Source organism: Syngnathus leptorhynchus, chromosome 1 (genome assembly GCF_054491065.1).
Source record: "Syngnathus leptorhynchus isolate UIUO chromosome 1, UIUO_Slep, whole genome shotgun sequence".
Taxonomy (NCBI): Eukaryota; Metazoa; Chordata; class Actinopteri; order Syngnathiformes; family Syngnathidae; genus Syngnathus; species Syngnathus leptorhynchus.
The window spans coordinates 21,177,348-21,317,912 of NC_141195.1; the positions used below are offsets into that span (position 1 = coordinate 21,177,348).

Here is a 140,565-nt window from a genome sequence, read left to right on the forward strand (position 1 = left end):
GACATGTGGCTTGGACAGACAACCCTTCGGTTTCTGAACGATCCGCTCCACGGCCTGAGCCACAGCCGCCACATAAAGGCCTGCCTTTCAGCATCCACTCTAATTCATCCCAAAGTTCTGTTCAGCACAGCCAAATTCATCAACAACAAATCATCGCATGCATGTTTTTTTGTTTTTGTTTGCCAATATGTGCCAATGATTCAATTGTATTTAGTCTAAGGACATTGTTTTCAACAAGTAGAGGCAAACTAAGGCTGCAATGAACATCCAATGCCAAGCAAGGTGGAAGAAGAGATCAAAACATCTTTGCTTGATAGGTATATTTTTGACAGAAAGAGTCAGGGTAATTAAAGAATGTTGGGGTTCTTTTTAGGAACATATTGTACTGTAGCAGATCGAGGACCATCTGTGATTTAAATGACAGCAAAAACGAGGAGTAACTGATCTGTTTCTCATTAAGGATTACATTTTACTCCAATCCACAAACAGTGTGGGCAATCTCCACATTTCATGAAATCGCGTTTTGCTCCTTTGACGAGGATGGGAGTGATAACTTGATTAGTGCAAAGAGAACAGACAACAAGATCAAGCTGTGACTGAGGAAGAACAGAACTGTATATTCGCTGTTGCGCAAAACCAGAAACTCTTTCCAGAAAAATGCCTGAAATACTAGCACATCCGAGAAATAACAACAGCTGGACGCCAAAGTCAAAGCAATAAAACACTGCGTGCACGCACGCACACACATACACACACGTAATGCATACAACCACATATTCAAATCAGACAGGTGGGGAAAACAATGTGTCTCTGGCCCCAAAATTCCAGTGCAGTTAGGTTCAGGTAATTTACAGTAAAAGGTCAACCTCTGCTTTCATGTCTGATTTCTCCCTCCATTAGTCACGGTCTCTCATGCACGTAGATGAATTGTAGGCAATGAAGAGGCACTGACGTTGGATAGATTCCTGACGTCAGATAGATTTTTTTTTTTTTTCTGGACTGTAATTTCTGTTGTAACAGTGTAACTGGGTTGGGTGTTGTTTTGTTATTGTTGCCCTTGAGAGCTTGTACCAATGTTCTATTCCTTTGATTGCTTTTATTTTCCGGTTGATGAAAAGAGCACTCTGTTTGTGATCTCAAGTGTAGATCGTGCGAGTACACTGTTCCTGTTTTGATTTCAGATTCAGACTTGCAATAGCTGTCTTCCGGTTGTTAATAAATGAGTTCATCAAAACATTGGTAATCCAGAGTAGCTGCTACAATACATACACGTAGCCAACAGGACACTGTGCTTTTTTTGGGGGCCGGTACAATTTACCGTATATTCCAGAGCGAATTATAGTTCCAAAAAAAAACCCTTATTCCTCCATCCTTTAATATCAAATACAGGCGGACCCTTAAAAGGTGCGTAATAAACAATCAGCAGTATAGGCGTTAATTAAATGGCCTTGTGTGATAGAAACGATGGCGGTTCAGCCTCGAGACGCAGTATGTATCTTATAGGCCCTGTGCTGAAGCAACGTTTCCCACAACAATAAAACCACTAGAACATCCAGTCAGAAAGTACAGCACATAAGGTCTCATGTTTCTGCTCATCGTCAGCTGGCTTGCGTCACGTACATGATCTGAAACAGCAGGGCACTCGCGCTCAAGAAGACACTGGAGTCACACTGAGCCAGGGCATGCATGGTATAATCATTAAAAGGTGCTGAACTATCATTGCCAAAATGAACAAATTACACGTCCCACAAGAGCCTGCCGCCGGATGGACCACGGTTACAGTCGGTGAAAATTTGGGTTACTGTTGAGTCATTCCATTGACGTACATTTTATGTAATATGATCTGTTGTTAAAAGCAGTTTGGCTTCTTGTTCAGTGGTATCCACTAAATCAAAGCACATGTGAGCGATACAAATAAATCCAAGAGTTTCTTCTTTTTTTAATTGGACAAACAATACTTGGGTAGAACAATGGCTGTTTTTCTGGTAGTTGGGGTATGTGTGAAAACATAACAATTAACAGAAAAAAATGACAGCAATAAACTGGCACTGATGTGATTTGATCCCATGCTCAGTAAATAATGACTTAGTTTCCCATCTCATTTACCAGCAGGTCAATAGGGTCAACCTTGAGATATGGTCCGATTGGCAGAGAAGGTTGAGATGATGTCCATATAGACTTCCCAGCACTGGAGAAGGTAGCATGGCGCCACGTTCAAAGTGCTCACTTGTTGGTGTGGAATGTTTGGCCGGCAAGGTGAGTTCGTTTGATGTGTGTGTGTGTTTGTGTGTGTGTGTTTGTGCAGCGTGTGTTTCTTGGAGTAAAAATAGCCAGTGCAGCCCAGGTGGGCGAGTGGGTGCCAGACACCATGATAGTGCTACCAGGTGCACCAAGCTGTGGGATCAGAAGGGATTTGGATGCAGATGGCATATCCAGGGTTCTGGTATCGCAACTCAATGTGACTTTTTTTTTTCTCGCTCACATGACTTGGAGGTCTAATTGCATAAGTGTTCTTTTTATAAATACATTTTTTTAACATAATTGTATATGCCAAAACACCTCCTTGGTAGACTGTAGTGTATTTGTTAAATGCATTATACACATATTTCATTCACTGTATCAACACGTTAGGTAAACTGTGAAAACTATTCCAACGTATCTTACAATACTACAGCTCATTATCTTACTTTTTATTATAAAATGTTATATTATATGCACATTTTTACATGGTCAACACGGCATGTGAAACATAACAAAGAGGATAATTAACTTTTGTATCATTACTAACATCATCATGTTTTTTTTCCATGACTCACTTAATGGGTGGTTTCACTTTTTTAATGATTAATTACCTTGTTTATATCCAGTTATGAAAGGGAGAAACAGAAGAGTACAAACACTTTATGAGCAAGTATATATTCTCTGAGCTATCTCGCCTGGACCAAATTTGACAAAATAATCTGCTTGAATAGTTCATCTTAAGCCTGTTTTCTAGAGAAATTGATGAGTAGCAAAAGGAATTAGGTGTGCCTTGCTGCAACTCAATAGAGGTCAGCATCACCCCGAAGCGATGACTTACTTGAAATTTAATGTTGACTCAACTTCACTTGTTTGATTTTTGCCACATACTTGAGATTTACATATGTCTTGCACATGTGACTTGACTTCAGGTAGTAATACTCAAAAAGCACTCAAGGATTACACAATTTGAGACAATCAACTGTGGTTCTGTTTATATAGGGAACACCACAGAAAAAAAAGAGTCTACAAGGAAGGCCTGCAAGACACTTCTGTTAGAAGATTTCATGTACCGTAGTCGCACTTGTTAAAGCCGCCCGTTTCATCCCTCACAAATAACCACATATGATATTCTCACATACGTGCACACGTTCACGTAGACACGCTTATGTCGGGAGACTCTTCAAATATGTATCTCAACGCTGCAAAACCAAGTACACAGTATCTAGATGTAGCGTGGAACATAAACACGGCGGCCTGTTCAATCGAAGGCATTGTATTTTACCTTGGACGTCAGTTGTTTGAGTGGCGCCAACTTTCACACTTTGTCACGAGAATCATCAACATTGCTCCAAAAGAACACAAGAAGCGGCATCATTGTGTGTTAATGCGCATGTGTGCATGTGTGTGCGCCTGTGAAGGCTCATGTGTAAACCTTTGACAGACCTGCTGGTCAATACAGAGTAGATTCTCGGAAGGGGTGCCTCCGAAAGGTCAGTGCGTAAGGCCACCTAGTGTGTGAGCACCTCGTTCTCGTCTACAAACTTTGTAATTTCCTGGTACCATAATCGGTTCAACCATGGCTTGAAAAGTGAAACGTATCTTTTTGATTTGTTCTCATCGTAATAGCAAGACACTTAGGACCTGATTTACTATCCGAAATAGGGGCCACTAAATTCCATCTTCACTTACGAAACATTTAAGTGTGACCTGAGTGTATCAATCACTAAATAAAGAAATAATTACAACAATTAAAATGGAAATTGGGCAATCCTGTGACCTGCAGTGTAAATTTCGACAATATTTGCATCAAAGCAGCATGCAGTCTTTCCTGGTTAAAAAGTGAAGACAGTAGCACCATTATGCTCTTGCAGTCCTTCAGTCAAGTGCATGGCCATGTAAAAAGAGATACCTCCAAACACATGCACAGACTCATCCCATAGAAGTACAGAGAGCTAAGCACTGACTTATGTGCACCGCTGCTTTCACACAGCTACACCTGGTGAAGTGACATCACAGCCATGCTCTGTGTTTCATTGTGTACACAACACTCGTGGGATCAAAGGGTCCAACAGAACTCAGCTAACCATGTGGTCCAAAAAAATAGCTTCAAGTTTGCTTAGGTCAGAGGTCAGACACCTTGATTACCTCATCTTGGATGGATGCCGTTTTTGCTTGCAGCGCACACATTTTCCTGCCTCCATGGTGATGGTGTGTGTTTGCACACAGTATGCATTCACACATATTTTCCAAGAAGCTTGTTAAAGAAGCAGTACTACCCCGTACCATGGACCGTAAGGATCAAATTGGGCCTTGGGCATGCTGGTATTTGCCATGGTAACGCCACGCTCTTTCCTCCAAATCTACCAAATCATTGTGGAGACAATGTTGATATATTCCTTCTGCCAATCAAGATGAAGGGAAGACTGAAAGGCAGCATGACAGAGATGTTTTTAATGCTAGGGGTTGATAATGGACAACACAGTCTTTGTTTGTACTTAAATGGAGTTTGGACAGGTTTCATCATCATGCACAGAATGAAATATACAAGCTAATAATGACCAAACAACAAACCAACAATTGCCAAGTGAAAGTAAGTGGAGCAGTCCAGGGTTCTTATGGCTGCTGGGAAATGAGATTGTTTCCATTACCCTTCCCACATTCCGCTTTTGTCATTTCTTGTCCATCATAACGACAGGCATCGGGGAATGAACACCTACTTCTACTGTCTCTAAGGCAACATCTGCAACCCAATGTCAAAACAAAAAAGCGCTGAACACTGCGTTCTTAAACAGACACATAGTAAAAGTGCAAACTCCAGATCCAGTGCAGTCGTAAACATGAGTGCTGTCAAGCGATCTAATTTTTTAAAATAAATATATTGCACAATTTTGCATCATGTATTGCATTTTTCTACTTCTACTATTTTTTTACAATACTTGCAACAAACAATTATTTGAGGAATAACTTTGAATTATTGAATAAGCATCAACTGGGAAGTATATTTATATTCAAGGACTGTTCTAATAACTTGTTTTGATCCAATTCTTCTGTAAAATACTTATGTTAAGCCAAGTGATAAAAAACTGACAGCTTTACTGACGTTTTTCTGAGACTCTTATCATAGAAACTATTTTCAAAACTTCACGCTTAAAGGTTTAACTTTAAGCTCACAAGCACCACACATCAAGCCTTTCTCAACTTTCCCAGTCATTTGGTGCCCCATGTTTCAAAAGGCATGAAATGAAGGCTTTGAAAATGATTGTATCGCATTTTTATATATATTTTGCAAAATGTCCTTTCATTGAAATTGGCGTTTTTAGTTCATTGCATGCCTTCATAACCTAATGTTGGTACAGTGGTAAACATGGGACCCCCTGTAATATGATATAGAATAAAAACATAGAGTGTACTACCACAGAGTACTTTTTAATGAGGTGACATACATAGTAATTCCAAATAATAGTAATCTCACCATATAACAAAAAAATTAAATAACTTGAGACACAGAAAACTCTTAAATGATACCAAAATGTTTATTTGGAACGCATGGTCATGCCTGAAGAACTTTTATTGGTCTGACTTGCCCATATGTCTACAAACCTGAAGAACTGGAATTGGACGAATGAAAGTCTGGCGCCATCAGATTTTGCCAACACATATATACAGCTCCACTAAATACATTTAGAGCGGCGCTTCGGAAAATCTTGGGCTACTATTTCCTTTTGTTGTGTTTTTTGGAAACTCCAGAGAATCCAAGAATGACAAGGACGAAGGGAGCTCCTTTGAGCCGCAGGAGATGAAAGGTGGTGTGAGGAAGAAAGAGGCCACACGTCGGCCAGGCTCAGCCTCTGTGATCACAGAGGCCCTTCGGCAAAAACTCCCAACAATGGCCCCTGTGTGCGCGCGTCAAGCTCAGATAATGAGGCGGCCTACTCTTTGTTTCCTCTCTTGCCCCCTTGTTGCTGTTCTTCCATCCCTTCTCAGCTGCTCTCTTTGTGACGCTTTGAGAACCCTCCTCAGATGAAAGAGGAAAAGATAAGCGTAGGTAAAAGTACAGGAAGTGGAAGAAAAAAAAAGCAGAGCCAAATGATAAGAGGGAAGACAATGAGGTCTTTGATAGCATGGTAAGTCTCCCTACGTGTGTGTGTGTGTGTGTGTGTGTGTGTGTGTGTGTGTGTGTGTGTGTGTGTGTGTGTGTGTGTGTGTGTGTGTGTGTGTGTGTGTGTGTGTGCATGTGTGTGTTTGTCTGATTTATACATTATACCCCTTCTTTTACATACAAAAAAATCAAACTAACCAAATGCCCTGTAAATAAATTTGTTTTACCAGTGGTCTCCACTGTCCTCTTTGTGGTCCAAAACAAAATCACTAAAAAGAGTTACAAAACGCGCACAAACACACGTTTTTGTCGTTAGAGCACTTTTGCTTTGCTGACTGCCCTGTCCCTGACGGGTGTGGTTTTCCAATCTGACCTGTTTTAGTCATTATCGTCTCAACCCAGCGGACGCTGCAAAAGTCTTTCGACCAAACATCCACCTGCTGTCACAGTGAGAGATCACAAGAGGACTCGTGTGAATGCTTTGGCATTGTGCATGTGAAAATGTGCCCAAATTTCCCAAAAGGGCCATCAAAATTTTATCTCATTCGAATATAAGTGAGAGAGAAAGTGTGAGGGCACCTCAGAGAAAGAATGCATGAGAAACTCAGAGACATAGGGTCCTGCCAAAAGGTGAAAATAAACCTGCACCTCTATGGGATAGAATTTAATATATGACCCTGGAAAAGGAATAAAGAGTTACCTTGCAGCCTTGTGACGACGCCTCTGTGGTATATTTGTGCAGATCGTATCTTTGTTGGCAGAAATGGGCAACTACCATGTTTCTATGCTGTGATGGCCCTGCCAGAAGTGTCACCTACCAGTACATTCATGATGTAATATGATCACTTTCACTGATTAGTACATATTTTGTGTCTTTATCTTGTATTATTTAAGCCCTTGAGAAAATATTACTCCTTTTTGGCTTGTTATATTTTTCTTTGCAGTAATTAGTTTATTAGTTAAGCCTGCAAAGTCTACCCATAGACCCGACTGTGCTGACTGTGATTCTGCCACCTAAGCAAATCCACCAATCAACTTTTTGGGGCACAATTCCTATGAAGCTAAAAAAGATTAATCTTCATGTGTGACCAGCTGGACTTTTGGATTTGGCCTGGAAAGTGCAGAAGTTAGGCACAGAGTCGATTCTTCAGGATAATTATTCATTGTGGAGTTTATGCTTATTTTGTAAACTATATGTCAATATTTATATCCAAAAGAAGCTGGAAAAAGAAGCAAGGTCTGTCCTGCACTAGAATTCCAAGAGAACTGGCCTACTTTTAAATATCGGACTCACCTTTGCCCCCTGCTGTTTGGTCGGGGAATACACGCTGTCATTACGTAGTACCGATGCTGACCTTTGGGGGGCAGGCAAAGCTATCAAATGCAGTCTGTGACTGACGCCTGGAGTTTGGATTATGACCAGCAGGTGGCGCCAAGTGTAAATATATACCGATTCTTACGCCATGTCATCACATAGGCTGACTGATGTCAGGTTAAGGGACGCTGAGCATAAGTCATTGACACATGACTGACATTCAGACCTCCACACAACTGAGTTGTCAGTGATTCTTAACTTCCATATTGTTAGACTGTCATATAAAGCCCAACTGAATCTAGAATGTTATTGTTGAAAAGCGACAGTGTGCCATGGTGTTACCCAACTCCAGTTCATAAAAACTTCACATTCCAGTTTGTTTGGGCTCACGGGAATGGAATTTGGTTATTCTTTTTTTTTTTCTTTTGTCAAAATTCATGTACTTTGGATTTTGCAACCACTGTTTTATCTCCTTAATTCCAGGCCATTTTCACTCTGGCTTTTGTTAGCTGTGTAATCATCTTTCCTTCCACGGCATCAAAGACAAGTCAGAGACTGTGTGAACTCTCTTGTTTTTATAAGCAGCCCTTCCTCTCCTCCTATCATCATCTGAGGCTCTGTCTTTCCTCTTATGACTCTAAAAACTTTGTGCACTTATGTAGGCATCCTGCCATGCAAGACTCAATAAGATTTGTCTTTTTTTTTTTTTTGTCTTCCCCCATTTTTGTATGTCAACGTCCTGGTGTGACCCTCTGGTTGAGTCATGTGAGGATCTCTTGGCACAACATGGAACCCGAGTTCCTCATATTTCACCGATAATCTCTGGATTCATCCTTGCTTTTTGTACTCTGTTAGGGTAATTCATTTGTGTAGAAAACGTAATATTCCTGTTTGGCGCAACGGTAATCCTTTTCTGCATCATTAATATTTTTCAAAACTCGTCAATTCAGACAATTTTAAAAAGAGACACACTCTCAGGACTGCATTAACAAGGTGTCTTGGGCATTCCTAGACACAGAGGAAAGGAAAGACAAGGCGAGATTTTCAGACAAATCCAAAGAGGTGGGTTTTATCTGGGCTCTGAGTCAACACTTTGACTTCCTATGACCGTTGCTTCACTGGCCTAATGACAGACTTGCATTGCACATTGATTTGGGTATTTTCCACTGTTTTGTGTGATGTTGAGCACAGTTAGTTAGTAAGTCAAGATCATGAGATAGTATTTACATTGTGCCTGCTCAACTGGAAATTACCATGTTCTGTCATGGAAAAAAAAAAGCTTCAGTTGTGACTGTGCATTAGGAAGAGGTGGAAATAGTGCCCCACTAAATCTAGCTGTCTGCGCTGTTTTTCCCTTCGTTGCACACTTGTGGTTAGCCATGTGCTTTTGTGGATTTACTCCTCACTGTTTAGGGAGGCAGTTTTTGAGTGTCTTCTGGTCTGACTTTGGAGTTTGCATTTCAAACAATTTGGTGACCATGATTGGCATCTGATGTTAGAATTGAACATATAAAATCTGCCACGAGCATCAATTTGCCACACAAAAGTGTCACCAGGACAACAAATCCAAATCAAAACAATTCGGTTGGTCTATATACAATTTGCCATGTTGTGTAGTACAGTACAATAGGGTGAAAGTAGATTTGAAAAAAAAAATGTCCTCACTCATTACAAATACATCATCTGATGTCATTAACCACTGGAATCTTGGTGACAGCCGGCCCATAGAAACATTTATACAGTATCACTTTGTTTGTCACCGACTGGCCATTAGGACATATGACTGCTACCATTGTGCTTTGGGAATGACAGGAGCAACCAGACTATGTTGTAATTACCTTGCAGTCCATGACAATGACATTGAGTCCAATGTTTTGGTGGTGACGTAATAAATGATGACAGTATTGCTCACATGAATAAGTGCAAGACTTGTGTGAGTGCGTGTGTGTGTGTGGGGGGGGGGGGGGTGCAAACACAGCCAGAATCGAACCCGCAACTTTATTTTTAAATAAAAAAAAAATATTCTAGTTTCAAGCTCAACATGTTTATTGTCAGTTTCAAGTTTTATTTTTTCAAGTACAAGTTTTGTTTTTCAAGTACAAAACTTTTGACCCCAATCTACCTCCATAGGTTTCCTCCCACATTCAAAAGTGGGAGAATTGAACCCTCTAAATTATTCTTAGGCGTGATTATGAGTGTGAATGATTGTTCATATCCATAAATGTGTGTGCCCTGTGATTTGAGTGGCAACCAGTTCAGGATGTCACCCGGCTACTGCCCGGAGACCATTAGGATAGATTTTAGCACAACTGCGATCCTCTTGAGAATACGTGGATGAATTGATGTACATAGCCGCAGATGCAAATGCACCGTGAATGCACATCATACTGTTCCATGAAACTTTAACTATGACATTCCATGTGGCTACTTTTCAAGAGGCACATGCATGCCAGCCACAATTGCGTAACTGAGGCTTGTGTAAGAACTGAAGTAGCCTTAGATGGAGTATTCCAGATTTTGGGGTTCCTGTTTAAAAATGGCATTGTGGCCTTTTGGAAAAAGTTTGATGATGCTTGGACGTTATCAATAGTTTTATCCACGATAAATTGGACGACCATGAATGACACCCCCGGCACGATGCTACAAAGGACCCCTGCATTAGACACACTTTCATTCAAAGTTATTTATCTTTATAGGGCAGAAGATATGCCATTCCCGTGTCAACTCACACATCTTTGTGAGCCTTCAGCATTCCAGGAAAAATAGAGGAAGAGGACATGATACCTCTTATGATTTATGGGGGTAAACAAGCTCAAAATTCTGGCACAGCTTTCAAATACAACGACCCTAACCTTCACCACTAACACAGAAAAACAGCAGTTTATTGTGAGTGGTATGTAAAACACCTTGGCATGGAAACTCTGCCTGTTACAATGCCAACTAACAAACCTTCGAATTCGCAAGACCTTACCCTCAGACATAAACACCCCCAACACACACTGAAGCGGAAGAGAGGAGCGGTGAAGATTGGTTGCTTTGGCATAGAGCAGCAGCTGTGAAAACAGTCATTCAGTGATGTCAGAGCAGCATAGGGACTCTGGGCAGGCAGCAAGGCTACTTTGAAGTATTTAACAGCAGTAGTGAGCGAGTGACTCACACGCAAATAAGTGAAATGCCAACATTTCCAACGTGCCAGTCCAGTGGGGGAAAAAAAGAGACTGGGAGAAAAATTGAGGGAGAGGGAAGGAAAGTATTTCCAGGTAAATTCTTCACATTATAACTCACAGTTTGGCTGCCGGTGTAGAGTTTCAGCCATCTTAATTATTGCGATCCTCTCGATGTTTGTTTGTTGATTTAAGGATCCCCATTAGTCTTGACTGTTCTTCTTGGGGTTCCCTCACAATTACAACTTTAACAATGACAATTTGTATATTTATACAACACAGACAGTTATCATAAGTGACAAGTCAAGTTATGTCCAGTTCAACAGCTGTCAAGATGTGGAAGAGTAAAACAAAAACGAGACAAGCGAAGAACAACTACTTGGAAGTGTGTGCATGTGTATGTGTCTGCTGCAGTTCTTTGGGTAGAATTGGTCTCATTATCACACTTCTTTTTTTTTTTTTTTTTACGAGCCACCAAAATTCACAAATTTGCAATAAAGGGTCTGGACAACAGTTCTAAATCACAAACCTTCACAGTATGACGCCTTGCATACAGTCGCTGCTTACAACCCATGAGCTATTCATGAGTGCAGATTTATTCCTGGCTCAGGTTACCTCTGACTGCTGCACAGCAGTTGTTTCTCTAAAATCAGTCAGCAGTTAGTTTTCGGCTAGTAATCTTACCCAATTAAAAGAAATGAGTGGGACCTTCAAATAAAATGAAAAATAACTGAGCAGAAGGGTCATTAACTTTTGAAGAAAGAAGTCCCATTGCACCAGAAAGGAACTTCTCATGAAACCCAAATGTATACCTTTTATTGGGTCAATGTGAAGCCTTGCAATGGAAACTCCTGTTGTGAAAGAAGCTAAATAATTAAATGACCCAGAAACATCATCGCAAACAAAAGTAAAGGTGAACTAGCAGCATCTTTAACATCGTATATGTACATTAACCTTCACGTTTTCATTTACAGACAAGATTTATGGTGAACGTTTTTGACACTTGAGTGAGGCTCATTTACATCACTACTTTTCTGTACACTAATCATTGAGCTGAAAATAGTGTTGAAAGACTAAATAACTTTTGGAATGTTTTATTATTGCAATGGCTAACGTTTTACATGGCATGTCAGAAAAGTCCAAGTATTGGTGTCACAAGATATATTTCAATATACATACAAAACACAAGTTCACTGACCTTCACTTTAAGCCAATTCCACAATTGTTTTGGTAATCAGAGATAGTAAAGATGCTTTCAAATCCTTATACAATAATATTGTATTACGACCCATCCTATTTAAATGATAGTAACTGATGGTAATATAAAATGCTTATAGTTCATGTAAGTTCAAGTTCACGACCAGGAGTCAGTCAAGGAAAACCTTTTCTTAACATTTATTTCTGCACAGTAATTACAGATCTACATATTGTATACATTTGCTGGTGTGGTTTACGTATGTATGGCTGACGTGCATTTCTGACATCATGTCTGGATGTTAGAGAAGGGGACTTTCTCTTCCAACCGCAGCAGCTGAAAAGCCAGCAATTAGGATCCATCAATCAGTCAGGTTAAAATGTCAAAACTACGCTGTTCAAATCTACACGCTCAGTCATTATTGTTGGGAAAATACCCTGCAACTCATGGACGCACAATATACCGTACAGTTATATCCACTTTTCCCCTGATATGATATGATACATTAAATTATGTGGTGTGTTTGCTACCAAACAACTGAGCAATGTCTTAGACTTGGTAATACAGAAGTTATACTAAGTATATATCGCTATAGCTACCAGCCAGTGATAACTATCTGCCAGTGATTCAAACATTTATCCACATTGTTTCTCTTTTTTATGCAGTGGTGTAGCTTATTTTTGCCAGAAATCTATTGGCACACAGACTTAGACAGTGTGGTTTACGTTTACATCTTTTTTTAAAGTCTACACTTTCTTTTTTATAAATCACTTAAACAACTCCAAAGCTGCTCAAAGCAACCAAACATTAAATGATTTTAGAATTTTTAACCACTGTGACTGGTTGGTGACCAATTCAAGGTGTAACCTGCCTCTAACTCAAAGGCAGTTGTTATAGGATCCAGCGCACCTTAACACTACACCCTTAAAACCTTGGGTTAAAAATTGAACCGACCCAGTAAAATGGTCAGTTTGACCCAATTTGGGTTATATCTCCCTCAAAAATAACCCCGTTTGTTGGGTTGCGTTCTTAGGTTGATCCCCTTTTGAACCCAAACTGGGTTGTTTCTAACCCAGCATTTTTTATGGTGTAAGGTAACAAATCATTATCATTATAAGTAATACGTATTACATTAAGTTTCATAACTGAGGGAGTTTTTCTTCCATTTTCTCTTTGCAGAGGTATTTTATTGCTGAAGATGGTAGGCCAATCATGGAAAATCTGTTACGTACCACAATTAAATTTATTGATTTCTAAAAGGAGGGGAAAGACAGAGCGCCTCACACAGTCCAACATTTTTCCAACTGTGGTGGAGTCATTTATTAGGTGCACAGAACCACAAATCCCGAGTTATATCATTTTTTTTGTCATTGTTGTTTTTTTGACTCAACATATCAAATAAGAGGTCCATTCGGAATTGCTTCAAATACCACAGCTGTGATGAAGTGACATTTCAAACTGCTGCAGCCAAGAAACATCATCAGTTATTTTCACAAGATGCCGGTAAGATGCAGTAAAATAAATTGGTAACTTTGCGCAATGTTCATAATAAAATGGCACCATAGTGATCTCCTTTTGATCATGTCTGACAGATGGCCCCTCTTCATGCATCAAAGGAGGAAAACAAGCATATTCATTACTGAACAGACTGATTGCTCGCGGGTCAGCACCAGGGCCAGAGCTACTTAGATGCAACAATTCTGGGAAAATTCCCCAACTTAATTCCCCTCTTAATTGCCTTGTTTACTTTCTCAGATTGACTTGAAGTAGCACTATGACTAAATGTTATCCCACAAAATTGCCTTGGATAGGACACAAGAGGGATAATAAGACATTTATTTGGCCAACGTAGCATGACAACAGATTGGTAAGAGAAAACCATGATGTAGCCCACACATCTCCTAAACTAATGATAAAATCAAGATTATTATAGAAATAATTATTTTATATCACATTCAGACTCTTGCCAAATTGACCGCTTTAGAGTTTGTATCATGTTGACTTATGAAAGAAAAGAGCTAAATGAGACAGAAATGGCACTTTAAGCTGGCGATTAGATATTTCAACATTTCATGGCTGGCAGAGGCTGATATAATATAAATTCAAGATTTTGCTTTTACGGTTTTGGCAACCAAAACCACAAGACAACATTTGTCTATCGAAAAGTAGCTGTTTACTGCTGGTTTCCCTTCTTTTTGTCTACATTGTGACATAGCGGGTCAAAAGGGGTCCATAGAAAGTGTAAAAACAAGAGGCAAGCACACACTAATTCAAAGGCTGTACTGCATGTGTGCGTATGTGTGTGTTTATTATTTTGTAGGTCAAACACATGGTCAAATTATTGGAATATTTGACCTATTTTGTGGTCCAAACCAGCATATGTATATCCAAGCCTTTGGTCCAGGGACCAAAATGACTCAGTTTTTCCCTTTTTCTGGAATTTCAACACACGTGTTAGCAGTTTTAAGCAGCAGTGAAAACCATTTGGACATCAGTACATAGTACATTACCATTTGAAAGTGCTGCTAAGCGCACACTTAGTGTGAGCAAGTGATGTAAAAAAAAAAATTAATCAGATGTGTGTCCTGCTGGATGATTAGTAAGACAATTTGGTTAAATTTTTGAGCCCATTGATTTTTTAATTTTCCGAACCATAAGTTCTCCAATTTGACCATGAAATCACAAACGTACCGTGCTGGAAAAACACATGTGCGACGTTTGAGCAAATGAGAACCAGGTCGATGAGGCAATCTGCTTTGCCTTGTCTTCTTTTAATCTCTGATTTGCACTTTATTTATTTTTGATGTGCGCACGCACAAATACATATGGTTTAGTAATTAAAATCTCGTGGACTGACCCGGTTCATACTATACACTGCCAGATGATTGCCTGTGATGGAGTTTTGGTAAACAGGAAGAATGTCTTCACATGTAGGTTTATCTCAGCTGACGAGAAACACATGACTATTACAGCTTAGCAATGGAAACTGTGTTTTATTTTCATAAACAAAGTCAAGCTGTGTGAAAATTGTTTAATTTGATTAAAATAACCCCACAGATAAATTTGCTTTACAGTAATGTGACCTCACCACAGCAGCTAAGAAAAAACAATCACGTTATATGAAATATGTCTTGTGGTTCAACTCAGTCATGCGATGCTAGCCTGGCCTCTGTCTGTCATTGCGGCATTGCAGCTCGGAGCCGGGTGTGTTCAGATCTGCCCCCACATTTACATTCCACAACACAAAAGCTCACTCACACAAACACACACTGGGTCAGTGGGACAATACAGTATGTTTGTCCGAGTTTTGTTTTAAAAAGCCACATTTCGTGTCTTTTACCCAGAAGCATGTGGAGAATGTTCGTAAAACATTATTGGGCCAGAGGTTGAAGCCTGAGACTTCCAACCAAAAGACAAAAACAAGAAAGAAAACCAAAAAATTCCATTATTTAGATTCAAGTTTGTTTTGCGGGGTGTTTTTTTCCCAGACGGTCATTGCATTTGTGGTGCGTAACCACATTTGGCCTAATTTAGGCCAGGGCCATCTTGGTGTTAGATATTTTGATTTCTTATGAACTCAAAAATGTGCAGATCCATTGGGACAGTTCCAGCTCTTGGAAGAGTTTGGGTCTCAATATTTCCAATAGAGATGTTCAGGGAATTTAATGTTTTACCCCTTAGCGTATAGAATAAACAATAATATCTCCAGAAACACACCTTTATGACCAGTTCCCACTGCCCAAAGACTGCTGGAATAGGCTCCAGCACACATGTGACCCTCGTGAGGATAAGCATTTCAGAAATTGGAAAGACCTCATCACAGGTCAAAGTTCAAGTTGCTAACCTTGTTGGTGAGTTCACACATGTAACTACAACCATGCATGGAAATCACAAAACACACCCTGAAATTACATTTTGCCTTAGCAAGCAAAAGTATGTCAGCCTACTCAGTCTGGCTGTTGTCATGGTAATGACCAGAGGGAGTGGAGGGTTAATGACGGGGTCAGAAGGTAACCACAAGGGGCTGTCAGTCATTTTACTGGCCAGAATTCAAGGAATGCAGGCAAAGCCTGTGGTGGATGATCTGTGAACACAACATGAAGAATTGAAGCAAAAGAAGACTGAAGTGAAGGAAGCTGGAAAGCACCTGAAGTGTGAGTCAGTGAAGAATGAGGAGGAGAAAGAGGAGTTGGGACGGTTACAGCTGCAATAACAGTCTGGTTTTGTGAGGAGCAATACTCAGCCAACATGGCTGACCAAGTTGGCCAAGCATTGACAGGCCTTGGGGGTCTTCTGCAGGGTTTAGCATCTCCTGGGCTAGAGGTGTGTTCCCCTTTGGCACTCTGCATTGAGGGTGTCAGCCAAGGGTGAGAGGTCTTAGGGGGCATTGCTGTGGGACTGGGTGGGCGTAGTTGGTACCCTCTCTCTGGGACTATATTTACATATACAGTAATCACTATTCGGGTTACGGTTGAAATTCAGATTTCAAAATCATGAGCGGACTATAACCTAAAATAATTATCTTTTTATGGAAGATCAAATTTTTATTTATCCATGTAAGGCAATTGCGAACAGATTCTCACTCGTGATGTCTACCTGACTGCAGACATGATGTTGATGCTTTACTATTCTAAAGAACAAGAAGACTATGCTATCTTAGTGTCATTGTTTGTTTACTTTCATTTCTTCCGTTTTTCTTTTCATACAAAGACTCGCGTGAGAGTCGACACTGACTCCACATGTTGGGGCACACACCAGTCTGCTACGCTCAGACACGCGGCCGACTGTCTGCTTGATGTGTAACGGTCTTTTGGCTTTCAAAACACACACACGTTTTATATTTACATAATGCATATTCTCATTGACAAATTCGACCTGGCAAGACAGTCTTTGTTCTACAATGCTTGGGCGAGGAAAGAAAATCTTGTACATCTTGTTTGAGGCACAAACACATGCGCTCTTGCAAGGTCATCTAGCACAGCCAACCACACCCTCACATCTGGCAGGACATGGGACCACCTGGCCTTAGCCTAGTTCCCAACCTCTGGTAGACCCACATAGTCTGGCCTCCTAACTCCCCCACCTGTGCACCCACAAATAAAACCATTGTAGCAATTTTGTCATTCCATCCGGCGAAACACACTTTGAGAAGGAAAAAAAGCTGCTCAAAATCACCGTTTAGGCTGGGGCTTCAGATGAAAGTATATTAAGCAGCATGTGAACATCTGGATGAAGACAAGTGAGGACAGAAAGCTCACAGGCACACTGTGTCTTTTCCACTGCATTTACTGTAAATAGAGTCTTTTCCCTGCAGCTGTGGGGTAAATGTGACAAGTATATGCTTTGGTGAGGAAATGAGATCATCTCACCTCTTGTACTCAGGTTATGTGCTCATTTTTACTCTTGACTGCTATAAGAACTTCCTGCATTGTAAAGTTCAATAGTTTTCCTCAGGTGACTTTATGTAGTACTTTGAAATATTACAAATTAAACCTTTAAACAGGGAGTGACTGTGTGAAGGTGATTTAATTTAAGGCAATTTGATGCCGGAAAAAGCTCTTACACAAGGTAAAGAGTTGTTTTGGACTGTTTATAATCGAGTTCCAATTTACCTCCACCTCAGTTGTGTGTTTCTCTACAAGAGTGGCCACCGGAGTAAATGTGTCTGTTTACTACAACCATCTATAAAAAGAAAAAAGAAAACATGGAAAGTGTCAAACTTTGTCCAATAAACACATTTATAGCTTATAATGCTTTTTGTGTCAGGTGGAAAACAAGGAGAAACAAAAGTGGGCCTGCTACTATTTTTTCTGAGTGAGAAGTTGCAAATAAACATGTGGGCCATACACCTTTATATTTGTTCAAAATAATAAACATGTGGGCCATAAATCTTTATATTTGTTTGAAAGAAATCCAGTGAGTTTGACTCATGCATTTTTGTCACATCACAGAGTAGAAGAAAGAACGAATAAAGTGAGCTCGGAAAAGCTACAACAAAGCAGAGAAACAATTGAGGGTGGTATATTTATGAACATGGCCTTAGATTATGATTGTACAAACACATGCTCACACAAAAACCTGAGTTGGCTGAAAAGACCGTCTGGCATGGAGCGAGGAAAAAGCTTTGCCGGCTGTAACACTGAACTCTGCACCCGATGATTTTGTGTGTGTTCAGCATATGCAGCCCCACCCACAAAGCCTCCTCCACACCATATGACCTGAGCACTACTCGAAAATGATGGCTTCAGGTCAAGGTTGTCAGAGAGCACAGAGAAAACAATGAGGTGTGTTTTTTGAAAGTGACTCATTGGCCATGGTGTTGTTTTTCAGGACAAGAAAAAAAACTTGATTTTTACAGTCAACAAACAAGTTAGGCAGTTGTGGCATCTGCTAATGAATAAATCGACCATTGGCTCTTGCTGTCTGCGCTCGTAAGGTAGAACTGTGCAATGTAAAACTCGACAGCTACATCTCTGACCCGGGATCGCAGTCTTTGAAAGTATGTGGTACTTTCATTTTGAAAGCAATGTTTTTACTTTGATAAGCAAATTTGAGTGGTACATGCGAGCAAGAGCAACACTTGTTCTCAATGCAACTTGATTTAGAGACCTGTAACAAAACGGTGCAGCTCATATGAGCTCACATATGAACCATTATTATTGTTAATAATGAATAAATAGATCAATCAATTAATTAATCAATCAATCAATATTGTGTTTACGCTCGGACAGCTGGAACCAAAAAATTAAGAATCTCCTTTTTGTAAGTTTCCACCAAGAGCGTGATGGGAGAAATTACATTGTGGGGAAAAAATGCAGAAAGAATCTAGTTGTAGTCTTATAATTAGTGACCAGGCGATATTCACAGTCTGTAAAATCTTAGTGTGCGGTTTAGTCAAAGTCAAGTCAAATTTATTTATATCGCCCTAAATCACAGGTCATTCCATACCAACTGGATAAAGGCTCTTCCTGGGGAAAACCTAAGGTATTCTCCAGGCCAGATATTGTCTTGCCTCTGTAGTCCCTGGAAGCTCCTCTATGTGAAACGTGTCCAGAACACCTCACCAGGGGCATGCTAACAAGGTGCCGAGGCCGCCACATCTGGCTCCTCTCGATTCACAGGAGTTTTGCAGTAAAACCTTTTTTCAAGTTCTTCTGTGACATATTGTATCTGGACCCAGTAAACAAGACATTATTTCCATGCAAGGAACATTAAATCACAGAGGCACTTGTAGAGTACCTAGCTGGGAATCAAAACAATTCTTTTTCAGTTGTTTTGAACAGCTTGTTGTTTCCTGTGATTCTCATGAAAAGTCCAACAAAAATGCATGTTAAATAAAAAATCCGTTCCTCTCGTAAAATCCATAATTCACTTCCGTGTGAACCCCTTTCTGTGTCAGATAATCACTCAGACACACCACAGGAGTAAATGGAACCAACCACCTTTTTAAAGTTTACTCACTCAACCTGCTGGCACCACCTTTAGCAACACAAAAATGTATTCCTGACTTCAGTCTGAATATGGCACCCTTATTTATTTTTTTAAGCTGCCTTCAAAACAAATCATTTTTTATGCCACAATCAAATTGAATACATAATAAAAGTCATATAAATGCAGTTGAAAACGTTTTCACCATATTCCAATCACAATGTAATTAGCACTTCTGTCTGTTTATCAGTGGCTGTAATATCTCCGGAATGTTTGAGGTAATAAAGTGCAGTCATTTCAACGTTAAGTTCAGTCTGGAGACTTTGATGACTTCATGAAAAATACATTTTTATCTCATTACTTGCATCATTAATTTGTGGATGCTGCTAATTACTCCCAGTGATAGTGCTCAAATCAAATAGAAGTGTGGGAAGCCCTCTGCATTTCTCATGGGAAATATTAGTGCCAAAGGGTTTCAGAAAGTTAACAAAAAATGTTACAGAGCCAACGCACACCTGACAGAGAAACTAAAACGTCGGACCACACAGTTTGTACCCTGAGAAACTTGGCTCCACCATCTATTAACACAACAAACCGCTGGGTTTAATTTCCCTACAGATGAGCCAGCTTCTCACCGCTAGGGAATGTCCTGAGGGTGTCAGATGTAGAATTCAGAAACAAAATAAGGCAAGCCAGGGGCAAGGGTGGCAAACAGGCTGTAAACAGCCAAACGTTACAAATACAGGAATGATGCAAAATCTGAAATATGAACAAATATAATAAAAGAGCAATGCTGCAGAGTCATGCCAAAAAACAGAAGTGCACCAAACCGCGAGGGGTCCAGATCTAAGGAGTGGACCAGTCCTGTGAGACTAGACCACTAGAAATACCCTCTCTTTTACTTTAGGAGAGTTGAATGAAAAATATGTTTTACTTTGTCTTTTTAAAACAACATTTTGGAATAAGTAGTTTTAAATCACAGTTTCATGAAATTTGTTTTAAAACACAGTGAAGAGCAAAGATTTTTAATACCACACTTGGATATAATCTTAAAAACTTTATACAAGAGCAGCATAGTTACAGATCTACAAAATTTGATTAAAAGCTATTTACTGGATTTATTAAATCTACTCTAATATGATTTGGGAGTTTGAACCTGGGAAACATTTGTCATCATTGTAAACATGTTATGATTAAAAGCTATTTACTGAACTTATCAAATCTATTCTAATATGATTTGGGAGTTCAAACCTGGGAAACATTTGGCATCATTGTAAACATGTTTGCTGACTTCTATGACCTAGATTAGTAAGCTTTTTTTGACATGAGCCCCATACCAATGCAGCCAACTCACCTGAGGTAAGTTCAAGTTGAGACATTTACTTGCATTCATTGGGTGTCAGAAAACAACATACTTTTATTTTCCACATCACATGCCAAGAGGTTTGAGTTGACTTGAGGTTAGGAATGGGAAAAACATGTGGGCCTGAATTTAAGTTTCATGGTGAGTGGACTTCCCGCTGTTAATGGCCAGTCCTGTCAACAAAGACTTTGAAACCAAAGCCAAAGTCAAGGATGGTCACCAATCAACTCAAGCCACAGAAAAGATCCAAAGGTTGAATGTCAATGTCAAGTACTGGTTTGTGTGAAGGGGCTAGATCAATATTTGTTTATCCTAAGCCAAGGTAGACCTCAATCATGACTTTGCCAGTATTTGAACTTCAAGTTTTGCATTTGAAGTTAATCTTGACAACACGACAACCACCATTTTACCAAAAAAAAAAAAAATGCATGAAATTGAGTTCCATTTGGAGCTAGCAGCATTTTTGGAAACACAAGCCAAAATGCAGAAAAATGAGGAAAACAAATGCATCTTTTATTTTCCCTCTTCTTTTAATTAATTGTTTCCTGGGACCATTAAAAGTCAATCAGTCTAGTGGGATAACTGTTCCCATTTTCATTTTATGCACTTGCTAGTTTTGGCTTTGTTCTGTGGGAAGCTGACTGTTAAACCAGATTAAATTGCACACTTTTGCACTAACACCTGAACATTTCTGTCCGTTGTCAGTGCTGGTATCACTTTCAGTCCTCAGGTTCATTCCAAAGACTACAGAAGACAATGAAGCACCCTGTGGTTTTATATTTGACAGACCCACTTGAGTAAATCATGTAGGAACATTTTTTAGGATGTCGTATTTGTGGGTTTTGAAACTTTGGCTGGGCTTTTTATAAGCATTAAATTGTTTTAGTGCAGCAAAGTTCTTGAAAATGCATCAGCAGCCACCTGATCTTGTGGTGAAACACACTTATGGGAAGAATACAGACCTCACACCTCATGGACTCTTTCAAACTGCCTTGTTTTCAGCGACAGCTTCCACTCTTAGTTAATAGGGACTCTACAATGGGTGGGGTCGTTTCCTGTGCACACTGGAAATCCTGTCTCACCGAATATCATGGGCACAGGGGACTGAGTGGGCAGTAGTGGTGACTACACTGCCACTGAACCCTCCCTCAAACAGTTAAGTGAATGTGAATAATGTAAAAGCCATCAGCTCAGTTCAAATAAGTTCACTTGTTTTCCCTGAAGACTGAAAACGCTTAAATTTTACACCAAGTGATGATTATGAGAAAGAACACTCTAAAGACTTTTATTTCCAAAATATCTGTATCTGACTCTCATTAGAAGATATTACGTTTAAACGCATCTATTTTTCCATGCAAGCAAAAGTATTGATAGGTCACTGGCAGGTGCTTGCATTTCAATTATCATTTTGATTATTTCTTGATTATTCAGAGAATCAAACTATTTTTTTTAACGTGGATTTGGAAAAGTATCATCCTAAAACAAGGATGCAAACGGTCTGGTCAACGGTTTGACGCAGTGATTGCAAGCATTTGCAACTTCAGTAGAAATATTAAATACAGTGTTATTCACTTTGTTTTAGGTCTGTTTTTAATACTTCTGCCCATTTAAAATGTGACTTTCCATTGCAAATAGTGCTGACATCTACGTTGTTTCCAATCCAGACAAATGTTGCTTTCTTGACCTATATTCTTCTCTTGATGTGAAAGCCAAATGCTTTCATTTTACACTAGAAAACAAAGGAATGGGCCTCATTGTTCCAATTGAAAGCTAAAATAGTGAGGTCAGAGTAAACTCATATTCTCTCATTGTATATATCACATTCCTTCCTGACAATATGGCCTCACTTATTTAGGTTAAGATTAGAATGAGGAAGTGGGAACTGCAGACAGTGCCCTGCAGCGTGCTTGCTCATGAAAGGCTTAACTGTGCAAGGTCAAGCCATGCCTTGTCCACACAGAGCAAACGCTCACAAACAAGTGCAATTATAGTGACATCTAACAGTCAAGTTCTGAATTTCGGAACGTTTCATCAACATTCCTGAGCTGTGTACGTCTCTCTGGCTTGATCATTCCACTGGGGAGGCCAGTGTGTCTGCAGCAGGGGTCCAGCTGTAAAGAGGCTGTAAAAGCCAGCAGATGAAGTGCATCAGACAAGCCAATGCCCTAATTAGTTGTTGAGCTTACTTGCTTGCTTGTATTCAAGCTGGTGCTCTAATGCAAAGTGCTACCCTGTAAATGTTTTTTTAATTTAGAAAAAAGTCATTATTTCTCGGGATGGCTACTTCAGCTATGCCTGAAAACATCGTTATGTGAAGTGTCTGGAGAATAAAGAAAGAACGAAAGACTAGCTTGTTCCTTATCCTGGCTGCAAGGGTGTGTCCTGATGCAGCCTTGATCAATTCATCATTTACCGGATTTCATCCAACATGAGCACACTCGTCTTCAGTCAAAATCAAATGTTGTTTGACTTTTTTCCATACAATTCTTACTGTTATTACTTGGCTTAGCTTTGAATGTATTTCCACAAAGAGAATTGAGGGCACCTTCATTTTGAATATGGACATCTACCTTTTCTTTGGATTGTTTTACATTGTGTGTTCGATGTGCCCTCCCTGCATCCGTTGCAGCCTGGTCATGCTGGAAGAGGGATCCTCCCATCTGTGGTCTCTTCTGAAGGTTTCTCATTTTTCCCCAGTTGTTTTTTTTTTTAGTTTTTCCTTGCCTTCCTGGGAGTTAAGATCAAGGGATGTTGAGAATGATTGTCATGTGAAGCCCTTTGAGACTTGTCTGTGATTAAGGGCTATATATGTAGACTTGACTTGAGAGTTCACATAATGTTAGAAGCTGTATGTTGAAGCAAATTTGGAGAGACCTGGATTCTTGTCCGTGGGGAGGTTGAGTGGAGTTAAGTGGAAGAGCAGCTACAGCAGGCAGGAAATAATACTCTTGTGGAATTTCCCAAACTCCTTCACCAAATACAGCACTTATGAGTAGCTCTTCACTCGCTCGCTTCCAGCCACCGGGAAGATGATCATACTGGAAGTGACTACCGACTAATTTGAAGAAGAATAATATTTATCGTCTGTGACTTGGAATGAGATGACGAAGACAGTAAATAAACACTCTCATCCAGAAAATAATGAACAGAATTGAAGAAGACCACTGAGCAAAACGTAACGGGAGGAAGTGTATATTCAAATCCATATTTCAATGACGATGCAGCGTTTAAACACTATATCTTGACTGTGCACAAATGCACTCACGAGATAGCTACATCGGCAAAGTTCTCTGTTTGAACCCTTTCATGCTACAGATCCCTGACAGTCACCAGACAGACTTCTGTTTTTCTACCACCCTCACACCAACCCTAGCTCTCTCGCTCTCTTGCTCTCTCGCTCTCTTGCTCTCTCGCGCTCTCGCTTTCTCACTCTTGCTCTTGACATTTCTCAGGTTATTTACAGAGACTGACAGCTTTTCCCACTGGCTTAGTCTCTCTGCACACCCTGACATCATCTGGCCACATTATATAAGCTGTGTGTACACAAACACAGCATGTCATACATATATATCTTTGAGTAATAAGATCTCACTGGTTGCATCAGGAATAAGGTCTGGGTGGCCACCTTGTACCACACAGAAGACAGACATTCATGTGCTTTTGGACCAATCTCTGCCTTTTCTCACATTTGCCATTGGTTAGGTGAGATTTGTAGTTTCTGGCTTTTCACTCTTTCACACTGCATGAAGTGACCTCGCTGTGTGTCTGCCTGGCTTGCTTCCTTGTTTTGGTTTAGCCAGACATCAACATCGGGCTGAAATGTGTAAAACAGTTCTCCGTCATCTTTTCCATCCCCTCTCTGGATTTGTTATCAGAAAAGAAGTTCATGTTTGATTTGAATTCCAATATGTGCCCTCATCAAAGGTGCTGACAGACAGTGTGCATGTCTGTATCTATGTCTTTGTGTTCGTATAGAAAGGAGTGATGGTGGCGGTGGTAGTGAGGGGTTTCAGTGGAATTATTGGGCTTTTGTTGACAGAAGGGGAGGAATTTCTGTAAGGGCCTGTAGAGGACAGTAACGTCAGCAAAAAATACCATCACTTGCAAATATGTCCATGTACGTGCATAGATACATTTTCATTTTGAATTCTGTTAACTTCTATTCTGTTGTGATAGAGGTCCATCCAATTTCATGTTGATCCATAAAATTGGTGTATGAGACTATAATTGACTCCTTTTTTAAGGGTTCATGTTGTAAATCTCGAAAATATTCCGGGATTTTTCAGGCATTTTGTGGAGCTCAATTATTATTATTATTATTATTATTATTATTATTAAGAAGGACATGAATTACTTTCTGTGCTGGCAGACAGGGTCACTGCCCCCGAGCACTGACCTACATCTTGAAAAGATTGCTGTCCACTCTATCATTAGTTCATGAGCAGAGTGTTTGCGGGGTTATGGTAAGGCAGGTTTTTGTGGCTGTGTGTCAGTGTGTCAAAGTGCACCAGGCCACTTCCTTTCGGATGAGTGGGTGTCACAGGGAACATATGTCTGGTAACTTCCTGCCATCAATCTTTGCATGACAAACACAGATACAATTTCCGAGTGTGTTTGCCTCGGACACAGATGGCATCTGCTCAAGGGCTTGTTTTGAGCGCACTTGCTAACCTGCGCTCTATTTGACTCAGACAGACTCCCATCGAAGTTGATCTCTGGCCTTGAGGTCATTGCCCATTCGACTCAAACACAACAGGAAGTGCACTTATTTACCCCGCTAAACCAAACCAACAGATGACAATGCTTCATGGTCTCCTACACCACCCTCGTCTGCAGTTGATTCCACATCATTTCACTCAACTCATTCAGAGGCCATTCAAGGTTTCATATGTTTTCCTTTTGAAAATGCAAAGAATGCTTGAATCAATACAGCCTTGTCGAGCTCTGCCAGAAATGACAAACTTCTCAAGCCAGATTAACTTTTGACCTAGCAGGCCTCATTCTTGAGAGTCCAAACTCCCTTGAACACCACGGTAAACAGGTGTTGTCAAAGGTTGACCCCTGTGCAAAAAGACAAAGATGTTGCAGGGGGAAGTATATCTAACATCCGGGGTTGTTACTATTTTGGTGGTTAGGTACAATTGTGAGGTCTTTTCAAAAGGAAAATATTCCGATGATATTTGCAAGTTTGGATGAGTGGAACCACCCATCCGGGAATCTAAGACCACCAAGACACTAAGCTTTCCAATTCATTGGCTCAAGAAAAGAAGAAGGTCAAAAAGCAACAGGAATTTCAAAATAGAACATTTTTTCCAGATTTCTGAGAGCTGGTGTTTGTGAAGTTAAGAGTTTATAGTTAAGTGAGGTGATATGTGTCCTCACAGTAAAGTTATGGTAGCATTTGGGATGAGGACATGCAAAGAGCTGCAGCCACACTTACAAAACCCTGATGTAATGTTTGTGAGGACTTAGTAGTTTGGCATGCATTGCTGACGTTAACGCACGCTAAAGCAATGTGGGACAAAGTGCACAAACACATGCTACATTCAAAAGAACTCAACTTTTCTCAACCATCATCCTGAATCCTCCAGAAGCAAATAATCCCTCTCCCCCTACTCCATTGTTCAAGCTGTGAAAAAATTGCTCTGTCAGTATTTGGACCTGATGTTGCAGGTCATCTGGCCTTGAAACCAGACTGAGTTAGGAGCTTATGTTTATTTGCTCTCACAGGCAGATCTGGACCCCCTCTTATTCAGACAGCTTTTCATTCGACTGAACACCGGACAGGCTGTTGAGTCCACTGTAACAGATTTAAACAAACTTGACACTGTCCCGGTTAAGAGGAAAACAAAAGACAAGATGTACTTTTGCTGTGATTGGCTGTATGTCTATTCAACCACATCATGCAGCCTTGTGATGCCAGGCTAAAGATCATCTCCAGATGTTTAATTGTAGGAAAACTTAAAGAATGGATAAAAGCATGATACACTGACACCCGCCGCCCCCCAAAAAATTTGCAAAACAAGTCAATTTAAGTACCGTTGTTTTTGTCCAGGCCTGTTTTGTGAGTGTCATGCCTTTGTTAAATTATCTGTTTTTAGTTCTGTTTTTCATGTAGTCAACTTTGTTCTTGCTTTTTTGCACTATTTTTTTTCCAACTTTCTTGTGAATTTTTGTTGATAATCTGTGATGCCTATCAACAACTCAATAAATCCAAGTTTGTTCCTGTGAATTGTACATTTGGGTCCTTTATGCATTATTGTCTGTAGAATCACCAGAAATGACTCTGGAAGCCATCAAGACCCATTGCAGCGTGAAGGAGGTCCATCCGAGTGAATAATTAGTCAAGGTAACTTCCTAAATTGACATGGTAAATTCCAGTCCTCAATCACACATCAAATTAGTCTGGCAGATCAACTCCAAAAAGTGTTGACTCTAACATGAGTCAAACCCACATTTCCACCCACCACTGCTTCACCAGCCTTGCCCGAAAGCCTTGTGATGAGCCATCTGACGACTCAAGGGAAATTTTTGCTCAATTCCGGTAACTACAGGTTTTTTGGGGGGGGGTCCAATGTGAACTGGACTACCAAACAACCGTGTTGGACTGAGAAATCCAAAGTGGGTTTCACAATCTCGCATAAGACTGGAAGAGCAGCTGGCTGGGCCATGGCTGAGTGATTATTTTAAGTCAGACATTTGCAATTCACCTCAACTTGTCGGTAAGGAAGAGATTTATTACTTCTTTTTTTAACCACACTACTCCCAGAACGGACGCAGTTTGTGCGCATCAAAGACCTGCATGGGCTTTCTCATGCCAAACTCCTTGTCAATCTCAGACCTTATCAGAAGATGCATCAATAAAACCTATCAATTCAGTCCAGTTTAAATCATTGATGTGAGCTCAGTGATGCCATTGTGGCAAATGATCCCATTCAACCACATACCACATAAATGATGACATCAACCCATCAACTCAAATGAAGCATTTTAAAGTGTTGTGTCGGTACAGCTTTGCCAATGAAAAACAGACAAAAGGAGTAACAGCCCTGTGGTCTCTGGCGAGAAAATGAGAAATAGATTAAATGAAGCAGAGGCATCTGGGTAATGAAAGCAGGATGCTTTGTGGCAATTCTGAGAGCACTTTGACCAAATCCTTCAGACAAATAAAGTCCAAGAGACAGGAGGATCACCAGATGAGCATCATTTGGAGTATTCTTGGATGTAGTGAAGCGTCTGAGTGAATCATTGGGGGGGGGCGCCTGGGCAAGCTATGACCTGTCTAGATTGAATCATTATTTTTCTCCCTGAAATGAACAAAACATATTCCTGAGGTAAATGCAATTTATGAAACACAACTGTTTTTTTTTCTATTGCAGGTAAAGCATGATTTAGTTTTGTGAGATTCTATTACGGTTTTTGGTTTACAATCGACATGTGTTCCTCTTACACCCACCAACTTAAGCGAATTCAGTACAGAAGCTTAAAAACACCCTAAACAAAAACAGTTGCAGGTCATAAATGTGATCATAATCAAATTCAATAACAGTAGAAAATAAAAACACACTTGTGTTTCTGTGATTGGCATTTTCACTGAACACTGTTAAGGGGTCAAGGCAATCTAGCATGAAGGTTGAGACCATAACAAGCACCTTTGTACTGTAGATACAGTGTTGCCTGGCCCGTTTTGCTATCATGTCAGCCTTGCCGACGAATTTTGGCTTGAAGCTGGCCTCATCAATTGAATTCATCCCATGCTGTTCTTGATTAACTTCTAACTCCATGACTCTCTAAAAGTAATAATCATAATCCAAGTCTCTAGAATAGTTTGTGACAAAATACACATTGTAATACTTCTGCAATTGAATGACCTCACTTGGACATACTGGTGACTGAGTTCTTTTATTCATTTAGTTCCTTTTGAGAGGAACCTTGTACAGCTGTTTCATGTGGATCTGATGTTTCGTCCTAGAAATGGAGGTCACGCTGACATTGATTGCATTGATGTTTCAAAAGACCTCATCGTCTTCCAGAACTTTTGTCTGAATTTCCTTGAGTTTGATTTCATCGTTGGCCACCACCATGACCATAATGGCCGGCGGGCTCCTGCTGTTCAGTTTGGAACCTTGCCCTAACTTATGAGTGAGGCAGACGTTGAATCCTCACAGAAGGAGCAAAAAAGCTATTTGGGATGAGAACCACAAGTCAGATAATACATGTTACTGGATGAGGCTGGATTGTTTGTCCAGCTTCTCTGTATGAAAGGTCGATTGATGACTTGCCCTAATTTCCACAAGGAACCTGAAGACCAAAAAAGCTCTTCATTAAATGCCACAACATTCTCACTCATTCTCAAAACAGAGCCACATGGCATGGTTTTCTATGAAACTGAGGAACCAATAGTCACCCTGAATATTTTTTTGAATGTGTGAGAGAAGGAAATTGCTCTTGGTGTACAAAGGCTGCATGGTAATTGTATATCCATGTGTGTGCACAGAAGGACTTGTCTGGCTGCAGCTATAGGTGAAGCAGCCATCCTTTTCAACTTTGTTTCCTTTGTCTCACACCCTTTTGGATCTCCACCCAGGTTTCTGTTGGAAAGGGACAGGCATTTCCCTGATTGTTCCCCTGTGTTGCTCCGTCACGGTTCTTCCTCTTCGAGAGCCTGGCCAGAAAAAGCATTGCACTCACTGCTTATATCAAGGTCGAGTGTTTTTGCTCTGCGGCCATGAAGGTGTGTCAACTCCCACTGGTGCCCACTGGCAGGAAGAGAGCAAGGAAATAACCCCCATCTTTATGTCTTAGTGTGCAGATTTATTAACCCATTGCCCTTTCATTATCAAGCTTCAAACACTATTTTTTCAGTGTTACTTTTAAGTTGCTTATCAAGAAAAAGCAAACCCAATGGTTTTACTGTCCTAATATACAAATAATTATATTGGATTATGTATATAGTAGTACAAAAAATCCTTTCAGTTTTCACTGAAATATTTTTCTTTACGTAGTGATGTCAAAATGAAGCTTCAAATTTGCTTTATGAGCTAGTTGTATTTATTTGACTCTTCTTATAAAAGGTCTACCTGCTCTGCTATGCCTGGTCATTCCCCTGCACATTGAACACTTTATTCTGAAGCAAAAAGTACAAAGTCAAGTCTCTTTCTGCTGCATCTACACCTTTCTGTATTTTCAGTTTTTTGCAGTTCTTTTTTAATTCATTTTGTCGTTCTATTTTAATTGTCACAAGCCTCGGGACTTATAGGGCTAAAGTTTGGGTATTCTATTTTTCCCTATGTAAAGTGGAAAAATCTGTTATGATAATAAAATTCCTTGAATCCTTGCGTGTACTGTTCATCCGTAACAACAACACAAGGTGCCCCCCAACCGTTTTTAAACAAAACTTCCCCACTGAGTGTCTCATCCTTTTCTCACGGCCGATGAGTGATCCATCCATGCATACAGACTGGCGGTGTTTACCATAAAGGATGACTGTTCACATGGCTTGTCAGGTGATGCATGTTGCCAGCTACCTGCCGTGCAGCTACAGACTGTCTTGGAGCCCAGGAGGTGAAAAAAACATTCCGATTTTTTTTCAGCAGAATGGGAATGCTAGATGTGTGCACATGTGTGCCTTAACATGTGAAGAAATTGACAATAAAACGGACTTTGACTTTAATTGTATGAGTATAGAGCAGCTCGTCAAGAAATCGTGTGTGTGTGTGGGCCTAAGAATTACGACGTACAAATGTCAATGACTTAATGTGATCAGTCACTGTCATTAACGCATTTTTGATTCAATGCCATCAGCTGTGCCTCATCTAGGAAACCTTCAGTGCCAAACCTTCACTCTTCGTACATGGCTCAACTCCACCACTTGTGTTCCAGATGCTGCCTTGCGATCCTCTAGAAACTCGTTCAACTCTATTTAGCCACACCTCCATGTGGCTATATTTCATTCTTTTGCGATTTTTTTTTTTTTACTTTGCGGGCTACATTTTTTCCCCCGTTGTTTGGCTTCCCATCATTTTCTAGATTGCTTCTCCTGTTGAGGGCTACAGAAAAGCTGGAGCTTTTCTTAGCCCACTTAAGGTGAGAGGTCAAGTACACCTTGTACTCATCGCAGGGAGACAGACTACCATTCAAACACACTGGACACCTATCAAATAGTCTTCAATTAACCTAACGTACAGAATTTTGAACTTTGATAGAAAGAAGTGGAGAGAATCCAGAAAACCACAGGCAGTAAGTTTCCAACTCGTTGCAGTCTCAAAATGCTGATTTTTAAAAAAATTTAATCACACACACACACTGTATTTATTTTGCATTCTCTTCATTCATCACGATGTCTGGTCTGCGGTAATATGATACAGGTCACACAACGGTGAGTTTGATTTTCTCTAAACGTTACTCGAGTTTGGCCATACGTTTACTCACATGGCATTCCGTGCCGATATTTCTTTCATTTTATCTCCACACTGTGTTCTTTCCGCTGTCTTCCTTTCATTCATTTGCTAGTCAATGAAGGTTTGTGTATTAAGGAAAGTTAAGTTTGTAAACAAGGAGAGAGCTGGTGTGGGCTTGACCCTTGCACAAAATCATCCAGAATCAGTGCACAGCCCAGAATCAGCTGTTACGCATTCATTTTTCAGATCAGGAACTAACAAACGTTCACACGTGCTGATATTTCCAGTATCGTGTCAGTATCGTGTCGAGAGAAATCTGTTAACTCGGGCGCAACCATCGTTTGTGTCTTTGGCAATGAGAAGCCTTTGTTGGCTGTACCAAAGTCAGACCTTTAAATCAGCTCTCACATTACGTATTATGAAGATTTCTATTTTGGTTAAGTAGCAAGATATTCAAATAATAGCACCTCTCCAACCAGATGCTCTCGGATTACTGCACTAACCCAATAGTCCTAAATAAAAGACATGTAATGTTTTTTTTGCCTCAACTTCAGTCTTGCCTAATTAAAAGGTGATTTAAACACCATTTTGCATTGTTTGTATTTTATTTTCAGTACATATTGACATACAGAAGAGCATTTACAGATTTTCCAAAGAACTTGGACTTGTGTCTTAATGTAAACATATATTGTAATTATTGTTTGATAACAGATATTACAAATGGACATGTGACACTGTTTCATGTTGTGTTTTGTGTGAATCAATTAAAATAGTAACATCTTGTCCAGGTGTTGCTGTGCATTTTTTGTTTCGATAAAATATCTGAATAGACAAACTCATAGGAATTGTTAAAAATACAATATAAATTTGCAACCACCTTAAAATGTCATAAAGTTGGACTGGAAATGTGTGTTCTTATGACATTGTGCCAAATAGTGATGCTGCTTAGGAAAACCATCTCACTTGACAAATGATATTTAAGAAACCCCTCCGAAGTCTTTTAATTTTGCAATTTTTTTTTTAAGCAAACACATACAGTACTTCACCTTACCGAAGGTCAACTTGTTCCGTTATTCTTGCCTCCCTGTGCGTACTTCCTCAAGCGACCCAATTTCCTGCATACTTTCCATTTCTCTCTCGCTCTGCGTGTTCAGTGGGGGGAAAAAAATAACTAAGGGAAAATTGAAAAACCTTGAGAATAGGAATGAGTAGCGATAAGATTTTATCAACACCACTAATCTTAAGGGTAATGTTAATCAGTCCAGTGCCTAAACGGTATTCATATCGGTACTTTTTTCTATTAAAAAACACCAAAACAAAAATATTGGAATTTTTCATTTAAATAAGTGTACTTGTCTTACAACTACATTAATGTCAAATACATTTTAAAAAGAAAAGAATTGATCAACTCACTTATATTTAACAATGTGCTACTGGCTGCCTCACCGGTGGCAAACACAGTCAGCGGTGGGTAAGAAACTTTTTGTCTGGGGTGTCTGCAACACAGAGCTGGCTAGCGAGTTGAAAATCGCTTGTCAACGTGATAGTGTGTTTTTCTCATAGGAGCTGAAATTAAGTAAATCCAGAATATTGTGTCGAACACTTTCGTATTTTCACAAGTTGATGGAAACAGGAGCAGCAATGTGCAGAATTAATTTTGGTGGTAATTATTTCACATTTCAGAAACCAGGTGATAAGAGAACATGACAAACCAAGCCAGGAAATACAATGTTTGCCTCTCTCCTGTGATAAAAAAAAAACACACCAGGAAGTCGAGTTTTAAAAGTGGGCGGGCTCATTTGCTAGAAATTTCATCCTCATAAAGCAGTGTACTGCCACTTTAACCTCCACGATGAATGGGAAAGATTATTGTATAATCACAAACAAAACAGGACGTACAGCATTTTTGCCTGGTAAATGATTTCAGAAAAGTGGGTAGAGAAAGTAATTTATATAATTGAAGTGCAACCTTAGGGACTCATTGGGACTCGACAGCCACAGAAAACAGAGGTGGGTGGCAAATGGAGTTTTTTTTTTTTATTACATTCAGAGTAAAGGAAATGATTCAGCACAAAAAAAGTCATGATTGCCATCATGTATGTAATCTTGAGAAAATGTTTTGGCTTGTTGCCAGAAAGAGACCGAATGTATGTAACAAATCTGAGAAAAATGTCAAATATTAAAAAATGACAAAATGATTTGTAATATTTAATAATGCATTTTCTTGCTTGTTCCAGACACATTTTAAGAGACATTTTTTACTTTTTCATTCTACTTCTATCTCGTGAATTATGATATAATGCATTGCTATTATTGAAACCAACTAGCATTCTCATGCTGTTACATTATTTACTGTTGATGTTTCTATGGAAATAAAACAGCCAATGAATGAATGGCATCAGATTTAAGATAAAATTAGGACAGGACATGTGTTGTGGTTGATGATTATATTCGGCACACTTTCTTTAAATTGTGTTAAATTCAACAAATGAGTCATGTAGCTGATTGCTCATAAAATCTCTATGAAGGAAAATCAGGAACAAATAAGTGCTACACCACAAGACCCTCAGAGGAGATGTATACAATGTGTGGATGATTAAGTGATTCTTGTTTTAACTAAAGCATATGAATTTCTAAAAAAAAAATGAAGAGGAAGGGGTATGCAGCCATAAATCTTACCCATGCTCATAAAAAAAAAAATCATGACACATAGTGACAAGGAATGTTGCAACACAGTTTACAGCAACTGTTTCATATATCAGAATGTCAAATGTTGCTCGCTATAATCTTACATTTAAAGAGTTTTGTCTGAATTTCACAGATTGCTTCTTTCTGAGATGTTTTATTTTTTCTCAATGCTCACCTCTCTTTGTAACGCCCCCATGCCCCAGATACCTGACACTAATTACAAGGTCCATAAAAGCGAGCAGAAGTTGTGTTGCGGACTTTGCCTGGTCTCCATCACATATATTGGCAGCACATTAACAGGAGACGACATTTGTCTGTGCAAAACAGTGAATCTTAATGCTGGGCTTTTATTTGGCACCCGAGGGAAAGCCTCAAGGACCATGTACAATTGAATGTGTGTGTTTGTACTAAGAGCATGTGTGTAGTTGAGGAATTCAGGCATTGTATAACCACCAATTACTCTTGACCTGTAACCGTTTTATTTTCTCCAGGGAGTTTGTGACACTAATGAGGGAGACTCAAGTAAGGTACTTAGTTGTAGACTAAATCTAGACAAAGAACACTACGGCTTACAACACAGTCACCCTAATTACCTGGGTGGATGCTGTTATTCACTGTAAAGTTGTTTGAAACTTGTCTTATATACTGTACAGGAGTGTTCATACAGTGTGGTTTGCATTTTTTGTCAAGACAAACTATTGTATGCATGTGTTGAGGAATTCTTCCTACCCAATCTTTCATGACCCTATGTGAACCCCCCACCCCCTTCCCTCATAGCTGTTCTGCAACCAAGAAGTATAATATAATATAATATAATATAATATAATATAATATAATATAATATAATATAATATGCAATATTATATAATATTATATATAATACATAAAAACATATGTTTGTATGTTTGGTTTATATATTATTATATAATATTATATAATATAAAATAATAACACATTCCAGAAATGTATTTCTTCATTTAGTCAGAGGGTTTGATGCATGCTGTTGTCCAAGTTATGAATGAAATCCACCACACACAACCGCTGTCTGTCTGCACCTTGGTCAACAAAGCGCTTTACAAAAACATTCAACAGAAAATATCACAAGAATCATTGGCAATGATAGAGTACACACATAATGAAGAAACAGTTTTTCACTGCCAAGAGCACGTGTTGTTTACAAAAATAGAGCCCTTAAATTTGATACATAGAAATGTGCCTGCTTGTTTTATTTCAGTATTGTTCTTTTTATGGTGGCTATAAATTCAGAACTGATTAATTTCAATTGGATGTGTCTAAACTATGCACAGTGTAACCTATTAGAGAGCAGGTATCAAAGTATTTTTTGTTTATTTCTGTATTTCATTATTTCTCAACGTTTCTATTGGTTTTGGATGGACAATATCTGCCCCCTAAAGGAACGGTATTGGTTGTGTCAACAGTGGCATTGACGACGGGCGTGACGTTCTGTTCTCTTTGGAAACGTGCGCCTATCTGGAATAAACCATTTCGATGATAGGAATTGGAAGTACCTGCTGTGTGAACTGTGAAGCGTTATAGTACGCGCAGAGGTAGGCACAAGCGATGTCGATTTACAAATATTTACATATCGGTTTATTATAGCTCTTAATCAAGTATAACGTCAAAGGACTCAAACTGAGTTGTGACTTGTAGATTACATTTCAATTTGGATTCGACGAGGACGCATGGTGAACCTGTTACGTATGTGCGTGTTTGGCTTTCCGTTATCAGTAGCGGTCATAGGCACGGGCTACACGGATGATGGCCCGGGGCAGGTATTGGAAAAAAAAAAAAAAAAACCATTTTGTGCAGCAAAGCGGTTTTTTATCATTTGTCATATCACTGTGTGAGTCAGGCCTGATGCTCGTGAGGGGTTTTCGAGTTGACATGACAAGTCAGTGAGCAATTGGCTCAGGCAGAGTATTATGGTAGCCAATCAGAGCCAGTGTTTTTACACTTGTGCCGACGCACATTTGTCAATCGTCACACGCACATAGATTACAGGCAGCAAGGGTGTCAGGAGGTGCAATCCGGGGTCACGGGCATGCTGGAGTCTATCCAAGCAGTCATCGGGCAAAAACCCTAACTGCCCAGAAAATGGAATAGCGGAAAAAAAGTAGTCAGTACGGGGATAATGTGCATTTTAAATCTACATATTTTGTGCGGCCGTGTGTGTTTTTTGTTTGTTTGTATGTTGGGTTTAAAAATGTAATGGTGTTTGCTGAAATTGAATCATTCATTTTCTACGGGTCAACCTTAAAGCTTCACGCCCGTCCTGTCGGAAGACAAACATCAGCCTCAGTTTTATCTGGGGGTTTTTTTGGGTCGTGTATGAGGGACAGATCATTGTCCCAATAAAACTGCCCGCCCCATTCCCAGTGTCATCTACACCTAAGCTCATGAGTTCCAGCACGGACTTGAGAGACAATAAGCAATAAGAAGAATGGGAGAAAGGACAAAAACACCCTCATTTCACTTTGCCCACAACTACGTATGTAAATCTTTGTATCCACCTAGCTTACATTGTTCTGTATCTTTCAAGGGGTTGTGTGTGTGTGTAACCAACGATGACTTCCCCGTCACTGCCACCTCAAATGGAGCCAGTCCTGAACAACATTGAAAATGAAAGAACCTCAAACAAGACAACAACAGAAATCAACAAAGTTGACTTGCATGCCCGGGGTCAATGGGCCAGCAAGGCTGAGTTCCTTCTTGCCGTGGCAGGCCAGATCATTGGCCTGGGAAATGTGTGGAGGTTTCCATATTTGTGCTACAAGAATGGAGGAGGTAAAATAAATGAGAAAGCTTTGCAAGTAGCAAAGCAATCAAAATGAGCTTCTTCTACTCACCTCTTATTTTATCTCTTGCTAATCTTTTTCGTAACTTTCATAGACTTTACAACATCCTCTTCACAGAATGAACCACGGAAAGTAAATGTTATCTGTGTGTCCAGGTGTGTTCTTTGTACCTTACCTTTTGTTCCTGGTGCTGTGTGGCATTCCTCTGTTCCTCCTGGAGACTTCTCTGGGCCAGTACACGAGCCTAGGTGGTGTCAGTGCCTGGAGAACCATTTGCCCAATATTAGGAGGTACATTTGTATTGTACTGTATACTGTATTTAATAGTTCAATGAAATTATATTAATCAATTCTATCAATCAAGCAAAACAGTAAGACTGGATAAACAACAACACAAAATACTGCATAGTAAACGCATTGCAGTTCAGGTTTCTGGTTGCGGTCACCAGATAGCATCAATAAGCTTTGCTTGTTCTCTTGTCTGTCTGCAGGGCTCGGCTATGCAAGCCAGATGATGATCCTGCATGGATGTGTGTACTACATCGTCATACTGGCTTGGGCTCTATTCTATTTGTCATACAGTTTTCAGGAAGAACTACCCTGGTCACACTGTAATAACTCGTGGAACACTGGTCAGTTAGTACAGTAGCTGCAATCAGGTCCACGCGGATGGCATGAAGTATAATACATGTATTTGTGCGCTTCCCTGTAGATGCTTGTTTCATGTTTGACCATCGTAACCATACAGCCAATGTAAGCAGCCTGCCTAAGAACACCACGTCACCTATCATGGAATTTTGGGAGTCAGTGCCTCCTCGGTTTCATTGCTAACTAATGAATAAAGGTTTAGCTTATTGTGGCAACTCTCTGTGTGTGTTGTAGGCGAGAGGTGCTCCAGCTCTCCGATAGCTTAGACGAGCTCGGTCCTATAAGCTGGAAACTTGCACTGTGTCTTGCCCTCGTCTGGCTCGTCTGTTACTTCTGCGTGTGGAAAGGTATTAAATCCACAGGAAAGGTGAATATAAAATGATGTCTTTTTTTTATGTTACACATCATTCAGCGGAGTTTTTCCCATTGTTTGTAATTGTCATTCTTCTCGTTTCCTTCACACTTTGTACTTTCCAGGTTGTGTATCTCACAGCCACCTTTCCATACGTGATGCTGTTTGTTTTGCTGGTGCGTGGTGTCACTCTGCCTGGAGCAGCCCAGGGAATCATCTACTACCTCAAACCTAACCACACACGCTTGGCAGACCCGCAGGTGTAGACAGACAGTCGTGTCCGTAAAATATAAACTTAAGGTTTTGGATCAACATCAGATTTCAAAGGTTACCAACAGAATTTAGATTAGATCATCTGTATTCAACTTTGGTAAGAAATCGTTGGAGCTTGCACCGTTTCTTTACTGTCTTTTTTTTTTTTTGCAGGTATGGATGGATGCAGGCACCCAGATCTTTTTCTCATATGGAATCTGTTTGGGTAGCCTCACAGCCCTTGGCAGTTACAACAAATATAACAATGATTGCTACAAGTGAGACATTTTATCACATATTTAATCACACAGGCAGCCACTCAAATCATTTGGAGTCCATATTGTGTGAAAAACTAGAAGCTAATGGTCAGATGGGTTCTAGAAAGAATGAAAGGAATGGCCCAAGAAAACATGCTTGGACACAGCCACACCTTCAAGAAAAGCCTTAGCAACCCAATTTCCCACACTCAACTCAGTCATGCCAGAAAACAATCAAGCACTTAGCTTTTGGCTTTTCTTTACAGCTAATCCAGAATGCAAGGCCATCAACTACTGCCAGATGCACTTAAATACACGACTCAGTTTTATGTAAAATTTGAAATATTTTTTCTTTTGTGCATACAGGGACTCGTACTTTCTGTGCCTCCTGAACAGTAGCACCAGTTTCCTTGCAGGGTTTGCCATCTTCTCAGTGCTTGGTTTCATGGCGGAGGAGCAAGGAGTGGACATCGCCACTGTGGCTCAGTCCGGTAAGAACACATTCGATACAGATATCCTAAAATCTTTGATGAGCCTTTCTCTTGTTACTCCACTAGTGGGCAGTTTTCATTCTACTCTATGCCATGTCTGTAGAACAAAGAAAGATCTATTTTCTTCAAAGTAAACTATTTTCAGCCTCGGCAGACCTAATTTCAGCCACCACCGGAGGATTACCACTGACTCTTTATTGCTTTGGATTTACTTTTATTTTTGATACTCTTGCGGTTTTTTTCATCCCAGGGCCTGGCTTGGCCTTCATCGCCTTCCCCAGAGCAGTAGCCATGATGCCTATTCCCCAACTCTGGGCCATCTGTTTCTTCCTTATGATCATCATGCTGGGGCTGGACACACAGGTTGGTAGCACAACATGACATATTACGTGAAGCGCCATAAGTTAAAAAGAAACAGAAATCTTCTTTCTGTCTTGCAGTTTGTGAGTCTAGAGGCGTTGATGACATCTGTGACCGACTTGTACCCCCATCTGATCAGACGCGGCTACCGCAGAGAGCTCCTGCTGCTGTCTATCTGCATTGTATGCTTCTTGATCGGCCTGATTATGGTGACGCCGGTAACATGACCTCTGTGTGAACGCGTTGAACTAACCACTCACTTTGGATTTTCATGACATTGAGTAGTCCACTTTGTGTGTTTCTTTGTCTTGCTGCCGGCCATCCAGGGTGGTCTGTATGTGTTCCAGATATATGATCATTTCTCCTGCAGTGGAGCCAGCCTACTGCTTCTCTCCATCTTCCAGTCTATTGCAATTGGCTGGATCTATGGTAGGAAACAGTCACATGTTTTTAGTGCTCATGCGTTTGAGATTAAAAGGAAATTGTATTAGAGAGCAGGAAGCAGAATGACATAAAACCAGTTTTTGTTATTACATTACTCACATACTTTTAACTTCCCCACTCCATGGGCATTCCCACTCATGGTCAGTAGACCGAACATGGCCGCAGCTTACCCTCTGTTGCAAGATTGGCTCAAAGCCAGGCTCTTGTCTGTCTCCTCTGGACGCTCAATCAAGCCCCCCCCCCACCCCACCCTCTCGCCCTCACAGTCTGGTGGCTCGACATAGTCACTATTCTAGCCCGACCCGCCCAGGGACAAAGGCATTAAAAAAAAAAAACATTTACACACATGCCATGTCAGTCAAGGCTAAAGAAAATGCAATAAAAAGAGAAGGGACTTTGTAGGTGATAATGATTAAGGGAAAAACATAGTTGCGTACACTGATCCAGCTAAATACCAAAGCAACTTTTTTATGACTCTCCCAGTTGGAAGTGAATGTTTAGGAAGCGAGAGAATCTGAGGGGGAATTCCACAGGAATATCAACTCCACTACACGGTTTGCTTCTTATTTGACCTTTTTACTTCATGACAATGGCTGTGACAGTCAGGAATTAAAATGTCTGGTTCATTTCTCATGTCACCCTCAGGTGAGTTTAAAATTATGGCAATGTGAGCAGAATAATAAAGCCAGAGCTTAGTTCTTACTCAAATCACAGAGTCTCGTTAAAGGAAACTACGTCTCATTTAGAATTGTATATACATATCCGCTTAAAAAGTACTTTTATTTCCTGTCATTATAGCGACAAAATCGATTGTAACTAAAACCACAACCACTTCTTTTGCGCGAAGGTGCCGAGCGCTTTTGTTCAAACATTAAGGACATGACAGGCCACAATCCCCTGCTTCTCTTCAAGCTGTGCTGGAAGTATCTGACGCCAGCCGTGTGCACAGTAAGTGACCTGCCATGATCGAAAATGTACGTACGTTTCCGTAGATGGGCACTTTACCCCCATTTATTTTAAGTCCATCTGTCCTTTTTTTAAAAAACTGTTGTCCTCCATCCAAAATGGGCATCTGTCTGGGACAAAGAGACAAACCAGTCCATCCCAGTGATGGAACGTCAAAACTTCTTTCATGTGACTTGTAGGCTACCTTCTTGTTCTCCTTGGTCTGTTGGTCTCCATTGAGCTTCGGGAAAGGCCTGGTCGCTCCAAGTTGGGCAACATCACTTGGCTGGCTCCTCACCTTGTCCTCTGTGTCTCTGCTTCCAATCTGGGCCATCTATGCACTCGCCATTACACCTGGCACCCTCACACAGGTTCTGACTTGTTCTTCAGTCGCTTTGTTCTTCTTGTGTCCACTTCTTGACACACATTTAACCTTTGTGTGTGCTTCTGTCACACCACAGCGTTTTCACACCCTGTGCAAACCCACCATAACTTCTCCACAAGCCTTCCATCCCGGTATCCTGGCCGAATACAGATCTGCAGTTCCCCTAAGCGAGAAGCCAAGGAAAGAAGTTGACAACGTCATTTGAGACGACGTGGCTAAGCATCGATTTGTGATGCACTGAAACTATGCAGATGTGATAAAAAAGGGTGGAGTTGCTTTGGATCTATGACCTCTCCAGCTATGCACGCCAAGCAAATACAGTTTATTTCAATCTGTTATGGTAGAATTATTATTTTATTCTATCTTAACGGTACATTTTGGTGGGGGATTCTCAATGATAAATGTTTACAATACCAGTTACCTAAACTTTACGTTGTGGTAGCTACAAACACTACGATTCAGTGATGAGTTAATAGTCATCACTTCTGCGCAACAGCAAAACTGAATCAAATCCTTTTATGTTTCCTGTTAAGGGAATGGCGAGATGTTAACATCACAGTACTGTCGTGTTTTTTTTATTTTTTTTATTGAACTAATTGGTAGCTAATACGCTTGCACAGCTATGACATTGTAGTTTTTGCCATATTGTCTGCAAGCTCAGCAGTTGAGAAACAGGTAAATCGATTTTGGGACACATCAACGAATCATTTCACTGTCTTTTCTTGATCTCCATTGTATCTTAATATACAAAATATGAATTGCTTATTAATTCTTTAGGTTCGTTTCAACAAATTTGGTTGTGAAGTGGGAAATGATGCTGCCAAAAAATCCCTGACTTTATATATCAACAGTGTCTATTTAAGAATTGTGTCTCCTCTTGTATTTGATCATTTGTTAATTGTGTCTATGTGTGTCCTGACCAGTTTACGGTGTACCCCGCTTCGGCGCCTACTGACCAGATAGTGGCTGGATGGATCATTTTGTTCCACATGAATGCGTGAGCGAAAACTGTGATTGAAAAATATGTGATTCCTATTCAATTGGTATCACTCAAAAGGCAGCTAATAGCAAAACTTTTTCGTCAACTGATCGTTGTCATCATCAACTGTCATCATTGTTAATTAAAACTGTTCTCTAGCCAATTGTGACTTTGCATTTTTTTGCTGAGACTTAGAACCTGTGAGATTAGTTGCTATATTAGGGCAAGGCGTTTCTTTCAAACACATTTCTGGCATGATTGATATTTACTTAGCTGCATACATGATGTGAATAAAGGAGTGTGCACATGTTCTTTAATTCATGGGAGTGTTCCTGATTTGACATGTAAGATTACCTGTGCTTCTTTAATTCATGGGAGTTTTCCTTATTTGACATGTAAGATTACCTGTGCTCATGGCTAGAAATGAAGCCTACACAAACTTACTTAGAGGCATAGCGAGTTCCCCACCTTCCATTTTTATCTTAATAGAAATTCTGGTTTAAGCAATGATGAAAGCAGGATGGAGAGCATCCATGTGTGCATTCCAAAGTTGCTGGCGGGGGTTAGGGGGTTCTGACAGCAACACTTAGTAACAAAGCTTGGCGGTTACGTAAAAGGATCGGCTTGTCAATGAGCTGTATTGGATTCTCTCCTTTCCCAGTCACGGTAAGCGACGGGCTGGTTCCATACACGTGACGTGGCACGTGGAGGCCTTCGATAGTTGTTTTGGTGATGTTCTGTATGCAGCCTGTGTGTGTTAGCAGGGGGGGGGGGATAACGTTGGCGGTTTATGTCCATATGGTTGCTTTGGCATACATCTCCGTCTCAGATGATAAGGATTAAAAATCATCCAATGGGTGAATGTGAGGTATTCATAAAGGGAGGGAGCGACCATTGCAGGGATTCGAGCCAAACTGTGTACTTCTGCACACACACACACGCACGCACACACGCGTCTGCCTGACATCATAGCAACCTGATCAAACATCCTCTATGACACAAAGGTTTTATTCGCTGTGGCTTTACAGACTTGCTTTTACTGCCGTTAATACACTTGACAGTTTGGTGTGATGATCAAGCATCCGGTAGTGGGTGATTCAAGACAAGGCAGAACAAAATAGAGATGGGCAAGGGGGGGGGGGGGGGGATATTGCATAACAGCTCAGTGAAGTGGACATGTGTTCTTTCTGAAGGCATCACATTAAAATGAATAAAATTAGCGCAAAAACATTGTGAGCCCTAATTGTCTTATGTCTTACAATGCGTCTGTCTGTGCATAAGGTTAGTTTTCTGTCACTACACCCACACACATTTAAAAGTTCAACAAAATCACAACTTCCAAAGAGGAATAGTAAGAGAAATCTCCACAATTGTAAAGAAGAAGAATGCATTCTTGGAGGTTTTGTTCTCGCTCGGCACGGCTGACAGCGGCAGTGCGCAGTGTTCCATGTTTGCCCATTCTTCACAACCTCTTTTACACGCTGCAGCTCTCAGTCAAGACGTGTACAGATGAGAATTCCGATTAGAACGCCAACCTGCATGGGCTCTCATTACTTGGTGCAATGATGGTTTGATGCTTCTAGGGACTTCTCTCTCTGCATGGTGCAAGCTTCCATTGGTGACTCTGTCAATACGACAATATAAAATGGATGTTTTAATTACTTGTAGAATTATAATTGAGTCTCTGGAGCATCGGGGCTATTTTGAGAATGTTATCAAAACACCTGGGGTTTGCTTCAAACTTTAAAAAAAAAAAAAACACAGGTGGTGCTTTGAGTCTCCTTTAGGATGATTCAGAACAGGGGGGTTAAGTCACATTCTCGAGCGGTCCTCTCTCCCTCCTCTGACATTGGCCTATGCCATTAACATCTCTTGCAGGAACAATAAGTTCTTATTCATGGAACAACCATAAATTATCTATCGCTGCCTGGTTTGCTGAAACTCGCCACTTAAATCCTGTTTGAACAGCTTGAATTATTTAAATTGCCAAGCAGCAAAGGTTAAAAGCAACAGGGACATTTTTATTTTATTTTGTTGAGTTAAAACAGTGTGGCGAAATGTTTCTTTTCGTCTGCGTAATAATTATTACACCCCCAACCCAACCAGATGGTGAAAACATTTATTCATCAGTTCGTAATTTGTCAAGATGGGGTGACTCTTGCGCTGATGAGGGACACTTGAAGCACTTTTCTCCTCAAATATTCTTCAGGTTTCTTTTCTATCTCTCCTCGCAGCACTTAAAAGATTTGAGGAAGCGAGCTAGAGGAAAGGGGGTGGGGGTGGAGGAGTGGTGATTGAGCGCAAAGGGGCAGGACTTTTTCTCTCTGGGTCCTATTAAGAGCAAACTTTGTGATTTGTTCTTCAAGTTCAGCCCAGACTGCGCACAGTTTCACTGCGCTACGCCTTTCCCCCTCCATCCCTGCTCCTTTCTATGATTTTGTTGACGCTGTTTTACAGGACATGGCAGGATGCGCTTTTGGGACCAACAAGTAAGTTGTCTCCTCAAGGTTCGCTCCTTCATGTTTCAGACGTCATATCATGTTTAGATGCTGGTCTGTGTGGAATGAACAATGGTGAGGCTCCTTGGTGCTGCGGCAAGCGGCATGTTTTGGTTCCATCTACTGTTGCTGTGTTTGCTGCTGGAGTCGGAACTCGGAGCCGGGGTCTCCGTTTTCCAGGGTTTCTACCTTCCACCTGCAAACGGTTCGCTGGTCACACCAGCCAGGAGGACAGATGGGGTCGTACGGACTATTGATCGGATTTATAACGGAGGGGGGAAGGCGGGGTACTTGATCTACCTGGATGGGAGTCGCTTTCAACTGGACATGGAGCGTGATGGGACCGTGATGTCGCATCACTTCAGCCCTCAGTATGTACTCGCCATGATGGGAGGCAGCTCGGAGTCTCTGCAGCGGGACTGCGTGTATCGCGGAACGGTGAACACCAATCCGGAGTCTCTGGCAGTTTTTAACCTTTGCGGTGGAGGTCTGGAAGGCTTCTTCGCCGTGCACGGTGTGCGCTACGCGGTCACGCCGATCGTCCGAGCCAAGGGGCACGAACACGACGCGCGCGCTCTACAAGACAAGGACGCGGAACACGCCCTCCACGTCTTCACGCGTGAGAGCTTCACGTTTGAAGCCGCACGCGACGGCCGTGAGAGCTGCGGGACGCGCGACCGTGGCAGAGGGCGCCGGGATGCGGTGCGGAAAAGTTGGCGCAAGGGTCGCTCGGGCAGAAAGAAGCCGGACAGAGAGAGGCTCCCCGTGCATGATCCGGGAGCGCGCGGGCGGAGTTGGTGGAGCCGGCTCGTTCCAAATGCAGCTGAGGACAGCCACATGCGACGCAAAAGGTCGATCTCTCGCTCCAGACATGTTGAGCTTCTTCTGGTGGCAGATGAGACCATGGCCAAGAAGTACGGCAAGGACTTAAACCACTATCTCCTCACCCTGGCCTCCATCGCTTCCAAGCTGTACGGGCACGCCAGTATCGAGAACCCCATCCGGCTGTCCGTGGTGAAAGTCACCACGGTCACCGACAAAGACAAAGGGCTGGACGTGTCCAAGAACGCAGCGGCAACTCTCAAGAGCTTCTGCAAGTGGCAGAACCAGCAAAACCCACTGGGAGACGACTCTCAATACCACCACGACGCCGCCATCCTCTTCACTAGGCAGGTAAACAAACTTCCACGCTCGACTTCCCGTCTCGAGGCGTCGGGTCGACCGCTTGTCCTCCAGCCCGCACAGCAGCTTAGCGCCTAGGTGCGATGCCAAGGCAACCGAGTGACGCCATCGCTTATTTTGATTTCTATGGCAGGCAAGCTGCTTCTCTTTGCCCACTGGGTGACACGTTGCGCATTTAAGCACACATGAAAGTTGCTGACATGTTAGTTTCCCCGTGACTCAATGCGTAAAGGACACACATGAAGACCAAAGCAAGTGGTTATGTTGAGTATGAGCTGATTTGTTTCCCTCTTTGAATCCCAGTCTGGAGAACCTCATGCAATTGCTCCCACCACTTTTCTGTCTTCCTCTTGGTGTTGAAATTTGCGTGCGTAACACTGCTCAGCATCTGTGAAACAGCCATAAAAACTGTATTTCCTGCATGTGGTGTTTTTCTGGGCATGTTCCTCTGTCTCCAGTCTACCCTCCCAGTCCCTCGACAACCTTCAAGCCTCAGAGGCTGAGACCTGAGGCCTTTGCAGACAAATTCTTCCCAGGAATGTTCAAATTAACTGTAGGGTGCACCCCAGAAACATCCCTAAAAATTCCTATGCGACTAAATAAGGCAGTCAACCCCAGCCTTGTATTATCTTCCCATCACTCCAGTCTGCACATTTTTCCAGGTTAATTTTACAGCATCTGTCAGCTGAGGCTGTCAGAAAAACAAACAGTCTGTATGGAGACCACACGAATTTACCCTTTCTTTCACCCAAGTTCAGACTCCCTCTTTAATTCTCTGCTGCCTGCACCACAGCCACACCTTTCTGCTCTTCATCCTGACTTTGGATCTGTAAAGGAGTAATCATTCATTGGCAGCTGTGTCAAAAGCAGTTGGTAAAGAGTCCCAGACCTTGCGTCCCAACCACCTACTAACATTGTTGACACTCTACCTGCTCCCCCCCCCCCCCCCCCCCCCAAAAAAAAGAAATAAAGTGATGCCCTGAAGCCAACATCAGTAGTTAAGACTACAAAGTCAAACTACTATGTAGAAACCTGTAAAGAAAAAACCAAGAGCAGGTTTTGGGTTTTTTTTATTTGCTTTTTGAAAGTAAGTGTAAATTACATGACCTCATTTTTGGGGTCATGCCCTTCATAAACCCATAAAAGCAGTCACCAGTTTACTTTGAGTTTGACCCTTGACCTATTTTGCGCTGTAAGCCCATCTTCTGGATTCTTCGTTGTGTCTGAGCACTAAAATGGATGTCACTTCAACCTGTCAATCAAAGTGATGGGCAGACGTGCACATCTAAACACTGCAGGAAAGTAGAGAGTGAAACAGGAATGCACAAGCATAAGGTTACGGTTTCCCTTGAAAGAGCACTGCCAGGAAATAACTGCAGTTGGCTCAGGTGTCTTGCACCCAGCTGCATTGTGGATGAAAAAAAAAAAATCAAACAATTTCAGCATGTGTGACAGTTATTTGAACCAGTTCTCAAGACTCTCCCTCTGGACATTTCATTTTCTTGTAGATTTTGGCTGTATTTGTTATGTTCTGTTTCAACTGAGGTTTTTCAAAAGTAGCGATTAAAACCTTACTTAACAACCAGGAAAAAAAAAACATCCTGTCGGAAGGCAGCACATGACATTCCTTTCTTGGAATCTAGGCTCCAGTGGGCTTCTTGTCTGGAGTTTGCATGTCCACCTGAATGTTCACAACATGCTTCATGGAGCAGACTAAATTGTACATAGGTGTGATTGTGTGGGCAACTGTGAATGTCTATCCATATGTGCCTCGTGATTGGCTGCTAGCACGGTCATGTGATCATCTCCAGGTCACCTGCCACACCAATGAAAAATAAACTGGATGGACAACGACCACATCGTGTCAAAACGACGACCTCTTTTCCAAACTCAATGAGACAATTTCAAAACCTGGACAGACACCAAAGTTGCTCCTGTTTTCACATATCATTTCGGTATTTGGATCGACATTGCCTGCGGGGTGCTTGCAATCATCCTAAAATGAATTTTGACTCGTCTGGTTTGTTTTTAGATGTTAGCTCAATAGTAAAAAAAATGTGGGACATACGCTGAATGACAATGTGATATTATGAGATGCCTTGGGTGCATATCGTTCCTTAAATGCACAAATTCCTACCCTCCTTTGCACGTCTGCTGACTTTATCCACATAGTTATGTCATTTAACCTTTTACATGGAATTTGCACGTGTGGCGGCGACTCCTCCCTTTTCCTGTGCACTTGACAAACCCACAACCTACCACGTCCATGACTTTTTGTCTGCATCACAGTGTACATTTCCCAGCTCCCGCCGCCGTCGCAGACGGCCCTTCTATTTATTTTAACCGTTCTTGATATTTCACACGTCATACTTTGTCTGGCATCCGTCGACGACTTGCAGACAGCCCAAAAGTCTCGACCTTGGCCAGCGGGCACGCTGCGTGGGTCTCGCCCTCAGCTCACTGTGACGCATCAATCGGTGGACGTTAGCTACTCTTCTTTCATAAGCTCGTTTAGCCTCTCGATTTTTCTTACCCGCGAACATCCCAGTGCATTCTCGTCACTCAGAAAGTTTCCTCGCGCTTTAGTTTTTTAGCCAAGACAAACTACTTTTCTGCTAAAACTCGCATGACTCTTCAAGGAAGTAGTATAGCCTTTTCCACACATGCTGTACATGGTATATGAAGATCCAACCGGTTAAAGTTCAGCTTTGGTGGTGGTCTCTGTTGAGTCATGACATCAGATGTGTAGTGTGTTTTCAGTGGGAGCTAAACTAGCTTACTCAGACTTTTAACATGTGTGCCTGGTTGGCTGTTTGTTTAACTCAAATCTTGGCTAAGACCAGTCAGGCTCTCACGCGTCGGCACACCACCCGGCAGATTTTTTCATCCAGTCTGCCACCTGTTCCCCTGTTAGTTCTGCCAATACCTTCGTAACTCTACGCCCCCCCCCCCCTAACCACACCCAGTTCTTCTCTTTAATTTCCGGCATCTCTCCATCCCCATTTCCTTTGTTTGTTTCTTTTTTGACGACCGTCTTTCTTTTCTCCCTCGAAAAGAAAAACAACGTTGTAAGAAAAACAAGCAAAGTTTCTATTTTTCCTCCTTTGATTCACACTTTTCTGAAAACACAAGCTTTCGCACCAGGGTCCTGGATGGGTTTGGTGAAGAAACAAATAGAAAAGGAATGGGTTGACAGAGTGTAAGAAACTTTCTATACACTCCCACTGTTAGAATCAAGACAAACATTGTACTTGAGAGGAGAGGGTACTCTGTGGCCAGAGTTTCCCCTCACTGACCATGTGTGTGTTGAGCAGTTCCTTGCCAAACCAAGTCACTATTTTGCTGTATGGCCCATGTCCATCCTGTTTGTTTCCTGTCAGCACATGTGCTGTATTTATTTGAATGAACGGGAGTGATGTACATCTACATGTGCGTGTGTGCATGTAGTCCCATCCAGTCAGTCAAGTGTGAGTGCATAACACAAGGTAGTTTGTTCCGAATTGGTCCACCCGGAACGGGTAAACACGCTCCCCGTAGAGCCTCTCCCCTGTAACCCAGCAAGCCTGTCAGCAGCACTTAGCATGATGGTTCATCTTCATGGAACATGCTTTTGTGTTTTTTTTCCCCACTTTTTGTGCACATACAAGGACGTTTGTTTGTTAGTGTGCAAAGATGCCATTTGCTCTCTGATATGATGGGTGCGGGGAGTGTTAAGCAATCGATTGGTGCTCTCGACGTTCCGTGGCAAGACACCCCGAGGCCTCGTCTGCATGTATGTGCAAGAATCAATTATCATGTACCCGCTGGCAAATGGTGGTGGAAGAAATATTGACACAACACAGTAAACATCAAATCCTCGGGCTGCTTTAAAAGTCTTTGTTTTGCATCTTTGCAGGATCTCTGCGGCCATCACTCCTGTGACACTCTAGGAATGGCAGACGTTGGCACTATCTGCTCTCCGGAGAGAAGCTGCGCTGTCATTGAGGATGACGGGCTTCACGCTGCATTCACAGTGGCACACGAGATCGGTAAGCATGGATTCACTTGTTTGGACGTAGAGAAACAGACAAGCTTGGGCTGGCTCGTCCGTCAGCAACTCTGTGGTGGTCGACTATCACATGAGTATTACCTGAGTGTTTATTGTGTTTTCTTTTCTCATTTTTGCTGCATGTGCAAACCTGTGGCATCATTTCTTGCCTCCGTGAACCGTAAATAATGTTTCCATTATTTCCTCCGTCCGCCTCAGGCCATTTGCTGGGTTTGTCCCATGACGACTCCAAATTTTGCGAGGAGCGTTTTGGCGTGAACAGCGACAAGAGGCTCATGTCCTCCATCCTCACCTCCATTGACGCATCCAAACCTTGGAGCCGCTGTACCTCGGCCACCATCACAGACTTCTTTGATGATGGCAATGGTGAGAATTTTAAAACAACTTTATGAGTGACCAAAAGTAAGCATTATGAACTTCCATAGTATCCATCACCGGGCAAGGAATGAGTTTGTAGCCTCAGCCAAAAATCATATAACCTTCTTCAGCATGGTCATAACATATCGTGAAAATATTTGGACAGAAAACCAATGTACCCTTCCACCAACATCATCCTATACTTGCCGTTTTTGCAGCCGAGTGTCTTCTCGACTTACCTCGTCAGCCCTTGTTGGGTCCCGAAGAGCTTCCGGGGCAGAGTTATGACGCCGTGCGCCAGTGCCGCCTGGCTTTTGGGCCAGAATACACCGTGTGCCCCGGAATGGACGTGTGCTCTCGGCTTTGGTGCGCAGTGATTCGCCAGGGACAGATGGTGTGTCTGACCAAGAAGTTGCCAGCTGTGGAGGGAACACCCTGCGGGAAGGGACGCATCTGCCTGCAGGGCAAGTGTGTGGACAAAACGCGCAAGAGACATTACTCGGTAGGAGGTGATTCCACTTTCCGCCTTTCTAGCAAAACGGCAAAAGCTTGATGAGACTGACCCTTTCTTCTCTCCTCTGTGCCCCAGTCATCCAACCATGGCAGTTGGAGCTCTTGGGGTTCTTGGGGTTCATGTACCAGAACATGTGGTGGTGGAGTGCAATTCGCCCAGCGGCTGTGCAACAACCCGCCCCCACGGAACAACGGGCGTTACTGCACTGGGAAGAGAGCCATCTACCGGTCTTGCAATGTTACGCCATGCCCACCGTCAAGTGAGTGCAGCATCGTGTACAGCACAGGTGTCAAAGTCAAGGCCCGGGGGCCCAGATACGGCCCGTCATATCATTTTAGATGGCCTGCAAAGACAAATTGTGCATCAAATTCATGTCAATTCCTAAAATTTCAAATTGTTTTCAAATAGAGATATCGTTCGCAATTTTTATTACCGTTCATTTTTTTAAAATATTTATTTTTTAATATTTTATTTCATTTTATTTCAATATTTCATTTTTAAATATTTGGACAGTTTTTATTAGTCTCTGTTTTGAAAACTAGTTATTCATCAGTTTTATCGTGTCGCCTACACTATATATAAAATGACACGTTCATACATTTATTTGGGTTGACAATTTTAATGGGCCTTCTTTGAAGCAAACTATGATTATGATGCGGCCCGTGACAAAAATAAGTTTGACACCCCTGATGTAGAGAGCGTCATCACAACCGAAAATAAAATGTTTCTTCTCATGCTGTTATCCTCCAGATAAGAGTTTCCGGCAAGAGCAATGTGAGGTGCGCAATGGCCCACAGACAGATCTTAAAGGGGTGAAAACCTTTGTTGAATGGGTGCCCAAATATGCTGGAGTTCTCCCAAAAGATGTGTGCAAACTTACCTGCAGAGCAAAAGGAACGGGTTACTACGTGGTGTTCTCACACAGGGTGAGTTATTGCCCCCCCCCTAAAAAAAAAAAAACCTGTCCTAGGACATACTAGTCAAACAAACCCTTTTTAGGGAGATGTTAAAGAAACGCTCTGTTTTTCAGGTGATAGACGGGACCGAATGTCGTCCTTACAGCAGCTCGGTGTGTGTGAAGGGGAAATGTGTGCGCACAGGCTGCGATGGCATCATAGGCTCCAAACTTCAGTTTGACAAGTGTGGCATATGCGGAGGTGACAGCACAGGATGCATCCGGGTTGTGGGCAACTTCACCAAGAAAAGGTACGAATAAAGACAACAAACATTTCCTTTTTGTATACATGCTTGTGTAGAGTTGCTGTGAGGAAAATGACGTCAGCTTTGTGGAAGAAAAAATCATTTGCATGGCGTAACAAGAAACCTGTGGGATACCGTGTCATTGTATCGATTTTTCTATGTTAAACAACTCTATCGCATATCAAATGATTTTCCAATATTGTCCACCGATATTATATCATATATCGTCATATCGTCATCTGCCATTTTCCAGATTTGGCACATAATGATGAACATGGGCCCGAAATGCACATCTGCAAAATTTTTACTAACTCAAAACATTTTACTCACTGATTTAAACAAGTTCCTTCCAAGTGGCATTTAGGACTTGATGTTACCAAAACTGCCTCTTTTTTTCCAGCAAAATGCAAGGAAAGGAATTATGATTGAACAAATGAATACAGAGCAAAAAGTAAAATAGACGACAGAATGTGGTAGCCAGCCTAAAAATGTTTAACTAAATTAAGTGAATAGACATGGAAAAGCAAAAGTTGTCTGGTGACTTAAATACGCTTGCTGGTTTTGAGTTTACATTACCACAAAAACTTTTTTCTGTAGTACATAGTAACATCTGCTTCCTGCTTAGCTAACCCAATCTCTACTTTCACCCTGACAAACAGTAAAGGCTACACTGATGTAGTGAAGATCCCTGCAGGCTCCACCCACATCAAGGTTCGTCAGCACAAGGCCAAAGACCAGACCCGTTACACTGCCTACCTCGCCCTCCGGAGACCCAATGGGAATTACCTCCTAAATGGCAAGTTGATGATCTCCACCTCTGAGACCATCATTCCGCTCAACGGCTCTGTGCTTAACTACAGTGGCTGGAGTCAAAGGGATGAATGGGTCCACAGCATGGGCCCCGGGGCCCTCCAAGAGGCCTTGGTAGTCCAGATCCTTGCGACAGACTCTAAAAAACCCCTGGATGTTCGTTACAGCTTCTTTATGCCACGCCGAACGACTCCACAGCAGCCACCGCGATTGCTTGTCCAAAGTCTGAATCTGGCCCGTTTGCAGGGCACGACAACTGACACCAAAACCACCACCACTAGCGCTACGACGTCCTCCCCCACTCCCACTATTCCCGTCTCTTCACCAACAATCGTTCCCAGTTTGTCTACACCACCGCCCGGACCCCAATGGGTGACAGGAGTATGGATGAGCTGCTCCAGGACTTGTGACACTGGTTGGCAGAGCAGGACAGTTCAGTGTAAGGACCAGGGCGGGAAGCTGTCCAAGGGATGTTTGCTAAATTCCCGCCCCTCCGCTTTTAAACACTGTCTTGTCAAAAAATGTTAAAATAGCAGGAGGATGGGAACAAGACTTTGTCGGACAAAAGAAGTGGTCGGATAAAAGTATCAAGTGCTGCATGTTGGAATATGGACCAATGGATTTAAGACATCATCGAGAACCTTAATCAGGACTGTGAATGTTGAAGCAAGTCTCACAGAGACTCGGCTTAAAGAATGTCTCAGAATTGCAGTTGCAGAGCACAAGTTAAGAGAGGACCCGTTTGTTTTCCAGTCAAGGACTTTTGTTGCATGTTGACGAGTCAACCTTGTTTCAGCATCCACGTGTACTTTGTCTTATTTTGTGTCTTTGTTTGTGTGTGTCAGTGTTGAAGTCCTGTATTCTCCTAATTAAGGGAGACACGTGTCTTTTGCCCTCCAGCTTACTGCATTGCTTTGACCATCCAACTATCCAGGGATGGGGGCAGACGATGACCAACAATGGATGGGGAAACCCGGACATTCGGTGTTTAAATGGTGCTTTACACTCTGTCCATTATGCACAATAATATATTACACAAAAGTAGGGGAAACATCTATACTGAGGTTGAGACTTGCTCAGGCTCTCAAAGTTCCTTGCTTCTGCAACAACTCGGGAAGAATGACACAAGTCTTCTCAAGAACAGAACAGTGTCCTTGCCAAGTCAGCTATCAGAGGGGTAAAATAACTATGACTCCATGATTGTCCTTAAACTGGAAGTCAACCCCAACATTTTCTTTGTGATAATATCTTCCATGCAGCCCAATTAGTCAAAACACGATGTTCCAATTCATGTTTCCTTCGTGGAAAATGAATTAAACAGGCAAAATCAATCTGTTTTCATCAGTCTGTGGGGGCGGCCATTTTGCCACTTGCTGTCAACTGAAAATGACTCGCACAGGTCTCAAGTCATAACCAATCAAAGCTCAGCTTCAGAAAACTGGTGAGCCCTGATTGGTTGTGACCTGAGACCTGGCGACCGTGATCTCATTTACTCTCGACAGCATGTGGCAAAATGGCCGCGCACCGAGATGGATAAAAATAGTCGGATTTTGCCTGTTTAACTCATATTCCACAAATGCAATATTTATCAGAACATTCTGTTTAGACGAGTGAGGCCACATGCAACATATTACGGTAAAGGAAATTTAGGGGTTTACTTCCTCTTCGAGATTGACGTTCTTGGAGGTTAAAGATGCATTGCTTATTTTGCTTCATTTTTGAAGTGTGTCTGTGTCTGTGTTTGTGCGTCTGCTGACTTGCATTGGGAGTGACATTAAAAATGCAAACAAAGACAATACACTGGGAAATTTCCATTGGTGTGCACTGCCTTTAAGCGAGGTACACACGTACTAAAAAAATTGGACCGAATATTTCCCACCACTTTTAATTAGTCAGTGAAATCCCAATTTTCAGATCTCACTGAAAGATTATCCTGACCAGTGAAGAAATGATTGTATGTGTGGTGTGCTGTCTTGGTTATCTCAAGTACGCCACACGACGCACGATGATTTCTCTCCTCATCGAGTAGGATCCCTCATACTTTAAAAATCGGTTGAGATTTTCAAAATCGGTACGTGTGTGTCCCGCTTTATACGTTAACAACTCAATGTAAACCATCTTGAACAGTGAATGATTTCAATGTATGTGTTAGTATTCCAAACAATTTACAAAGCCATATGCACATTGGTACACCTCATTGAAACACACAGCTTCTTCCTATGAGGAAAGCCCTCTCGCTGAACAGCAAAAACGGCACTGAGCTTGTAATTTATTGTTTGTACAACTGCTATGTGTGAATAACAACGCAACGAGATGAGGTTTATTTATTGTAGTAATTTTGTATCAGATTACTATTTAACTTAGGACTATGCAGAATCCTCAGTGTCAGGATATAGTGTTTCTTTTCCAGTCGTGGGATGTACATAAAATATCTATATTTAAAAAAAAAAATCTCACTGTGTGTGATGTTTTTTGTCAACTATCAATACAAACTTTTTTACAAATTATTCTCTATTGACTCGAAGAACAGAAAGTAAAATGTATTTGGTTGCTAAACAGCAAGCGCAACCAATCCATGTATGTCCCAAATGTACTGAATTTGATGAGGTATGGAGAAGGAAATGTTAAAGATAAATGTGCACAATAAACTACAATGTTGCATTACTTATTGTAGTCTCCATAATAGCAAACCGGGTTTGATCTTAAAACTGACCAACTCCAGCTGCCGGTTTGCGCTGAGTTCACAGATTCGGATCTCGGCTCAGGCTTCTCTGTTTGGTATTTAAATATGCTCCTCTGACTCGTATTTCGCCCTGCATACCAAAACAAATTCTAGGAAGACAAAATTCTCTATAGGTGTGAATGTGAGTTTGAAGGCTTGTCAATATCTGTCTTGTGACCTGCTGATGACCGGTCCAGGATGTATCTAACCTAAGAGTTATCTGGGACTGGCTCTAATGCAATCATAACATAGTCATCCTGTCATTGGGCGATAGGTTTGTGGTATACTCTGAACTGGTCACCATGACATTAACATATCCACCTGTTGCCCTATATACAAAAAAGCAGTCGTGTAAAAAGTACTTGGAAGCATTACTTGATCCAAAAAAAACAAAAAAAACTTGGGTAAAAGTTAAATTCCCTTTGTATAATATCACAGGCATTTGCTCTGCTTGGATATCAAATGGCATGTTCAAACATTAAATGTATTGGAGTAAAATTATTTTTTGAGACAGTGATTACAATTTTGACAATGTGCTTATTTTAATCGAATTTGATTTGTTTAGTTTACTTTATTGGTGGTTAAAAATCTGTGAGTTTGCACATGAGTTACCAAATGGACTTAATGAAATACAGGCGTCTGTTGGCCTCAAGCTGGAATGAGCGAGGCATAGAGACAGACACACATTAGCAGTGCACACATATGCAAGGGCCTCTTTGGAATGTCGAATCTCTTAACCTTTACACCACATTTCCTTAACCTTTGTGGAAAATGTCATTGGGTCAAGGAGAGATGAACTGCTACCTCCTTTCAAACACAGGAAAAGACAGCATTGTTTAAAATAAATTTGCCAGAACTTTTTCCAAGATAATCACATGATGGCGAGTAATACTGACACGGGTTTCCAGCACGAAATCACTATTTTTTGAAGATGGACGACACAAAGTTTTCTTCGGATCCATGCATGATTGTCATATTTATTTCGAGATTCCCCATAGTGTCAAAGGCAATGTGACATAAGGCAGCACCAACAGTGACTTGACTCAGTCTGAGAGAAACCAGGGAACTAAATAAAACAGAAGGAATTGGTCTGATGACAACAACTAGAGATGAAAACATAGCAACTACACAACGCATGAAAATGAGACACAGGTAAATGTGCATTGGGTCAATAAAGTAATAAATCTTGGCTCCAGCCTTCCTGTGTGAAATGTTCTCCCCGTGCTTGCGTGGTGTTTCTCCGGGGACTCCAGGGACAACATTCCCAAAACATATTTTAGCTTCATCGAAGACTACATTCGGATATATAAGCATGAAATTGAGTGTGAATGATTGTTTGTATGTGTCCTGCAATTGGCTGGCTACTTATCAATATGGGCGAGAGGAGGTGCAGGTCACCTGCCACGCCAGTAGGAAAAAACGCTGGAGAAAATTGATTGGTGGCGAGCCTGACTGACAGAAAAGTGTTAAGGTTTTGCGACCCTCCAATATAATACAATGCCTCCATCTTGTGGTTTAACATGGGATTGCATTAAAAACCCTTTGGACGATATTTAGGTCGTTTCTGACATCTGGTGGATATATGTTGAATTGCAGTCACTCTTTTTCTTTGCTCGTTTTTAAGGTGGACGAATCAATAAGGTAGTCGACACAGTTTTACAAAAGCTTTGCTATGACTTGAAAGAAATGGATGGGTGGGGGGGATGAACGGATGAATGGAGGATGTGGAATATATACCAACATTATTAGTTGCATTTGTAAGAATTGTGTTATTAATTTTAACCTTGCTTTTATCAAGACAAAGAAATTATTTCTAACAAACCAATGTGATTTCATATTTAAAGTTAGGTTTAAGTGATAAAGTTAAAGTGAGAAATTAGGTTTTTCTTCAGAGTGCTGAAGTAGTTATTTAGGTGAAATCCTAGGCTGCTCTATTCGCCGACCATGCAGAGGAGGACAAGTCTGGACGGGAGGGGGAAGAGATCCACGGACGGGGGCTGAATATGTTTGAGTTCCAATGCAGGAGCTGCACCGGTTTTAGAAGCGTTCCACCTTAAAAACTCCGCGGCCCCTCTTTGCTCCCTCTCCCCGAAAGTTGCACTCGGTCGCTGCCTGGCTGCGGCTCAACGCAGTTAACTTGGCCGGGAGAAACTGGGCAGTGAGTGTGAGCACGCCACTCGGAACCCTGCCGAGTGTGATATGGTTACAATTTTTTGTCCATTTGATTTTTTTCTGTTCCCTAGTCGCACACTGCACATGATTGAGAATGTACCTCGGAATTCTTACTTTAATGAATCTCAGTTGCTGGAAATGCAAACCATATATGTGGGGGGTGGGGTGGGGGGTAAAATGTGTTTATATTTTGCGTTAAAAGAAACGAAACTCGGGGCTCCGCTGATGGAATTTTCCTTTGCTGCCCTCAGCCCCTTTTTTTTGTTAACAGTGATTGATTATTATGACAACGTGAAACGTTTGGTTGCGCACATGACTTGGCCCTGACAGGACCCTCAAAAAAGGGGGTGGGGCACCGTACTGGGGCGTATTTAAGGTCGGACAATTCTGACTGCCAGTCAAAAAGCAGCAAATCCATCTGGGGGTCAGCAGAACCAAAAAGAACCGCTGCATCTTAAAGACAAAACCAGGCGCTGACATTTGCTCAGTTTGGGAGAAACAGGGAGAACGAAAGACCCGTTGGATTTACTACTGAGAGTCAGCCTTTATTTTCACTGACTCAAATAGGCTTTTTGTCAGTGTGACAGTTAACTTTAAACGGGATTTGCACTGGATTTCATTTCTTTTTTTTTTAGGTTCGTGTGCGTAGTGTGACAAGAGATTTTTGCAAGTTGTATGTATTAAGTTAGTAGGACTTTACTAACGTCATCACGCGAACGTTTCCATCGTTTCCATCTGCTTGTTGGATTCCACTTCTGTATGATGTGGCTTGTCTGTGTTTCTATTGGTTTCATGGCTGGTCTGTGCACCGGCTTGACGCAAAGCCCTTGGGAAGAAAGTACCGTAGTGCCTGTCAGGCTTGACCCAAAAGTCCGGCCGGCGAGTGACACCCAACCGAAGCGAACCTACTCGCCTGAAGAAAATCAGAAGGTGTCGGAGATGAGAGTATACAGGCTGGACGCGTTTGGTCAAACGATTATCTTGGAGCTGGAGCCGGATCAGACGTTCCTGTCCCCGGGATTCGTCTTCCACATTGTGGGGACTCCCGACTCCGAGCTGAGTCAGGAACCCAAGAGCGCAGACGAGCACGGTTGTTTCTTCTCCGGCACGGTGAACGGAGAAGAGCACTCCGCTGCTGCGTTAAACCTGTGCCAGGGACTGAGTGGTGGATTTTACTTTCGAGGGCAAGAGTACTTCATCAAACCTCTCAACGCAAGTGACTTTGTGAAAGACGAAGAAAAGGATGAGGAAGTCCATCTCATCCGCCGGAGGGCTCGGGCAGAGGCGGGTGAGAGCAACTCCAAGTGTGGGGTCAATGAGGACGAGGATCGAGTGCCAACAAATCTGGAGAAAGAGCCTGAACGTGAAGCCGTCAAGAAAGAACAAACAGGTAGCGTTTGCACACACGCGCGCGCGCACACACACACGCACACACACGTGTGTGTATATGAAATTTTATAAAATTTCCACGAGCATTAAAATCTGTATATAGCAATGAAATCTTTCTTTCTTTCTTTCTTTCTTTCTTTCTTTCTTTCTTTCTTTCTTTCTTTCTTTCTTTCTTTCTTTCTTTCTTTCTTTCTTTCTTTCTTTAAATGGGTGTGTAACTATATTCATACAACTATGTGTGTGAGGGATGAAATAATAGTTGTTCTATACAATAACCGTGCGTACGCGCAAGAGCAGATATTATTGATGACCCATCAACAATTTGACAGCACCGCACACGCTGGGCCAAGAGAGGCGGAGTATGGGTGGGAGGGGGTGGCACAAGTCCTTCATTCTCAAGGGGAACCATGAAGAAGGAGGGAGCAAGAGCAGGCAGGGGTTTAAGCAGAGCCAGTCGCAGCCCGGCAGTGCTGAGACGTGCGAACTCACCTCCTGGTACAGAAATGTGTCCCCCTACAGAGGATTTTCCCCCTACAAACTATGTCAGAATTTTCCAGCAGAAAAGGTCATTTTGAGAACAAGAAGTGGGAGGAGGAGTCATGACGCTAAGTCATGGCATCCTGCCTGCACCCCCCCCCCCCCCCCCCCACACACACACACACACGCACGCACATAAGTACACACACACATTCACACACATACAAACACACACGCACACAACCCTCTTTGGAACTTAATATCCATCCAGCCATCTGCTTTTCCCAACATTTTTGAATTTTTGCTGATGCAAATGTGCATGAACGGGGGAGGAAGTTGGAGTACTGTGCCCACAAAAAAAAAGGGAAAAAGGAAAACCCACACAAGCAGAGAGAGAACGTTCAAATTTCACACAGTCGGACCTCAGCCAGAGATTGAAACAAAGAACCTCTCTGCCATGATGTGCTTAACATTTGGCCACCGTGCTGCCTTTATTAACAGCAGATTGTTAAACACAAATCAAATGCAGAAAGGAAGAATGACCATTTTGATTTACTTGAGTGTTTTTCTGTCCCTGCTACTTTTCACATTTGTGCACAGCACAGAATTTGAATCATCAGGAACAACTGAACAAAAAAATGACAACAGAAAACATTGTAAACAATTTTTTTTTACCCTCATCCCATCCCGCAGGCCACCACAGGACCAAGCGTTTTGTTTCCACTCCTCGTTATCTGGAGATTATGCTGGTGGCTGACCAATCCATGGCCGAATTCCATGGTGCCGGACTCAAGGCCTACCTCCTCACCATCATGGCGGTGGCATCTCGTCTGTATCGCCACCCCAGCATCCACAACTCCATCAGCCTGGCTGTGGTAAAGCTGCTGGTGGTCTACGAAGAAGAGAGAGGCCCTCAAGTGTCGTCCAATGCTGCATTGACCCTCCGCAACTTCTGCCAGTGGCAGCGGCAGCACAACCCCCCCAGCGACCGCCACCCTGAGCACTATGACACAGCTATGCTCTTCACCAGAACGGTAGGTTGGAGGAGGATGAGAAGAATTGTGAGGAAGAAGGAAAGGAAAAAGAGATAAAGAGCATGTTTTGACTCCTTGGTCTGTTTCTTCAGGACCTGTGTGGTGCCCATTCATGTGACACTCTTGGAATGGCTGACGTCGGTACGGTGTGTGACCCAGACAGAAGCTGCTCAATTATTGAAGATGACGGACTCCAAGCTGCATTCACCGTGGCACATGAACTAGGTGAGTAGAAAAATGCTCAGCTCTGATGCGGGACAATCATACGTCGTGAGCACGACTAAGTGTGGTTTTGTTGTACTGTCCCGCAGGCCATGTCTTCAACATGCCTCACGATGATGCCCAGCTATGCTCTGGGGTGAACGGTCCCCACTGGGGCTCTCACATGATGGCCTCCACCCTGTCCAATCTTGACCAGCAGCAGCCGTGGTCCGCCTGTTCCGCACTCATGGTCACCACTTTTCTCGACAATGGCCACGGTCAATGTCTGCTTGATAAACCAGTCAAGCCTCAAGCTCTCCCTCAGCCCCTGCCCGGAACAGTTTACGATGCAGACCATCAGTGTCGGCTGACCTTCGGTGACGACTCCCAACATTGCCCTGACCTGAGCACTACTTGTGCGGCTCTGTGGTGCACCGTTACGACATCCAACGGTTTGCTGGTTTGCCAGACCAAGAACTCCCCATGGGCCGATGGAACGCCCTGTGGGCACGACAACTACTGCCTGGCAGGGCAGTGTCTCACAAAGTCTCAAGCTTCCAAACATCAGGTAGAAACGTAACTAATTTTATTACCATGCCTCGGGTATAAATCAGACTGTAACCAATGCCCTGTGTAACATTTCCAGATTCCTGTCAACGGTGGCTGGGGCGTGTGGGGTCCCTGGGGTGACTGCTCCCGGACATGCGGGGGAGGGGTGCAGTTCTCCTTCCGTTCATGTGATAACCCTTTGCCAAAGAATGGAGGCAAGTACTGTGAGGGCAAGAGGATCCAGTACCGCTCTTGTAACACAGATCTCTGCCCTGACACCAATGGTAAGTCAGCAAGCGACTCACTTGCTTTATCACTGTCACTTTATTATGACTCCCATAATAAATGGGAATTATTCAAAAGGTGCAAACTCGATCACTGAGAATTCTCTTTACTCTTCAGGCTTGTCATTTCGGGAGGAGCAGTGTCTGGCTCACAATGACATGTCAGCCCAAATGTCTCTTGGATCAGGCGATGGTGTTGAATGGGTGCCCAAATATGCCGGTGTTTCACCCAAAGACCGCTGCAAGCTTGTGTGCAGGGCCAAAGGAACAGGATACTTCTTTGTCCTCAAATCCAAGGCAAGAATTTTGAAAAATATGTTTTTTTTTAATATTTTGAATGTCTTGACAAATCCTAATTACCCTCGTGCTGACGTGTAAAATGAATGATCAGGTTTTGTCTTCCAGCACCCTGACTGCCAATGTCCTTTTTTTTTTAACACGCATGAAAATAAAAGTGTAGTAAAATACAGTTACTCATAGAAAAAAACTGTCGAATTAAACCATCAACAAATAAAACAAGAACATAGCTACAAATCTTAATCTCAAGATCTTTATCTATTGCTCCCAGGTAGCGGATGGAACACCCTGCAGCCCCGATTCCACCTCAGTTTGTGTTCAAGGCCAATGTGTCAAGGCTGGATGTGATCGTATTATTGGCTCCAACCAGCGCTACGATAAATGTGCAGTATGTGGAGGGGATGGCTCCACCTGCAAAAAAGTGTCAGGCTCACTGGAGCGTGCCAGGTAATAATCCAGGATACTTTTTGTTCTGAACATTAATAAAGATAGGCAGTTTATTTACTGCCAGGTCAAATCAAAGATCAAATCATCTTTATGTCAACTGTCTTAATATCAACTCTCCATCATTGTGATTGTAAGTGTGCATGGTTGTTTGGCTAGCAACTAGTCCAGGGTATAGTATAGTTGTGGCCTAAATTAATAATTTGTCTTTGTTACAGGCCTGGGTACCAAGACGTGGTGACAATCCCAGCAGGCGCCACCCATCTTGACATCAAACAGCGCGCCCCTGGTAACGGTCGTCATGACAACAGTTACTTGGCAATGCGCCGACAGGATGGTACCTACCTGTTGAATGGTGACTATAAGCTAATGACCATGGAAACGGACATCACTCTGCGAGGGGCGCTACTACGCTACAGTGGTTCTTCTGCCAGTCTTGAGCGGATCCGCAGCTTTTCCCCCCTCCCCGAGCCTCTGACGATTCAGGTGTTGTCTGTGGGAGAAGCCCCAAGGCCCAGAGTGAAGTACAGCTACTTTGCCCCCAGACCCAATAACGCTGCTTCTTCCAACAACGGAGGTCGTCGGCATTCCATCAACGCTATCCGAGAGTTGGGTGTGGCTGAGTGGGCTCTAATGGAATGGGGTCCCTGCTCCCAGACCTGTGGAGGTGGCATGCAACAGAGAGAGGTGGTGTGTCTGGATCCCCAGGGCCGTCCATCCAAGGATTGTCCAGAAGAATTGCGGCCATTGGCCTCACGATCTTGTGCCTCTCAGCCTTGCCCCTCTTGGCTTCTCGGAGAATGGTCCGCATGCTCAAAGACCTGTGGCAGAGGTTTCCGAAAACGCCAGCTTCGTTGCATTGGCTATGATGGCCTCACACTGACCCATGACAGCTGTGACTCCAAAAACCGCCCACGACCCCTCCTGGAGCTGTGTTATCAAGGTGCCTGCTAAGGACTGCTTTGACAATCTGACCTCCTTTTTTTGTTTTGTTCTTTAATTCCCCATGTCAGAGACTGCATCAATACATTACACATCCACACACAATGTCGGAAAGCACACTGACTGTGTCAAACACTTGGAGTAACAAAGTCTGCCACCTGTCTTTGGAGTGCAGCAGTGGCATCTCAGCAAGTATCATGGACATTAATGAGTTTGAGCACGCTGTTTACAATTGCAATAGTGTGCTTGCGTGTGAAAGTATGTAAAGATTTGAAACATATATGTTGTTTGTCCAAGCTGGGCTGGACAGATTTTAATGCTCGTGGAGATTTTATACAATTTTATATACAGCCACACACAAACATATGTGTGTGTGGGTGGATGGAGAAAAATTTGCTCATATTCTACTTAGTCACCCCATCAGGTATGGAAATTGAGATTTATTCTGAACTATCAGTCAACATTTATTTATCACAAACCTGTAGCACTTCACTTTTGTTTTTACCAGTGGCACATTGTTACACTCATTTTCTCTCTATGAATGCCTTTTGTTTTGTCATTTCGCCATATCTTGAAAACCAAAGAATTTGTGTGTGCTTGTAAGTGTGTGGGTATGAGCGTGCTTTTTGTGTATGTGGAGACTTAACGAGGGACTTGTCTCCTGCTACTACTTCATAAGTAAGTCTCTCCTGCCTTCTGCGAAGGCATCTTGTATATGCAGTTTTTCCTCTTTTGTACAAAATATCCAAACATTATTTATTTTTGTACAGCCTGTTAAATATAATCATGTGGCCATTTTGATATTATTTTTATTTGTTAATGAGATCACAGAAGGAAGTATAGACTATAAAGAGTATTTATGCAATGTTATATATATATATATATATATATATATATATATATATATATATATATATATATATATATATATATATATATATATATATATATATATATATATATATATATATATATATATATATATATATATATATATATATATATATATTTGTTTCTTGGTTCATGAATAAAATATTGACTCTGGAGAAGTTTGTCATTTCAAAGTTATAGCTCATGGGTATTTGACACACTTGTGAAAACACACACTTTCCACATCCCATATGGCAAGCCTCTCGTCTTTTTATGCCACGGCATCATTACTGCTGAAAGAAACATCTGGAAGACATTACGGGTTATTACCTGAGTTCTGCTGAGCATATTAAACTTGACCGTGGTGTTGAGGAAATTAATAATTTAATACAGAAAAGACTGCCCCCTGGTGGTCTCATTGTGGTGTTGTAAGTAACATGAGCAACCCACTTGAGCAGCCTGAAACGTTTCATGAGGATGTGGAGCATTGAATCATGATTTGTCGCATTTGGCCAAAAAGTATGACAATATCAACTAAAGAACAATTCAGAGACACTGCAAAGAGGAATATACCCGCAGCTACAGATATTTAGACCGAACAGGGATTGCATGCTGCAGCAATGTGGCTGCACTTTGTATCCTTTATCATTTATACTCAACTAATAAGAATTCGTTGAGGTATTATGTTTTAATTCGAAACAAAAAATAGTATAGCATAGTTGTTTTCATTAATGATGCACATGGAGTAAACGCACTCATTTTTTTTCAGATTTTTGTTGGCAACTGCTCACCTTTGCATATGTGAAACATTATTGTCATTGCCTTGTAGTCACGAAATCACTATTTTGTTGAAAATGGTTTGGATGAATTCAGTTAAAGCTACTTTCGTATAACCACCAGTGAATTTAAAAAAAAAAAAGTATTTTCTCAACCCACCTAATCTAACCCCTCATGACGAATATAAATCAACAGACGTGCTTCTTTATTGCATTGATTTTTTTTCCCCCCGAGCTATTCACCACAGCCCCAACGTAGCGGCGACACAAACAATGACGTTTGGAGCGTCAACAGACGTGCTTCTTTGTTGCATTGTGTTTCTTTACGAGCTCTTCACCACAGCCCCAACTTAGTGGCGACACGAACAGTATCTGTTTATATGTAGCCGGACACTTTCTCAGTTCGCGCCCCGCCGAGACTCCTTGAAATAAAACTTATCAACCGCCAGCCGAGCGTAAATATCTCCCTCACTTGTGGTTCTGCTGTAGCTCGGGGCTATCAATGAAATTCTTCAGGCTAAGCTTCAAGTGCTTCGTCGACGGCTTCTGAGTCTCCCCATCCAGCGGACGCACCTCACCTGGCCCGACACATTGGTGGCCTCCTGAGCTCTCGAGTAACATAATCAGATTGTCATCAAAAAATTGTGTTTAGAAAGCAAAGTTAAAGGTAAAGGTTTTTTTTTTTGGTTTTTTTTAAACAGTATCATTTGATTTTTACAAGTAAATGTACTGGCGAGAATATATGACAATTCAGTTAGTTAAAAGTAGTCTAACAAATAACTACTTGAGTAAAAGTAAAGGAGTATTTTAAAGTCAAAGTCTGCTTTATTGTCAATTTCTTCACGTTAAAACACACAAAGAGATCGAAATTACGTTTCCCACCATTCCACGGTGACTTGACACAAGTCCAAAACTTTCTTGAACATATGTTCTATGCACCCGACTAATCTATACACAACATTCTGATTAATAAAATGTTCTACACATTATTTCAAATATTCCTCAAAGGGCGGGCAACCATATTGCCACTTGCTGTTGACTTGGTCATGCCGATTTATGGACCAATAAAAGCGAAAATGGGATCTTTTTATAATGTCTTGAGTCCTATCTTTTCTCATCCAGGTAAAAATTGCCTCTGGATGGAAGCGGGAGACCTGTCTGAAGGAGGGTTTGGGGGATCGATTAATTCCCTTGTGCCCGTATCTGGAGTGAGCTCAGTATGCGGTGAAGGTAGAGATGCTGCTACACCCCTGAGCCAGGACAGCGGTTCCTCGGAACCAACAGTTGCAGAGAGAGAAACCTGGACCAGACAGATGGACTTCATCATGTCCTGCGTGGGTTTTGCTGTAGGCTTGGGCAACGTGTGGCGCTTTCCTTACCTTTGCTACAAGAACGGAGGAGGTACAAATTTAAGAAAAATCAATTGTGCAAAAACAAGTGCTATTAATACCCTCCACCTTGTGTTGAAGCACAAATTCTACTTGAAGAGCAATCCAAACTATGATGCTCACACCCAAATCATATATCTTATAGAGTTATGATCAAAAGGTTCAATCTGGTTTCATAGAAATCGGTTTTATCGTCACAAAACAAATTGCATTTGAAGATTTGTAGACTTTTTGTCCAATCTGCAAATGTGTTTTGTGTTACAGGTGTGTTTCTCATCCCCTACTTGCTAATGGTGTTCATCGGGGGCATCCCTGTCTTCTTCCTGGAAGTTGCTTTGGGCCAGTTCATGAAGCAGGGAGGGCTTTCCGCCTGGAACATTGTGCCTCTTTTCAAAGGTCAGTCAAGACAGGATGAGTACACGGTCGCCGTCACGTCATCCGTTCTCGTCCTGATCCCGCATCTTCTCCCGACCAGGTCTGGGCTTGGCGTCTATGGTGATTGTGTTCTTCTGCAACACCTACTACATCATGATTTTGGTGTGGGGCCTCTACTTTTTCTTCCACTCTTTCACCAACCCGCTGCCGTGGGCCACCTGCGGACACACTTGGAACACAGTCCACTGCACAGTCAACTTCAGCCACAATTGCCACAACATCAGCGTGAACTCATCTGCTGCTCAAAACGTGTCCTCGAACCAGTCACTCCTGAACAATAGCTGCGTGGAGACGGAAGGCATGCGCTCCCCAGTCATCGAGTTCTGGGAGTATGTTGTCTCTCATGATTCATTAACAGTTTCTTTGCTTTTGCAGAGTCCCTTTGAAAGAGTCACGGTCTTGTGTTCTTGCTCACAGGCATAAAGTTCTCCGTCTGTCTAGTGGGCTTCATGAGCCGGGGAGCATCAACTACGAGGTGGCGCTGTGCCTCCTTGCCACCTGGGTCATTGTTTACTTCTGCGTATGGAAAGGAGTTAAAAGCACAGGGAAGGTACAAATCATAAACCTGGGTGATGAGTTGTGCAGGATTTATTTTATGGTTATTTATACCGAACCTCTTTGTTGACCCTGAATCTTTGTCTTCCTGCAGGTCGTATATTTCACGGCTCTGTTCCCGTACGTGGTTTTGATTATTCTTTTGGGGCATGGTGCCACCCTACCTGGAGGCTTAGATGGGATTGTATACTACCTGAAACCAGATTGGTCCAAACTGGAAGAAGGACAGGTAGACTCATATTTGTATCAACATTTGTTTATATTTATAACATTGCTAGTCTTCTTTGGTAGGTGTGGATTGATGCTGTTACGCAGGTTTTCTTTTCGTATGCCATCGGACTGGGTGCCCTGACTGCTCTGGGCAGCTATAACCGCTTCTATTACAACTGTTACAAGTAAACAAACATCGTTAGCATAAAAATAATGGTTTTAGAGATCCGAGGGTCCGCCCTAACGATTTCTCATTTGAAATCCACACTTTCTCTATTCCCAGGGATGCATTTGTGCTGGCGCTCATTAACAGCGGAACCAGCTTCTTTGCAGGTTTTGTTGTTTTCACTGTGTTGGGCTTCATGGCGGCAGAGCAAGGGGTGCACATCAGTAAGGTAGCTGAGAGTGGTAAGTTATATGGAGTATACTTTTTATTGAATATATAGTTGAATATTAGTCAAGGTTGCTTTTGTCAAACTGTTTGTGTAGGACCCGGCCTGGCGTTTATTGCCTACCCAAAGGCTGTGACTTTGATGCCTCTGGCTCCATTCTGGGCAGCACTCTTTTTCTTTATGTTACTTATACTTGGCTTGGACAGTCAGGTGAGATGGAATAATTCATTTGGGGCACTTCTCATTCAAACATTGTGGAAGAGTGACAGTTGTGTTTGACCTAACTGTAAATGTGTGCTGCTAAGACAGTTACTGTGTTCATGATAAGAGTATTGCCAAAAGTCAAATGTTCAAGATTTGAAGACCCTGTATGAATTCTAACTGTATCAAAGACAAAGATTTATCAAGAGAATAAAATTCGGCAGCACAGTTTCTCCATCAATGTCATTTTCTTTTCTGGCAGAATGTTTTGTGTGTGTAGCCCATATATACGTGTCATTTTGCTCTTGCCTATTTCTCACCTCAAACTTTTTCATTTCAGTTTGTTGGGGTAGAAGGTTTCATAACCGGACTCATGGACATGCTTGGTCCCAAATCCTCCTTTGGCACGTTGCGGCGAGAGATGGTAACTGCCATTTGCTGTTGCATCTGCATCATCATTGACTTGTCCATGATCACAGAGGTACAGTTTTCCCTCAATTGCGACGACAATTACAGAACATTCATTATAAAGACCTGAGAATTAAGTTACAGATCAGAGTTAGCTTAAATAAAATGTTTTTGAAAGTCATCCTGTTTGTCAGATTTTATTATGTTTAAAAAGTCAAAATCGGTATTGTGTTAATAACGTGTGCTGCCACCTGTTCATTGCTTTGATAGCGCAGCGCGCTAAGCAGGCTGCGCTAAGCAGGCCACGCTAAAAACCTAGGATACTAGGTATCAATTAGCTGCCACTTAGCTTCTAGCTAGCGGTTCATTGTTAGCGTCTGGGAATTGCAAAACCCCATATTGCCTTAAGAGGGATATAACGGAATAGAATACCCCAAATCGTCATACTAATATTTCTCTATGGGTGCAGACGTTGGAATTTCAAGTTGGTTGCCAATGATTGTATTTACTCACAAATGTTAGTGTTCACTAACTGCTGTCTCTACCAGGGAGGGATGTATGTCTTCCAGTTGTTTGACTACTACTCTGCCAGTGGGATCACTCTGCTGTGGCAAGCTTTCTGGGAGTGTGTGGTGATTGCGTGGGTCTATGGTAAGACACGTTCACAGTCTCTTATTGTAGCCCTGTATCTTAAGACCTCTTGTCAGGCGCAGACCGTTTCATGGACGACGTGGCTCGGATGATCGGCTATCAGCCCTTTCCCTACCTGAAGTGGTGTTGGTCTTACATTACGCCCCTTGTCTGCATGGTAAGTACCAGGTAATTTATATGTTTTCACATTTTTATGTCTGCTGGTAGCAACATTAATTGAAATGAGCTTCTAGGGAGTGTTCCTGTTCCATGTGGTCAACTACAAGCCCCTAACCTACAACACGTTGTACGTATACCCGTGGTGGGGTGAATTGTTTGGCTGGTCATTGGCCCTTTCCTCCATGCTTTGTATCCCACTCACTGCTGTGTACAAACTGCTGCGTGCCAATGGATCATTTCGGGAGGTCAGTTTGTCTGCTTGTCTGTTTGTATTTTACATACCTCAAACGTTTGGAAATGCCTTGTATCTTTTAGTCTTTTCCGATTATTCCTTTTGAGTACTCATTTGAGAGCCGCCACTCATTATCCATTTGTGTTCGCAGCGATGGAAACGCCTCATAACCCCACGATGGGGCAGACATCACCTGGAGTATCTTACCGCGGAGAACGAAGGCATGCGGTTGCGGAAAGGATCCAATGTTCATATCTCAGAAATGTGATGCGATGAAGTAGAAACGAGAGGTGGGCAATCAACCAAATTCTCCCGCTCCGTCCATTTATTGCCCTGGGCACCCTTCCGCCCTTGTCCGTCCATCTTTATTCATGATGTAATCGTCCCTCCGTCCCTGTCCCCCTCCCATCATTTGAAGGGCTTCTATCACTGGTCCATCCCTCCATCCATCATTGGTCCAGTCCGAGAAAAAAAAAAGTCATAGTAAAATTAGCAGCATCCCGAGCAGACGTTTAAGGCAAATATGTATTTTTTTTTGTTAAAACTATTATTTTAAGAAAATATTTGGATGTCATGTTATACGGATCAACACAAACTGTTTTTGTAAATTAACTGCAAACAGACATGTGACCTTGATGATGGGGTGGACAAAAATGACATTTTGAGCGAATGTAAATCTTGTACATGGTGCATTTTGTGAACTGTTTAAGGAATACATTTTGAATTTCTGAAAGGTGTTTATGTGAGTTGAAATTTTAACTATGACAGAGTGGACACATTAAGATGGACAACACCCATCCTCCATTGAAAAAAGGACAAATCCGTAACTCTGCATTTGGCCGCGTCCTCCTCCAGCACCTTTCTTTTTTTTTATCCCTCTGCACCGCCTTTCCTCTTTTTACCACGTTCGAAGTCCATTATCCTCACTTGCTCCGCTCGCTAGCTACAGCAGCCGGCACTTGACATAGTAACACACCCCTTTCTCCACACGCGCAGGCCAGCAGGCCAATCCGCTTCGGGAATACTCCCGGTTCTCCCGATGGTCAGTCCGGGCGTGCCCGCCAGTCTCCACCTCTATTTCGCTACGGGTAAACGCACATCCTCAGGTCTCAGGTCATAACCAATCAAGGAATTCAGGAAAACTGGTGAGCCATGATTGGTTGTGGCGACCCCTGTCATTTACACTGTACAGCATGTGGCAAAATGGCCGCCCACTGAGATGGATAAAAACAGTCGGATTTTGCCAGTTTAACTCATATTCCACAAATGTAATATTTATCAGAACGTGTTTACACAAGACATGCAACATATTACTGTAAAGGAAATTTAGGGGTTTACTTCCTTTTCAAGATTGACGTTCTTGGAGGTTAAAGATGCATCGCTTATTTTGCTTCATTTTTGAAGTGTCTGTGTCTGTGTCTGTGTTTGTGCGTCTGCTGACTTGCATTGGGAGTGACATTAAAAATGCAGACAAAGACAATACACTGGGAAAATTCCATTGGTGTCCACTGCCTTTAAGCGGGGTACACACATACTAAAAAAAAATTGGACCGAATATTTCCCATCACTTTTAATCAGTCAGTGAAATCACAAATCTCACTGAAAGATTATCCTGACCAGTGAAGAAATGATTGTATGTGTGGTGTGCTGTCTTGGTTATCTCAAGTACGCCACACGACGCACGATGATTTCTTTCCTCATCGAGTAGGAACAACTCAGTATAAACCATCTTGAACAGTGAATGATTTCAATGTATGTGTTAGTAATCCAAACAATTTGCAGAGCCATATGCACATTAGTACACATTGTGTGTTTCAATGAGTGCTGAAATAACTGCTCGAACTACTTTTAGGGTTTTTAAGATTAGGGTTTCGAACTAGGCTTTCACACTGGGGTTAGGGTTTCCGACTAGGGTTTCCAACCAGTCTTGGGATGGCTAATTAGGGTTTCAAACTAGGGTTAGGGTTTCCGACTAGGGTTTTAAAGCGCGGTTAGGGTTCCGAACTAGGTTTTAAAACTAGGGTTAGGGTTTCCAACCAGGGTTTCAAGCTACTTTTAGGGTTTCCAAGATTAGGGTTTCCGACTGGGCTTTCAGGCTAGGGTTAGGGTTTCCGACTAGGGTTTCCAACCAGTCTTGGGATGGCTTATTAGGGTTTCAAACTAGGGTTAGGGTTTCCGACTAGGGTTTTAAAGCGCGGTTAGGATTTCGAACTAGGTTTTAAAACTAGGGTTAGGGTTTCCAACCAGGGTTTCAAGCTACTTTTAGGGTTTCCAAGATTAGGGTTTCCACACTGGGCTTTCAGGCTAGGGTTAGGGTTTCCGACTAGGGTTTCAAACCAGTCTTGGGATGGCTAATTAGGGTTTCAAACTAGGGTTAGGGTTTCCGACTAGGGTTTTAAAGCACGGTTAGGGTTCCGAACTAGGTTTTAAAACTAGGGTTAGGGTTTCCAACCAGGGTTTCAAGCTACTTTTAGGGTTTCCAAGATTAGGGTTTCCACACTGGGCTTTCAGGCTAGGGTTAGGGTTTCCGACTAGGGTTTCCAACCAGTCTTGGGATGGCTAATTAGGGTTTCAAACTAGGGTTAGGGTTTCCGACTAGGGTTTTAAAGCGCGGTTAGGGTTCCGAACTAGGTTTTAAAACTAGGGTTAGGGTTTCCAACCAGGGTTTCAAGCTACTTTTAGGGTTTCCAAGATTAGGGTTTCCGACTGGGCTTTCAGGCTAGGGTTAGGGTTTCCGACTAGGGTTTCCAACCAGTCTTGGGATGGCTAATTAGGGTTTCAAACTAGGGTTAGGGTTTCCGACTAGGGTTTTAAAGCGCGGTTAGGGTTCCGAACTAGGTTTTAAAACTAGGGTTAGGGTTTCCAACCAGGGTTTCAAGCTACTTTTAGGGTTTCCAAGATTAGGGTTTCCGACTGGGCTTTCAGGCTAGGGTTAGGGTTTCCGACTAGGGTTTCCAACCAGTCTTGGGATGGCTAATTAGGGTTTCAAACTAGGGTTAGTGTTTCCGACTAGGGTTTTAAAGCGCGGTTAGGGTTCCGAACTAGGTTTTAAAACTAGGGTTAGGGTTTCCAACCAGGGTTTCAAGCTACTTTTAGGGTTTCCAAGAGTAGGGTTTCCGACTGGGCTTTCAGGCTAGGGTTAGGGTTTCCGACTAGGGTTTCCAACCAGTCTTGGGATGGCTAATTAGGGTTTCAAACTAGGGTTAGGGTTTCCGACTAGGGTTTTAAAGCGCGGTTAGGATTTCAAACTAGGTTTTAAAACTAGGGTTAGGGTTTCCAACCAGGGTTTCAAACTACTTTCAGGGTTTCCAAGATTAGGGTTTGGGAACTAGGCTTTCACACTCGGGTTAGGGTTTCCGACTAGGGTTTCCAACCAGTTTTGGGATCGCTAATTAGGGTTTCAAACTAGGGTTAGGGTTTCCGACTAGGGTTTCAAAGCGCGGTTAGGGTTTCAAACTAGGTTTTAAAACTAGGGTTAGGGTTACTCGACTCGCCGACCATCCAGAAGAGGACAAGTCTGGGCGGGAGGGGTAAGAAAGAGATCAACGGACGGGGGCCAAATATATTTGAGTTCCAATGCAGAAACTACCCCGGTTTCAGAAGCATTCCACCTAAAAACAATTGGTCGCTGCCTGGCTGCGGCTAAACGCTCAGCAGTGAGTGTGAGCACGCCACTCGGAACCCTGCCGAGTGTGATATGGTTACCGTTTTATGTCCATTTGATTTTGTCTGTTCCCTAGTCGCACACTGGACATGATTGAAATGTACCTCGGAATTCTTACTGTAATGAATCTCAGTTGCTGGAAATGCAAACCATATATGGAAGGGGGGAAACTGTGTTATATTTTGGGTTAAAACAAACGAAACTAGGCGCGCCGCCGGTGGAATTTCCCTTTTTTGCCCTCAGCCCATTTTTCGTTAACAGTGATTGATGATTTTGACAACGTGAACCGTTTGGTTTGGCACATGACCCGACAGGACCCTCAAAAATGGGGGTGGGGCACCGTGCCGGGGTGTAAAATTCTGACTACCAGTCAAAAAGCAGCGAATCCATCTGGGGGTCAGCAGAACCAAAAAGAACCGCTGCATCTTAAAGGCAAAACCAGGCGCTGACATTTGCTCAGTTTGGGAGAAACAGGGAGAACGAAAGACCCGTTGGATTTACTACTGAGAGTCAGCCTTTATTTTCACTGACTCAAATAGGCTTTTTGTCAGTGTGACAGTTAACTTTAAACGGGATTTGCACTGGATTTCTTTTATTTTTTAGGTTCCCGTGCGTAGTGTGACAAGAGATTTTTGCAAGTTGAATGTATTAAGTTAGTAGGACTTTACTAATGTCATCACGCGAACGTTTCCATCGTTTCCATCTGCTTGTTGGATTCCACTTCTGTATGATGTGGATGGTCTGTGTTTCTATTGGTTTCATGGCTGGTCTGTGCACCGGCTTGACGCAAAGCCCTTGGGAAGAGAGTACCGTAGTGCCTGTCAGGCTTGACCCAAAGGTCCGGCCAGCAAGTGACACCCAACCGAAGCGAACCTACTCCCCTGAAGAAAATCAGAAGGTGTCGGAGATGAGAGTGTACAGGCTGGACGCGTTTGGTCAAATGATTATCTTGGACCTGGAGCCGGATCAGACGTTCCTGTCCCCGGGATTCGTCTTCCACATTGTGGGGACTCCCGACTCCGAGCTGAGTCAGGAACCCAAGAGCGCAGACGAGCACGGTTGTTTCTTCTCGGGCACGGTGAACGGAGAAGAGCACTCCGCTGCTGCGTTAAACCTGTGCCAGGGACTGAGTGGTGGATTTTACTTTCAAGGGCAAGAGTACTTCATCAAACTTCTCAACGCAAGTGACTTCGTGAAAGACGAGGAAAAGGATGAGGAAGTCCATCTCATCCGCCGGAGGGATCGGGCAGAGGCGGGTGAGAGCAGCTCCAAGTGTGGGGTCAAGGAGGACGAGGATCGAGTGCCATCAAATCTGGAGAAAGAACGTGAAGCCGTCAAGAAAGGCCAAACAGGTAGCGTTTGCAACACACACACGCGCGCGTATATGAAATTGTATAAAATCTCCATGAGCATTAAAATCTGTGTGTGTAACTATATTTATACAACTACGTGTGTGGGGGATGATATAATAGTTGTTCTATACAATAACCGTGTGGGTGGATGTACGCGCAAGAGCAGATATAATTGATGACCCATCAACAATTTGACAGCACCGCACACGCTGGGCCAACAGAGGCAGTGTATGGGCGGGAGGGGGTGGCACAGGTCCTTCATTCTCAAGGGGAACCATGAGGAAGGAGGGAGCAAGAGCAGGCAGGGGTTTAAGTAGAGCCAGTTGCAGCCCGGCAGCGCTCAGATGTGCTAACTCAGCTCCTGGTACAGAAATGTGTCCCCCTACAGAGGATTTTTCCCCTATAAACTATGTCAGAATTTTCCAACAGAAAAGGTCATTTTGAAGGTCTCTTTGGAACTTAATATCCATCCAGCCATCTGCTTTTCCCGGCATTTTTGATTTTTTGCTGATGCAAACGTGCAAGAACGAGGATGGAAGTTGGAGGACTGTACCCACACAAAAAAAAAAAGGGAAAAAGGAAAACCCACAAAAGCACAGAGAGAAAGCTCAAATCTCACACAGTTGGACCTCAGCCGGCGATTAAAACAAAGAACCTCTCTGCCATGATGTGCTTACTATTTGGCCACCATGCTGCCTTTTGTCATGGAGTGAATGGAGCTGGGCGACCAAAGGCAGCTTGTACCAAGGTTTATTGAGAAAGCTCAAAAGACGAGAATAACTGAACAGAAAGACAAGAAAGACAAAACCAGAAACAAGATGAGAACAGACTAGCGACTAGAAAAACAAGAGGAACAAGAACAACCTGACGGGGTGTGACAGGCAGAGAGGACTTAAATGCATGACAGGAAGGGAGAGGCAGGTGACGGCTATCACATAGATTGTGAGCAGACACAGGAGAGGAGGGGCGACGCGAACAGAAACCATGGCAACATTAAAACAAGGAAACGAACGGAGACGGATCGTGACAGTACCCACCCCTCAAGGGACGGCTCCCGAAACCCCAAAAAAGAAAAATCCAAAACTGTCCAAGCGGCGGGAGGGAATGGGGAGGTGGCCGCACGTCACATGCCGCTGAAGGCTGACTGAGGGACGGCCACCGGATCCGCATCGTCGGAACTGGGTCGGGGGGCGGCTGTGCGTCTTGCGCCGCTGAAAGCCGACTGGGTGATGGCCGCTGGATCCGCACTGCCAGAACTGGTGGTGGCCGTATCATCCGCGCCGTCGGAACTGGGCCTGGGGGCGGCCGTGCATCTTGCCTCGCCGAAGCCCAGTTCTGTGATGACCATGTTATAACTCCCGGAGTCGGTAACCGTTGGTCCAAGCGCTGGTCGCTGAATTGGTCGGATTGTTTTGTCAAGGATTGAATGGAGCTGGGCGACCAAATGCAGCTTGGACCAGGGTTTATTGAGGGAACTCAAAAGACAGACTATAGAGGCTCGACTAGGGACGAGAATAACTGAACAGAAAGACAAGAAAGACGAAATCAGAAACAAGACGAGAACAGACTAGCAACTAGAAAAACAAGAGAAACAAGAACAACCCGACGGGGTGTGACAGGCAGACAGGAATTAAATACATGCCAGGTGAGGAGAGGCAGGTGACGGCTATTACACAGATTTTGAGCAGAGGGGAGGGGCAACGCGAACAGAAACCATGTCAACATTAAAACAAGGAAACGAACGGACCGTGACAGTACCCCCCCCTCAAGGGACGGCTCCCAACGCCCCAAAAAAGAAAAATCCCAAACTGTCCAACAAGGGGCGGCAGGGAATGGGGAGGCGGCCGCACGTCACAAGCCGCCGAAGGCCGACTGGGTGATGGCCGCTGGATCCGCGCCGCCGGAACTGGTGGCGGCTGCAGTATCCGCGCCGTTGGAACTGAGTCAGGGGGCAGCCATGTATCTTGCCTCGCCGGAGCCCAGCTCTGTGGTGACCATGCCGCAACTGCGGGAGACGGTAACCATTGGTCCAAGCGCTGGTCGCTGAATTGGTCAGATTGTTCTGTCAAGGAGTGAATGGAGCTGGGCGACCAAATGCAGCTTAAACCAGGGTTTATTGAAGGAACTCAAAAGACAGACTGCAGAGGCTCGACTAGGGACGAGAATAACTGAACAGAAAGACAGAGACGAAACCAGAAACAAGATGAGAACAGACTTGCGACTAGAAAAACAAGAGAAACAAGAACCCGACAGGGTGTGAAAGGCTGACAGGATTTAAATACATACATGACAGGTAAGGAGAGGCAGGTAACGGCTATTACATAGATTGTGAGCAGACACAGGAGGGGAGGGGCGACGCGAACAGAAACCATGGCAACAATAAAACAAGGAAATGAACGGAGACGGATGGTGACACCTTTATTAACAGCAGATTGTTAAACACAAATCAATTGCAGAAAGCAAGTATGACCATTTTGATTTACTTGAGTGTTCTTCTGTCCCTGCTACTTTTCACATTTGTGCACTGAATTTGACCTCTTTGCAAAAAGTATCATTAGGAACAACTGCACATAAAATGACGACAGAAAACATTGTAATAAGTTTTCTTAACCCTCATCCCATCCCCCAGGCCACCATAGGACTAAGCGTTTTGTTGCCACTCCTCGTTATCTGGAGATTATGCTGGTGGCTGACCAGTCCATGGCCGAATTCCATGGTGCCGGGCTCAAGTCTTACCTCCTCACCATCATGGCGGTGGCATCTCGTCTGTATCGCCACCCCAGCATCCACAACTCCATCAGCCTGGCTGTGGTAAAGCTGCTGGTGGTCTACGAAGAAGAGAGAGGCCCTCTAGTGTCGCCCAATGCTGCAATGACCCTCCGCAACTTCTGCCAGTGGCAGCGGCAGTACAACCCCCCCAGCGACCGCCACCCTGAGCACTATGACACAGCTATGCTCTTCACCAGAATGGTAGGTTGGAGGAGGTTGAGAAGAATTGTGGGGAAGAAGGAAAGAAAATAGGGATAAAGAGCATGTTTTGACTCCTTGGTCTGTTTCTTCAGGACCTGTGTGGTGCCCATTCCTGTGACACTCTTGGAATAGCTGACGTCGGTACGGTGTGTGACCCAGACAGAAGCTGCTCAATTATTGAAGATGACGGACTCTACACTGCATTCACCGTGGCACATGAACTAGGTGAGTAGAAAAATGCTCAGCGCTGATGTGTGACAATGATATGTCATGAGCACGACTAAGTGTGGTTTTGTTGTACTGTCTTGTAGGCCATGTCCTCAACTTGCCTCACGATGATGCTCAGCAATGCTCTAGGGTGAACGGTCCCTACTCGGGCTCCCACATAATGAGCTCCACCCTGTCCAATATTGACCAGCGGCAGCCATGGTCCGCCTGTTCCGCACTCATCGTCACCACTTTTCTCGACAGTGGCCGCAGTCAATGTCTGCTTGATCAACCAGTCAAGCCTCAAGGGCTCCCTCAGCCCAACCCCGGGAAAGTCTACAATATAGACCATCAGTGTCGACTGACTTTCGGTGCCGGCTCCCAACATTGCCCTCACCCTGGTACTACTTGTGCGGCTCTGTGGTGCTTCGTTAGGGCATTCAACGGTTTGCTGGTTTGCCAGACCAAGAACTCCCCATGGGCCGATGGAACGCCCTGTGGGCACGACAGCTACTGCCTGGCAGGGCAGTGTCTCACAAATTCACACGTTTCCAAACATCAGGTAGAAACGTAACAATATTAGCCAATTTACACTGGCTCCCGGTCCATTTAAGATGTGACTTCATGGTTCTTCTATTAACTTATAAATCATTGCGTGGCTTAGCGCCTTCATATCTCGTCGACTCAGTTGTTCCTTATGTTCCGTCTCGTAACCTTCGTTCGCAAAACGCTAGTCTTTTAGTGACACCGAGGGCCAAGAAAATGTCTGCAGGGGCTAGAGCATTTTCTATTCGGGCTTCAGAGCTCTGGAATGCCCTACCAATGGATATTAGAACTGCTACCTCAGTAGAAACATTTAAGACACGTTTAAAGACGTATTTCTATGATATGGCCTTTGATTAGCCTGTAGTAGCCGATTCGGCTGGAGTTTGTTTTTGCTCCCTCTCCCCGACCCCACTCCCCCCACCCCTCCCCGGCTGGGGAGGTGGTTAGGTGACACCCAAGCTGACGGCAGCTATCTAGATTCTCGTGGACCAATTCAGCATGAGGGAACAGCAGCGGATTACCCTCCTAGAGGACACTGCCAGGACAATCGAAGGCATCTCCGACAGCTCTTCGCTTTGGCCTGGACATCCACTTTTTGATTTCCATATTATGTATTTTATGTGCCATCTTTGCATCCATTGCAGCCTGGTGATCCTGAAAGGGGGATCCTTCTATCTGTGGTCCCTTCTCAAGGTTTCTCATTTTTCCCCTAGTAGGGGTTTTTGAGTTTTTCCTTGCCCTTTTGGGAGCCCAAGATCAGGGGATGCTTTGAGAATAATTGTCAATTGATTGTCTATGTGAAGCCCTTTGAGACTGCTTGTGATTTAGGGCTATACAAATAAACTTGACTAACTTCTTTTATTCTCATGCCTCTGGTATAAATCAGACTGTAACCCTGTGTAACAGTTCCAGATTCCTGTCAAAAGTGGCTGGGGAGTGTGGGGTCCTTGGGGTGACTGCTCTCGGACATGCGGGGGAGGGGTGCAGTACTCCCTCCGTTCATGTGATAACCCTTTGCCAAGGAATGGAGGCAAGTACTGTGAGGGCAAGAGAATCCAGTACCGCTCTTGTAACACAGAGCTCTGCCGTAACACCAATGGTAAGTCAGCAAAAATTGTCACTTGAGTGGGAATTATTCAAAAGGTGCAAACTCGATTACTGAGAATTCTCTTTACTCTTCAGGCTTGTCATTTCGGGAGGAGCAGTGTCTGGCTCACAATGGCAGGTCATCCCTAACGTCTCTTGGTTCAGACAAGGGTGTTGAATGGGTGCCTAAATATGCCGGTGTTTCACCCAAAGACCGCTGCAAGCTTGTGTGCAGGGCCAAAGGAACAGGATACTTCTTTGTCCTCAAATCCAAGGCAAGAATTTTGAAAAATATGGGGTTTTTTTTGTTTTATTTGGAATGTTTTGACAAATCCTAATTAGCCTCGTGCTGACATGGAAGACAAATGATCAGGTTTTATCTTCCATCACCCTGAATGCCAATGTACTTTTTTTTTTGAACATGCATAAAAATAAAATCTTATTTTATAAAATACAGTTACTCGTAAAAAAAAAAAGTCAAATTAAACCATCAACAAATAAAACACGAACATCGCTAAAAATCTTAATCTCAAGATGTTTGTCTATTGTCCCCAGGTGGTGGATGGAACACCCTGCAGCCCCGATTCCACCTCAGTTTGTGTTCAAGGCCAATGTGTCAAGGCTGGATGTGATCGTGTTATTGGCTCATACCAGCGTTACGATAAATGTGGAGTATGTGGAGGGGATGGCTTCACCTGCAAAAAAGTGTCAGGCTCACTGGAGCGTGCCAGGTAATAAAATAGGCAGTTTATTTCCTGCCAGGTCAAATCAAAGATCAAATTACTGATGGAATATCTTTATATCAACTGTCTTAATATCAACTCTAAATTGTCCGTCATTGTGATTGTAAGTGTGCATGGTTGTTTGGCTAGCAGCTAGTCCAGGGTGTAGTATAATTGTGGCCTATATTAAACAATTGTCTTTTTACAGGCCTGGGTACCAAGACGTGGTGACAATCCCAGCAGGCGCTACCTATCTTAACATCAAACAGCGCGCCCGTGGTAACGGTCGTCATGACTACAGTTACTTGGCAATGCGCCGACAGGATGGTACCTACCTGTTGAATGGTGCTCATAAGCTAATGACCATGCCGACGGACATCACTCTGCGAGGGGCGCGACTGCAATACAGTGGCTCTTCTGCCAATATTGAGCGGCTCCGCAGCTTTTCCCCCCTCCCCGAGCCTCTCACGATTCAGGTGTTGTCTGTGGGACAAGCCTCAAGGCCCAGAGTGAAGTACAGCTACTTTGCCCCCAGACCCAATAACACTGCTTCTTCCAACAACGGAGGTCGTCGGCATTCCATCAACGCTATCAGAGAGTTGGGTGTGGCTGAGTGGGCTCTGATGGAATGGGGTCCCTGCTCCCAGACCTGTGGAGGTGGCATGCAGCAAAGAGAGGTGGTGTGTCTGGATCTCCAGGGCCGTCCGTCCAAGGATTGTCCAGAGCAATTGCGGCCTTTGGCCTCACGATCCTGTGCCTCTCAGCCTTGCCCCTTTTAGCTTCCCGGAGAATGGTCCGCATGCTCAAAGACCTGTGGCAGAGGTTTCCGAAAACGCCAGCTTCGCTGCATTGGCTATGATGGCCTCACACTGACCCATGACAGCTGTGACTCCAAAAACCGCCCGCGAACCCTCCTGGAGCTGTGTTATCAAGGTGCCTGCTAAGGACTGCTTTGATAATCTGACCTCCTTTTTTTGTTTTGTTCTTCACTTCCCCATGTCAGAGACTGCATCAGTACATTCTGTGTGTGGGGGTTTTGTGTGTGTGTGGGGGTGTGGGGGTATGTGTGTGTGGGGGTGTTTGTGGGTGGATTTGGGAGGGTAGTCGGTTTTGGCTGGGGTGGGTGGGTGGGTATTTGTTGGTTGGTTGGTCGGAGAACTGCTGAAAGAAACATCTGGAAGTCATTACGGGTTATTACTGCACTGTGTAGGTGTGCATGAAAAATGGACATGGCGCCAGGGTTGGTGTTCAACACATCATACATTGACAATTCACATGTGACACGTGGCTACCCAAATTTGTCCCCACTCAAATTACAAATGCCCTCTGTATAGGGGTCTATTGAATGGCTCCATAGATGCCATAGTCTCCACTTTGCTGCATCATTTATTGGTGTTCTTTTAAAAGAGTGATGAACTACAAAGCTGCTCTTTTAATATTCTAAAAATACCTCCCCCCTGGTACATGCATGTTTTGTGTTGGAGTGGTAAAAACAGCGGCAGTGTGAGCAAGTTCGCTTGCGGGAACATCATCTGCACGTTCATCATCATTTATTTCTTACCTTTCATTCTGTCTTCTCGCAAGACAATATTTGCTCTGCTATGCAGCTCATGTTTCTCACACAAACAATGATGTTGCAGTCTGGAATACTTCACGACCCCTCTTGTATTTTAAAACTAGAAGTGAAGATCATATTATGAGCAATCAGAGCCTATGACGTAGCCTTCAAGTTGGAGCTTTCTTCCTTTCTTCTCAGCGACTATGTTAAAGTGGAAAGGAAAGTAGCGTTTGCGGCGCTGCCATTTTACCACTAGAGGGCAGAAAAGGCTCATCAAACCCATTAAGTGGATGAGTATTTTAGAGGTTTATTCCACAATAATTGAAATTCATTGGACAAACGGCAAGTTCATTGTGGTGACGTCATAGCTAACATGCTTTTACTAAACCTATGAAACAAATGTTCCTTATGTCAGACATTTTCCGTATCAAGAATCAAATGAATTTATACTTAAAAAATATAAGACTTAAAAAAAATTATTGTGCATCCCTAAATTTCCTACAGGAGGACTCAATTCAGCTAATACTTTGCCTTAGCTCGAGATGCTGCAATATTATACCCCATTTTCTGCAACATTCCATTTTGTTAATATTGTAATATCCCCTCCCACTCCTTACCCGAAGTGCACCAGTAAATGATTGCATGGATCTTCCACTGGCAGCAGAAATGAAGCTCTCGTGGCCTGGTTATGTGGGCCAGAAAATAACCTTAGGTGTGTTAAGCAGGGCCCAGCGCAATAATGATTCAGCACTTAGATTACCTGAGCTGTGAAATGTTCTGCAGAGTAAATTGAAACTTGACCATGGTGTTGAGGAAATTAGTAATAATTTAATACAGTGTAGGACAGGACAATGAGGCGCTGCAATCGAGCCTGCAGCCATAACCAAAAGCTTGTCTGTCTCTGGCTGTGCACTTCAAAGGAACTGAGAAGCCTTTTTTTTTTTTTTTCCTATTTAGGACTACTTTTCTAAGCTTACGAGGGAATATCATTACACCAGCAAGAAAATCTTCACACTCTAAGTGGACTTGGTTTCTTTCATTCGTTTTTTAAAATTATTTAGTCAATGTCATTGTTTCTGGGATGTAACTGGATTCATATATTTCTGGAAAAAAAGCACGCCTGGCATGTCCAGGATGGGAAATGAAATGGCTTATCACACTATCTTGAAAATGTTAAAACACTGAGGTTGAATATGCTAAGTAATTCTGAAATGTCAATATTAATAATATTGTAATTTCAGTATTACTACATGAACTGCAGTTGTGTTGACTCAAATAACTTCAAAAAAATAATAAAAATGTGACTGCTTTGTGACTAAATGGTGAATCTGACTTTATTGTTTTTAGAGCAAAAGCGTCAGCATCTCCTGCTGTGTTTCTTATTGTGAGTTAAAGATGCAACTTTATGGACCGTATTTCTTCCTGTTCATTCATTGCAACAGAAATGTGTGCAGTTAAACGTCCTTTTATATTTTTGGATCAAATTGGCCCATTTTTAAGTTCAAAATTCAGGAAATGCTAAGATAGATAGATAGATAGATAGATGGATGGATGGATGGATGGATGGATGGATGGATGGATGGATGGATGGATGGATGGATGGATGGATGGATGGATGGATGGATGGATGGATGGATGGATGGATGGATGGATGGATGGATGGATGGATGGATGGATGGATGGATGGATGGATAGATGGATGGATGGAATCAACTTTTGGGATCAACATTTGGGATAAACGCGCGTAAATCTATGACAACAGCGGGAGCGTGCGAGCGTGTGTCACGCCTCCACGGTCACGTGATCCGGCACGGAGCAGCTGTGCGGTTTGGGTGTCGGGGGTAGTCAGACAACGGGAGTCGCAGGCGCTGAACATACGCAAGCTCTGACCCACAAAACGTGTAATTGCTCGGAGAGTCGTGTCCACGAAAAGACATGGGGGATCGAGTGGCCTTAATGTTACTGGCCATTGCGGCATCAACTCTGGCAGTCGAGGTAAGTTTGTGATTTTACACCGTTACAATGCACGACTCCGCTTCGATGCGGCTGTCATTGGAAGTAAGCTCGCGAACGTTAGCCGCTGCAAGACCGGATCTTAGGCGTCCAGGCCTTTCACAACGCTCTAATATTTATCACAAAAGAAGACATAATTAGGCTGCTAATAGCCACTGAATATCAAACGGATGAAATTATATTCATTTCAGTTTTAATCAAGTCCATATTATTTCCTGAAAGATTGGCCAACATACCATTTTGGACATTGCTTTTATTTTAACTGTGAAAGAACCGGAAGTGTCCCTTAAATAACATTTTATCTGACAACCATTGTTGAAATGCGATTTAATAACTAGTCCAAGCATATACCGCATTGCAAAATGTTGTCATGCAACAAACGTGGGAGATATGGCTGTCCAGTTTATTGCAAGCATGTTCCATTAACACTTGAGTTTGCAAGAGATTTTTTTTTTTTTTTTGTGGAAGCCTCAGGTCAAATCCATGGTAACTGTTTTTGTTCCCTTTAAACCATTCGAATGGATGGTGTCCGTTTTCATATGTTGTGGCTCACATTTGTCCCTAGTATAAGTTAATTCATAACCCGCCAGTCTCCACCTCTATTTCGTTACTAGTAAACGCGACGCGGTGGATTTTCTGTTGTTTACCTCCAACACACCGCTTAAGCGAAAAACGTTTTGTATCCTTGTTCAAGAGCCGAAGGCTAATTTTAGGCGAGTGGGCGTGTTTGAGAGTGAAATGAGGCGTCACGACATATGTATACGTATATAATATGAAAGATCCCCATGACTTTAAGACTCTAAGAAAAGTGACCGTGTAGGAAGCGACAAGATGAACATTGTGACCGAAGAAGTAACACATTTTAATCGTTTGATGGAGAAAAGCGAAGTAAGATGGCGACGGTGCACTGCAGCATAAGGGTCGAGAGAGCTCAAGAGCTGGGAAGCCACGGGCGCTATTGTTGCATTCCTGCCCCTTCCTCCTATTCTTTTTTTAGCCACAGCCTTATTGTGTTTATGTACTTAACCACCTTACTTGCAAAATGCAATTTTCATAAGCATGTAGAAGAAAATACAAGATAAATGTCCCAAGCATTCTTGACGCAATCGTGCCTAATGAAACGCATGCAACGTAAGTCGGAACGCGCAGTGGACCTGCAGTATAAAAGTCACAATTTGCGTGTAAATATTTGAAAGAAGAACAATTTTAGACCACAACAACATAAAACAACATCATCAGTAACTTGGTATGCCTTCTTTTGGGCTACGTGACAACGTCCTCAAAATGTACAGCGTATGTTTTCAGTGTATCCTGAACATATGTAGCCAACATTATTCACAGAGATGAGTGCATTAAAATTATAATGTCTCCCGTGATTGCTTCTGCATAGCAGGGGATAATTAAAAGACAAGTACACAGGATTCTGCAAAACTACCAACAAGTCTCCATATAATATCAGAGCAAGCCGAGGAAGGACACATTAAATGTTGGTGCATATCCTGTTAAAGATGTACATGGTGCAAACCTTAATTGACAAATACCAAGATTTCAAAATAAAGATTCATTGGTTGGTTATTATGAGGCTAAAACACACATTAATTTTCTGCTGAATCAACAAGTTTTTAGTTTTTATCCTAAATTACAAATGACATTACGTTAAATTAGGATTGACAGATTCCGGTAATATCGGAATGTTTGTCCTGGTCCTTGTCACGGCGTGGAATGGAGCAGGGCGACCAAGTGCAGCTTGGACCAGGGTTTACTGACAAAACTCAAAATCCAGACTCTTCAAACTGACATGACTTGACAAAACAATAACATGACTGACTAACCAACACAAGATGACAGGAACCAAAAGGACATGAAGACGACACGAAGACGACACAACAAACACCAGCAACCGCAACAAAACGACAATGATCCGACAAGGTGTGACACACAGACAGGGTTTAAATAAGCGACAGGTAACGAGAAGCAAGTGAGGGTGATCACATTGATTGTGTGGTAACACAGGAGGGGAGGGGCGACGTGAACAGAAACCATGGTAACATACACCTAGTGGAACGGCTGGGGACGAGACGTGACAGTTCTAGTCGATTCACGAGACTCAATGCCCAACATTAGCAATAGACTACATTACAGACCTACCAATAAAATAGCACACAGTGTCCCCCCCTTCATATGATTGCATTGTTTAATTCAACTTTTAATTTAATTCATTAGCAAACAAATGCCAATGAAAGCATAACTTTGTTGCTGGACATAATATCTATTGTCGTTTTAATTTCGGGGTTACATTTGTCCCTGATATGTTCATTGTGTGAAGAGCGAGAGGGCTTCACTGCGCAAGTCTGTTGCTTTTCTTGTTTCGAACATTTGCCCACTTTCCTATCTACTCCTACACGCCCCTTGTAATCAGTTCACGTGGAATGAATCATCTGGGCTGCACCTTAAGCAGGGCAGTCAGTATCTTTGTTCCTAATCCTTTGCTTACATGACTCATGACTTTACTCATGAGTTTAGAGGGTAACTCAGAACCCAGAAAATCTCATGGATTAAAATCACGAGAGGATCACGATGAAACCCAACTTGGAAAGACGTGGCTTTCTTCAAAAGCTTGATTACCCTTGTTTGTGCACTGACAAAAATAAACCCGCGCACGTGCCAGGATGGACGGCGCTTTCCGCGGTGGGCCCATCAAATACATTGTGGCCATGAACATCTTCGGAGTTGAATTATGTTATGGAAAATTTCAAATTAAATTGTTTTCCTTCAATAGTGACGTGCGACCGCCCATCCTCTTGCAACCGCTTTCTCTGTACAAGGCTAAATATTTTTTTTCTGTTGCCATTGTCCCAGTAACTGGGGATGATGATAATCTTTTTTTTCCCCCTCCTCAGCGTATTGTAACAACGCCACAATATTTTCCCATTGGTGTAGTTCAGAACAGTCCAATCCTGCCTGGCTAAATAATGATAGCTGTGCCACTTGTACCTTGTATATGAAACATCCTAGAAATAGAACAGAACATTACTCACTAATAAATGTAGCAGAAAAGAAACAACACAGACGCCTTTCTTCAAACAAAAGACAAATCCGCCCATCTGTATAGCGACGCGAATATCCGTTTAACTCTTTCATGTTTTTGCCTCATCCATTTGCTTTTTGTTTTCATTTAGTTGGGTGGTTGCTTTTAACCACTACCAAAATTGGACTCAAAGGGTTTATTGTAGAAAGTTGCGTTCAGGGCAACTCCCAGTTTTTATTGTTGTTGATGTGCTTATTTATATCGTGAGCCTGTAGCCTCGATAATGGGCTTTAGTGGGCCCAAAATGTACATTACGTCCTATTTCTTCTCCACAACTAGCGCCATTCATCACCGTCGGGGTGTGACACCCGTCTGTAAATGTCAGCAATGTGCTGCTAGAGCATGCCCTTCATTTCACAGCTGGTGAGTAGGCATCTGTTAGTGGTGGATTTGATTAATAATTGTGAAGTGACTTGGGCTGATCTGCATCCTTACTCGGCGTAGGCATGTAGCTGTGTGCACACTCAAGCGTGTATCTGCCATTTCACGTCCAGATGACTGGGCCGACCGGCATGCTTTTAGAGTGACGACGCTTTGCTCACATCAAGGCTGTGGTGTGTGTCAGACCATCCTTTTGAAAGGCCATGAAATCAAATCGGACCATCTCTTGGACCACATATACCATCACTGTAAATAACTGAGGAGGGTTTTTCCTAGCCCAAACTAAGGCACCATTCTGATTACTATTTGCACCTTTTCTATGAAATCGAGTTGTGTAATTACAAGACCAATATCCAACAACATCACTAACATGGCTCCCACACATACAATATAGAAATTTAGGAAAACTGTTTTGTATCAAGCCATTAAGGCCTAAGCGCTTGGCAAAAAAAAAAAGCCTCCTAAATCTAAGGGTGACTTTAAAAGCACTCCCGAAAACCTGAAGTGTTACTGGAAATTCAACCCCATTGTCAACGCCAACTAAATAATTGATATCTCAGCCTCTGTAGTCGATAAAAACATAATTCCAAAAACATTTGAGACCTTGCAATTGTGGCTTTCGCTGATGTAAAGCCGAGTTTATTTATATAAACGTTGTCCTCAAGCATGCCGTTACCTTGACATTCCTACAAATTGACCATGCTTCAAAAAGAATCCCGGGAATTCTATGAGCCAACGGCGCAGTCACGTGTTAGTGCTGATGCATTTAATTGGCTACGAGATTGAGAATTAGTCACGGAAAACAAAAACACCGCAATTTAGAAATGCGTAACAGCGCAGTAATACAAACCTGGTTTAAATGGATAAAATGAATAAATTGATCAAATATTCTCATATCCTCCCTGTCTGACCCATCAATGACAACTTTGCAGCTTAAGTCCAAGTTCTTTGCTTTGAGTCTGGGGCACAAGGGTGTCTTGAAATGAGAAAAAGCTTAACAATTCATGTATTAATGCATAATTTATATCGAGATACTCCTGTGAATATTCTTGTATGTTTGTGTGGCTGTTTTTTTCCTCTAAATGTAGAACAGCCATGAAGATTTTGGTTATTAGCTTGTCTATTACGTTCCACACTGTATCTTGGTTTCAAGCTAACAAACTCTTGTCAGCTCAGGTTGTGTGGTTTGGCCTTAGTTCCAATTTAAACAGGGTGAGTCAAACAGCCGTAAGCAAGCACGCTTTGCCTCTTATTTGGAGAACTGTTAGCTGTATTGTGTACAGGTTCAGGTAGAGCATGGCTAGGCAAGTCCGAAAAAACCCTGGTGGATATTGATGACAAATTTAGTAAGATATTGCTTGTTTATATCATCACAAATTATAACTGTACCTATGGCGAGATAGTTTCACAATTTCAGTCGGGCTTTCAATTACAACATTCCAACAGCTCCGCCTTTTTCTTTATTTTGGCACAGACAGCTGGCATTTACATGCGCTACACCAATAATCACCACTGCTGGAGCTTTTAAAGTTCCTAAATTAGAGTTTCAGTTCCTGAAATGTTGCCTGATTGTTCCTCCGGCAACACAGATGAATCTGTATTTTATTTTAGAATAACTGAACTGATTGTTATCATGTTATAAAATGGCCTATATTGTGCTAGACACACACACACACACTCCCATATCGGCCAGCTCGATCTTAAACCAAGCTTGAAGATGAGAAATCTGATATTTGACTGGGAAGTCCTGAATGCAACACCCAACCGAGAAGCCTTGCAGCTTACACGTGAAGAAAACACATAATGATGAAATTCACGCTCTCAGGTGACGTGAGTAAAGGTGTTGCCTCGGTTGCTACAGTGATGATTGCAGGGAGAAGAGGGAGCTCTCAGTTTCTCACTGCTAGGGAGGGTGGATGAGTGCAGCCTATAAGGCAATTATCATTTAGAGAACATGGAGTACCTCCATCATATGGACACAGATGGTTGGAAATGTTTTTCATTCACGTGCGGAATGAATTTCACAATGTGATCGTCTGTCTGTCTGTCTTTCTGTCATTCCTTCATTCATTCATTAGTGGCTACTTCGGGTGTGCATCGCTCCACAAAAGACGATTCTCGACTCATTTTAAAATGTAACGATTTGATTCGGCTGGAGTGAGATTTGCTTTTATATGTGACAGCTGCAGCTTTTGTTATTGTTATCATTTTGTGAGGCTGGATATGGCTGAAAATAGGGATGTTCTGATCGTGGCTTTTACGACGACAAATTTTTCTTTAATCTGTTTCAGTTCTATTTTTCAGATAAAAAAATCAAACAATTGCTAAATGTCTAACCGATATTTTTCGAGAACAGGCTTAGAAAATTAGCTGTAATCTGCTCAATTCTCAAATAATTTCCATAAAGTTGACTTTTTAGTCCATGCCCAAACTTGTGTTATCGATACAAAACAAACTTTCTGGATTTTTTTGTTTTTGTTTCGTTTTATGTGACGTCGGTTTAACAGAACTAAGCTACACTGCAAAACAACACTGCATGGCCGTGTCATACGATCAAGCCACTTTGTTCAATGTCAATGCAATGTCAAACCAATTTATATCTGGTGCATATCTCTCACAAAAGACGATTCGATATTTATCTCGATACGAGAGGTGGAATACGATTCGAGGATACGATTCGCTTGGTCAAATCAAAATCAATTCCAATTGTTTTTTGTCACATTCCAAGTGGCTACCACTCACGTCTGTATTTGTCAATGCTGTGATGCAGCATCTCCAAATAATTATAACTTGTCATGTTTGGTGTAATCAAAAAAAAAAAGAAATGCTACAGATTGTCCGCATGCAGTTCTGGGAGTCTTCCTTTTGGGATAAGAACAAAGCACTAACAACCTCCCTCCCACCACACTCACCCTGCTCCCCACGGCAAGCATGGACCACACTGATAAGGCTGCATAATTAATAGCGCAGAAAGGGGAGGTCATGACGGGGGACACTTTATAGAATGTGTGCTAACTAAGGGTGTCGTTATCGTGCCTACAAATACAATCAACCCTTTCAAGGCCTGTGTGTGAGGAAGAAGATGTATCACGTGTGTACCTCTTCCTCTTGTTAGTTGCCGTGGAACCATATCTAGATGTGCCACACCCTTAAAAAAAATGCTCCTAAATGAAAGGAAAGCTTTACATCGTCTTCCTTCCCTTATGGATATATCTTAGGGGAGCTTGTTGCTTTATCTGAAGCACGACTTGCATCACACAAGCACACACACACACAAAAAAAAAAAAAAGCTGGGAATGTTGTGCTGTGAATTGTCTGGACTCTTAAATTTTGTCTGTAATAACATCCCACACCAACTGTGAAAATCTGTTAGAGCAGGGCTCACCACGTGACTAGCCCAGGGCTAAAAACAGTTAATCAACGTGCGCCCTGTCCGTGTGAACACGGCATTTAGCACTCACTCTTTGAGATCTTAGTACATCAGGCCCCAGTTGTTGCATGCAAGGCTTAAGCCACTTGAGTATCGGCAGTGCAGTATAATTCCCTGTTCCCGTTTGACCCAGCAGCCTCCGCCTGTACTTTCTGTTTTCAAATTTTAAGGGGTCAGCTAAAACTGCTAATTGCATAGCAGTCTATCTTATCTCATAAAAGAACTCAGAAAAATATTTGAACAGCAATTTCAATTCTGTTGACTCAAAACAGTTACACCTTTAGTATCTACATAAGCAAACATTTTATTTGTTACCCTTTCACTTGACAGACATTGGGCACTTTTTGTTTGAATAATCAAAGCACAGTAAGAAGCTGTTAGTGAAATGTCCCAATATTTTTGCTGGAAAAGGAAAAATGGGAAGGTTCAAATGAATTGTGTAGCATAAGCAGATGTACAGTAAATACTTTGGGGAAAAAAATCTAAAATTGACTTGCATTCATCTTTTTGAAGTCATTGTCTTTATTTTCAGGTGCTGCGTCATATTTCATCAGATAATCTCGCAATAGTTTTGAAAGCATTTTGATCTGGCTCCTTTTGTAGCATCATGTATAATTTCTACTGCAGGAGAATTTGCACGCCTTGCAGTTGTGCCTGGAGTTTCTGCTGACTTAAACGGAACCATTTTCCCCAGGTCAAGCTCATATAACAACAGCCCCAGTTCGTCTGGTTTATTCCCTGCAGATATGGCAAAATATATCATGGCAGATTGAGACAAAAGGGAGATATTTTCTCTGGCTGGGCTGCTGTCCTAATCCTTAAGGCCCAGATTACCACACCCCCCTCTTTACTGTCCTGCACAATGACACGACTGAGACGCAAAGCTAGAATGGATAAAGACAGAAAAACACATCCTCCATCAGTAGAATCAGTGAAGCACTAACAAGGATTCGGGAGCAGGAAGGAGATGACTGGCATAGACATGATTAATGGGTTCAAATAGAATGAAATAGCCCAATTTTCATGTCACTTGGCAAAGGGCTGCCTACCTGCTCTCCAAGCAGAGAGCAAGTGACTCACTGTGTTGGATAAGGGCAGAGTCTCAACTCTTTGCCCTAAGTCTGAATTTGTGCCTCTGGGCGTCTTAGTCTCAAGAATCAGAAACGTTGAACCCTTAAATGACCTGGTGGTGTGCAGATGGCATCACCTAAAACCCGCCCAAGTCTTTGTGTCAAAACTGACGGTGGTGTTAGGTAGCCGCTAGTGCAGTGATGCACTTGGGACACTTTTGCTATTGTGTACCTCCGGAGCTCCGTCATTGACATGGCTAAAGGGAAACAATGTTGTAAAGTTTGATACATTTCTAGTGTTTCAATCCACACCACCCTCCGATGGGAAAACAGCACCTAGGGGGATCACTAACATTAAATGGCATTGAGTCTGATTATTTTTCCGCATAGAAAAAAATCTTTCATTAGATAATAAAGAGTTCATTTCTTTAGGTATGTTTTGACCATCGCAGTTTGGAATATTCTGCTACATGCTTATCACGTTTTTTCATTCAGCTCGGAAGGGTCAAAGTCATCAGCATATTTCATTTGTGTGAATAGCTAGAAAGCAAAAAGATCAATACAACCGTTCGATCGCCACAAGCAAACTGGTAAAAACCTTTCGCAGGGGAAAATGTGTTTTTTTTTTCCTCAAAATCTCATATACTTGATTGATAGAAGACGTGCAAGGAAAGTCAATTTCACAAAAATCTGTTTGGAAAAGGGCAGGTTGTGACTTGCGACATAAGGTGCGCTCTGGTTCAACCCAAACCTTTAGAAAACCGGAGCATTGTTCAAATGTGCCATTCGGTAATTCTAAACCAACACCGATATGCCAGCACACGCTCTTGGCGCACCAACTGGAAACACAGTGCACCAGTTCGTCAGGCAGTGCAGATGGAAAATAGTTCAAGCACAAGTATCTGATTGGTTTAGAGAATGATTTACGTTTCAAAATTGATACGTGGGGAGTGCTCTCTGGCAGTGAATTTCCAAACGCAGCATTCATTTCTCTTAATGTCTCTGCATTGCCTTTTATGGGAATGTTAACCTCCCCAACATGGCCGCCAATTGGGCACACCGGTTACCCAGCTTCTAAAGTCATCTATTCACATCTAGGAGAATCTGAACATGTGTGCCATGACAAGTACATTGTAACTTGCATGAATCACCAGTTTAAAGACTGTGTTTAATGACAATTTATCAACAAAAGCACACAAAGCATTTTTTTTTTTTAGCACCAATAGTGGTCAGGGTACTTTCACAACACTGGGAACTTCTGAACATACTGGGCTGTTCTGCACATTAATCTTTTTTTTTCCTCGATTATGTTTTAAACAAACCAAAATGAAAATCACAATTGAAATTTTGATCCATCGTCCAGCCTTAATATCTTGGAACGATGGATGGATAGATTTGTTTTTATCTTCACACTCACTAGGGGGGAAATGGAATCTTCACCTCATAAAACAACATTTGTTTGCCTGCCAGGGCCTTCAAAACCATTAACAAGATTAGGTAGAGCACAATGCCACTGGCCCCTCTCCACTCTCACACTTCCCCCACCCCTCAGCATTCCCACAAATTTTGTAAAAGCTGATTTGGAAGTACAATGCCAACAGTGTTTTTCTGCAGTGCCTCTTAAAATGTGCACACAAGCCTCAAAAAAGATGAAAAATTATTAAAATCAGGCAGTCTTCTGTTGCAGCTCACACACGCCACCATATTGCTCTTGCAATAACAGAGAAATGTTCCAGATTCGACTCCATATATTATCTGTCTAGATACATCAATATCTACATAAGGATTGAATTATTTTTTCCACCAATCATGTGATTGTCAAAAAATGCCATGAACTTGAGAAATAGAGGGATCAATAGCACTGACATTTTGGCAGCCTGGTTTCAGTGCTGAAGAGAATTTTTTTATTCTTTTTTTTTTTTCCAAGCAAGGTGAGTAATGAGGGCCTTTCCGTATCATTTACTATTCATGTTTCTGAGCAGCTTTCACTTCCTCCTCCAATCCCAAGCAACTTTGTGTTTTCATCCACCCACGTCTGGCCCAATCCTGGATTTGTCAAACAAATCGAATTTGATTGCAGGCATGTGTTCAAAATGTCTCTTGGAGAGGAAACCAAACTGTCACCCTGTCTTACAGGTGCCCGCAGATGGTTTGACGGGACTGCTGGCTGAGCCCCAGGTGGCCATGTTCTGTGGAAAACTCAACATGCATGTCAATGTACAGAGTGGCAAGTGGGAATCAGACCCTTCAGGCACCAAGAGCTGTGTTGGTACCAAGGAGGGCATCCTGCAGTACTGCCAGGAGGTAAGAAGATCTAAATCTATTTTTCTATTTTCTACTGCTACTCTTGGGGGTTGGGGTGGGGGTGGTATGGAGAGGAAAAAAATAGGCAAGCTGAGAAGCAGCCAGAGAAGTAATTTCCTCCCAGGGCATATTCATCATCTCCACCTTTTGATGCATTCAGTACATGATCTGCATTTAGCCTATTGTTAGCTATAATAGCATAGTTGTTTTCCTCACACCCCACAATAAAAAAAAAAAAAAAAAAAAATAGAAAAGATCCTGGATCATGATTTTCCACTAAGTTGGCTGCAATAAGGGACATTTTGCCACACATTGTGTTTCCAGCAGATTTACTGCAGATGCTCATTGTTTAGGAAAAGTGTGTACAGAAGTGTGTCAATTTATTGTTGTGCATGTAAATTAATTGTTTCAATTAGCTGTTTTCACTGTCTTTGTGCTTGTCTCATTATTATATGTGAAGAGCTTTGTTACAGCTTCAGCTGCTGTAAAATGCGCCATATACAAAGTATTGCATTGTGTTGTACTCAGTAAACCAACCCATTACAGTAGCACAGTCAACAGCGCTTTACTTTTCAGAGCGGATAAGGAAAAATGCGTTAATAGGTCAACAGTGTGATAAAGTAACCTCTGATAAATTCCCCATTTGTGCAGGTTTATCCAGAGCTCCAAATTACCAATGTGGTGGAGGCCAACCAGCCAGTCAGCATCCAGAACTGGTGCAAGAAGGGTCGCAAGCAGTGTCGCAGTCACATGCACATCGTAGTGCCCTACCGCTGTTTGGGTGAGTTTTACACCCTGGAGGGTGGTTTCAGATTTCAAGCCCCCCAACAATACTTTGTTACTGCCTAAACAAAAGGCACTTCTGATAGAATACCATTTCTGGAGTTCTTACCCGCAAGAGTCCTCATGGGTCCTTATATCGTGCTTTAGCTACACCATGTGTACAAATTTGTTGTCATGACAGAGATAAAAATACTTTATTTTGTTAACTTTTATCAGGGCTGGGCAATAATTCAACATCAATATATATTGCAATTGATACCTGATCAATAATATAATACCTGATCAATACTTGATATTATGTATACCTAATCAATAATATAATAGCTGATCAATGATATAGTTTTGGTGGCCAGAAGTCTCTCGAACTGTTTGAAACCTGCTGCAAAAGCCACTTTGAGAAAGTGCAAATGAAGCAGAGTTATTCAAACATAGGACAATAGGCATCGTCGTTTCCATAGTTACACAATTAATTATATGGGAAAAGTGTTGCTATGAGACCAAGCTGAAGCCGGCTCTTTACTATGTGTAAAATATGGATGAATAGAGATGTTATCTTTGCTGCAGTCGGAGAATTTGTGAGCGACGCCTTGCTGGTTCCGGATAAGTGCAAGTTCTTGCATCAGGAGCGCATGGACCAATGTGAGAGCCACCTGCACTGGCATACTGTGGCCAAAGAAGTGAGGACCGACACACATGCACACACACACATTCCTACTGCGTCAACCTGACCTTTCCTTTCCCACTATCCTTCTAATTTTGAGCTCTCTCTCTCTGTCTAGTCCTGCACAGACAGAACTATGAATCTCCATGACTACGGAATGCTTCTTCCATGTGGTATCGACCGTTTCCGTGGGGTGGAATTTGTTTGCTGTCCAGCCGAGGCTGAGCGCGACGCCGACAGTGCTGAGCAGGATGCCGACGATTCTGATGTTTGGTGGGGTGGAGCAGAGACCGACTATTCCGACAACAGGTAGCTAACTTGAGGCAGAAATTGAGAAAGCCGGGGAAATCTTTTTGACGAAAGATAATAATGTAGTCAACACCAAGGCTGGTGTAAAGGTTGGAGGGTTGGTCTTTCCAGCTCATCATGGAAAAGTGCTTGTTGACAACTTAAATGTATGGGCCAACCCGATCCTTTTCCTCATGAGTTGATTCACCCAAACACAAAAATGACAGGAATGCACACAAAAATAATCAAAGGTCTAAGTTTTGAGTTTATATGTATAGGAGTTGTTACTACATGTGAGATGCCTTTCAAAGGCTATTATCATGCAACCATGATCTCCATAACCTTAGTGCTTGAGTTCTCATGTATGCATCTTTGTGTTAGTTTTAGGAAAATGGTGTGAGTTGATTAAAAAAAAAAAAAATCACTAATACTCAGAACATCAAGGGAATCCCTAAGAACATGTAATAAGAGCTGAAGAATTTAGACAGTGAGGTTTTAGATCACCATAGCTTGAGAGTGTGCTAACCAAGAAGGAAGCCTGTTCCATTCTTGAAAATATGCTGCATGGACGAGCCAAATGTGTTCTGGACAAAAGTTATTTGGTCAGACAAGACAAAGATTTGGCAGCAAGACTGAGTTTGTTGGAAGGTGCACTGCACTGGGTGGAGTCATGAAGGGGGACTCCCCCTCCCTTAATATTCACTGCATATTACAGCTACAGTTATTCCTGCCCCTTGACGAGTGCCTGCAAACTTTAGACCTCAACTCATTACCTAATTGGGACACGTATAATCAGACTACTGGCATCATCCTCTGTTTCATTTTTGTTGCCTTTTACCTTCCCCATCTTCTCTTCCGTGCCTTCTCATTCCATTTCGTCTCCTAGTATGGTGCGGGAGCCCGAGCCAACAGAGCAGCAAGAGGAAACCAAGCAATCTGTGTTGGAGGAGGAGGAGGCAACTGAGGAAGATGATGAAGACGAGGACGTGCTGGACAATGACCAAGATGGAGATGGGGAGGAGGACGAGGAGGATGAAGAAGAGGAGGAAGAAATTGCTGACACGCTTGATGCCGACAACGACGACGATGATGAGCCAGCCGCCAATGTTGCCATGACAACCACGACTACCACCACCACCGAGTCCATAGAGGAGGTCGTCAGAGGTGAGTTAGCCCTTCTGCTGCTGTATACGTGTGTGTGTGTGTGTGTGTGTGTGTGTGTGTGTGTGTGTGTGTGTGTGTGTGTGTCTGTCTGTCTGTCTGTCTGTCTGTCTGTCTGTCTGTCTGTCTGTCTGTCTGTCTGTCTGTCTGTCTGTCTGTCTGTCTGTCTGTCTGTCTGTCTGTGTGTGTGTGTGTGTGTGTGTGTGTGTGTGTGTGTGTGTGTGTGTGTGTGTGTGTGTGTGTGTGTGTGTGTGTGTGTGTGTGTGTGTGTGTGTGTGTGTGTGTGTTGCAAAAAGTACAACCCCTTTCCGAATTCAAGTGACTATGTTTGCCGATGTACTATATCACATTGTTACTGATTAGGTGCTGCAGCAAATGTGGATGATGAGAGGGTTGTGTGTGTATTTTCCAAGATGTGTGTTGGGCCAGTGCAGAGACTGGTCCATGCCGGGCCATGCTGCCTCGCTGGTACTTTGACCGCCAGGAGGGCCGCTGTACTCAATTTATCTACGGCGGCTGCGGAGGCAACAGGAATAACTTTGAGTCGGAGGAATACTGCCGGTCTGTCTGCAGAAGCGTCAGTAAGTTCTGCCAGGAGCAGACGAGCCAGATCAGCTCTTGAACGAGTGCCACTTGTTTGACTCTAACCTCCTGCGAGATGCTAACTGCTCCTTCTGAAATTTCTCTATCATCTGCTTCCATTGCTGGCTAATACCTCATCTCTACCTTGTGTGTTTTTAATATATTATCTCCAGTTAACTTGATAAGAGATGCCACACAAAGGTTGTGTAAAGGTTTAACATTAAAATTATATTCACGTCATAAAACTTCAGAGCTGTTTGTTCAAATTTCCATTGAACGTCATAAGTGGTGCTGTTAAACCTTGGAATTCCCTGCACTTTTTGTTTTTGAACTTTAGCACCTTTCGTTCCAATTTTCAAAACAATACAATACAATACAATACAATACAATACAATACAATACAATAGTTATCGTCTTAAAATATCGGTTATTGGCCTCCTTAACCGCTAATAATCCATATTGGTATCTGCCCTGAAAAAAATCATCTCTGTCTATCACCAGTTTGCCTGATCTGTCCCACTGCCTCCGTCTGCCTCTAACTTTATTTTCATGACAGTAAATGAATGTGTCTTTTCTTCAAGGTTGTGAGTTTAGACAAAGTGAGTTTACTGCCGCAACCTATTAATACTAATATTCACACGGATGCACCTCTGCTCTTCGCCAAGAGTCTAAACGTGTCCCAAATTGTTGCGGCTTGCCATGAATGTGCCAGTGAAATGTTTTTCATAGAGGTTTTTATTTTTTTATTTTTACTGGCGATTACGTGTTCTTCAATGTGACTAACATTTTATAATTGTTTTTCTTGTGCCTTGCCTTGCACTTTCACCTGACTTTCATAATCCATCGCAATAAATGTCTGTCTGACCTTCATGCCTACACACACACACACAGCATCCAACTTTTGATTGGTCTTACCAAAGATAATCAACCCTGCTGATTACCAGTAATTCAGGTTTCACACTGACCGTGTGTCTTGGCAAGAAGTTAACGGTCAAGGCCGTGGGATTAATTAGAGCTCAGTGCATTCGGATGAGAAAAGTTCCACCCTGCTATCTAAAGCTTTGTAATTTGGCTTTTTACATTTGTCATACAAAGGATGATGGCTGACGTGAGGTGCTTATTTCCTTTTGAACTATTCAGGTTCCCACTTTGCTGGCTTGTTTTCTTCCTCTCCTGACCTATTTTTAGCCAAATGTAACAATACATGAATGCTTTACTTGTAATCCCATCCTCCCCCTCATCTCCTCTTGTCTTTCCTCTCGTTGACATAGTCCCCACAGCCACACCCGGTTCCCCTGACGCTGTGGACCACTACCTGGAGACACCTGCTGATGAAAATGAGCACACCCATTTCCAGAAGGCTAAAGAGAGCTTGGAAGCCAAACACCGTGAAAGGATGTCCCAGGTAGACATAAAATATGGGTGATGGCTTTTTTCCATAATTTAATATTTATTCGCTACTTCTGTTAGAAGACTCAAGGAAGTATATTAATAAATGTGATTTCAAATGAACAGTGGTTTATTTTTTAATAGGAAATTGAGGGCGGAAAAGTTGTAGCAAAAACGGATAGTGCCTCTGTTAATCCTCCCCCCGGTGGAATGCCCCAACAGATTATTTATTTGACTTTATTATTTTAATTGGATTCCTTAATGAAGTGATTTGCAGCAGATGGTGCACACTGCACAGTAGCAGCTTCAAAGCTGCGGATGAGAACACCTTAAGCTGAGCTTTGAATGACATTACCTTGTGTTGGAGTTTATTCGGAGCGTTTGTTTTTGCTTGGCTGCCTTCGGGTACCGCATCATCAGGTTTTGCACAGTTGAGTTCCCCTTTACAGACAATGCTGTGTGCCGGGTAGAGAGGCCTAAGCGAGTCAGAGAGGATGCAACAGAAAAAAAAAATAATATCATCTCTGTAGTCACAACAAGAAGTGGAACATTTGTGTAATTTTGTGACTCCTGAGAGATTCCTACTAATGCTTTTTTTGAGTACAATATTATTCTGCTTTGTTTTGTTTTCCACTTTTCTTTAATGCCCTATAATTGCAGCACAGTTTTTCTGTAACTTTTCCCACAAAACATTTTGGTTCCAAAAGATGAGATCATGGACAGAAAAGCAGTGGTGCAGCAACAACGTCATGCTCATAGACGATGGGGGGGGTGCATATGTGCGTGACATATTGGAATGGATGTAATGTGTTAATCACTGTTTTTCTTTTTTTTTTTTTTTTTTGCTTAGTGGCAGCATCTTTCAGCCAACACACAATTAATTGCAAATTCCACTTTGTAACATGATGTACATGATGTCGCTTTCAACTTGTGCTCAGGTGATGAGAGAGTGGGAAGAGGCTGAGAGGGAAGCAAAGAATCTTCCACGCGCAGACAAGAAGGCAGTCATCCAGGTAACATCTTGCACATTTGGAACATTTAAAAACCCTGGCTCGGGCTATTCTTGACCTAAAGGTGTCCACCATGCATTTTAGCGTTTCCAAGAGAAGGTCGAGACATTGGAGCAGGAAGCAGCCAGTGAACGGCAGCAGCTAGTGGAGACTCACATGGCCCGAGTGGAAGCTCTTCACAACGACCGTCGCCGCCTGGCTCTTGAGAGCTACCTGACGGCTCTGCAGCAGGACCCCCCAAGGGTACACAGCAAACACGCACGCACACACACAGACTCACACACACATAGACGCATAAATGGGCAATACGAAGTGCCACGTTTCGCTTTTGTTTCTGTTCTCCTAACCTGTGTCACTTTTTTTTTTTCTTTTAACAGTCTCAAACACTCTTGACTTATAAATGAAAATCATGTGCAGCCATGTCTGCTGTGTGTCTTGTCCTCAATTGCTGTTTTCCCTTCTATCTTCTGAAGCGCTGAGACCACCTTAAGGCTAAAGCGCTAATGGAAAAGCTTTGTAACTGATTTAGAAGCCTCAATTTCAATTTCACACTTCATAAATTCTAGTTTCAGCCAATGAGTTTCCAATCATGCGGTCTGTCCTGAGCCTAGCTGTCGACTTTTGCCTGTCGCAGCCTCGTCATGTCTTCAGCCTGTTGAAGAAGTACGTGCGTGCCGAGCAAAAGGACAGACAACACACCCTTAAACACTTTGAGCATGTTCGTATGGTGGACCCAAAGAAGGCGGCGCAAATCAGGCCTCAGGTATCACACACAAAATCCACAAGATTATTACACTGAATTAAATGAGATGAGGTCATCATTATTTCAATATTTAAACATTTGGTGACACTTAAGGGTCGTGGCTCAATAAAGGTTAGGAAACACTGTATTTAATGTACTTGAAATGTGTGTGTGTGATGCTGTAGGTTCTGACCCACCTGCGTGTCATTGAAGAGCGCATGAACCAGTCATTGGGACTTCTCTACAAGGTGCCTGGTGTGGCTGATGACATCCAGGACCAAGTTGGTACGTTTTACACTGAGTTTCGCTCCCTATAGTGTTTTGATGAAAATGTGACATTTAAGTGGTTGTGCAATCATCTGGATTGTTTTGCTGTCGTTTTCCTGACCAATTCCAAACCTTGTGAGACAGATGTGAGATGTGATGTTGATTGTGTTACATGGAACGGTGGGATTGAAAGCACTAAATTCCATGCAACCCCTCCTTTTTTTTTTTTCTTTTGATAAGGACATTGCAGCTATTTGACCCAGTTCTTCAGTACATCCAAATTAAATTGTTTGTTGGGAAGATAAATCTGCCTTCCATCCCTTACGCCCCCACCAACCTTATTGGAGTTACATGCGTCACACAACCATCTGTCTCTAAGACTGTGACAGTCCGTACTCAACTGTGGATAATGTACTCAAACATTAGCAAGATGATTAAGCAATAAATCTCACAAAAATATATTCTTGGGATCATTTGACTGGAACAGAATCACTCGTGTACATCGATTATATTTATTTTGTGAGATAATATTCCAGAAGACTCTCAACCTTGACCCATCCGCTTGTTATTTTTCCTCCCATCAGAACTTTTGCAGAGGGAACAGGCCGAGATGGCCCAACAACTGGCCAATCTGCAGACTGACGTGAGGGTGAGCTACGGTAACGATGCTCTGATGCCCGACCAGGAGCTGGGAGATGGCCAAACCGAGCTGCTGACTCAGGAGGACACACTAGGCTTGGGAGGAGTCGGCTTTATCCATCCCGAGAGCTTCAACCAGCCCAACACTGACAACCAAGGTGATTTAGTACAACATGTGGTCATCTGTGATAGTCATGGTAATGTAACGCAAGTGTTGTCTTCTTCCTTCCAGTTGAACCTGTGGACTCCCGCCCCAGTCTTGAAAGAGGAGTCCCCACACGGCCAGGTGGGCCTGAGAATTAGCAGTGGGCTCGCTTTTATTTATAAAAAAAAAAATTGACAAACATTAAAAACAGTAAATGACGTCATATAGCAGTATTGCTGTTAGTGTGTTTATGATGCTCTCATCATTGCATGTTCAGCTAGTACAGTGAAAGTCTTAAACTCTTTTCCAGTGCTAGGTTTTTGATTAGTAGTTAAAATAAAAAAAAAGGTTTTCTGAAGCTGAGCCATGATTGGTTGACCTGAGACCTGACAACTGTGATCTCATTTGCAGTGAACAGTGGCAAAATGGCCACCCCCTGGGATGGATAGAACCGATTGAATCTCGCTGCTTAGCTCATATTCCACAAATGTGATATTGATCACAATGCCGTGTCTAGACTAGTAGGGCACGTACAATAAAGAAGAAAGAAAATGTTGGAGTTGATTTCTCCCTGTACTGAATCAAGTTTTGTAATGTATCTTGGTATCTATTGCCAGTGACCGGGATGAAGATGGAGGCTATTCCTGAGCTCCGAATGGAGAAGGGAGACAGGCAGAGTACTGAATATGAAGTTCACCACCAGAAACTGGTAAACAAACATGCGTCCTCTGACACACACTCATGATGCACCTCTGCAAATCTCATTTGAAAGGCACCCATATGCTTGTACATGTAAATAAGTTGATGGAAACAAAGGGACAGAAGTGAAAAGATGTATTCACTGGCACATGCAAGATTGGCCTTTGCCTCTCTCAGCAAACCCTCACCCACCTGACTCAGCTGTGTTCTGGTAAATGTCAATGGTAGTTGCCATGGAAATGGGTATCCTTAGATACAATTGTGTGGAAAACCCTCAGTCCTCACATTAGAATTTTGTTTTTTCTACAGTAAATGGAAATATTACACTGGACTAAACACCATGAGGCTGTGAAATTCATTCTGTCCATCATCTCTTTAATTTGATATCCGTAAATATCGTTCATATAAATGAAAAAAGGGTTACCATGTTAAGATGCTAAACAAGTCCAGCTGGTAAATGCATCACATGACAAGTTTCTCTCCGTCAGGTCTTCTTTGCCGAGGATGTAGGCTCCAACAAGGGTGCCATCATTGGCCTCATGGTTGGCGGCGTTGTCATAGCAACAGTGATCGTCATCACTTTGGTCATGCTCCGGAAGAAGCAGTACACCTCCATCCACCACGGAGTCATCGAGGTCAGAAGCAGCTGACGCATATATTGGGGCGGGTGATGGGCAAGCTGTTATGGTCCCTACATGTATATTGCGCATGTGTGTGCGTGCGTGTAACCCGGCATCTCTGCTTCAGGTGGACGCTGCTGTGACGCCTGAGGAGCGCCACCTGTCGAAAATGCAGCAGAATGGCTATGAGAACCCAACCTACAAGTTCTTTGAACAGATGCAGAACTGAGGGGGATGTCACACACAGACACATACACACACACACACACTGACATCTCATTCCACACCTTAAGCCCCCTTCCCCCCTCCTTCCCAGAATAGAGTGATGTCAGCAGTGTGGCATGAACCAACCAGTGACTGAGTATATGTATATGGAGCTTTTGAAGCCCAGGTTTCTTCCGCTACTGCCTTGGCGGATATTGCGGCCGAGCCAATTTGCACCATGTTTGTTCACTTTATTGGAGCGACACGCCTTTTACTTAGAGAGTTTTTATGTTGCTCGATTTGGGCCTGCTGATGTAAGTAGTGCAAGCAAACCCACCGTTGATGGAAGAAGCCTGATCTCTCTATACTGATCTGGGGCCAATGTGGTGTTTTTTGTTTTGCTTGAAGCAAATTTAGGTGTGAGCATCCAAATCTGGCCTCTGATCAGCAGGATTGGGGTTGCATAGCTCCATGGGCCTCATGTACGCCAAATCTTTAAAGAGAATTCAAATCAAATTAGTTTGAAATTAATTGGCATTTTTCCAGAAATGTTCAGTCTATTTTTTTCCCCTCTTTCATGCACCACTGCTGCACTCTACTCTCGACACTGGAGAATAACTACTGTAATCTACAACACCCCCAAACCCAACCAACTACCCCTCACCCCCAAATCTCCCTCGTTCCTCTTTTGTGTATTCTTATGACAGCTGGGCTGTGTTAGGTCACACAAGGCTCTAAAGGTTAAATATATGGAGTTGATCATGAACATGTTGATGATGATGATGCTAGTTATTATATGTATTCTGAATGAGCTGTTTTTACTTTAGTTTTCTCTATGGGTTCTTTTTTTTTTTTTTTTTTTTTTCAAAAAAAAGAAAGAAAACAGAGTAAAAAAAAAAGATGTAAAGTCATTTTTTTAAAACTTGTGTGTGATGTACTGAAGTAATGCTGACGTTGTAGTCGTTCCTATGTAGTGCATGACAAAAAAATGACAACAGAATTTTGAAAGAAAAAAAGAGATCTTAACACTGCTCTCTCGGACGTCTCTCACTTATAGATTATGCTAGCAAGATTGTACATTTCGTATCCTCTCGTGATCACGTGACTTCAAACTATGATGAAAAACATATATGTCTAGATCAACAGGCTCTGCTTTGAAATCTAATACACACTTCTAACTGATCTGTGACTTTTGGATTTTGAGTGTGTTTCTTTGTTGGTTTCATTTTTTTCTTCAACATTCTCAGTTTTCCTGAAGGAAAAGGAGGAGCTGGCTTCATCTGCATATTATTTTCATTTACTTCAAGTATATATTGTATCGTCCAAAATTCCAATGTTTTCATTTTTTGCTTTGAAGTTTGACTGGATGTTTTTTACTGCAAGGTATCTTAAATGGGTGATGGTTGACAGGAATCTAGCAAAAGATGGTTTAGAACTTCATGTGTGCGTTTAGTCATTTTTAGTCTGGTGTTTTAGCTGTCTTTGAACTGGCATTTTATCCAATTGTGCTTGAGCAATGATTTTTTTTCTCTGTCTACTGATAGGACAGGTGTAGCGCGTATGGCAAGGAGGGGAAACATGAGTGAGTGAGGTAGAAAGGAAATGACTTGCAGTTCTGGATGGATAGCCAGGCTGGCAGGCAGTCTGTATTTATAATGGGTTTTACATTCTTTGCTACCCCCCACCACCTCACAATCCCCTCGCCTCGCTCCTTTGCTTTTGTTTCTCTTCAGGCATGCTGCTCATCTCTCTATACCATCCATGCACATTTTGAGTTATCTGCTGTCTGTTTGTTGATCATTGTGCTGGAGCTGGGAGAGACGTTATGAAGACATAGCTCCAACATTCATTTGTTTCTCACGATAAGCAACGGTCACAAAAACAGACAGCACTTTCCAAAGGCTTATAGCATCCTATTATCACATTGAGGTTAAAGTGGGACCTCTAGCTCTGTTAAACATTTCAAATACATATGAATGGTCATTGAATTTATCTTTGGCAACAAATTTGTTGGCATGCTTTCACACAAGTGCTCAGAAGAAGCATGACGGAGGGTTGTAGAGAAGAAGATGCAGGATTGTGTTGTTGATTGCATTTGTTCACTCTGTAATATTCTGCAGTCCATTTGCATTGACTGGGGAAAACGCTTTCTACACCGTATTCCATAATAAAGTTTTGAATGTACCTACAGATGGTGTGTGTGTGTGCTTTCCTCTAGCAGCATGTCCTAAATGGTTTTTAATGAGTTTGATGTTTGTAATGAAGTGCGGTGACTAAATCTGTGGAACTTCTGCTGCTCAGGTAGGTTTGTGTTTCACTGTTTCTGGTTTGAGTTTGCATTCAATGTTTTCTACCTGTCCAAATTTTGGATATTGGGTATAATACTCCTCATTCCTCCTCTAGTACAAAAATATCAATGCGTGGTTTACTGGAAATTCTAAAATGACCTTAGTGGTGTCTGTGTGAATAATTATCATCGTACCGTATGAGTACTAGGTTAAGCTGTATATCTGTAAAATACTGGCACATAAAATAAAATGACATTGTCCGTCTAAAAGAGACCTGGACAAATGGCAAATTATATTAACTAATTCTTACATTAACTACTAACTCGCATTCGCCGAATTTAGTCAAGACTCAGAAATATCTAGTTAAGTGGGGAGTGTATTTTTGACAGTAAGGTATGATGACATATATATATATATATATATATATATATATATATATATATATATATATATATATATATATATATATATATATAATACATATACATAATAAATAAATATATATATATATATATATATATATATATATATATATATATATATATATATATATATATATATATATATATATATATATATATAAGAAAATAAGAAAAGAAAATGTATCTAATAATAATATAGGTATATATATATATACATATATATATATATATATATATATATATATATATATATATATATATATATATATATATATATATATATGTTATTTTTTTATTATTTTGTATGTCTAGCTATAATTTCCACAATAACTGTAACTGTGCTATGTGCACGTATTATTTGAAAGCTGAATAAACGGGTCCAGCCCACTAGCAGTGTCCCACAATCCACCGCGCGCGGTCTTCCACATTTCGCCTGCTGGATCGCTAGTGTCAAATCCAAGGTGAGTGTTTTTGTTCATTAATGGCATTAAATGTTTAACGTGACTCCTAGTGCTGGATATGAGGTCAATCGGAGTTTTTATGTTTTTAGAAAGCCCGGCTTTAGTGTGACTCGCAAAAAAAATCATTGAAATGCGTGAGTTTAAGCCAAGCTAAAGCTAACTAGCCTTTAGCCACACTCAAACGACCTTGTATTGTCGAATGGCTATTATTGTAAATTTAAAGAATAAACTGTGACGGTAACCAGTCTTGACGCTGATGGACCAACATGATACCGTAGTTTTTATTCCCTGGATTAGGATTGTGCATTGTTGTCTATGTTATGTACATTACTGTACATTCTAATGCTTTGCAAATGCATTCCGTTTGCTCCTCCGTGATTGAACCTGTGCTCTTAAAAATTGAGCGTAGTTTGAACCCAGCTCCTGGATTCATGTATAAATATTGGAATTAATATCTATCACCAATTGAGGTTTTGTGCTTCGTAACGCTGCCTTCAGATGGCGCTCCATGGCTTGCTCCAGCTGTCCTCCCTGCTGCGTTCTGCTGTCAGTCAGACCCTGCGCAGGAACATTGGCCTCTCCGCTGTTGTGATGAACCGGGCCAAAGAGCTGGACCCCGTGCAAAAACTGTTCCTGGACAAGATTCGTGACTACAACACCAAGAGCAAGTTAGTCATTGATAGGCGAAAGACAACCTGCTTTTCAAATGATGTTACGCTGCAAGTCTAAGTGCACAATTCCACGTTTTTTCCCAATTTTTCACAAATATATCTTAATTGTGTCACTTGAACCTTGCAGCGTAATTCATAAGTCACGCTTAAATGGATTGATGGAAGCTACCGATTGAAGTAGTTGTAGCCCGATCTCAAATTTTGTATTCAAGAAATTTCATTCCCCTTATTATTCTCTGCTCATCTCTTTCCAACTTTTGATGCTGTGGCTCCTCCAGGGCTGCTGGTGGAATTGTGGATGGAGGACCTGCTTATCAAAAGATCATGGGTGAAGAGGTTTCCAAACTGGAGAGGCTATATGGTGGAGGAGACCTCACTAAGTTCCCTGACTTCAAATTCCAAGGTGAAATTTTGCCTCTCTCTGTTTTCACTCTTGTCCTTTGACCATGACATGAACCTCCTCTCAGGGAACACACTTTGTCTTATGCTAATGATAGAATTAATATTATGACAGTTTTTTTTTCAATGATGTTTTCAACCATTCTTTGTTTGTGCTCTGATTTAGCTCCATCCAAAAATACTCAAGAGTTGTGATGCAATTCAAGCAAGATATCTTTAGACTTTTTTTTTTTTTTTAAGTGGCTTCAAGTGGTTTTGGAAGCATTTTATCTATGCACTTCAGTGCTCCATCCTTTTCCTCTTCGTACCACATTTCTTTTGTCATACAGGTCCATCCTCCTTGTCTACTTTGCACTAATGTTTTTTTTCTGCTTGTTTTCCCCCATAGACCCCAAGCTTGATCAAGTGGCCAAGTGAATGCTATTCATCTTGTAAATCAGCAGTGTATTATATTTAATAATAAAATGATCTAAGATGATTGAATCTGTCAGTTTTCATGGAGTTGTTTGTAATGACACAAACTGTATTAAATGTGTGGTAATAATGCATTGCTACATCTCTCTCCAAATATCGTATGCATGGACAAATTATACAGTGTCATATCGAATTATTTAAGAATACACCGATAATTTTATTACAATAGAACTGAAACTTCATTTGTTAATAGGCTAAAATGTCTTTCCCTTCCTGTACTTAATCAGTGGGACCTGCTGCTCTTAAACTGGAAAATAATTGAATTAAACCCACTATATCTTTATCTGAATATTTTTATAGATTACGGAATAAAGTAATAGCTTGTTGTAAATACTATTTGTGGAAACTCGCTGATAACTGCGAGCAAGCCAAATGTCAACTGACCTAGTTGAGCGTCTGCTGTCACATTGAATCGTTCTGAAATGACATCACTTTAGGGTAAAGAACTGAAATGCATTTTGTCCTCTCCAGGATGAATAATTGCAGCTCAGACTTGTGTCACATGGGGCACATTTCCATCTGACCTGTTACCTTTCTGTGCAGCTTTAATGTCAAGCCCTGGAGACGCACCAAACAAAAGGTTGCTGTGATCTGTGGAAAGTGTGATCCACAAAATAATTAAAATAAAAGGGATAATGACATTTTTCAGTGGAATGTAGGCTTTAACTTAATCTGTGGTGCATGAAGCTAGTCAGCATTTTAATGTATTCTTTATCATCCTGTGTTGGGATCCTAATAAACAAACAGGATTACACAGTTTGTCGCTCACAGTGTTAAAAAACACAATTTAAATAGAAAACCTTTTTTTTTTTTATTACTGTAACAACATTCAAATAAAACAACAATCCATTCACACTGTCCAAAAACAGACACAGCTTTTGATTAACAGTGGCACAAAAAAATATAAAGACAGAAAAGTAAGGCAAGTTTTTTCTTACAAAAAATTATCCATTGATAAAGACAAATAAAAAAGGCACAAGGTATATATATTGTATATACTGTATATTAAAAGACCATGCAGGCACATCAGGATGGAATGGGATTGGTCTTTATGAATGACTGGAGTGACTTATTTTCCTGGGCTGTTTTATTTTTATTTTTTATGTGTTGTAACTATTAACACGGTAGACATGAGGCCTAATGTTACAGAATGGCGTGCGGAGCAATACTGAGGTAAATGGTCTATATTTTTTTGTTTGTTTCAAAAGATTGACATTGCAGTAGAGTATTATCTTCAGAAGAATGTTGCAACAGAATTCCTCAAGGGAAGCCAGTCTTTGGTAAACGAAAACATAGGCAGTTAAAACGATTGGTAGAAACCGAATCTCGGGAGGACGATGGGGGGGGGAGGTCCAGTTCTAATATTGGCCACCAGGGGGTAGCAGAGCGACATCAAAAGTACATTATATGTACGTACTGGAAGTCCACATTAGGCGGAACCGAACAGGCCATGCACACAACAAAGCAAGAGTAAAGCCCTGCAAATGTCAAATTGGCCCATCAGCGCCCCACCAAAACAATAGTTACTATTAAAAAAAGAGCATATAATTGGAAGATGAAAAGCCCATTCGGAGTCTGCAAGGCTGAGAATGAATTCAATGTTGGCACCTTATCAACAGGGTAATTGATGTCTTGTCAAGAGGAAGGCCAGCTTCTCAGAGCATGAATGACTGCGTGTGTTTGAAATCCTGCGGCTGACACAGACAGAAAAGAGGATTTGAAACAGAACAATAGCTCCGACATTTATTTGTCCGTTTGTGCGTGCATGCTGTTAAATAATGGGACCTGCTATGAGTTGTTTTATCTTATTTTTTTTATTCTCCTCACTACATTAACGGCATAAATAAAACTCGTTTAGCTCTGGAGTTACTGTTTCGAAAATGTTTTCTGGTCTCCTTTGAAGTGAATAAAATGGAATCCACAAATCTCTATAATGAGGACGGATTGGAGCTTTTCTTTGATTAAATTCAGAAAACACATTCATGTTGGTGAAATAATATCATACTCTAGTGTAAGGTGTGTTAAGAGAGACATATACTGTAAAACAATGGATTGTATTTTCCTGCCGAGTAAAGTCGCGGGCATGCTGGAGCTTAATCCAGCTGTCTTCGAGCAGCAGGTGGAGTGGACCATGAACTGGTCATCAAAAAAACAAACAAAAAAAAAAAAAAAACAGTGTTTAAATCCCCTGGCAAAAAATAATGTCTCAGACGATGTTCATTCAGTTCTTTAAATTGGTAGGTGAGAGAAAAGCAGAACACAGACATGACACAAAACTAAAGTCTAACTAAATGTTACGTTTGGAGGGGAAACTTTATTTCCATAATTGTTTCCTCAGAATTAAGTGATTCCATATTTTTTCTCTCTTTTTTTTTTATATCAAGAAAAAAAAACTTACTTCTTGTGGTGGAGGGATATAGTTCACATTGGACCTGAAAGATAAAGTGATGATTACGATTACTTTGGAGCATTTAACAAGAGAAGAACCTTGATATCAGTCTGCCTTATCCTAACTCATAACTTGTCCTGCACATTAATGCATATCTATCGGTTTCAATTTCGATCACGCCCCTCAGCGTTACACTCACGTGTCCTCAGTTCTGTTCAGGTTTTGGCTGCTGATGTGAGCGGCACCGTGACACTCGGAGATCCAAAATGACCTGTTGGGTTCAGGGTGATGATTTGAGGGCCTGATTTGGGACTGGCACCGCACACCATGCGTTTATGGATTTGAGATCATTAGCCGCACGTGCAGCCCATGCAGCCACTCATGATGCGGCAGCGCCAATGGGGATGCAAAGGTGAAGTGGTCGAGTGATGAGCCATTCACATGCAGCAATCCAACCTATGAATGCTTTTTAGTTGGACTGTCTCTTTTTTTTTTTTTTTCCAAATCTTGCTTTGGTGTTACCCAAGGCTCTAGTTTAGAGCTACTAGCATTGTCTGTCTTTGTTTCTCAAAACATTGCTGTGTGAGGGGACTTTGTTTTGTTTAAAAACATCCTTTATGATGTGGGCTAATGATGAATTCATTCCACTCAGCATTCATTTGAAAAGTCAAAACGCCATAATCGAGCCGCTTCTCTGCCCTGTTCAATTGTGCATCGGAAATTATGTTGCATTGTCTCGGAGTCTTTGTGAAGAAGTCGGTCTATAAATAGGAAGTTGACACTGACAGCTCCAGTTAGCTCAGTGGGGTAAGCATCAGACTCTAACCAAGACAAAGAGCTCTCGCATCAGCGCTGCCTCTCTCCGTCAAATGCTGGGCAGTAACAAGCGACTAATCGAATAAAGTCAAGCGAGATGGGCCAGTCACACCAGGGCGTGCATTTCTGCTTCTATGGTCAGCCAAGCTTTTACTGTATAAGAGCATCCTTTCATTGTGTGTTGTGATAGCAACGTCTTAAATAATCCATTTCAAGTCCAATCAGATAAAAAGGCTGCAATGATCTTCGATCTTTTTTTTTTTGCTGATAAAGAGTCGCTAATTATTGCGCGATGAAGTCGTGCCGTTCGTTGCTCTCGGGTCAGCTTGTCTGCCGAGCAAAAGTTTTGACGGTTTCACGAGACGAATTGCAGATATTTACATCTGTCTGCGCCATTGGGCCAGCAGAAAGCAAGCGGCTCATAAATACACACATATAGACACACGCACAGGCACAGCTGTCACTCTACTCAGGCCTGACTCAGCACGCAGACGCGCGTCTAAGTGCGACAACAAGCTAAAGTCACCCCCCCCCCCCCCCACCCCACCCTTACTTCCCTTCAATCCTCTGTTTATGATCGTAGGCCGTATTTGCTCACGTCAATGTTAATGCAATCACAGAGCTCTTACCTTCCTCTGTGTCCTGCTGGCGGATGATCCGACACAATCGTGGAATGGAAAACAAGAGTGAACATCACTTATTATCCAGAAGAAAAAAAGCCGCCCCCTCCCCAAATAATAAGTGCACCGGCCGAACGAGCAAAAAGAGAGGCTGGAATAAATGACGGCACTAAACGGGACAAACTCACGGGTGAAGAAGCCGTTGCGGTGCATCAGGAAGCCCCCGCATCCGCAGACCAGCAACGCCAGACAGACCACAACCACTGCCACCACCACCGTTGTGATGTTGACATCCTCTGGGAGGAAAACACAAACAATTTTCAGTTTTTAAAGTTGAAACATGGTTGAGTCTGTTGCATAAAATTGGACCTCATTCTATTCAGTGTTTCACACGACTAGCTAGTTGATAAAGGTGAGCGCTTTTTAATATTTTAGAAGCATGGCCAACAATGTTAGCGGGCTTTTCCTCTCCACTGCCCTTCTGATTTTGTCCTGTGTTGAAAGGTGTGGGTGCAAACACACAGCTAGACACACACACATACACACACACCTATCGTCATGTGCCTGCCCTCACACTTGGTGGGCTTTCCCACCCCGTTGGAAGCCCGGCAGCTGTACCGGCCGCTGTCCTCTTTAGCTACAGCTTTGAACTCCTGCACACCAGACAGAGAGAAGACTGAAGACTGATAAATGAACATCTGACGTGTCCTAGAGCATCACTGTGGTCCTGCTATCAAACAACAATGGTTATCTATTATGGTGTTCAATAGTAGTTGTTATATTTCCAAGGACACAATCAAATGTTCTCACGCACCAGCACTCCAGTGTGTGTGTTGATAAGATAGGTGGCATTGGCGTGGCGAGGGGCGATCATCAGCTGATTGTCCTTGTACCAGGCATACGTAGCGGGCGGGATGCTCTGGAGGTCTTTACAGTGCAGCTGCACAGCAGAGCCCGTCACGGCTGAACTTGGGATTGTACAGGTCGGGGTGTTGGGGGGCACTGGGGGAAGTGGCGTGAGCACAATGTACGAGCCATTCCCATCCACATTTCAATGCTAACTTTTAAATGCTTCATACCTAAGACTTTGAGTGTGATGTTGGTCTCGCCCAAATTCACAGAATCAAAAGGAGCGCTGATCTCACAACGGTACTCGCCGGCATCGTCCTGGGTCACCCTGCGCAACGTCACTGTGGCACCCTCGATGCTCGCCCGTCCCTCGAATGGACCTGAGTACACGTAGAGTTAGAGTTACAGTACATGTACAGTGGAGTGGGCAAACCCTTGTGCTCATGGGCCACATGGAATATATCTACATCTGTCTGTCTGTCTGTCTGTCTGTCTGTCTGCCTGCCTGCCTGCCTGCCTGTCTGTCTGTCTATCTATCTATCTATCTATCTATCTATCTATCTATCTATCTATCTATCTATCTATCTATCTATCTATCTATCTATCTATCTATCTATCTATCTATCTATCTATCTATCTATCTATCTATCTATCTATCTATCTATCTATCTATCTATCTATCTATCTATCTATCTATCTATCTATCTATCTATCTATCTATCTATCTATCTATCATTTATTTAGTTATCTATCATTTATTTAGTTATTTATTTGTCTATCCATTTATTTATTTGTCTATTTATTTATTTATTTATTTATTTATTTATTTATTTATTTATACATAAACATATTCTGTGGGCCAGATGAATGAATATAGAGCCCACGAGCCATACTTTGCCCACCACTGGTGTTACTGGAGAAGAATAAATGACAAGCAACTTTGACTCCTTAAATCAGTGGATTAACATGTGAGATGAAACCAGAGGCTAAAATTAATGGACAATGGAAGAAGCATAACTCTCTCTCAGATTAACTGCATTAGAATTATGCCAGGTGATGGCCATGATTTATTATTGTCGCGCTCCCCCACACCACCCCCCCTCCTTAAATCTGCTTTTCTATCCTTAATGAGGATGGAGCAAGGGTAGGACACGCATGCCTCGGCACAGGTGAGAACTCGGACAGGGCTTGAAACATCACTTCCATTACCAGGGTAGTGAACTCCTCCCAGCAGGGTCACCAAGCTGATTAAAGCAAATATTAATTTACCACCGAGCCGTAAAAAGCAACGGGTGCATTCTCACCTCGAAAGTGTCCGTCAAAGTATACAAAAGAAACATCTTTGCCCTTCTTCTTCCACTCAATTCGTGGGTTCTGATCCCGCTCTGTGCGGAACATGCAGGACAGCACCGCATCTGAAATAGGCAGGTGATGAGATATTTATGGCACCAGTCACAGTAAAAAAAAAAAAAAAAAATCTATTTAAAGCTGTATCCTGTCAAGGAAGCATCAAGACGAGAGGGGCTAGAGATGGGCAGCCTCACCTGAGAACTCGTGCACCTCCACCTTTTGTTTGTTGGTTGATACGGTAACAGGAAGGGAGGGGCAACCTGGAGGTGTCAGAGAGAAGAACAAGGAGAGTTAACAAGGAGACAAACAGAGAGTGTCTGCACAATGCAATATTGCTCGTCATCCATTAGGGGGCAAGGTGAATTGGGTAATGTGCGCCACCTTGCTCGGCAACTGCACGAGGAGAATACTTAATGCCGCTGTCGGCCAGTGTTGCTTTAGAGAGATGTGAAGGCGGGATTACTGTATTCCCTTGTCCACTTTAATCCGGCTGGGTTAAGGAGCAGCCGCCGGCCATATGTCTACTTAAGCGCAGGTTAGGATAAGGGCGCCCAACACCTCGCAAAGCTCACTGCAGCATCTTGTCCAGATTAACTTGTTCAAAGGAAGCTGTTAGCATGACATTGGCCCTGAAGATGTTTGCTTTCTCCGCCACTTGCGTATCACTGATACCGCTCATCCAAATAGGGATGGGAAGGAAGCAGCTGCAGGCTCTCCTGCGTGATGATTGATTAAGTCCGATTATGGTCAATTTCACAGGTTGAATATGGGTGAAGGTCACCTGAAGGGGAAGCTGGTTAGAAGAAGACATTAAAGTGCTGCTGCATGAAAGCTGCTGTCCCGTAGGTCAGCAAATTAAGGATGAGCCATGTGGTTTTTTTTTTTGAAAGTACATAAATATGAGATGAGCCTCAAGAGAACTTGCTTCGCATTAAGGCTTCTAAAAAAGTGCTGAAAGACTTGTCCATTTTTTACACAACCTTGGATCTCATTGGTTCTCGACATGACTCATGCAGAAAACTCTCCCCTGTTCTAATTTTGACATGTCTCAATTTCCTGAGCTACTTCCCGTGCACAGGCCCATTGTTCGGCATTTACCAAGTTTCGCTGTGATTGGAAAGTCCGCATCCACAAAGGGAAGTAAGTATGCATGCAAAGCAACAGCAAGGCAGCCATGTTGGATTGGCTTTGTTTTCCTTTTAGTATTGCGTGCACGTAATAACACGCACTCCAAATGCAGTCGGATGCGTGGGCTTGGACGCTTTGCCGTTGGACTCGATTTGCGCCACCCTCGCTTGTCAAACTTTCAATTAAGCGAATTAAAACTGCTCTCAGTGACTTCCTCTCCCCCCCTCCCCTCACCGTGCAACGTGTCTACTCGCGGAAGTGTTAAAGGATTAGGATTGTAGCCACGACTCACGCACCCCGATGGCCTCGGAGAAGCATTGTCTCACCGAAGGAACAATCGAGGCGGGAGGGTGATACAATGAGATTAAACGGGGACGGGAATGAATGACAAAGAATAGCCGATTGGCCCTGAGAAGAGATGACACGATTTAAGGAGGGGTGGGGAACTGGAGGAGCATGAATAAAAAGCGGGATTGAAGGCGAGGGAGATCCACTCAGACAAGGGGACAATGAATGGGAGAATCTCATGTCACAAAGCGAGGCACGGTCCTCTGCCACCTTGAAGAGCGTCTCTTTGAGCACCGGCGGCCGAGCTGACAACATGCCCGACCGTGTCGCACGCACGCAAGCAAGAAAATGAGCAAAGCGTTTGTGCCTGCGTGAGAGGTCTCACTTGCTTTGCACTCCGACAAACGCTGTCAGCTTCGATGGCCTCAATTAGCCACAATGGTGTTGAGGCGGACAACGAACACATTGCCTCCTTAAGCTTGGCTTATGCTTGACACTTGTGTGTTCCGCGCGGCCCGCAACACTTTCGTAGCCTTTCGTAGTCTGCGCGGCTTGCGGCAAAGTATAGTCGATACAATAGTTACAACAGTTCTCGCTTTTTCGGATATCCGCACGGGAGTTTCCGCGTGGAAGAAATCTCGGAAGGTACGTGAGTTGCGGAAATGATGTCATTTTTTTTTTGGGCCGCCGAGCCATGCAGTCCTGCGGATGCGTCAGGCTTCAGTCACCAGTGTAATTGCTAACATGGTAATCCTTTATTAGAAAACCAACACGGCTAGCTTTGATGTAAACAACCCAGAGCCTGGAATTTGGGTTTTCTGAAGAGTTTTCCTTTCTCGAAGTTCTTCCTCACTTCAGAACAAACGGCACTCTAGTGGGCACCAGGTAAGACGCCCGTGGGCCGATAGGCCCGTTGTGCCTTTGAAGGCATCAACCGAGCACTGCGACAGCTCCGACTCGCTGAGGGACAACCTCCCTGCCTGCCTGAGCAAAAAATAGAAAGATGGCACGCTCGCTGCTTGGCACACAGCTTTAGCCTCATTACCGGAGTGTTAGAGACGGGCCAGGGTGTTGCCAGTACTGTGGCGGGGTCAAAAGCATGGCACAGTAATAATTAAGGCACTTATTCAAATGAGCAGGGAACATGTGGAAACGGAGGGAGGAGGTGGATCCACAGGAAACGTCCTGCCTGGCTGTGTGATAAAGATAACAAACAGTGCACGGAGGTCAGGGGGGAAACAGGGACAGGAGAGCGTGCCTTGAACAAAGCCCCTCTGTAACCAAGTGAGCAACAGCTGGCACAGTATGTGTGTGCGTGTGTGTGGGGGGGGGGGGGGTTGCTATAAAGACCCACCTAACACTTCCTGCTTGACTCCAGCTACAATGCAACCTGCGTCAGCGTGAGTGGACTCTCAACAGAGAGCGAGATGATGAGTGAGTTCTGCCGGGTTGCAAACACACGAATACTCATTCACTCCCACCCCTGAACTCCTGACCCTGACAGGTGGCAAAATAAGGACCTTAAAAAAAAATGTGCATCACTCATAGCACTGTCTCATCACATCCATGTCAATGCCACATTGCCACTTCCCTCACGCTTGTGTGTCAGATTTCTTGTTGACATGCTCATGTTTTGTCCTCTAACACGCACGCAGCCAGACGCCACACGTTTATCTTCCAATATCAGCTTGAAGCCACTGACCTCCTCCAACAAGGCAGGTGGGGCATCCACCACCGCCAAACTACCCACGCACTCGGGGTGCCAAAGTGTAAGTTGAAGGAAAGCTGCCCTTGGCTGCAGCCTCCACAACTTGAGCGCAGAATGTGACTAGCCTGTGGAATCAAACATTTCTCGTGTGCAATTTTTTTTTTTTTTTTTTTTTTTTGGACAGAACACACCAAGCGCAGATCGAAATAGTTGTGAGGAAAAAAAGAATACTTTCAGTGGCCCACTTACATTGCATGATTAAAATAATAATCGCCACACATAGGGACGTCCCCTCCATGGTCGTCCACAACTGTGGCTGAGTCCTTTCTTCTCGCGACGAGGCGGATCCGGAGCCTCAGTTTTCTTCTCGCACTTATTCACAACTCTCCGATAATTCATCCAGCTTCCAGGGGCGACACACCTCTCTGCCTGTCAAGGTGCGGGGGACAACGACCGGACCCGCCGTCCAGCGTCACGCGGCGCGGTAGTTCGATAGACGAGCGCGGCGCGCCTACGCGGAGCCGCTGGTGACGCGATGCCGGCGTCCTGGTCAGCGCAGATCGGCGTGACGCGGGGGAGAGCAAAGACGCGGGTCAATGTATGTCCTCTCTCGTCTATCGTTTAAGGTGGAGATGAGGATGGAGGTGGCGGGGATGGGGTGGGGCGGGGTGGGGTGGCGCTTACTGAACGCGAGCAGAGGCGAGAGCGCAACGCCGTGTCCAAGACGCGCACTGCAATGCCAAGTGGACAAAGCATAAACTGGGCATGGCCACATTAATATGAATCAGGCATTCTTGTTAAATCGAACCAATGATTTAAACAACATCAAAAATCATTTCTCTCGGAGTCTTATGCCGATATGGTGCAAATTATTTGGATATTAACTCAGTTTCGAATGATCCCGTCCTATGGGGGTTACAAACAGCAAGCAAGTCCGCAACAGTAGCCTATTATATTGTATTTTATTCTAATTTATTCTATTTATTTTTTTAATTATTTATTTTATTTATTATTTATTTTATTTTACTATTAATAAAAAAAAAAAATAACAGTAGCCCTGTTATTTATAGGCCAGGTGGCTGACATGTTTTTCCCATTTATTTTTGTGTATAGTTTAAAATGGGGAAAAAAGGCATCATGTTCTATTCAGTGCCATAATGATGAACGAAAACGAGGCAGATGTTGGTGTTGAGACAGTTGAATAGAAGCAGGTTGAGAGCACCAAAGCAAACCATGAGGACTCGGGAGCCACCGGTTTTCCAAAATTTCACGGAGCAGAAAAGATCACTACTTGAGGATCCTGAGGCTTAAAGCAAGTCTGAGCCAAAGTCAATGCGTGGGGAGAGATTTGTGTCAAAATTATTCCCATAAATACATTTGCAATCTTCATGTTTTTCCAGATCTACAAGAAAGAAGTAAAGGTGCTGGCTAGTACCATTTTTGAGCCTTTGGCTTGCCCTCATAATTCTTGACAATCATGCAAACCGTTTTTAATGATTATTATTTAAAAAGTATACAAACAATGATGAATAAGGACGACAAACTCCCTGAGGAAAATCCAACAGAGTACGAGAGGTCATGTGCACGGTACATCAAGTGGGAGAACAGGACAGGAGTGAGCATAGGACCAGTGGAATCGGCAACATGAGTAACGGGCATAAACAAGCCAGACACACCAGATTGTCCTCAGCATGTGGATTCAATCATCTCCAGCAATGGTGACAAAAAAGGGCAGGACAAACAAAGACAGTTAACTTGCACCAATACAATATTACATCATCTTTAAACAATAAAGTTTGCATGCAAGCGCAGTCAGAGCATAGGCACGTAGTAATGGTGACAGTAGAACACACTGAATAAGTGTGTGTGTGTGTGTGTGTGTGTGTGTGTTGCATTGTACATATTTTAATGGCATTAAAGTTTACATTAGTATATTGCATACTTATGAGAAGCAATATAAAAATGAGAACATAATCATGAAGCTCTAGAAAGGAGCGATTTAGCTATATAGATGGTGCATCTCTTATTTGGGACCCTAGAGAAAAAGAAATTGGGATGAATACACAACATTTCTGCAACCAAGGATAAAAATAACATTTATTATAGTAGTCTAGTGTTGCAGACTTGTTGTTGTTTTGCTAAGGTGAAGAAATAGCTGAAAGCAATCAAGTGAAGCTCACATTAAATGACACCTTCTTGCTATCTTGGAGTCTGACTACGTTTTGTTTTTAAAAGCAGGTTTGAGACCCACATTTTTGAATTGTGCATTCAACTATTTCTTTATTTGTTTATCTATTCATTCATTTATTTGTTTTTTATCTTTCTTTTTATGGTGTATTTATAGTGTATTTCATCTTTATGCTGCTTTTTTTTGTAGTTTTAGGTATTATATTTAAATCATTGTAGTCTTCCCAGATTTTCTTTTCTGTGGTTTTACAATTTTTAAAGAGGATTTTATTGTTGTTGAGTGGTCATGGTCCTGCCCTTTGGCTCGGTATCGGTGTCCTGGGGCTGCGGTCTGTTTGCTCCTTATGTTGGTGTTTCCTCACTTGGATCACTGATTCATTCTTTTTAACCTGTGCATGTTTTCAGTTGGGGGGGGGGGATTTTGTATACAGAGCAGTTTGAGTTACATATTTGTATGAGAATTGGCGCTTTTTTTTTTTTTTTTTACATTTTATACAATGTCCTAACTTCTTTGGAATTGTGGTTTGTCTTTGAGACACTTGTGTGTTTATCTGTGGAGGTGTTGTTGGATATTTTTTGGATTCATGTTATCATTCTTTTATTAGTTACAGTTGTCACTGCAGTATTTGCATTTATTTCTCTCTCTCTCTTTCTGCCTCTGTGCAATATTCTCTTTATTACCCTTGCCCACTCCTGATGTGGTGTCATTCTATCACAAATCATCTTAGGCCTGGCAGATAAATTGAACTACATCAAGGTTGACTGGATGAGTGGGTTACAGTAACATGGCGACTACTTCCCATCTGACCAACTGGCTGGATTGGCCTCGCAATAGAGAACAGGACAAAGGAGCAAGTGCATAAGAGAAAACATTAGTGAGTCATGTATGAGCTGCAGTGTGGCACGTGCATGTGTTGGACTGATTGAGTTGGTGAATGAGGGTTTGAAACAGCTGCAAAGTGGACATTTCATGCCCAACCCCCTCCCTGATAATTTTGTGCTGATAAGATTGTGAAAAAGATGATGCAGGAGTTGAAAATGTTGTGGCAACCTGAGCAAAGACTTCCAGCTGTCTGCTGCTTTCGATGAAGCTCAAATATCAAAAGGGGATTTGGGAAGTGATGAAAAGTTTGGAATCATACATGAAGCCAGAAGATTTTCTTCACTTGCCAGTTGTCCACTAGCACCTGCACTCTCACACATGGCTGACCTCAGAGAAATTAACTCCACAACTCGTGTCTCAATTATGAGTAAGCAGCCGTATTTGTCATAACGACAGCAAATATAGTGTATGTAAGGAAAAATGTCTCGTGCATAAAAAAACGAGAAACGTTTTGTTGTGTGATGACGTATGCTTGTGCAATTGCACAAACTAGTAAATTTGTAATCTCAAAGTGCACTTTCATATCGTGAACTGAGAACTATAGTTTTTTTTGTTCTTTTGGCTTGAACCTTCTTTTAAAACAACAAATCACACAGTCATGAGCTGTAGGATCAGCGTTGGCAAAAATATAATCTTGTGTGGACTCCTTCATATTCAGCGTATTAAGTTATGAAATGTGTTTTGTGAGGTCACGACAACCTTGACTACCAATCTAATCACTTTTTCTGCGGACACGCACGGATGCCAGATATAATAAAACTGCCTGAGATGTTGCTTTTACAAGAACGTTGGGGGTGTGCGTGTGTGTGTGTGTGTGTGGGGGGGGATTGACGACGGGATAAAAATTAAAAATAGATACAAGTTGGTTTTTTTTCTGATGAAACTCTTGGCAGAAAAGCTAATGAGTTGATCCTCCATACTGCCACTCGACATATACATTATTAAAACGTGAAAGTGTACAAAGCTGACAGAAAGCAGGAGTGTTGTGCGTCATGTGTCAGCGGCGACAGCCGCCTGTCTGACAAGTGACGTACGCGACAGCTGCCGACAAGACAATCTCGCTGCAAACACTCTGCGTTTGTTGCCGCAAATTACTCAAGCACACGTGCGGAACACACACTCCCAATAGTTCCAACGCCATCAGATCAACAACAAGCCCATTGATTTGATTTCATTGAAAACAAGTGGAGCTTATTCAGCACTTTGTTTTATCAATTTTTATTGTTCAGACAATACATGGCGAGTGTGTGCGCATAGAATTCAGATGTTACTGGTCGCTTGATTGCGGAGCGGGAGCAACAACAGGGGGCGGAGTTGCTTCCGGAGGCGGCTGCACCTCCACCTGTAGACCGAAAACAGGTTGCTTCAAACAGTTGTATACGATAAATATATACTGTCAATTGCAATTATCAAAAGGTGACGTAATGGACTTTCCATTGTATGACATCGGGTTTACGTGGAACTCAAACAAAATGACAATGTTCCGTATCAACAATTCAACTGGAATGAACAAGTGTTATGCAAATGAAATTGATATCTGACATTGACATTCATCTGTGCGGCCCGATCCCAAGTTAGCGGCATGCTAGCTAGCTGGTAACAAAAGATGTACTCTCAGTTTGCATGAAATAGAACCATCCCTCCCCTCCAGAGTGAATGATTTGAACCAGTGTGAAGAGTTGATGTCAAGTATGACTCAATTCTTTTTTTATTTGTGTATTTGGACAGACAAAATGATTATTAAGACACTCTCATCCCCATCTTGGAAAAAGAAATGACATCTATCGCATAGCATCTTTCAGCAAGGCGGCTTCAGTTTATAGCTCCACTAGTGATTGTGAGAGTGATGCTCTGGGACAAAAGGGACGCGCTAACATTGCAAGCCGGGTGGAATGACGTCCTCCGAAGCCATAAAACAGAGCGGCGCTTCTCCATGCTAATCCCGTCGCGTGTCAGAACTCCACCAAGAACTGATCCACATATCATTTACTTTTGACGTTCATCCAACTCCATACGCGTGTCTTTAACAAAGCGCGGTTTCAATTCCCCAAATAACAGTGGCCCCCGTGAAAAGGAAATGTAGGCCGCCGAGCATAGTATGTCATCGGCTGCCAAATCAAGTGTGCCTATTAATGAGTAGTCTTTTTCCTGCACTGCACACTCAGTCAGTGAAGCACAGGGAATGCCAGAAAGGCTGCAGCAGCAGCAGAATATATTCTGCCTAGATGGCTCCATCCAAAATTAACTCAGCCTAATTTAAATAGCAAAGATTTATGCATCTTCAGTCAGAATTGACTCGTGTCGCGATGCACTTCGTGGAGTGTCTGGAGAGATTTAAAAATACTTTTTTTTTTTTACTGGCTCCTTCGTTGGTGTGTTTGATGTTAACTTCAGAAACAGGCGGTTTGTCCTTCATGCAAAGGATGAGAGTCCTTTCCCAGCTCTTGCCAGAAACATAAATGAAAAGCCATAAAAAAAAAAAAAAGACGTTAAATCCTAACCTCTGGCTACAGTGTGAAATCTGGAGGGATGAGGGGCATCCAGGGTAAAGGGCCTGGCTGGATTTAGAATAAGCGCTAATTTGGACAAGCATCAAGCATGGAGACCCGAGCGCTGCCTCGCAAGTAACGTCCCTGCCTTGAGTTGGCAGCTTTGCTTTTGCTTTGATGTTTTCTCTGTTGGATGTGCGTGTGAAACGGGGAATGTTTGTTCTCACCAGTTTCTTTGCCCGCTGCCTCAGTTTCCTCCAGACTGTGTGGTGGGCCTGCGCGAACGAGACAACGTGACGAGCGCTCACGTGGACACGCAATTCTTGGCAATCGCATTTGACAGTTAACATATCTGAGTAGAGCAACATCTCATTCATAGCCATCTGCTCAACTCCAAATTTTCCCTTGTGTTCTTTACATTTTCAAAATAATAAAAGTAGCATCCATCCTACCTCCAGCTGCATAGGCAGTGAGAGGCCCTGTGCTCGCCGATGGAGGCCCCAGCGCCCTGCTCCCAGGCTGTGGAGCGCAGTCACCTCGTACTGGAAGCACAGGCCTGTTCGGGCCACTAGGGGGCCTCCGCTCAAAAGGACATGGTCCCCACATCTAGAGGGGAGACAGACCGAGTCACCTTGAGCTTGTCATTTTTCATTGACACATTTAGGACCGGCCCTTCATTTGAATAACATTTTGTTCTGCATTTTGAGTAAACATTGTCTGCGGCAGAAAATAGTGCAGTTTTATGATATTGACTGATATTTCCATTCATATTTTATTTATTTTTCTATTTATTTTCATTTCCACTTTTGTTTTAAATTTCTAAGTCTTTTATTTTTATGTTTCGCACTTTTAGTTGTTTTAATTTCCACACACGCAACATGTAACATTGATTGTTTTATGGACTTTACTTAGCGTAGTATGATTTTGTGTTGTTGTTGTTCAGTCTTCAATATTTGTTTCATGTGCTGAGTGTAAACACAGTTGTGATTTTATTTTTTTTTAGTCGTGCTAACACGACTGGCTAGTTATACAGTATACGTCCAATGTTCCTGTCTGTAGATGTAGTTTCATACAAATCTGCACGAAGAAAATTTGGTCTGGAAATTCAACCATGCTCTGATGCATATGCAATGTCACCTGTAAAGCGTCACTGTCCCTTTGGGATTCTGGGCTGCCCTCTGCTCTACCTCTTCCTGTTGACACCTGAAATGGAGATAAACGTCAAACTGTGTAATTGACCTCAGAAGTAACAAGAGTCAGCTACATCATCGTGTGATCCATTTACCTGCTGTGTGAAAAGACTTCGAATGCCAGAGAGGGGGCCACCTCCAGAGGCTCCCAGGGAAGGTCCTGCAAGATGAGCTGCTGAGCACCTCTTGTTAGAGAGCGAAATGACTCCTAGAGCACAAACACAGACAAGTGAGATCCCGAGAGTTCCAAAAGTGCAGCGGCGAATACAGCAAAGGCATCAAACCTCATTGGGAGCCCAAGAGTCCAGCTGAGGGTCCAGGACAAAGTCACAAAGAAAAGCCCCTGAAGTAACTGTGGGGAATTTATGAGTGAAACAAGTTTCAGGACAAATCCAGATGAGCTCAAATATTAACAACCACTGAGCGGCCAATGTTCACAGTTGCAAATGTTCGCCAATGGTTTTTTCTTGTTTTGAGCCACTTAAAAAATAACAGTCGTGACCTTTCAAACACTTCGCCCCGCAGTGGGTTTAAAGCAGCATACCTGGAACCTCTGGTGTGCAGAGCAACTCCACAGACAATTGGTCCTTGAACGCCGTCTCCAGCACCTGACCGAGAAGGGCCGCGCAGGAACGCCAATATGCCTGTCGATGGGGGGAAAAGGGCTTAGGGTGGCTAATTTTTAAGAGCAGTGAAGAGTTCTAATGGCATATACACATGCAAATAGACTCAATTTGGGCAAGATAATGTCTCCTTGAAATAAAAATAACTTCCACAGTTCACCTGGTTGACCAACGTGGGGTCGCTGTCTTTGAATGTGAGCAATGTAAGGGTGCAGGAGTGAGCGAGCGGCTGGTGGAGAGGCCAAGGTTCCCCGTCCACAAGGGCCAAAGCAGAGTTGGTCACGTGATGCTCTGTCAGGTCTGCATGACATACCGGAGTTTTTTTTTTCAGTCTAGTAGATGAGGAACGCATGCAAAAGAGAACAACAGTCCTTTTAACTCACGCCTGGCACAGCTCAGCGGCGTGGACATTCCTCTGTTCATGACGAGCAGAGTACCATCCACCCCCGGACCCTGCATGGAAACCTCGATCTTCTCCACACGGGGGTAGAGAGCCCGCTGCCGGGCCTGTTCTCTGGAGAAGACTGCATTGCGGTGGCTGAGAGCCTCGACACGCACTGCTGCTGCGGCAGTCGACCTGAAACCTGCGAAGATGCAAAAAATGACAGGTGCTGGAATAAACAGATCATTATTTTACTTCAATTAGAAGACATCTCACCAATTTTAATATACTATTGAAATTGGGACGGAACAAAGACGTAAACTGAGAACCTTTAATTACTCATACCTGATATAGAAAAATATTTTTTTAATAATTGCTGTTTATGGTAAGAATACCCTTGATGAAGGTTGGATTTACTTGGGGTGCATTGGTATGCTTTTACGTCTTTCTGTCAAGTACTGATTAATTTAGATGAGAGCGACTTGTCATTGCTCGCAGTTTGCAACTTACGGCGTTGGATTCGCTGGCATGCAGTCTTGATCAGCATCGTGAAGTAGTTTTCGATGACTATTCGTCTATTCCGTCAGCCTCAAATTGAAGGACGCCATGCCAGGTTCTTGTGCACCAACATTGAGTCCTGCAAGAAACTAGATCCCGAAGCTTATGTTCCGTTTGTCTCACAAGACCGCAGTTACAATTATGTCCACTAAGCGTCGCTGTGCCCTGTGACTTCTATGCTTACGTAAACGACCGCTACCTCCACGTCCAGATGGAAAATCAGGATGCGTCAATGTCACATCATACATGTGGAATAGCAAGCCACGTCATGTTTTTTTTTTAAAACTGACTTTTACCCCGGTGTTACCCCAAAAGACACGAATGAGTTGTTGTTCCTTTACCAAATGGATTGCATCAAAATGTATGATCTTTGCTGTGGTGTCTCGTGTCCTCCAGCTTCATTAATGACAATTGAATGGAATTTGACGAATGCTGGAGTTTGAGGTCCAAAATCAGCAGGAAAGAACTGGAACTAATCACAGCAGCAAATCAGGGACATCATCTGCAGGAACAAAATGTAAATCAACCACATCACAAAGCCTCTCGGCAGAAGAAGGTCTGTTTTCACTATGAGACTAGAAGACATCTTGAGTTTGGATGGAGCTGAGTGGTTCCAAGTAAATAATAGCCAGATGGAAAAATATGCGGATATTTTCTGCTCCATATTAATTTCAACCAGTCTTTGTTTTGTTTTAAAAAATGAATCTAAAAGTCAACATGTTTTGTTGTGATGTGAGATAATCTTGAATTAATTAAGAACATAGATCAAACAGTTCTCACTCCTTTCTTCGTTGTTGCCTTGACAGGATCTCTATTGGAAAAAGTTTGAGGATAGTGCAAATAAAGAAAGATTTGTCCCATATCTCCATCAACAATCACAAATTCCTACCCTCAAACCACCACATCATGGTCCATGTGAGAAAGCAGCACGGTCCAGAAGTGCATATAGAACAAAGAGTAGTTGCAGAAGAACCAGAGCAAAGTGTCAGATGATCAATTTGCGATTCCTTTCGCTTCAGATCTTCTCTCTCGCTTCAGATCGCTTGCTTATTGACTATTTCATTTATTGCTGACCATAAGCATTTGTTATTGAATCGGTTGAACATTAATGACTGTCAACGACTGACTGAAATTGCTCTCACCAGGATTATCACGAATGAAAATATTTCACTGACGTGTTAATGTGGCCTTTTTTTTTTTTTTTTTTAACTTTAAGGTCGATTCGGGCTGCACTTCAACCAGATTATCAGTGTGTGTGGTGCCCAGATTAACATGCATGTTGTTGCCCTGGGATGAAAGTGCACAAAGAAAAGGAACACAAAACAACATGATACAGTGGTGCATAAAGATGTAGGTATTTATTTGTTTGAGTTGAAAATAAGTGTTGATGAGATCCACTAACTAATGCAATTCAAGACACACTGTCACTGCCATGTTAGGCATACAAGGCATTTGTATCATCTGTAAGGTGTCAAGTGTCTGCACATTTCAATAATGATTGATTGACATTGTCTCTTTGGGTGAGATTGTACTCGAGGTCAGCGTGAGAGTATGACTTCATGCACACATCATCCATGTTTGGGATATCTCCTCAAGAGGTGCAGCTTTTTATTCTCGGGACATTCATTCATCTATTCATTCATTCGTTGTTAGGCGGGCCGACTGCTGGGCCGACCTCTGGGGTGACACCTTCACAGTGGTGCTGTTTGACATCGGTGTAGAAATCTGCCGTTTGATCTTTACACCCTCGAGAAAGGAAACAAGACAGATGTTGTATATTTGCCGCTGTCTTTTTCTTGGCTTCCCAAAATGATTTAGGGCACCGATCCTCTTTGTTGATGGCTTTTAAGGTGTTTTTTTGGCACTGCGCCGCCTTTGGGAAAGCCCCTGAAATTGGCTGTTTACCAGGAGGGGGCTGATGGATGTGGAAGTTCAAAAAAAAATCCACCCTGTGTCCAAGGGATTAGATTTCATCTCAATTGTCTGCTTCACCGGGTGCTTTCCTACATTTCCCAGCATGCCTCTCAGCCAAAGCGCGTGACTGACACGGAAATAAGAAATGGCAACAGCGACATTTTTTCTTGAGTCCTCTCCAACTTCACTCTCTCATCATGATTTTATTTGTCCACGTCTAGGGATCCGCTACTGTACGCTGCAGGCGGGGCAGCACGCCTCTCTGCGGTCTGGCAGTGGGCAAAAATCCATCTGCCGCACGATCTCGGTGAAAAGCTCGTCCACCATCGTCTTGCTCTTGGCAGAGGTCTCCATGAAGGGACAGCCCCAGTCTTCTGCTAGCGCCTGGCCCTCGCCGGGCGACACCTCCCTCTCGTCTTCCAGGTCCACCTTATTCCCCACCAGCACAACCGGCACCTGCTGGTACCTGGAAAGAAAAGACAAAGCCATCTGTAATCTTTTGGTACAAACACTCCGACAGGAACTTCCTTCCCGATGCCTCCGAGAAAAACCCGTTGATGCGGCGAGTGTCGGCCTACATACTGTCAGTTGCTGAAACCACAAGAACCAAGCACAGTGGAGCAAGAGGAAAGCCACAAAAGCAGTTTCCCAGGAGGATGCCAGTCCTCCGTGGGTGTCTAATATCTGTGGGCGGTCCCATTAGAGAACTGTCACGACGAACGAAAACCTCTCTGTAACAATGCCTTTGCTTGGCATGCAAGCGACGCATCTAAAGGCATCTGCCAACGATTGCTCTTGCACAATACACGTGTCTCTCTTCCCCCCTGGGCCATCGATAGATGGAGCCCTAGCCTGGAGCAAGTCATGGATAACGGGAATACTAACTGAAGTAAAAACTGTTTCTTAATTCATTCCCTGCCATTGACGGCTATAGACGTCAAAGATCCATTTTTATTGGGTTGATAAAGGCTGACATTCGGCAAAATACCGATGGGATGAAGTATGACAACACACTTAAAATCCACTTGTCACACTTTGTGACTGGTGCTGGTCAGTCAATGGCAGGGAACACAAAGTAACCAGCCAAACCATTCATGCTCACTTTCCAACCATGAACACACAATGCCCTGCATGGAAAGTGCTTCACTACACCTCACTGATTCTTTTTAGAAACCACGTTTACCAATTCTTTGTCTTTTTTTTTTTTTTTTTCTTCTGGTGGTTGACTGACACTCTTCTCCAGGTGGTGTCCACCAATAGGATGCTGATTTGTGGCTTCCTGCATTTGCTTTTGTGAGATGCCAGAGGGATGGCAGCCGCATCCCTTACAAAGGAAAGAAGAGCGGCCATGCTCGTCATCCGACCTGTGTGTGCATTGAGGGTGTGAACAAGGACAAGAGCCACGTGGGCAAATGCAAGCTGACAGTCTCGCAGGAGAAACTCTAAATATATCGACAAAGACACGGGGAGTGATGTAGCGGCTGAAGAGCTTGCTTGTTGCCATGCCGGGCTGCACGCTGTCACTGCTCTGCCTCGCAGGGATTCGTCGTCTACTGTGTGGCGTTTCATTGGAATGCTCGTGGTGCCCCCAGTAGGAATACACAGACGGTCAATTGGTCCGCTTACACAATTATACAGAAGGTGCCACTTTGATGCAGTTAGTGGTTTTTTTTGGTTGAAAAACATCATGTGAAGGCGATCTCTGATTATTTCAACTACCGGAATTGTAAGACTCACGGAACGGAACCTCTGTAAGACGTGGCATTTGATGTTTAATGGCTGGAGGTGGAATCAAACCTGCACCCTCCTAACTGTGAGCCGCCCTTTTGTTGTAAAATGCACTACATAATTAAAATTGTTTTGTATTGTATTGTATCGTCAATGATTTTGATAATCGGTTATTTAACGATTGATATTTCTAAATGTTGTCATATATTTAACTTCCCATGTTCTTGCCCTATCTGAACGGCGGTTATTGATATGTCTCAGTCCAGCTATCATACATTTTATTTGGTACTGTTTTAGCTTTGCATGTTAAAAGCGCATTTTTTCACTGTAACTAAAAAAAAACAATTAAATGTAAAGTGTGTTTAACATTTGACAATTTCTACTTGAGATGTAACTTTCTCTGTGCCTTAGAGGGAGCATGTAGCCCACCAACCTTCATGTTTGTCGTTAAAATGGCTATAAAGCTGCAAACATGCTTCATTGTCATTAAAATACTGAGTCACATTTTTGTTGGAGCTAATTACCGCTGAGAGTTGCTGTGCCGGGAACATAACACAAAGAACAGCAATGTTTACTTCAAAAAAAAAAAAAAAATTGGGATCTTTCACTTGTATCTTCAGGGCAGATGTAGCCTTATTAAAGCTACCTGCTGTGCAAAATTGTGATTTCACAAGCAGCAGCAAGCAAATCAGCATGAAGGGCTTGAATGCAGAATTCTGCATCTGCTGCTGATTAGCTGCAGCTAATCTGTGTGTGCCACACAACAAATACACAAACAAAACACACGACATCACAAGTTGTGTGTGAGTTCTAGAAGAAGTGCTCGATGAATCTTCTGGCTCTCTGTGCTACTTAGCAATAAAGAGAGAGAGAGATTGGACCAGTGCAGCAGACCTGGATGTATTATTTATTTATTTATTTATTATTGGTGGTCAACAGATAATATGAGAAGCATGTTTAGTGGGCTGCATGCACTTGACTGATGTCCCTTCATTGCTTGCTTTCCAAAAGGCTGATCACTCTAATGACTTGCTTTTTTGCTGTTGGCCAATGCTAAAAGCCTGAGATCCAAATGCTTCTTTGAGGCCACACCGGGGATCCCCCTGAGATGCGTTGTTTTGGTCTCCGCCCTGTTCCCACTCCCCTCCTGCTATTAGACACAGCATCAGTGCAGCGTGAAAAGGCAACTTTGAAGCGGCTTCACCCCCCCCCAACCGATTCGGCACAAGCTGAACGAGATGATCCGATTGTGTGTCGGGAAAAAAGTATGACGCTAGAAGTCATAGAGTGTCAGAATTCTATTTTGCAACCTGCGCCATGGAATAGCATGCAAGCTCGTGTGAGAGCAGATGTGTGCAGCACACATTCTTTCCCCACATAAGAGCCCTGCATTCCAGTTTACACGACTCCCTAATGGACGCCTGATGTCTTTTTGGCTTCAAACCCAACTCAATTCCATTAAGTTCTGGTGAGTGGGTTCATGCAACTTCACCGCATGTTGTTGGCTGGCTCAGCACAAAATTGGATCAGCAGGATGATCTCCTAAAGGGTCCATAACGTGATGTCGATGCCCCGCGAACACAACTCGCACAGGGTGCCTTATTAACTCTTTGCGACGGGGCCAATTGAGCCCCTCGTCTGCTGTAAAATTCATCTGGTGCTTGTTGGATGGTCTGCACCAACGGAAAAGCATTGTTGTTGTTTTTTTTTCCTCCAGTAAAATCAGACTCCACCAGAGAGTCATCATCATCATGGGACCTTGTGAGGCCCCGCACATGACAAGGAAGAAATCCGCCTGCAGTTTAATCTTAACAGTCCTAAAATGCACTGAAAAAACGTTTTGTTGAATTTACTCACACGCGCATTTTTAAAGTCGATGTATACTCGACTTAAATAAATGTATCTGAATACGACGACGACAAAAATAAAATTGAATAAACAGAAAAATATATATATTAATGTGACACATCTCTCTGCTGACCTGGGAAAACCTCGTGATCCCTCCGGACTAGCAGGAAGAAGTAGATGGGGAGATGGAATGTTGAGCTTCCCTGCTGAAGCTGCAGTATCCGGGACCTGACCCCGCCCGGATAAGCAGTAGATGGATGGCTGGATGGACGGATCCTATTTTGGAACCCATTCATCCATTTTCTGAACTGCTTATAGGGTTGTGGGTGTGCTGGAGCCTAACCCAGATTTGAAATAAAATGCTGGTGGGGCTTAACTGGCACTTTTGCACACCCTGGCCCCCGGTGTAACACTGTCTCTGTTGCTAACTGACTGACAGTATCATATACAAACACAAATCAATAAACACTCATTTATCCATTATCTGAACCGGTTATGGTTCTTCATGAGGGTCACGGGTATGCTGGAGCCTATCCCAGCAGTCTTTGGGCAGTAGGCGGGGGGGCACACACTCACACCTAGGGGCAATTGGCCTACCAAGCATGTTTTTGGGATGTGGGAGGAAACCAGAGTACCTGGAGGATACCAACACGAGCATACACAGGAAGGCCGGAGCCGGAATTGAACCCTGTACCTCTGAACCAACACTACCGATATAAATTTCCCTCTGTGTCAAAAACTTTCAGTTTTCTCTCCATTTGTCCAGTTGTCTTCAAAAGGTGACTCCATGTGCTTTATTTGACACTTTACCTTTACTGTTTACTTGCACTATGTACTTGAATGACATGTTAATTGAGCATAAAATGGATTTGGGGCATAAAAAACAAATACATTTACTTGATATTGTTTTTACTGTAAATCATGTCTTAAATGAGAATAAACTGGCAATTCATCATAAAGTGTGTGTATGACTTTCCAAGGCATTGCTAAGATAATTATGTCGACTAAATATCAAAATGACATGATTGTAATTTTTAAGTTCACATAGCATTTGTACTGAATCTCAGTCCGAGTGTGCAGGGCCACCTTGTTTTGTTGAACCCTCCATTCTTCTCATTTTAAATGGACTTTTACAAGCTGCAGTGCATTTTGAAAGAAAAAAACCTCCAACAAGCATAGACTAATCAGACAGATGTTATGATTATATAAGAATGCGTCTCCTACAGCGTAAAAAGCCACTTGAGAAGCAGAGTTGTGGGAAATTAGGGTATGTACTATTCATATGCCACATGCACACTTGGTGGGCTTGGATAAACATATCATAATTTGTTCATTTGTTCGATTAGACATGGCATAATCGATTATCGATTTATAATTTTGCGGATTCCGATAAGACTTGCCGTTACCGGAACTGCTATTTTATTTATACGGATGCAGCCAGCGCTCTGGTTAACTTCCTGCCAACTACCAAAAAAACAATACGAGCAGATGGCTCTAAAATTGGACCAAAACAATAACCAGTAACAATAACCACTCTGAATATATTATTATCTGAGTCACTGATGGTATCAGGGTACACTTAGTCCGAAACTGTCAGACTAGCGCTAACAACAAAACAGCAGTTGCTGTGATGTCACACCATTTCATCCGAGTGAGCAAAATTATAAATCGATATTCATTATCCCATGCCCAATCGAATGAGTGGTCGAATTACGACTCATTTGTGCACAGCACGCACACACACACACACACACGTGCACACACACACACACACGCACGCACGCACGCACGCACGCACGCACACACACACACACACACACACACACACACACACACACACACACACACATATTGCACATTCCCGGTTATTTTGATTCTCAGCAAAATGAGTTGCAAATATGGTGCAAAAATATCTTTAGTTGAGCTACTCATCACAACACAGCTGGACATATACTGCTTTGTATTGATGTAAAAAACACTCATCTTAAAATGCTCTCCAAGGCTAAATTGACCACATGTGAGAATTTGCTATCTAAGGAATTGAACAAATTCTTGGCTCAACTGTTTTCCGAGCCCATTGGGGAGGCTTTATAACACTACACAATTTACAGCACCTTAGGATGATCTTTCAGAGGCATCTGATAACGTGGCCTTTTATTACTTTGACTTGACTTGATAGGAACGTTGCTAGTCTAGCTCAGGGCACATATTAACAGACAACCATTAACATGCAGTGACACTAAAAGTACCAAAAATTGTATTTTCTTGAATTGCTCATCAAACATTCCTCATCCCAAACTGTTTATAATAGATCAGTGAGTGTTGAGCATAACAAGGCCAAGTCAGTCACATGATGTCTCAAAGGGACTTTTTACAGTCTTGTCATCTTCTGAAAGCCATCCAAGATAAGGCCCAACTGTGCTGTGTGCTTGTGGGATGAGCTCAGTGGATTTGTTGAGTAACGGTCTGAACTAAGTGATCAGAAGAACATCCCGAGCTAGTCATGTGTGTGAGTGCATAACCGCAGGGCTCAGCAGCTGCTTTTTTAACACAAAATGTCATTGTGTATTTATGAATTTATCTTCTTCCCATTTTTTTTTCTCTTTTCAAGCTTCCCATCCAAGTACAGCACTGAGCTAGCCTGATGCTGCTTAGTTTACAGTAGAATATTACCTATCTGTCTGTCTGTCTCTCTCTTTGTCTCTCCGTCCATCCATCCACACCCTGCAAATTGCAAACTCACCTCTTGACCCTGATAATCTGGTCCCTCATGGGTTTGATGTCCTGGAAGCTCTGCTGGTTGACCAGACTGTAGACCAGGATGAAGCCTTGGCCGTTCCTGATGTAAAGGTCCCGCATGGAGGCGAACTGCTCGGTGCCGGCCGTGTCGAGGATCTCCAGCACCGACGGGGACGAGTCCACCTCGATCTCCTTCCGGTAGAAGTCTTCGATGGTCGGGTCATATTTTTCGATGAACGTTCCGGTGACGAACTGCACGGTCAGGGCCGACTTGCCTACCCCGCCGCTGCCGAGGACCACCACTTTGTACTCCCGCATCGCGCCCCGCTTTCACATCCGCCACATCCCGACCTCGCGTTGTGCGCTCACGCCGCGGCCACGACGCGCCGAATGCAGTGCAAGGCAGAGGGGATGTTGCATTCAGCCTCTACGGAGACGTTCCCACGCTATCTGGACGGAACCCCCTTCCACGGGCATCCATAATGCAATAGGCAGAAATAAGACTGGCTATAATTAGAAACGAGCCGGCTGCACATCTTGCAAATGTGCTAAAACGACATTTTCCCCCGTTCAGTGTGCAGCGACGATCAGTGGAAGGGAAGGCGAATGTCTTTTTGTCCCCGAGAAGACAAAAAAAAAAAAAAAAGTGCAGGGAATCCACGCCTTTGGATTCCGTGCATCAGGCAGACGTTTCCGGCATGTCACGTATAATAGAAGGGAGGTAACTCATAGCGGACACTTTATTAGGTACACCCACGAGCTGCACTTTCACAACGGCTTTCGCTGTAACGAAAATATAAACATAAGAAAAGAATACAACGGAAAATATCACATAAACATTGCCAATAACAGACTTGTCCACAGTTGTACTTGACCCTCAGTAAAGTACATTATTGATCAATAGAACATAATCAAACCGAGGGTGATCTTAGTAATGATGGTTCTCTTATTTGGAGTAAAACAATCTGAATAATCTCTCAGTCTAATTAACAAAAACGATTCTTGTTATGACCTAGAAGTATTTTCCATCCAGTGTTTTTCATTTGCAGTAATCATAAATTTACTACTGCGTTAGCCGATAATCAAGAACGATTAGATTGTTGCATATTGTTATGACCGAGAAGTCTTTTCCATTTTCAGTAATCATGAATTTATGTTTGGGTAATGTTGTCATCAGGGATGGCGCTACTGTACACCGGGGCTCGGGGTCATTGTCCCCTCAGAACTCCGTTTAGCTTCTCCGGCATTTTATTTATCATTCTAAATTATTATAATAATAATTAGATTTTTTTTTATCCCCCCCCCCCCCCCACTATTTCCAAGTCTATAGAGAAAAAAGTCCTAAAGCCGTCCTTGCTCAGGACCATTCCGATAAATTTTTAAAATATTACTATTTGGTGGAGTATTATGGTAAATGTTTCTCGTTATGGGTCATATTTTTACGTAGCATTTCAACTGGCCCAGCTTTCCCATGGAGGGCAAGTGATGAGAGACAACCACAAAGGTGACATTGACTTTTATTTCTTTCTTTCGATAGAATTTACACTACCTCGCTGGAACCAAAGCACATTTGACTATAAGGAACATAATACAAAGAATACATTTCTCCCAAAAAGATTACAGCAAAACTATTGGATGGTTGGTTGGGCGCACAGAAGCAAGGATGGCAGTCTCCAACCGTCTCGCGTGTAGCCCCCTCTGTCGGCCAAAACTGCGAATGACACTTTCTCACGTAGGGGTCAACAAGTTCCTTATCCTCGACTGGTAACTCCGTTGCCATTTTGGCTTCCACTCAAAAAAAACATGGCTTCACATAGCAATAATTATTTCTTTATTTGAAATGAAAGTACGAAAGGGTCGAGTAAAGAACGTCTCTACAAATAGTTTACAACAACAAAAACCAACAATATACACGCAACGGACTTCAGATAAGGCAATGAATTTGGATACCCAGAGTCTGCTCAGAGAACCAACAGTTCAAAGTTCTTCCGTTGGCCTTCTCTTACCATCCACTGTCTATGCTTAAAATACACGTCAAGGACTTTGTGGGTAAAACAAGGACGTCTCAAGTGCACCGCCCCGCCAACTACATTCACTTGAAAACACATGGTTGACTGCTGCAAATCTCCAGTGTGAAAAGTGCTATCCATAACTCTCGCATCAAGTCAGTGAAGAGCCTGAAGGTCCTTATCAACATTGCTAGATTTTGTTATTGTGTATACATATTTATATACTTATATGGTGATTCATTCTAGTGAGTGTCACAGCTCTACAGCGGCTGTTGTTTTCTAGTGAAAATATTAGTTTGTGGTTACAATCTCAGTGAAGAATAAGAAATGTTAATATCTTGACTACAATCTACCTTGTGTACGTAATTCGGTGGGGGGGTAAGTCAAACAATGTCTTTTACAAAAATACCAAACTTTAGCAACTGCAACATTTGGTTGCCACAGCAACAACTTAATATTGTTATGAAATACTAGCATACCAGAGTGAAAAGTACACCCTTTTTAAAAGTTTTCCTTCGCTTTTTTTTCTCCGGCTAAAATGTCATCTATACAATAAACATGTTTTTGTTCTCCAACAACACAAGCAACTCTATTCCTACACTCTCACTTCTGAAAGATCATTCTCCCCCCCCCACCCTCTTTCCAGCAAGAAGGCCATCTAGGTCTAGCAGCTTCCAGCAGTCTATAGGTGGACTTGGAAGCTTCCACCTCCACACCGCTGACAAAGCACGGTGTGACACAGCTCAATAAGTTACATTCATTTCAAATATTTTTTACAACATAGTAATTAACATGAGGGCAAAGATCAATAAAGAGTAAAGATAAATTAAGAGAAAAGTAAACCTTTTGAGCCCCAATCACAAATAAAACACACAATGCGATGCATGAAGACAATCAAGGAGAATGAAACCCAAGTTTGTGGATTGTCAATGGTCATCAAGCACCATGAAATTACATTTGTTTTGGGCAAGAACAAACACAAATAAAAATCTTTTTTTCTAAATGATCTTTAAAACATATTACACTATGAAATATGCCGATTGATTTAAAAAAAACAACAACACAAGAACATTTCATGTCCTCGACTTGCTTGAAGTGCAGGTGGAGCCAAGTCCAAACATACTTTGAAAGCACACATAGCACAAACTTTAAACACAATTCTATAACCAGAAACTAAATTACATATATACATTACACGCACGTTTTTTTAACCTTCTCACTTATATATTCTTCTTGTAAATTACCAGTAATAAATGATGGTACATTGTGAGAGCTAGTTGGTGATCCAGAAAGACACTTGTGATCTCAATGGACAGTTGGTAGAAAAAAATATAATTTTTTCCCCCCCCACGCTAAACGTGACACCAGCTTGTCTGCAACTGGCTATCATCCAGGTGAGCATGTTTAGGCACTTCTACAGTTTTCTAGGGTGAAAGAGAATTGCGGGTGATTGTGGAGCCAGGTAGCCCTCGAGTTCAAGTCTTCAGCATTTGGTTAAGCACCAAAACATGCCGTCACCGAGTCCGCCATGCTCCCATGTCTGCCGGCAGACTATCCGTTCTCATGCGCACGCACATACACACATGGCTTGGGATGTCTAGGGACGAAGCCCCATCAAGTCCTTGGCACTGACTCCAGCACCAAGCCGACCACCCCAGCTGGATGCAGTTTAAAAAGGCGGCACCTCCACAAATCATCGTTGTGTTGTTGTTGGTGTTCCAAGCAGCTTTGGGACATGATTAAAAAAAAAAAAAAAAACATCTTCTCCAGGTCGGGCTTTGGCAAAATGCTTCCAGGGTTGATACGATACAGGTCATCGAGGGCAGATGCAGTATGTGCGGGGGACCCCTTTGAGCTGCCACATTCCATTCTGAGGAGAGCCACTCTCACACCACTGGACAAAAACACTTGAGGCCATCAAAGCGTGTCAGTGTGGTTACAGGTTTTCCCGTGACTGTCTAACTACAATAGAGTGCACCATAACGTCAAAGTGCAAATCCAGCATATTGTTTACTAAACAAGGACAGAAATTGTGTGGAAATTCCTCAAATAAATAGTCAAGAAAGGGTTTCAATGACCACTGCGGTGTGCCTATTCTGTGTGAACCACACACAATACGTACATTACCAATATATTTGACTTTTAGAGTCAGTAAAAAAAAAAAGAAAAGAAAAATAATACACACTATATGGTGCCTGTGTGTTTGTGTGTTACACTGACACTGCCATAAGTGCAATTACGTGTGAGACTCTTAGCATGCAGGTTGCTGCACCTCTATGGGAGAGGTAAAATAGTATTTACACGTGAGCAGATTGGGGTTTTGAAGTGCACCTCCTTCACAATCCAGCGCTTTTGTGACGTTTACTTTAGAATGATCTGCAGGGGAGACACACAAAGACAGAGAGAAACATTGATTGAGATATTTTACCCAGCACACAATTGCATTTTCCTCAGAATCAGCACTAATCACATTTTTTTTTCTGTTGCCCTTTGGACCTATATCCAATTACTCATAGGAGTGAGACAAATCTCCACTCTGCAGGTTAGTGTTTCAATGCACAGTTCAGTTGACATGTATTCCATATGGAAAAAATGAAAACCTGCATGCACAGACGCCCAAATTGCCCATCAGAAATGAAATTGTGGAAATGATGGCCCAGTTACTACTATGTATAAAAAAAAAAAAAAACCTGAAATAGAAATTACAATTGGTGCAAACAAACATTGTAATCTTTTCTCAAAGCTTTAGCAGCCCAAACAGAGTGCCTGAGATAAAATATATGCAGCAAAAATTCACGGTGTGTCCAAATTCACAAACTGCGATCTCTGAAAGTCCGTTTTTCAGCCGCAGTATGTCACTTTCAGTGCAACCCGATCGCAATTGGTGTCTAAATACAGATTACCGTATTGGCCCGAATATAAGACGGTGTTTTTTGCATTGGAATAAGACTGAAAAAGTGGGGGGTCGTCTTACATTCGGGGTCTAGACATTATATCCATTCACAACGCTAAATGGCGCTAAATATCTTAAAAGCGAATGCTGAACTTAACTCCCCAGGCCAAAGCGAACCCCTGTCACAAAGAATCAAAATAGCAGTAGCCGTTTGCATTATTTTATTGCCATGTTTTTCCTTCTTCAGATTTGTTTTAAGACTACAGTTACAGTTAGACTTTACTTTGATGGTTAATGCAGTTATTGCAGTTTCGTTGTTTTATCAAAGTAGATTGGTTTATTTACATTTCCAAAACCAGAAGCCATTCATTTACAAATGTGATTGCACTTTAGTTTACAAATTTAAATGTTCAGATATTAAGAGGTGATAGACAGTTTTTTGCATGATGTGAATGAGGCAAAATAACGTTTTTTTTCTCTCGACTATTTTGTTATAATCATTTGTTTCAGATGTACTGTAATTATTTTCTGTATAAAAATTAAATTTGGTGTTCAAAAAGTCTTTTTTCAAACTTGAGTCTTGAAAAAGATAATCAGGGTCATTTTATATTTGGGCCAATACGATAATCTCTTTCCCAATCTCCCAATTTCTTTTCCTCCATGAAATCTCAAATAATACATGCACAAAATACAAATACATACATAATGTGCAAAATATGGGTGCCCTGAGAGAAAATGTAACTGGAGCTGTGGTGAAAGTGATACCTAAATATTCATTAAAATTCCAAATAAGGCTTAAGCACCATTATGAATGGCTTTTTGATTCTGCCACAACCAGCTAATATATTAAATAGAAATAGAAAAATAATTTTGACAATAGCGTTCCATTTTTTTTCTTTGGTAAGGAGTCGTCTCACTTGGGGAGTGTGTCATGGGATGAAAATCCATTTTACGACAGAAGGGGCCGCTGTCGTATAATTTGTAACCTACAACCAATGCTAGTTAAAGTAAAAAGGTTAGATGTGTGCCAACTCACTCTAACTCATTGATTAGCATTTTAAATGTTGTCCGTCTTTATGTGAAAACGTATATATACTTTGTCCATTCATGTTAAACGCACATGTGATAAGAGCAGGTGTCTTTAACATGTATATGTTCCTAAAGTTGTGGCCAGTGTATGTTAGCAGTATCTAAAAATAATTGTTTATTCAATGTTGCCAGGGAAACGATCTCTCGTGAGAGGGGAGGGGCCAGCCTCGAGGTCACACGGTGGCAGACAGCAAGAGAATGACATCACTGTTTTTACTTATCCCACATGCACGTTTAAACTGTGGCACCACTTCCTGCAGACAATTACTGGAAATGTCCCCACAGAGCTCACATGTGACAGGAAATGACAAACATTGCCAGATCGTCACTAATGATTGCACAAAAAAAATAAAAATCCCTGAACCAGGTTGGGTGAGTGAGGAAGCTATCTCCAGCGTGGTGATGTTCTTCTCAGCTAAGAACGATCAGATGTTCAGGATATTTCTAAGCAGGTGTGTTGATATGGTAAAGCAGCCTGGCACAACTCTCATGCCATCATGTGCACTGAACAAAGCGAACATTACTGGATCTCTTGGGAAATGCTCTAAATGATCAAATGGCCCACATTGGAAGGGGCAACGTGTTGTTTGCAGGGCTTCACACTGCCCCTGAATGCATTTTGTGAAATGTGGAGATAGTGCCAGTCCATTACTCTCACATGTGCGACCAGTTAATTTTCTAAGCATGAATGAATGAAAGAAAGTACACAAATAATTTCTGTTGTTTTTGTTAAGTGGTATACCGTGATGTTTTTTTCCAATGTGAAATATGCGCCTTGGTACAATAAAGGTTTGGAAAGAGTAGTTTACGTCACGCAACAACACTGACCGATGAGGTCAAGCTTGCATTGCTGGTTTGTATCCGGTCTGTGTTAATGCTCCACTGGCGCTTGGACTGGCAGATATCTGAGTGGTTAGCAGATTTATATCCTCATATGAAGGCGGCCTGATTCTGAAATGAGGACATCTTTGATTCCATGTATTTTCTTTTCCTCTTTGCGCTGACACGACGTATGGATATCCCAATTGAGCAAAAAATTGGGACCGTCACTCACTTCAACCATGCAATATAAATCCATCCTCGGGCTTAAGTTTTAAGCAAAATGATCAACAAAGTGTTCTGGATAACATTCTGACAGCTTTGTTGTTTTAATAGCAAGACAGTCTGTGGTGACTGAGGACTGTCATTGTATTACAATTAATGTCACAATTAAACGTAACAATGGAAGAAGAAGAAGAAAGGAAAAAGCAACATTTAAAATGACTGTGGATTCTGACCGCAAAAGGAATTTATGCGGTTTGTGTTGCTTGCCAGTACATAATGTCAGCACTTGGCAAGTGATGTCACACTATTTATAGCGCAGAACAAGTA

At 42.4% G+C, this 140,565-nt stretch overlaps 11 protein-coding genes and 1 long non-coding RNA gene across 28 annotated transcripts in view; 7 read left to right on the forward strand and 5 right to left on the reverse strand.

The window, feature by feature from the left end:
* Positions 1-35,392: 35,392 nt before the first annotated feature.
* On the forward strand, positions 35,393-42,084 carry LOC147062652 (sodium- and chloride-dependent GABA transporter 2-like). 2 transcript variants are annotated; one of them, XM_085906265.1, is made up of 15 exons: positions 35,393-35,461; positions 36,454-36,698; positions 36,865-36,999; positions 37,200-37,340; positions 37,421-37,511; positions 37,591-37,723; positions 37,834-37,968; positions 38,135-38,238; positions 38,584-38,708; positions 38,959-39,071; positions 39,149-39,286; positions 39,395-39,497; positions 40,360-40,460; positions 40,658-40,828; positions 40,919-42,084. In XM_085906265.1, exons 2-15 carry the CDS (start codon positions 36,479-36,481, stop codon positions 41,045-41,047), a joined length of 1,839 nt encoding a protein of 612 aa, XP_085762391.1. In that variant the 5' UTR covers positions 35,393-35,461; positions 36,454-36,478; the 3' UTR covers positions 41,048-42,084. The 2 variants fall into 2 exon arrangements, with proteins under 2 accessions (XP_085762391.1, XP_085762400.1); XM_085906274.1 differs by having other exon boundaries at positions 39,149-39,250.
* Positions 42,085-44,316: 2,232 nt separating this feature from the next.
* adamts5 (ADAM metallopeptidase with thrombospondin type 1 motif, 5 (aggrecanase-2)) lies at positions 44,317-55,066 on the forward strand. Its single transcript, XM_085906227.1, has 8 exons — positions 44,317-45,492; positions 49,397-49,529; positions 49,748-49,915; positions 50,125-50,408; positions 50,496-50,679; positions 51,171-51,346; positions 51,451-51,626; positions 52,280-55,066. The coding sequence occupies exons 1-8, from the start codon at positions 44,392-44,394 to the stop codon at positions 52,956-52,958; spliced, it is 2,901 nt and encodes a 966-aa protein (XP_085762353.1). The 5' UTR covers positions 44,317-44,391; the 3' UTR covers positions 52,959-55,066.
* Positions 55,067-57,741: 2,675 nt separating this feature from the next.
* Positions 57,742-63,799, forward strand: adamts1 (ADAM metallopeptidase with thrombospondin type 1 motif, 1). Its single transcript, XM_085906238.1, has 8 exons — positions 57,742-58,714; positions 59,884-60,224; positions 60,317-60,449; positions 60,536-60,993; positions 61,072-61,258; positions 61,377-61,555; positions 61,827-62,002; positions 62,218-63,799. Exons 1-8 carry the CDS (start codon positions 58,084-58,086, stop codon positions 62,951-62,953), a joined length of 2,841 nt encoding a protein of 946 aa, XP_085762364.1. The 5' UTR covers positions 57,742-58,083; the 3' UTR covers positions 62,954-63,799.
* Positions 63,800-64,699: 900 nt separating this feature from the next.
* LOC147062655 (sodium- and chloride-dependent creatine transporter 1-like) lies at positions 64,700-70,621 on the forward strand. The gene is made up of 14 exons (XM_085906251.1): positions 64,700-65,254; positions 65,710-65,988; positions 66,240-66,371; positions 66,451-66,739; positions 66,828-66,960; positions 67,060-67,194; positions 67,257-67,360; positions 67,459-67,583; positions 67,665-67,777; positions 68,109-68,249; positions 68,725-68,827; positions 68,884-68,984; positions 69,061-69,231; positions 69,370-70,621. Exons 2-14 carry the CDS (start codon positions 65,727-65,729, stop codon positions 69,484-69,486), a joined length of 1,926 nt encoding a protein of 641 aa, XP_085762377.1. The 5' UTR covers positions 64,700-65,254; positions 65,710-65,726; the 3' UTR covers positions 69,487-70,621.
* LOC147062656 (uncharacterized) lies at positions 70,078-76,496 on the reverse strand. The gene is made up of 2 exons (XR_015065550.1): positions 75,272-76,496; positions 70,078-74,194 (listed from the first exon to the last, which is right to left on the reverse strand). It is a non-coding gene; the product is annotated as an uncharacterized LOC147062656 (long non-coding RNA).
* LOC147062657 (A disintegrin and metalloproteinase with thrombospondin motifs 1-like) lies at positions 72,023-80,793 on the forward strand. The gene is given in 8 exon segments (XM_085906286.1): positions 72,023-74,234; positions 76,864-77,204; positions 77,297-77,429; positions 77,516-77,973; positions 78,870-79,056; positions 79,140-79,318; positions 79,599-79,774; positions 79,974-80,793. Coding segments are annotated over 8 exon segments (2,892 nt in total). The 5' UTR covers positions 72,023-73,552; the 3' UTR covers positions 80,710-80,793.
* Positions 80,794-83,101: 2,308 nt separating this feature from the next.
* On the forward strand, positions 83,102-104,989 carry appa (amyloid beta (A4) precursor protein a). Of its 2 annotated transcripts, XM_085913864.1 has the most exons (17): positions 83,103-83,318; positions 93,442-93,609; positions 94,261-94,390; positions 94,957-95,069; positions 95,172-95,362; positions 96,228-96,505; positions 96,916-97,083; positions 98,356-98,489; positions 99,412-99,486; positions 99,568-99,726; positions 100,118-100,246; positions 100,411-100,510; positions 101,077-101,289; positions 101,364-101,417; positions 101,894-101,985; positions 102,464-102,610; positions 102,723-104,989. In XM_085913864.1, the coding sequence occupies exons 1-17, from the start codon at positions 83,259-83,261 to the stop codon at positions 102,822-102,824; spliced, it is 2,313 nt and encodes a 770-aa protein (XP_085769990.1). In that variant the 5' UTR covers positions 83,103-83,258; the 3' UTR covers positions 102,825-104,989. The 2 variants fall into 2 exon arrangements, with proteins under 2 accessions (XP_085769999.1, XP_085769990.1); XM_085913873.1 differs by lacking the exon at positions 96,916-97,083 and having other exon boundaries at positions 83,102-83,318.
* Positions 104,990-105,882: 893 nt separating this feature from the next.
* On the forward strand, positions 105,883-107,527 carry atp5pf (ATP synthase peripheral stalk subunit F6). The gene is made up of 4 exons (XM_085915430.1): positions 105,883-105,970; positions 106,469-106,638; positions 106,920-107,044; positions 107,429-107,527. The coding sequence occupies exons 2-4, from the start codon at positions 106,469-106,471 to the stop codon at positions 107,455-107,457; spliced, it is 324 nt and encodes a 107-aa protein (XP_085771556.1). The 5' UTR covers positions 105,883-105,970; the 3' UTR covers positions 107,458-107,527.
* An 812-nt stretch (positions 107,528-108,339) lies between these two features.
* Positions 108,340-117,271, reverse strand: jam2a (junctional adhesion molecule 2a). Of its 3 annotated transcripts, XM_085913962.1 has the most exons (11): positions 116,912-117,271; positions 113,733-113,798; positions 113,493-113,603; positions 112,419-112,568; positions 112,154-112,341; positions 111,890-111,992; positions 111,528-111,635; positions 111,349-111,364; positions 110,103-110,174; positions 109,913-109,946; positions 108,340-109,208 (listed from the first exon to the last, which is right to left on the reverse strand). In XM_085913962.1, the coding sequence occupies exons 1-11, from the start codon at positions 116,958-116,960 to the stop codon at positions 109,170-109,172; spliced, it is 936 nt and encodes a 311-aa protein (XP_085770088.1). In that variant the 5' UTR covers positions 116,961-117,271; the 3' UTR covers positions 108,340-109,169. The 3 variants fall into 3 exon arrangements, with proteins under 3 accessions (XP_085770088.1, XP_085770080.1, XP_085770070.1); XM_085913954.1 differs by lacking the exon at positions 110,103-110,174 and having other exon boundaries at positions 111,349-111,361; XM_085913944.1 differs by lacking the exon at positions 110,103-110,174.
* A 3,663-nt stretch (positions 117,272-120,934) lies between these two features.
* mrpl39 (mitochondrial ribosomal protein L39) lies at positions 120,935-125,070 on the reverse strand. Its single transcript, XM_085910831.1, has 10 exons — positions 124,927-125,070; positions 124,418-124,618; positions 124,195-124,334; positions 123,956-124,055; positions 123,696-123,763; positions 123,507-123,619; positions 123,359-123,424; positions 122,674-122,827; positions 122,449-122,496; positions 120,935-121,074 (listed from the first exon to the last, which is right to left on the reverse strand). Exons 1-10 carry the CDS (start codon positions 124,961-124,963, stop codon positions 121,000-121,002), a joined length of 1,002 nt encoding a protein of 333 aa, XP_085766957.1. The 5' UTR covers positions 124,964-125,070; the 3' UTR covers positions 120,935-120,999.
* Positions 125,071-126,220: 1,150 nt separating this feature from the next.
* LOC147062662 (ras-related protein Rap-2a-like) lies at positions 126,221-133,860 on the reverse strand. The gene is made up of 2 exons (XM_085910844.1): positions 133,208-133,860; positions 126,221-127,354 (listed from the first exon to the last, which is right to left on the reverse strand). Exons 1-2 carry the CDS (start codon positions 133,519-133,521, stop codon positions 127,117-127,119), a joined length of 552 nt encoding a protein of 183 aa, XP_085766970.1. The 5' UTR covers positions 133,522-133,860; the 3' UTR covers positions 126,221-127,116.
* Positions 133,861-135,011: 1,151 nt separating this feature from the next.
* LOC147062663 (muscleblind-like protein 2a) overlaps positions 135,012-140,565 on the reverse strand; it is a 30,185-nt gene continuing 24,631 nt past the window's right edge. For 10 of the 13 annotated variants that reach the window (XM_085911242.1, XM_085911319.1, XM_085911311.1 and 7 more), the window contains one exon: positions 135,012-137,588. In XM_085911242.1, coding sequence (XP_085767368.1) covers positions 137,464-137,588 — 125 coding nt within the window. In that variant the 3' untranslated portion in view covers positions 135,012-137,463. The remainder of the gene's footprint in view (positions 137,589-140,565) is intronic. The other 3 variants (XR_015066000.1, XM_085911262.1, XR_015066001.1) reach the window with 2 other exon arrangements.

What these genes read in the sequence shown, in the direction of transcription:
- adamts1 (XM_085906238.1), top strand. Translation starts at nt 58,084, where the DNA reads ATGATGTGGCTTGTCTGTGTTTCTATTGGTTTCATGGCTGGTCTGTGC. An exon ending in CACCGTGGCACATGAACTAG is followed by an intron (nt 60,450 to 60,535) that starts GTGAGTAGAAAA and finishes ACTGTCCCGCAG; the next exon opens with GCCATGTCTTCAACATGCCT. An exon ending in GGCTCACTGGAGCGTGCCAG is followed by an intron (nt 62,003 to 62,217) that starts GTAATAATCCAG and finishes TCTTTGTTACAG; the next exon opens with GCCTGGGTACCAAGACGTGG.
- appa (XM_085913864.1), top strand. Translation starts at nt 83,259, where the DNA reads ATGGGGGATCGAGTGGCCTTAATGTTACTGGCCATTGCGGCATCAACT. An exon ending in CATCAACTCTGGCAGTCGAG is followed by an intron (nt 83,319 to 93,441) that starts GTAAGTTTGTGA and finishes CCTGTCTTACAG; the next exon opens with GTGCCCGCAGATGGTTTGAC. An exon ending in TGCAGCAGGACCCCCCAAGG is followed by an intron (nt 99,727 to 100,117) that starts GTACACAGCAAA and finishes TGCCTGTCGCAG; the next exon opens with CCTCGTCATGTCTTCAGCCT.
- adamts5 (XM_085906227.1), top strand. Translation starts at nt 44,392, where the DNA reads ATGGTGAGGCTCCTTGGTGCTGCGGCAAGCGGCATGTTTTGGTTCCAT. An exon ending in TACGCCATGCCCACCGTCAA is followed by an intron (nt 50,680 to 51,170) that starts GTGAGTGCAGCA and finishes GTTATCCTCCAG; the next exon opens with ATAAGAGTTTCCGGCAAGAG. An exon ending in GGCAACTTCACCAAGAAAAG is followed by an intron (nt 51,627 to 52,279) that starts GTACGAATAAAG and finishes CCTGACAAACAG; the next exon opens with TAAAGGCTACACTGATGTAG.
- mrpl39 (XM_085910831.1), bottom strand. Translation starts at nt 124,963, where the DNA reads ATGCTGATCAAGACTGCATGCCAGCGAATCCAACGCC. An exon ending in GGGACAGTGACGCTTTACAG is followed by an intron (nt 122,828 to 123,358) that starts GTGACATTGCAT and finishes TCTCCCCTCTAG; the next exon opens with ATGTGGGGACCATGTCCTTT. An exon ending in CACTGCCTATGCAGCTGGAG is followed by an intron (nt 122,497 to 122,673) that starts GTAGGATGGATG and finishes TCGTTCGCGCAG; the next exon opens with GCCCACCACACAGTCTGGAG.
- jam2a (XM_085913962.1), bottom strand. Translation starts at nt 116,960, where the DNA reads ATGGAGGGGACGTCCCTATGTGTGGCGATTATTATTTTAATCATGCAA. An exon ending in TATTATTTTAATCATGCAAT is followed by an intron (nt 113,799 to 116,911) that starts GTAAGTGGGCCA and finishes TGACACCTCCAG; the next exon opens with GTTGCCCCTCCCTTCCTGTT. An exon ending in GGGCAGGCACATGACGATAG is followed by an intron (nt 111,636 to 111,889) that starts GTGTGTGTGTAT and finishes TTTTCCTCCCAG; the next exon opens with AGGATGTCAACATCACAACG.
- atp5pf (XM_085915430.1), top strand. Translation starts at nt 106,469, where the DNA reads ATGGCGCTCCATGGCTTGCTCCAGCTGTCCTCCCTGCTGCGTTCTGCT. An exon ending in GACTACAACACCAAGAGCAA is followed by an intron (nt 106,639 to 106,919) that starts GTTAGTCATTGA and finishes TGGCTCCTCCAG; the next exon opens with GGCTGCTGGTGGAATTGTGG. An exon ending in CCCTGACTTCAAATTCCAAG is followed by an intron (nt 107,045 to 107,428) that starts GTGAAATTTTGC and finishes TTTCCCCCATAG; the next exon opens with ACCCCAAGCTTGATCAAGTG.
- LOC147062662 (XM_085910844.1), bottom strand. Translation starts at nt 133,521, where the DNA reads ATGCGGGAGTACAAAGTGGTGGTCCTCGGCAGCGGCGGGGTAGGCAAG. An exon ending in CAGATTATCAGGGTCAAGAG is followed by an intron (nt 127,355 to 133,207) that starts GTGAGTTTGCAA and finishes TTTTCTTTCCAG; the next exon opens with GTACCAGCAGGTGCCGGTTG.
- LOC147062652 (XM_085906265.1), top strand. Translation starts at nt 36,479, where the DNA reads ATGACTTCCCCGTCACTGCCACCTCAAATGGAGCCAGTCCTGAACAAC. An exon ending in TGCAATTGGCTGGATCTATG is followed by an intron (nt 39,498 to 40,359) that starts GTAGGAAACAGT and finishes TTTTGCGCGAAG; the next exon opens with GTGCCGAGCGCTTTTGTTCA. An exon ending in CACCTGGCACCCTCACACAG is followed by an intron (nt 40,829 to 40,918) that starts GTTCTGACTTGT and finishes GTCACACCACAG; the next exon opens with CGTTTTCACACCCTGTGCAA.
- LOC147062655 (XM_085906251.1), top strand. Translation starts at nt 65,727, where the DNA reads ATGGAAGCGGGAGACCTGTCTGAAGGAGGGTTTGGGGGATCGATTAAT. An exon ending in GAGTTAAAAGCACAGGGAAG is followed by an intron (nt 66,961 to 67,059) that starts GTACAAATCATA and finishes GTCTTCCTGCAG; the next exon opens with GTCGTATATTTCACGGCTCT. An exon ending in CCAAACTGGAAGAAGGACAG is followed by an intron (nt 67,195 to 67,256) that starts GTAGACTCATAT and finishes CTTCTTTGGTAG; the next exon opens with GTGTGGATTGATGCTGTTAC.